Below are 144179 nucleotides of genomic sequence, written 5' to 3' on the forward strand. Positions count from 1 at the left end.
AAAGCAGTTATGGGTAAGAATAAATTTTAACATTTTCAGCAGAAAGTCAATCAATGACCTTGATAGATTTTGCATTAGAACTATATACTTGGAAAATTTTAATCATGTTTAATAAAGATTTATTTTGATTCTTTATCTTTGTACGTAAGCTCTTTTCTCTTGAGTTAATATAAAATAAAATGGTGCAGAACTCCTCCCACAGCTGTGCACTGGGCAATCCAGGGAACATGTCCAGTTTACAGCTGAGGCACTGGGGCAGCCACAATATAGGAATTGTGGTTGGACAATGACTGCAGTCTCCTATGCCCAGGAGCTGATGTATTTGCAATGTGAAAGTGTCGAGCTCAGACACACACCAGCTAATAAAGATGGCAGCTCCTAGCAACTGCAGAAAAAATATATATAATGTTAAAAGACAACATTTCATTTTGTATTAAAATAATTGGTTATACAATCAATAATAGTTAACCCCTTCACCCCAAAGCCTGCTTTCACCTTCCTGACCAGGCCAATTTTTACAATTATGACCACTGTCACTTTATGAGATCATAACCCTGAAATGCTTCAATGAATCCCACTGATTCTGAAAATGTTTTCTCGTGACATATTGTACTTCATGATAGTGGTAAAATTTATTTGATATGACTTGCGTTTATTTGTGAAAGTATCGGAAATTTGGCGAAAATTTTGAACATTTTCAATTTTTTAAATTTTTATGCCCTTAAATCAGAGAGTCATATCACACAAAATAGTCAATAACTAACATTCCCCACATGTCTACTTTACATCAGCACAATTTTTGAAACATAATTTTTTTTGCAGAAAGTTATAAGGGTTAAAAGTTGACCAGCAATTTCTCGTTTTTACAACAAAATTTTCAAAATCATTTTTTAGGGACCACCTCACATTTGAAATGATTTGAGGGGCTTATATGACAGAAAATACCCGAAAGTGACACCATTCAAAAACTGCACCCCTCAAGGTACTCCAAACCACATTAAAGAAGTTTATAAACCCTTCATGTGCTTCATAGGAATTAATGGAATGTGGAAGGAAAAAATAAACATTTAGGCTGAGTTCACACGTGGCGTTTTTTTCGCGTTTCCACGGCGGTTTTAACCGCGCGATTTTGCCGCGAAAACGCGAAAAATAAGCATCCCATGCATTCCTATGGGATTCCGCAATGCTGTGCTAATGCTGCGGTTTTTACCGCAGCGGAATCGCTTTGCGGTAAAAACCGCAGCATGCTCATTAATTTTGCGATCCCGCACCCATAGGAATGCATTGTTCCACTTACTTCCCGCATGTGGCTGTGCACACCATGCGGAAAGTAAGCAGAACATTTGCGGATGGTACCCATGTTCCGGAGGAGAGGAGACTGTCCTCTGGGCTCTGGGTACCATATCCCTGTAAAAAATAGAATTTAAAATAAAAAATATTGCTATTCTCACCTTCCGGCGTCCCGCGCAGCCTTCCTGCCTCTCTCCACGCTCCCGGTCCCAGATGGCGTCCGTTCTTGCGGGATCGCGAAGTCTCGTGGTCATTCGCGCGACGTCATCGCGAATAACCGCGAGACATCGCGATCCCGCGAGAACGGACGTCATCGCGGGCATTTTCGCAAAGGATTACTGTGAACGGATGCGCTGGACGTCGGAAGGTAAGAATAACACCTTTTTTTTTTTTACATTCTATCCTTTACTACTGATGCCGCACAGGCAGCCTCAGTAGTAAAAAGTTGGTCACACTCGTCAAACACTATGTTTGACGAGTGTGACCAACCTGTCAATCAGTTCTCCAAGCGATGCTACAGATCGCTTGGAAAACGCTAGCATTTTGCAAGCTAAATACGCTTGCAAAATGCTAGTTTTTCCGCGGGAATGGAATTTAAAATGCGATTTTGCCGCGGAATGGAATTCCGGAATTCTCGCGGTAATTTCCGCGAGAGTTCCGGTACGTGTGCACTTAGCCTTAACTTTCTTTCTTTTAGACCTAATTTTCTTTACTTTTGCAAGAGTAACAGGAGAAAATGGACCATAAAATTTGTTGTGCAATTTCTCTTGAGTACGCCGATACCCCATATGTGGGGGAAAAACACTGTTTGGGCACACGGCAGGGCTCGGAAGGGAAGGAGTGCCGATTGACTTTTTGAATATAAAATTTGCTGGAATAATTAGTGGATGCCATGTCGCGTTTGGAGAGTCCTCATGTGCCTAAACAATGGAAACTCCCCACAAATGACACCATTTTGGAAAGTAGACCCCTTTGGGAACTTATCTAGATGTGTATTGCGATTCACGATTCGTAATGGTTTCCTAACCCAAGATCTCCCTGCACAATGTGGCACACTTGTGACAATGAGTTTGTTTTGGTGCTGTGCAACCTGTGGAAAGCAATAAAAACCGCACGTGTTTGGACAAAAACTGCATTGCCTGTGCGAACGCTAACTAAGACCTAATACCTGCCTAAGGCCAGTGTCACACTTGCGAGTGCAATGCGAGAAACTTGCGCGAGTCTCTCACCTCAATACCCGGCACTGCTGCCGGCAATCGGGACCTGAGCGTTCAGCTGCATAGAAATACATGCAGCCACACACTCTGGCCCCAATTGCCGTCGGCAGTGTCGGGTATTGATGCGAGAGACTCGCGTGAGATTCTCACATTTCACTCGCAAGTGTGACCCCAGCCCTAGAGAGTGAATGCCTCCAATTTGCACACATCATTCTTTCACACCTCAGTTGCACATTAGCACATAACTGACATATACTCACATTATGCATACACACATTGTATGTACACATTATGTATAAATACTCATATTTACAGAAATGTGTGTGTGTATATGAAGAACTGTCTGACAAGCAGTTTGATATGCACATTGTCTAGATAGCATTGTGTGCTTAAAGTGAACCTGTCAGCAGAATTTAGCTAAGTAAACTACAGGCATTGTCATGTTGCCGCTTTCACAAACACACACGAAGACACACATAGAAACATTTACAGACACACATTACTATATATATATATATATATATATATATATATATATATGTATATATTGTGATAAAACACTCCGGGATCACCTTTGCTGGGGTCAAAGGTCACGTGCGTTCAGCATGAAACTCTGGCGCACAGCCGGGGTCCGGGTATAACTGACACTGGGTCAGGTTTATTAGGTGAAAGCAATGCATAAAGAAAAAAAACATAAAACAAATCCTTGCCTGTCCGGCACTAACTAAACAAAGTACAACCTAACTACCAACTGGCGGGCTTCTCCCGTCCAGCCAAACCACAGTTGCAGTGGGCACTGCTTTCACTCACGTGTGTCTCTCACACAGACAGGCTCTCTGTGTCCCCAGGCTGAGACATCACACAACCACCTGGCATCCTTTTATATCCGCCTCCCATTATTCATTAGTCACCAGGTGAGATACTGACCAGACTAGGCCACGTAGGAAAGGTATCTGGGCGAGATATACCTGCCTTCATCCACTATTCCCACATGATTCTCACATATCCCCCCCTCTGCTCAGACCACTCTGGTCGAGCAATGACACCCGCCAAATAGTGCACTCGGGACAGGGCATCTGCATTCCCCATCTGTACCCCTGGGCGGTGCTCCACCCAGTGGCGTATCCAGGGGGGGGAAGCCGGGGCAGTTGCCCCGGGCGCAGGCAGCAGGGGGGCGCAGTCGGGCCGCCCAGCCGCCTAATGCAGCGGTCGGCAGTGTCTCTCCCCCGGCGGCTGCGTTCTGCCGCCCCCCGTCCTGTGTGTCGGTGGTTCTCTGTGTCAGCTGTCAAGCTGACAGCCGACGCAGAGAAGGAGACCGCGCCGACTCCCAGGCAGCAATTGTACTGGCGTCTATACAGACGCCAGTATAATTGAAGCTCTGACTGCCGGGTCAGAGCGACGTCAGCAGCGTGATCAGGTCATGTGATCACGCTGCTGACGTCACTCCCCGGCACCCAGAGAGAACCCTGGTGGTAAGTGTGCTCCACTGTGGAGCTGAAGAACCACCGAAGATGGGAGATGGGGGTTAATGAGTGGATATGGTTATGGGGCTTAATGTGGGGAAGGGGGTTAATGTGGGGATGGGGGTTAATGAGTGGAGATGGGGGTTAATGAGTGGGGGGTTAATGGGTGAAGATGGGGGTGTTCATGAGTGGAGATGGGGCTTAATGAGTGGATATGGGGCTTAATGTGGGGATGGGGGTTAATGAGTGGATATGGGGCTTAATGTGGGGAAGGGGGTTAATGAGTGGAGATGGGGGTTAATGGGTGGAGATGGGGGTTAATGTGGGGATGGGGGTTAATGAGTGGGGGTTAATGAGTGGAGATGGGGGTTAATGTGGGGGTTAATGAGTGGAGATGGGGGTTAATGAGTGGAGATGGGATTAATGTGGGGATGGGGGTTAATGAGTGGAGATGGGATTAATGTGGGGATGGGGGTTAATGTGTGGAGATGGGATTAATGTGGGGATGGGGGTTAATGAGTGGAGATGGGATTAATGTGGTGATGGGGGTTAATGTGGGGGGGTTAATGAGTGGAGATGGGGTTAATGTGGGGATGGAGGTTAATGATTGGGGGTTAATGAGTGGAGATGGGGTTAATGACTGTGGGGGTTAATGAGTGGAGATGGGGGTTGGATGGGGGTTAATGAGTGGGGGGATTAATGAGTGGGGATGGGGGTTAATGTGTGGGGGGATTTGGAGTGGGGGTACATAATGTGTGGGGAGATTTGGAGTGGGGGTACATAATGTGTGGGGGGATTTGGGAGTAGGGATGAGGGGTTATTGAGTGGGGATGGGGGGGTACTTAATGTGTGTGGGGGATTAGTGATGGGGGATTTGGAGCGGGGATGGTATTTAATGTGTGTGGGGAGATTTGAGGACACAAAATGAAGAGTATGAGGAAACAGTATGGGGGATGGGTGCAGACAGTAAGGGGTGCGAACGGGTGAATGTATGTGGACACAGTATGGGGAGTCAGGGGTATGTGTGAGCAGACAGTATAGAGAGTGAGGGGGTAAATATATGAGGAGACAGTATGAGGAAGGAGGGGAATAGTGTGAGGTCACAGTATATTGCAGATATTTTTATTTGGGAGCATTATAATAACACTTCTATCTTTAAGGGCATCGTGTGGAGATTTGCTGCAGAAGACCGGAGAAGATGGAAGTCTACAGAGATGGCTGTGGATGAGAAAACTCATCATGGGTTCTGGACAAGAAGAAGAAAAGGAGAACGACTGCAGAGACAACGTCATCTATAAGGTACCTGGATGTAAATGTTATTTGTGACACTGACTAAGTCTCATGTTTTTATTTGTTAGGAGCATTAAAGGGATTGTCCAGGTTTGCGCTGAGTCTGCAGACATTCTATGTGACTGCAGACTTCTGAATTCTCACAGTGCTCACTGAACGCTGTCAGGATTCTCTCGTGCCGGTAATTTACATACATGCGGTCACATGCTGACTAGACATGTGTGGCCTCACTCCATGAAAATTATGAAAATGAACGGAGCGAGGCCGGACACGTCTAGTCGGAATGTGGCCAGAAGTATACAAATCACATACTTGTGCTGACATGACTGTATATCGGCAAGGGAGAATCCTAAAAGTGTGCAGTGCATGCGTTGTGAGAATCCAGAAGCTGCAATGTCAGGATTCAGCTCTGCAGGTTCCAGTAGTCATCACATGGACACTTCACTCATATGCGATTTTCATAGTTATGGTCCTGTGACAACGAGCTTCTCTTCCTGCTTTCAGTTTTTTACTGAACATTGAGAGCATTGGGGAGAGCAGCTCGTGGGTACATGGCTAAGTGTGCAAGTCGCATATGTACTTGGGGGGGGGGGCGCCGAACCAAATTCTTGCCCCGGGTGCCAGAAAGCCTAGATACGCCTCTGGCTTCACCGTAAAAGTGTAGGCCTGCAGGGCAAGGAACCACCGGGTCACCCGACTATTCCGTTCCTTGTGCAAGTGCATCCACTTGAGAGAGGATGGTCAGTGATCAGCCTGAACTTTCTGCCCACCAGGTAATATTTGAGGACCTCTAGAGCCCACTTAATGGCTAGGCACTCTTTTTCTACTACCGCATACTTTTGCTCATGTTTATTCAGCTTCCTGCTGAGATAGAGGACTGGGTGTTCCACTCCGTCCCTCACTTGTGACAGTACTGCCCCGATACCGTTATCAGAGGCATCCGTTTGTACCACAAACTCGCTGCGGAAGTCCTGAGTTACCAGTACGGGTGGAGAGCAAAGTGCCCGTTTTAGGCTATGGAAGGCTTCTTCAGCCGCTAAATTCCATTTAATCATGACGGAGTCTTTCCCTTTGGTAAGATCCGTCAGGGGGGTAGCGATGGCTCCAAAATTGGGTATGAACCGGCGATAATAGCCGGCTATCCCCAGAAAGGCTCGCACCTGCTTCTTGTTGACAGATTGCGAGCAGTCCCGGTTTCCTCCCCCACTGTCTTAGGGATTTTTCCTTCTCCCCTACTCCCTGGAACAGTCTTACCGGTTCCACGTGGAGATGATGCAGAACGAGGAGGGGTAGCGTCGTCTCGGAGTCCTTCCGCCACGGAGTAACGTTCAACCAGATCCACCAGTTGATCTGCCGTCGTAGCATTTCCATGGCTTACCCACTTCCTCAGGGCTGGCGGTAGAGCTCTCAGGTACTTGTCCATGACGACTCTCTGGATTATCTCTGGTGCTGTCAGCACCTCGGGTTGTAGCCACTTCTTCGTCACATGGATCAGGTTGAACATCTGTGACCGCGGTGGTTTATCCGGCTGATAAGTCCATTGATGCACTCTCTGTGCATGGACAGGGGTCGTCACTCCCAGTCGGGCCAAGATCTTGGCTTTCAGTTTGTCAAAGTCCTGCGCGGCTTCAGGTTCTAAGTCATAATAAGCCTTTTGGGCCTCACCGGAAAGAAACGGGGCAATCAGGCCGGCCCATCGTGCCTTCGGCCATTTTTCTCGCGCCGTCGTCCGTTCAAACGTGGTCAGGTATGCCTCGACGTAATCTTCGGTCGTCATCTTCTGCCAGTACCGACTCACGTGAATCACTCTCGACTCGGCTTCCAGGTTAACCTCAGGTAAGCTTGCCAGGCGCTGCGCCACCTGCTGGAGAAGCGAACGATCGGTAGTTGTCATGTCCACCAACTCCTTCAGCTGGGCCATCATCACCCGATTAGCTTCTTGCTGGACGGCGGTGGACTGTACCAGCACTTTCACCACGTCCTCCATGCTCATGCTTCCAACGTGATGCCCGCGTTCTCCACCACAATGTGATAAAACACTACGGGATCACCTTTGCTGGGGTCAAAGGTCACGTGCATTCAGCATGAAACTCAGGCGCACAGCCGGGGTCCGGGTATAACTGACACTGGGTCAGGTTTATTAGGTGAAAGCAATACATAAAGAAAAAAAACATAAAACAAATCCTTGCCTGTCCGGCACTAACTAAACAAAGTACAACCTAACTACCAACTGGCGGGATTCTCCCGTCCAGCCAAACCACAGTTGCAGTGGGCACTGCTTTCACTCACGTGTGTCTCTCACACAGACAGGCTCTCTGTGTCCCCAGGCTGAGACACTCACACAACCACCTGGCATCCTTTTATATCCGCCTCCCATTATTCATTAGTCACCAGGTGAGATACTGACCAGACTAGGCCACGTAGGAAAGGTATCTGGGCGAGATATACCTGCCCTCATCCACTATTCCCACATGATTCTCACATATCCCCCCCCTCTGCTCAGACCACTCTGGTCGAGCAATGACACCCGCCAAATAGTGCACTCGGGACAGGGCATCTGCATTCCCCATCTGTACCCCTGGGCGGTGCTCCACCCAGTGGCGTATCCAGGGGGGGCAGCCGGGGCAGTTGCCCCGGGCGCAGGCAGCAGGGGGGCGCAGTCGGGCCGCCCGGCCGCCTAATGCAGCGGTCGGCAGTGTCTCTCCCCCGGCGGCTGCGTTCTGCCGCCCCCCGTCCTGTGTGTCGGCGGTTCTCTGTGTCAGCTGTCAAGCTGACAGCCGACGCAGAGAAGGAGACCGCGCCGACTCCCAGGCAGCAATTGTACTGGCGTCTATACAGACGCCAGTACAATTGAAGCTCTGACCGCCGGGTCAGAGCGACGTCAGCAGCGTGATCAGGTCATGTGATCACGCTGCTGACGTCACTCCCCGGCGCCCAGAGAGAACCCTGGTGGTAAGTGTGCTCCACTGTGGAGCTGAAGAACCACCGAAGATGGGAGATGGGGGTTAATGAGTGGATATGGATATGGGGCTTAATGTGGGGAAGGGGGTTAATGTGGGGATGGGGGTTAATGAGTGGAGATGGGGGTTAATGAGTGGGGGGTTAATGGGTGAAGATGGGGGTGTTCATGAGTGGAGATGGGGCTTAATGAGTGGATATGGGGCTTAATGTGGGGATGGGGGTTAATGAGTGGATATGGGGCTTAATGTGGGGAAGGGGGTTAATGAGTGGAGATGGGGGTTAATGGGTGCAGATGGGGGTTAATGTGGGGATGGGGGTTAATGAGTGGGGGGTTAATGAGTGGAGATGGGGGTTAATGTGGGGGTTAATGAGTGGAGATGGGGGTTAATGAGTGGAGATGGGATTAATGTGGGGATGGGGGTTAATGAGTGGAGATGGGATTAATGTGGGGATGGGGGTTAATGTGTGGAGATGGGATTAATGTGGGGATGGGGGTTAATGAGTGGAGATGGGATTAATGTGGTGATGGGGGTTAATGTGGGGGGGTTAATGAGTGGAGATGGGGGTTAATGTGGGGATGGAGGTTAATGATTGGGGGTTAATGAGTGGAGATGGGGTTAATGACTGTGGGGGTTAATGAGTGGAGATGGGGGTTGGATGGGGGTTAATGAGTTGGGGGGATTAATGAGTGGGGATGGGGGTTAATGTGTGGGGGGATTTAGAGTGGGGGTACATAATGTGTGGGGAGATTTGGAGTGGGGGTACATAATGTGTGGGGGGATTTGGGAGTAGGGATGAGGGGTTATTGAGTGGGGATGGGGGGGTACTTAATGTGTGTGGGGGATTAGTGATGGGGATTTGGAGTGGGGATGGTATTTAATGTGTGTGGTCAGATTTGAGGACACAAAATGAAGAGTATGAGGAAACAGTATGGGGGATGGGTGCAGACAGTAAGGGGTGCGAACGGGTGAATGTATGTGGACACAGTATGGGGAGTCAGGGGTATGTGTGAGCAGACAGTATAGAGAGTGAGGGGGTAAATATATGAGGAGACAGTATGAGGAAGGAGGGGAATAGTGTGAGGTCACAGTATATTGCAGATATTTTTATTTGGGAGCATTATAATAACACTTCTATCTTTAAGGGCATCGTGTGGAGATTTGCTGCAGAAGACCGGAGAAGATGGAAGTCTACAGAGATGGCTGTGGATGAGAAAACTCATCATGGGTTCTGGACAAGAAGAAGAAAAGGAGAACGACTGCAGAGACGACGTCATCTATAAGGTACCTGGATGTAAATGTTATTTGTGACACTAAGTCTCATGTTTTTATTTGTTAGGAGCATTAAAGGGATTGTCCAGGTTTGCGCTGAGTCTGCAGACATTCTATGTGACTGCAGACTTCTGAATTCTCACAGTGCTCACTGAATGCTGTCAGGATTCTCTCGTGCCGGTAATTTACATACATGCGGTCACATGCTGACTAGACATGTGTGGCCTCACTCCATGAAAGTGAACGGAGCGAGGCCGGACACGTCTAGTTGGAATGTGGCCAGAAGTATACAAATCACATACTTGTGCTGACATGACTGTATATCGGCAAGGGAGAATCCTAAAAGTGTGCAGTGCATGCGTTGTGAGAATCCAGAAGCTGCAATGTCAGGATTCAGCTCTGCAGGTTCCAGTAGTCATCACATGGACACTTCACTCATATGCGATTTTCATAGTTATGGTCCTGTGACAACGAGCTTCTCTTCCTGCTTTCAGTTTTTTACTGAACATTGAGAGCATTGGGGAGAGCAGCTCGTGGGTACATGGCTAAGTGTGCAAGTCGCATATGTACTTGGGTGGGGGGCGCCGAACCAAATTCTTGCCCCGGGTGCCAGAAAGCCTAGATACGCCTCTGGCTCCACCGTAAAAGTGTAGGCCTGCAGGGCAAGGAACCACCGGGTCACCCGACTATTCCGTTCCTTGTGCAAGTGCATCCACTTGAGAGAGGATGGTCAGTGATCAGCCTGAACTTTTTGCCCACCAGGTAATATTTGAGGACCTCTAGAGCCCACTTAATGGCTAGGCACTCTTTTTCTACTACCGCATACTTTTGCTCATATTTATTCAGCTTCCTGCTGAGATAGAGGACTGGGTGTTCCACTCCGTCCCTCACTTGTGACAGTACGGCCCCGATACCGTTATCAGAGGCATCCGTTTGTACCACAAACTCGCTGCGGAAGTCCTGAGTTACCAGTACGGGTGGAGAGCAAAGTGCCCGTTTTAGGCTATGGAAGGCTTCTTCAGCCGCTAAATTCCATTTAATCATGACGGAGTCTTTCCCTTTGGTAAGATCCGTCAGGGGGTAGCGATGGCTCCAAAATTGGGTATGAACCGGCGATAATAGCCGGCGATCCCCAGAAAGGCTCGCACCTGCTTCTTGTTGACAGATTGCGGGCAGTCCCGATTTCCTCCCCCACTGTCTTAGGGATTTTTCCTTCTCCCCTACTCCCTGGAACAGTCTTACCGGTTCCACGTGGAGATGATGCAGAACGAGGAGGGGTAGCGTCGTCTCGGAGTCCTTCCGCCACGGAGTAACGTTCAACCAGATCCACCAGTTGATCTGCCGTCGTAGCATTTCCATGGCTTACCCACTTCCTCAGGGCTGGCGGTAGAGATCTCAGGTACTTGTCCATGACGACTCTCTGGATTATCTCTGGTGCTGTCAGCACCTCGGGTTGTAGCCACTGCTTCTTCGCAAGGATCAGGTTGAACATTTGTGACCGCGGTGGTTTATCCGGCTGATAAGTCCATTGATGCACTCTCTGTGCACGGACAGCGGTCGTCACTCCCAGCCGGGCCAAGATCTTGGCTTTCAGTTTGTCAAAGTCCTGCGCGGCTTCAGGTTCTAAGTCATAATAAGCCTTTTGGGCCTCACCGGAAAGAAAAGGGGCAATCAGGCCGGCCCATCGTGCCTTCGGCCATTTCTCTCGCGCCGTCGTCCGTTCAAACGTGGTCAGGTATGCCTCGACGTAATCTTCGGTCGTCATCTTCTGCCAGTACCGACTCACGTGAATCACTCTCGACTCGGCATCCAGGTTAACCTCAGGTAAGCTTGCCAGGTGCTGCGCCACCTGCTGGAGAAGCGAACGATCGGTAGTTGTCATGTCCACCAACTCCTTCAGCTGGGCCATCATCACCCGATTAGCTTCTTGCTGGACGGCGGTGGACTGTACCAGCGCTTTCACCACGTCCTCCATGCTCATGCTTTCAACGTGATGCCCGCGTTCTCCACCACAATGTGATAAAACACTCCGGGATCGTCTTTGCTGGGGTCAAAGGTCACGTGCGTTCAGCATGAAACTCAGGCGCACAGCCGGGGTCCGGGTATAACTGACACTGGGTCAGGTTTATTAGGTGAAAGCAATACATAAAGAAAAAAAACATAAAACAAATCCTTGCCTGTCCGGCACTAACTAAACAAAGTACAACCTAACTACCAACTGGCCGGCTTCTCCCGTCCAGCCAAACCACAATTGCAGTGGGCACTGCTTTCACTCACGTGTGTCTCTCACACAGACAGGCTCTCTGTGTCCCCAGGCTGAGACACTCACACAACCACCTGGCATCCTTTTATATCTGCCTCCCCTTATTCATTAGTCACCAGGTGAGATACTGACCAGACTAGGCCACGTAGGAAAGGTATCTGGGCGAGATATACCTGCCCTCATCCACTATTCCCACATGATTCTCACATATCCCCCCCTCTGCTCAGACCACTCTGGTCGAGCAATGACACCCGCCAAACAGTGCACTCGGGACAGGGCATCTGCATTCCCCATCTGTACCCCTGGGCGGAGCTCCACCGTAAAAGTGTAGGCCTGCAGGGCAAGGGTCACCCGTGCATCCACTTGAGAGGGGCATGGTCAGTGATCAGCCTGAACTAGGAAAGGTATCTGGGCGAGATATACCTGCCCTCATCCACTATTCCCACATGATTCTCACAATATATATATATATATATATATATATACACATATCGTATTTTTCGGATTATAAGATTCACTTTTTTCCCCAAATTTGGGGTGAAAATGATGGTGCGTCATATAATGTGGATATACCTTACCAGCCGTGGTGCAACAGGGTCCCAGGGTCGCTGCTGGAAGAGGCAAGCATGGAGCATTGCTGCAGGCCGCAGGCTGGGATGAGGGGGTGTTCCAATGTGCGCCGCTGCGGGTGTTCAGTGGTGCGGGGGCTCTGTCGACATTAAGTGAAAGCCCAGAGCACCAGCATTTACATGGTTTACTGTGCGGTGGACTCCGGGAAAATGGCTGCCAGGGGAGGAGCATGCGCAGATGGAGATCTTGGCACCAAGATCTCAAGAGATAAGATCACATATAGTGCTGAGACAGTAATTTGGCCATTCCAGGGCCAGATTTTACGAGTAGTCATAAGAGATGGGTGACCACTCACATATCCCAACCCCAGTGGCGTTGTTTGGCAGATAAAATGGAGGCCGAGTCTCTCATTCAGTGTCTGTAGTTGGAGGTGTGGAGACCTCCACTGTGTGTTGCTAATGACACTAACCTTAGTAGGCGGACCTGCAGTACTAAATGGACTATTTACCTGCAGTTTGTGTTTACCTTCAGTGTGTGTTGCTAAAGGCACTGACCTGAGAAGGCAATACCATATGGACTATTTGCTTTCAGTTTGTTTTTTCACTTTGTTTTCACTTTGTGTCCGATAAGGCTCTGTTTTGTTTTGCCACCCAGAGCAGTTTATGAAGCTAAATAAACTTGCCTGGACTTTGCATGAAAACCGCCTCCTGTGCCTACCTCAAGAGCAGCTGTGAGTACAGATCCCTACAGTAGACATATATATATATATATATATATATATACACATCACTCACATTTTCTCCAGGTCTGCTGGAGACCTCTGGTTGTCATGCCAAACCATTGGTGATCCGCGATCATGTGACAGGGGCATCAATGGGTGGGATTAGTGACATGCTTACGGTAAGTGCGAGCTAAATGCCATTGTCAGAAATTGACAGCGGCATTTAACTAGATAACAGCTGCGGGTGGATTGTGACTCCACCCACGGCTGTTGCGGGCACATGTCAGCTGTATATATCAGCTGACATGTGCCCGGAAAGGTGCGGGAAATAATAATGGAAATCTTATTATAGCGATAAAGACTTATACACACAGCAGAGCACCAGGCACAAAAAATGTTTAGCTCCTACAATTCTGACACAACTAAACAATAGTGTCCCTCCACATGAAATCAGAGGCATACTTAGGTACAACAAGGAGCTCATGCACCTCTATGACAGCTCTATTACAGCTCAGTGCTAAACACCCATAGTATACCTGTGTAGGGCATCCCACACACTCTAAATTATTCATTTTATTCATCTTAAAAGCTTACAAAATAAGGTTGGCACCTGTTATGTTCATATATATTTTCTTCTATCAGCAAAATAATTCACAAATTGTGAAAATTGAGTATTGTTTTTTTCTTTGAAATCTTATCAATAATTGATACTTTCAGTTCCAGAATACTTCCAGTTCCAGAATACTTTAATTATATATTGATATAATATAGATTTCAGTGGTAAAATACATTTTATTGGTTAGGAAAAATAGAGAGGTATTCTAAATCTCCTGGCCATCACTCGTGTGGGCATCGGCATGGTATAAATATTATTGTAAGGAATCCAGTCACAAAGGCAAAAATCAATTTTCTTCTTTTTCGTGCAATCTGCAAATTAATAAACAAAGAAAATCATGACACTTTCTATATAAAGGCACATGAAGCAGCATGGCTTGGAGAATATATACGTATTTATCTGTATTCTGACATTCTGTAAGGCACTGTGTAGGGACAAAATCTTTGGCTGTGTTGCATATGAGGAACTGTCTGACAAGTAGTGTGATACGCACATTGTCTAGATAGTATTGTGTGCTTAAAGTGAACCTGTCAGCAAGATTTTGCTAAGTAAACTACAGGCCTTGTCATGTTGGCGTTGTTACACTGAGTAAAATGACACCTGGGGTGAAGAAATACGTTTTGTGGTTCTTGTGTAATCAGTGTTAGAAGTTTTCAGTTAAAGAGAAGCCCATGCTCTGGGGCAGGACTGTAGGCAGTCTTATCTTCTTGTTCTAAGCCAAAAAAAACAAGCAAAGACCTTCCCACGGGCCTCCCCGAAGCACAAACACGTTCCCATCACAGAGACAGACTATTTGTGCTTTGGAGCGGCCTGTGGGCAGGTCTCTCCTTGGTTTCTCTGGCATAGAGCAGGAAGATCAGACTCTGCCTACAGCCATACCCCGGAGCATGAGCATATCATTAACTGAAAACTTCTAACACTGATTGCACAAGAACCACAAAATGGATTTCTTCACCCTAGGTAATATTTTAATCAGTGTAACAGCGTCAACATAACAGTGTCTGTAGTTTACTTTTCAAAATCCTGCTGACAGGTTTCCTGTAATGGAGTTGACCGGTGAGAACATGTTATCACCTACAAACAGGATAGTGTGCATGAATGACCGTTGTTCCGTTAATTTATTATGGAGCTGCTGAAAGCTGTACTTACTTTTTCTGGCTGTGTGGGGAAGGTGACCGGACTTGTCAGAAGAAAGAAGGGACGGTTTGTGCACTTTAGACAGATGTTAGTTATGACAGAAGGAAAACAGCTGGGAAAAATGTAGAATGGGTTCAGTACCCTGGTATGACCACAAGATGGCAGAGGGGAGTGTGAGTACAGGACTTGACAACAACTTATGGCTCTAGAAACCATTAGTCAATGGGGCCGGGGTTACAGGGAATCAGGAAGGTTATAAATAGGACAGGAGGGTTCCAGAAAGTTCCAGTCCCGGGAGGAGCTCAGAAGGAGAGGAGTCAGTGAGGGAGTACGAACAGTGTGGAAAGCTCAACTAGGGGACTGAGGAGAAAAGGAGTCAGGGGGGTGGCCCCGACACGAAAAACCGCAGAACAGACAAGGCCCCGGGGGTACCAAATTGACGAAAACCTTTGACCGGTGAAGTGTTGGCGGTAGATAGGCCTAGGGAGGCCCCGGTGGCAGAGCCATGAGAAACAAAAAATGAAGGAGAACAGCATCTCATCCGGGTGAAAGATTTTTCAAGCATTATGCTTGAAAAAGACCATGTGATGGTCGAAACGTCGCATTTTGTCATGGCGCAATTAACGTTTATCTATCTTTCACCCGGATGAGATGCTGTTCTCCTTCATTTTTTGGATTTCGTGATGTCCAACTGGGTCTTTGGACTTTGAACGTGCCTCTCCTGGATCTAGAAGTTGCTGTCGGCCACTTTTTCTCAGAGCCATGAGAAACGTCACAACGACAGAAGAAAGGTGTGTGTACCCGGGTCTGAATACGACGAGCTGTGGAAGTGCTGCGATGTATTGCTGAGGTCGTCAAGAGGACGGCCAATAAACTTGGACCTGTTGTACCCGAAATCTGCCTCCGTCTCGTGTCTGTGACGTCTGTTCGCGGTAAATAGGGGACCACCCCCAAGCTGGGCCACCTTCCTACAGCTGTCTCATGGGGAATGAATGGAATGGAAAAGCGGTCAGGCAACCGACCTGCCACTCTAATCTGTAACATGTTTAAAAGTTCCCAGTTGGGGATGAGACCCAACTCAGGAATATGTCTACTAACCCATGTTGTTAAATCCCTATGCCTTCACTTTGTGAAGTAGTGTTTGGTTAGCCAACTTCCTTATTTGACAAACATAAAGCAAAAGAGGGGAATATGTTAGAGTAAGAACAGGATTGAATCTCAGTGTGTGGTAGTTTTCAGGAAAACACTGAAACAAAGATTTATTGAGGTATTTAACTAAGTTGGATGTATGCAGGGAGCATCTTACTTATTACGCAGCTATGTGTTCTGCTATTTGCTGTCATGTAAGAAACAGCTACATTTATACATGGAGCGCCTATATTCATGATGGTTATAAATGAAACGAGCGCTCTTTTCATTTCGTAGGTGATACGAAATCATATGCATGTGTATATCTTCTATTATCACTGGCTGTAAATTGAATCCTAGAAATGATCAGTGTATGTAGTTGATAAAAGTAACTGTGACAACAGATTGCAGCTGTAAGGCTGTGTGCCCACGTTGCGTTGCTTTTCCGCAGTGTTTGTGCCGCCTCAAACGCTGCAGAAACGCTTAAAAGAAGCTTCAAATTAATTTGCATGCGTTTTGGGCTTTTTGTGCCAATGCATGCGTTTTTAAACGCTCAGGAATCGCTTAGTGGCTAAAAACGCAGCATGCTCATTAATTTCCACATTGCTGAGCATTTTTAGCCTTCCCCAATGTTCCCAGAAAACGCGCATCAAAAACGCGCGTCTTTTGTGCAAAAAACGTGCAAGAAATGCGCGGAAAAAAGACGCGCGTTTTCTGGGAAGGGGATCAGTTTCCTGAGCATTTAAAAACGCTAATGTGGGCACATAGCCTAAGAAATAACATTATGAAGGCAGAAAACTCATCATTGACAGATCTGAAGAACTGGTTGAGCAAGCTCTTATTTCTGGATACATACCTATTAAAACATTCTGAAGGAGAGTCAAAATGTTTATATGGATTATCTTGAGACAATATCTTCAAACAGAGCCAGCAAAAATTCTGCCTACACCTGGTGCAGGTCATTCTGTTACAGCCGTCAATTTTCTGTAAAAGGAAAAGTATCCCTAAGTGAACAATCTGTTAATGATGGATCTCCTGACATGTCATAGATTCACAGTTCAAAAACTCACATTTTGAGATTGTATATATATATATACACACATACTGTATATATATATTTTTTCATATATCTACCATCACGGATGAAACAAGGAGTATCCAGGAATACATCAGAAGAATGGCGCCAGAAGATGAGATGCTGAGAGAAAGCCTAAGGCAGCAACAACAACAGATCTGGAAGGAATAACAGGAACATGAAGCACCATGGCAAGGCAAGCCGCTGCATGGGATGTACCATCGACAGATAATGCAGGTGGCTGACAAGGAGAAATCTTCCCAATGGCAGGAGAAAGCTGGACTCCGAGACAGCACAGAGGCACTAATCATAGCGGCACAAGAGCAAGCACTAAGTATCAGATCCATAGAAGCAGGAATCTACCACACAAGACAAGACCCAAGGTGCAGACTATGCAAAGAAACCTCAGAAACCGTTCAACACATAGTGTCAGGATGCAAAATGCAAGCAGGCACAGCGTATACTGAACACCACAATCAAGTAGCGGGAATTGTATACAGGAACATCTGCACAGCAAATGGGCTAAGCCCCCCTAAGTCCAGTAAGGCAGGACTGTGCCGCAAACCTTTAAAGGGAGGCCAGCATGACTGGCTTGAGAGGGCCTATAGTGAGCTGAATGGTTTAATAGGTGTAGAAAGGCTGGGGTTAATGATCTGAAGAGGAGAGGGGCGGGTAGCAAGGCTGAATGGGGTAGGTAGGAGGGATAGGAGGAGCCTAAAAGGAGGGCTATAAGAAAGGGGATCACGTTACAGGGGCAACCATTTTAGGTGCCCCTAATACAGCAACATCAAGCTCCCACCCACTCGTACCTTGTCACTAATGACATTGAGGTTTTATTAAGTATGGGCGATACAGTTTCAGGATAGTAATCGGTTTTTCCTTTTAGTATATAAGCGAGGGTGTGTCTCAGGTTGCTATTGTTGTCATTTGTCGCGGCAGCTTGGCGTGTGGGGGGGTCCTAGAAGTTGGTGGTACCAGTAAATGGTGGCTCGGGGGGAATCTCAACAGGTCCTGGACTCCCCCTTAGGTGGATTAAGTGGTCGGGAACGTGTTGGTCACAAGGAGAATTTAAAAATTAGAACCGGTGGGTTCGTAGCGGATACTGGCCAGTCGAGTCTTGTTTTATGTCTTCGAGCTGGTGCCTAGCGGCTGGAGACAGGACTCTGTATTGAACCAGATTTGGGTTTTAACATGAGGATGTTATAATTTTTGGGGCTTCGAGAACCGTCCCCTCCTTGATAAATGTTTTAAATAAAATGTTTAATTTGTTATGTTAATTGTTAATAAAAGGCTGCTGTGGCCAACTCATCCAAAACAGAGAGTCGATTTGTTATTTTGTGCTGGGAATTGGTAGTTGGTGGGTAAGTTGGTTGGGTACCCCCCTTGAGGGGTTTGGAGAGGCTCACAGGTATCACGAATACCCAATTGTCAAGGTGGGAGACCCCAGAGAAAGTGGTGGAAAATGAAGAGGCTAAAATCCTGTGGGACTTCAAGATCCAGACGGATAACCAGGTGTTGGCTAACCAACCAGACATTGTGATAGGAGACAAGGATCAGACGACAGCAATGATAATAGATGTGGCAGTGCCAAGTGACAGCAACATCAGAAAGAAGGAATATGAGAAGCTGGAGAAATACCAGGGCCTCAAAGGAGAACTAGAGAAGATGTGGAAGGTGAAGGCAACATTGATTTAAGTGGTGATAGGACCCCTAAGATGGAAGAATGGCTACAGCAGATCCTAGGAGCAACATCTGAGCTCTCTGTCCAGAAAAGAGCAATGCTGGGAACAACTAAGGCTAGTTTCACACTAGCGTTCATGGACGCAGCGCAGGGCTGCCGCTAAGCCCCGCCCCCGGCTGCACTGACCGGAGGGGAGGTCAGTTCCTCCTCTGATCGCATGAGGCTGCATGCGATCAGCGTATCCCATATTTAGCGTTGGATACTCTGATCGTGCACTGGGCTGATTTTGCTGGCGCTGCTCCCTTTTGGCGCTGCGCCTAGCACACAAAAACGCGCTGTGTTGCATTTTTGTGCTCTGGGCACAGCGCCAAAAGGGCGCAGCGCCAGCAAAATCAGGCCAGTGCACGATCAGCATATCCAACGCTAAATATAGGATACGCTGATCGCATGCAGCCTCATGCGATCAGAGGAGGAACCGACCGGAGGGGGTGCAGTCGGGGGCGGGGCTTAGCTGCGCTGCGCCCATGAACACTAGTGTGAAACTAGCCTAAGATCCTGCGCAGAAACTTCAAACTCCCAGGGATCTGGTAGAGGACCCGAGAATGAGAAAGGACAACAAAGACCACCCCCATTGAGGGGTGAGAAGGAAGTATATATATATATATATATATTATATATATACACACACTGTATATATAGGCTCTCTAGATGGGAGCCGGGGAACCACCTGTTACCTGATTAGCCGCCACATGTGACAAAAACAGCTAATCAAAAGAAAGCCTGCAGATGCCGTCAAATAAGAGGCAGCTCTCCCACTCCCATCCAACACCCACAGACCACTGCCGTGGCCAATGGACTGTGACTTGCGAATTGATTTGTATCAACCATATTCTTGATGTATGTGCTTTAAGAATTAAACTTGCTCATTGGGTTTAAAAAAAATTCAGTGATTTTTTTTTATTCTATGGGCTTGGGAAGGTTAAAAACTACCAAATTTGCTGTATTCACCCATAACTGCTCCAGTTATGTCTCTTTGCCACTGCATACTGTCTTTGTTAATAAGCTGCAGCGGTGATGTCATAAATTCATATCATGTAACCGCTGCAACTAATCACACTGGCTCAGTAGTCTCAAGCTGTCTACATCAACATAACTTCCGAGCCCAGTAATTGACAGTCACTAGTGATGAGAGAACGTGCTCGGAAAAAGTGTTATCTCGGCATGCTCGGGTGCTAAACAAGTGACTTCGGCGTGCTCGAATATTATGTCCAAGTCCCAAGTGCCTGCATGTCTCGCGGCTGTTCGACAGCTGCAACACATGCAGGGATTTCCTGTTTGTTTTGCAACCCCTGCATGTGTTGCGGCTGTTCAACAGCCATAAGACATGCAGGTGCGGGAACTCGAACATATTTCTCAAGCACTCCGAAAACACTCGTTTAGCACCCAAGCATGCTCAGATAACACCTTATCCGAGCTTGTTCTCTCATCACTACTGGTCACGTGTGGAGTAGCCATGATGTTTCAATTATGGACTGTCAATAAAGACCGGCAAGAAAGGCAGAGTCATCCCTGAAAAGTACTTTTATTTAGCATAATAAAAAATATAACCACAGAAAACCAAGGCACTTATGTTTGAATAAATATTAGTGATGAGCGAGTATACTCGTTATTTGAGATTTACCGAGTATTTTAGCGTGCTCGGAGATTTAGTTTCTGTCTCCATAGCTGCATGATTTGCGACTGCTTGACAGCCTGAATACATGTGAGGATTGCCTGTTTGTTAGGAAATTCGCACATGTATTCAGGCTGGCCAGCAGTCGCAAATCATGCAGCAACGGCGACAGAAACTAATTCTCCAAGCACTTCCAAATACTCGGATATCACCTGAGCATGCTCAGAAATCTCGAGTAACGAGTATATTCGCTCATCACTAATACATTTGTTAAAAGTGTATTTTAAATGTAATGCAGTTATTTATCTTCTTTTTGAAATGGAATCTGCCATGTGTACAAAAAGTTTTATGTAGAAGGTTTCTTTACTGCTGTCTTTAATATCTTACCTCAGTTGGAGCTTTACAACCAGGGCAGGGCTTGGAGTACTTTCCAAGCCATTCCATATTCCTCAACCCTTCAACCGCCTTTAGAACATCTCCATATCTTTTGTCCATTTCTCTTCTTCTTTCCTCATTAGCAGCCAAATACTCTTCACTCAGTTCAAGAAATTTATCTAGGAGATACCAAGAAAAAAAACCATAGGTATATGTTCTGAAAATATAAAGGTTACCAGATAAATTGTCATATTGCTAGCGGCTTGGAGCACTGAACCCAGCCATTGCTCGGTGTTTCCATCATAACAACACAAGTTGTGTTTGAAATGCGTCCCATGTATGTATGTATGTGTGTGTGTATCAAGCCACGCCCACTCCACATAGCAACCAATCTCTAAACATCTTTCATTTCACCAGAGCTGTTTAAAAGATGAAAGCTGAGCTGTGATTGGTTGCTATGAGCAACAGTTTTCCTTGCAACCAATCACTAAGCATCTTTCATTTCACCAGAGCTGTTTAAAAGATGAAAGCAGAGCTTTGATTGCTTTCTATGAGCAACAGTTTTCCTTGTAGACAGTTGTGGTAACTGAGGCCTATTATTCTTATCATTTCTATGGTGTTACCGTCCTTCAGTAAAGCTGGAAATAACACAATTTATTACTGTGCCGACACAGACCACCCTCTGACACAGACTGCAGGGGGAGCCCAGTATCACACGGGATAGGATTAGATACACAGCTCAGCAGTCAGTATCACACAGGAGAGGATTAGATACACGGCTCAGCAGTCAGTATCATACAGGAGAGGATTAGATACACAGCTCAACAGACTGTATCCCACAGGATAGAATTGGATACACGGCTCAGCACATAGTATCACACAGGAGACGATTAGGTACACAGCTCAGCAGACATTATCGCGCAGGATAGAATTAGATACAGAGCTCAGCAACAGGATTTGCCAAAGGAGAGGACATTTTCATTCCAAGAATTTCACTCATTCCGTCTGATTTGCCTTTTGATTTTAAACGCCTCCAGTTTCCAGTTCAACTGGCATTTTCAATGTCCATTAACAATTCTCAGGGACAGTCCTTGAAAGTAGTTAGGATCGATTTGCAATCTCAATGCTTTTCTCATGGTCAACTTTACGTGATCTGTTTAAGAGTTGGAACTGCCAAAAATCTGTTCAGATTTGCACCGAAAGGAAAAGCCAAAAATGTTTTTTATCAAAAGGCTTTTGAATGAGTTGAAAATAAAATACTATCAATACTTGGGTAATCGTTTAGTTATTTTGTGTTGCAAATCTGTGGTGTTGAATATATGATGTGAAATGTTTTTATGTGCAATATAATCATTATAATTTGTTATAACTAACCACAGTTAGTTACTATGCCCGGGCAACGCGGGCTCTTCAGCTAGTGATTACATAGAAAACACTCTTGTTATTTAGTCGTTTTGAAATAAACATTGTATTTTAACATTTTTGAGTGCTTGGCTATTCATACTTGTCTACGTATACAATGTCTGCAGAACTTATTAGAGATAAAAAAGAAAATATATCAGATATTATTAAGCCATCATCATATCAATCCCTTAATTTCCCCTGGTGTCCGCACTTGCTCTCCTGGGTCTCGCGTGACATTGTTATATTGTAAGGGGTGTATCAGGACCGTGTAATACCCCACTCTCTTCTTTAGTGTTCTATGTATTATTGCTTCTATAATGTATACATATTGTGTGTAATGTTTTGTATTAATGCTTGAGTTAGGGAGCGTGTAGTGTCCATTTTTGGCCACTAGATGGGGGGCATTTTAGTATATAATAATAATCTTTATTTTTATATAGCGCTAACATATTCCGCAGCACTTTACAGTTTGCACACATTATCGTCACTGTCTCTGATGGAGCTCACAATCTAAATTCCCTATCAGTATGTCTTTGGAATGTGGGAGGAAACCGGAGTACCTGGAGGAAACCCACGCAAACACGGGGAGAACAAACAAACTCCTTGCAATTAGCAGGGATAAGCCTTCCACATTGTAGATAGTTAAACATAGGAGGGGTCAGCTGCAGCTAAAAGAGGGAGAACTTCCTCAAAGGAATTAGTCGGACCAGGGTGCCCAAACTGCCTACACGGGCTATGGAGCCCAGAATGATAGTAGTGACCACACAACGTCTATTAAGGGAGAAGCCCAGCCATCCACAGCACCAGGCCAGAACAGCAGCAGGCCACAGCAGTCCTGGCACAGATGCTTAAGACAGAAACAGTGGCAGTACGGGGACGCAGGTGGCTCCATAATGTGGCAACTTATCGCATGTGCTGATGCCCTCAGATCTGGGGCAAAACAGCTGAGGGAACTCCTGGATGCATTGAGTTTGGACCGGGAGGACACTGCGTCAGCACAGGAGACAGTACAGAAGGGCAGGTCGCTCACCATGTGGCAGCTAACTACGGAGGCTGATATTCTCATGTCTGGAGCAAAACAGACTAGGGAGCATCTCACCGTAGCATAGCTGAACAGTGATGATGCTGAGGAACCGTATGATACGGTCCAAGCCGGGTACATGCTCTGTGACAGAGAGAGAAGTGCAGGGAAAGAGGTAGAAATGTAGAATGTGGAACCTGTTGTTAATGCTGTGCAGAATATGGATGTGCTGCGTAAAGAAACCAGTAAAGTGGTTCATTTGAAAGTTGAAATGGACTGTGTCTCTATTTGTGCAAAACCGTCTATAGGGAGCTTTCTACAAAGCAGAGAAGACCCTGTCGGCGCAGAAGATGGAGCCACAGGTATGCAGAGTAATGGAAACTATTTTCATGTGATGGAAGGCCAGGGCACAAATACACCGGTTTCCTCAGCCATGACTACGGCCCTGGCCCTCCCTCACACTATCACATGATCCCTCAAGCTACTACATTCTCCCCTCCTTCGGACAAATTAGACTGTGACAATGTCATGTAAGCCCCCCGGGAGAGACACTGCCGACACAGCTGGAACTGCATCGCAGGGTGGTGGGAAAGGGAAATAGTCACTGGAACATTAACTAACTGAGATGAGTCAAGTACACAGTTGTACATCATACTTAAACAAAGATGAATCCTTCAACCATGAAGCCTAGATCACCGTGAAGTAATTATCCCCCTCTACTCCTCCTTGATCAGTCCTCATCTGAACAGGGATGATGCTGAGGAACCGTATGACACGGTCCAAGCCGGGTACGTGCTCTGTGACAGAGAGAAAAGTGCAGGAAAAGAGGAAGAAATGTACAATGTGGAAGTTGTTGTTAATGCTGTGCAGAACATGGATGTGCTGCGTAAAGAAACCAGTAAAGTGGTTCATTTGAAAGTTGAAATGGACTGTGTCTCTATTTGTGCAAAACCATCTATAGGGAGCTTTCTACAAAGCAGAGAAGACCCTGTTGGCGCAGAAGATGGAGCCACAGGTATGCAGAGTAATGGACACTATTTTCATGTGATGGAAGGCCAAGGCACAAATAGACCGGTTTCCTCGGCCATGACTACGGCCCTGGCCCTCCCTCACGCTATCATATGATCCCTCAAGCTACTTCATTCTCCCCTCCTTCGGACAAATTAGACCGTGACAATGTCATGTAAGCCCCCCTGGGAGAGACAGTGTCAACACAGCTGGAACTGCATCGGAGGGTGGTGGGAAAGCGAAATAGTCACTGGAACATTAACTAACTGAGATGAGTCAAGTACACAGTTGTATATCATACTTAAACAAAGCTGAATCATTCAACTATGAAGCCTAGATCACCTTGAAGTAACTATCCCCCTCTACTCCTCCTTGGTCAGCCCTCATCTGAAATACTGTGTCCAGTTTTGTGAACCACACTTTAAAAAAATACATTGAAAAACTGGAGCAAGTTCAGAGAAGAGCTACCAGGATGGTGAGCTGACTTAAAAGTATGTCCTACGAGGAATGGTTTAAGGATCTGGGAATGTTTAGCTTGGAAAAAAGAAGGCTAAGAGGAGACTTAATAGCTGTCTACAAATATCTGAAGGGATGTCACAGTTTAGAGGGATCATCTTTATTCTCATTTTCACATGGAAACCTGAGAAGCAATGGAATGAAACTGAAAAGGAGAAGATACAGATTAGATATTAGAAAAAGCTTTTTGACAGTGAGGGTGATCACTGAGTGGAACAGGCTGCCACGAGAGGTGGTTAGTTCTCCTTCAATGGAAGTCTTCAAACAGATGCTGGACAGACATCTGTCTGAGGTGGTTTAGTGAATCCTGCATTGAGCAGGGGGTTGGACCAGATGGCCCTTGCGGTCCCTTCAAACTCTAACATTCTATGATTCTATGAAAGAGCAACAAGGACAACATATCATTTCCAAAAAGTACTGTTCAAATATCATAAAAACCCATGTGCTTGTTAGCCCAGAGACAAGAACTACTGAACATACCGTCAGGTATTTTGCAAGGGGAGATTCCATGGAAGGTCATATTACACAGGACGCAAAAAGCAAATTTGCAGACAGAGCAGATGCCCATTGTACCCTCCGGCTCCTGCATGACTGGGGTCTGACAGCTCAGACGAGGGCAGTAAACAACATCAGCCATTAAATCCAAGCTTGACTGCAGGAGGAGACGATCATAGCGGCTAAAGAGCTGTTCCCCTACAAGACACTTTACCTAGAAGTAAAAAGAACATGAACAATTTACTATCTGTACTCAAACATGGAATCCAGAGCAGCAGATGGCACTCAATAATAATATTACCTTTTACTTTTCTGCAGTTGAATATGGTAGCATCCATACAATGCCAAATATAATTGTTGAAAAACACAGATTTCTACATCGCTGTATGACATCTTGCACATAGTTTTCAGATTTACTTTTGACATGTTTTCGAAGTATAAATGTGCAAAAACAATCAGTTGCAGAATTTTCTGTGGATCACCAGGTAATCTACAGACATGGGTCAGGGTCACACTAGCGTATGGCAAACGATGCGATAGCATTGGATGCGATATGCTAATGACCCTCGGCTCCTGCTCTGCTGCGAGCGGGAGCCGAGTGTCATGCTCTGTGATACCAGTCTCTCGCACAGAGCGGAGGAGGCAGAGAAACTAATTTCTTCATCTCCTCCATTGCCAGGGTCAGTGTATATCGCACAGCACTCGGATGATATCCGAGTGCTGTGCGCTGTGTCACTCGCACCCATAGACCCATGCTGCGATTTCTCTCGCACGTAGAATACGGCCGAGAAAAAAAACAGTGATGGGAGCTGCCCCATAGATTAATAGTGGTCCGAGTGCTATTCGATGTTTTATCGCATAGCACTCGTCCGTGTTCAACGCTAGTGTGACCCCGGCCATATTCACAAGTTCAGAAATAAAAAATAACTTTCCGTTGGCACTCCGATTGGAAACGATAGTTGGTCGATGGCATCGGTAGACCTACTGGTCATTTGTTCTGATAAGCTGCTGTAATTACAGTGGTTTTTTACCTATTTTGTTACATTAAAATGTGAGTTTAAATATTTTTGGAATTCAGTGTGTGTGATACATAAGCACTACATAGTCTAAATTGGTGTAGTGAAGTGAGAAAAATATAGGCATAAATTAAACTTATGGGATCAAATAACGAAAAATTGTCATGTGCATATAAATTCACCCCCCTAAAGTCAGTACTTGTGTAGCCTCCTTTTGTGGCAATTACAGCTGCAAGTCGCTTTGGATAATTCTCTATGAGCTTTTCACATCTTGCCACTGGGATTTTTGCACATTCCTCAAGGCAAAACTGCTCCAGCTCCTTCAAGTTAGATGGTTTCCTCTGGTGAACAGCAATCTTCAAGTCTGACCACAGATTCTCAAATAGGCCTGGGCTTTGACTAGGCCACTCCAAAACATTTACATGTATCCCCGTAAACCACTAGATTGTTGCAGTATGTTTAGGGTCATTGTCTATTGGAAGATGAACCTCCATCCCAGTCTCAAATCACCGACAGACTGAAGCAGGTTTTCATCAAGAATATCCCTGTATTTCTCACCATCCATCTTCCCCTCAACTCGGACCATTTTCCCTGTCCCTGCTGCTAAAAAACATCCCCATAGCATGATGCTGCCACCACCGTGTTTCACTGTGGGGGCTGTGTTCTTGGGGTGATGAGCTATGTTTGTTTGGCACCAGATGTAGCATTTACCTTGGTGTCAAAAGTTCAATTTTGGTCTCATTTGACCACAGCACCTTCCTCCATACATTTGGCTTGTCTTCCACATGTTTTCTTTTGCAAATTCAAAACAAGTCTTACAATTTTTGTGTGTAAGTAAAGGCTTTTTTTGCATACTCTTCCATAAAGGCCACCTCTATGGTGTGTAAGGCTATTGTGATCATATGGATAGATACTCCAGCCTCCATTGGGAACTCTGCAGCTCCTTCAGGGTTACCTTTGATTTCTGTTCTGCTGCTCCAATTAATGGCCTCCTTTCCTGGCTGATAGTTTTGGTGGGTGGCCCTCTCTTGGCAGGTTTGATGTGGTACCATATTTTTTTCCATTTGATGATAATGAATTTGATTATGCTTGGGGGGGAGATTGGGTTTTTTTTTTTTTATAACCCAACCCTGACTTGTACGTCTTAACTTTTTCCCTGACTTGTTTGGAGATCTCCTTGGTCTTCATGGTGTTGTTTTGCTAGTGGCACCTCTTGCTTAATGGTGTTGCAGCCTCTGTGGCCTTTCAGAAAAGGTGTGTATATACTGACCGACCATGTGACATCCTTTCATTAATCATATGAAATATTAAGGTAATTGTGTGCACAAGATATTTTTAGGGGCTTAACCGCAAAAGGGGTGAATCCATATGCACATGCCAATTTTACTTGATCCCACAAATTTAATTTATGTCTATATTTTTCTCATTTTACTTCATCAACTAAGACTAAGATGCATCACACACAAATCAGATTACAACATTATTTAAACACAGGTTGTAGCGTAACGAAACAAGTAAAAAGCCAAAGAGGTGAATACGCAATGATGAACATACGTATAGTGTTTTTTATTTTCGGCAATCTGTTGCACGAATCTGCAATTTGCTTCTATGGATTTCCATGCAGCTTCCTCCAGACTTCTCGGACAGCAAATACGTTACATGTGAATCTTCTCTAATGGCTCGTTCACACTTGAAATGAAATTGGACGAGTGCAATCCGATAAAAATTCGGATTGCAATCAGCCGGAGTGTTAAACTATGGGCCAGTTCACATCTTCGATTATTTTCTCATGCCGATATGGCATGCGAAAATAATCGCAGCATGCTGCAATTGCATCCGACAATGGGATCGCATTCACCCATACAAGTTATGTGCAGTGAAAAAATAAGAAAGAAAAGTCCACTCACCACATTGTAGGAATACAGATGAGAAGTCCCGCGCAGAAGGCAAAATATTCAGCATTCAAAATGAAAGGGATTGGAAATCCAGTGAGGCATATGTGGTAAAATTCAGAAAAAATGTTATCAAAAATTAAGAAAATTCAAAAACAGAGATGGAATCACCAGCGGCACACTGACCAATGCGTTTCGGCTAAGCAGCCTTATTCATGGTAGTGAATTCATGGTGGTCACACTCTCATGAGTAAGGCTTCTTAGCCGAAACGCGTTGGTCAGTGTGCCGCTGGTGATTCCATCTCTGTTTTTGAATTTTATTCATTTTTGATGATAAAGTTTTTCTGAATTTTACCATATATACCTCACTGGATTTCCAATCTCTTTCATATTGAATACAAGTTATGTGTGCGTGTGAAACATCGCACTGCACTCAGATATCACCTGAGTGCAGTGCGATTCCCGCGGACGCCGGCAATGAAGGCGATAGAGAAATTAATTTCTCTGTCCCCTCTGCACCTGTGCTGTGATTCTCTGATGTGAGCGGATCGGAGCACAGAGCACTGACACTCGTCTCACGGTCACAGCAGAGCTGGAGCCGAGTGTCATTAGCATATCACATCCGATGCTCTCGCATCAGATGTCATACGCTTGAGTGACTCTGGCCTAACACTGATGACATTCACAACATAATTGTTCATGATGAAGAAACATCTAATCATTCAGCTGTTTTAGTATGCATTGTATGTCTAAATAATATTTTTCTATACATAACTAGATGGTGTCCCGATTTTAACGCAACGGGTATTCTAGAATATGTATGTAGTTTATTTATGAAGTTTTAATAATGCAATAACGCACCCCCCAATCCTGATGTGCATGGTCCTCTCACCCCCACAATCCTGATATACATGGTACTCCTCCCCCCTATCCTGGTATGCATGGTCCCCTCACTCCTCAATCCTGCTATACATGGTCCCCTCACCCCCCAATCCTGATATGCATGGTCCCCTCACCCCCAATCCTGAGATGCATGGTCCCCTCACCCCCAATCCTGGTATGCATGGTCCTCTCACCCTCCAATCCTGGTATACATGGTCCTCTCACCCCTCTTTCCAGGTAAGCATGGTCTCCTCACCCCTCTATCCTGGTATGCATGGTCCCTCTCACCCCCCTTTCCTGGTATGCATGGTCCAGTCACCCCCCTTTCCTGGTATGCATGGTCCCCTCACCCCCCTATCCTGTTATGCATGGTCCCCTCACCCCCCTATCCTGGTATGCATGGTCCCGTCACCCCCCTTTCCTGGTATTCATGGTCCCATCACCCCCCTTTCCTGGTATGCATGGTCCCCCTCACAGCCCAATCCTGATATGCATGGTCCCCTCACCACCCAATCCTGATATGCATGGTCCGCTCACCCCCCAGTCCTGATATGCATGGTACCCCTCACCCCCCAATCCTGGTAAGCATGGTCCCCTCATCCTCCAATCCTGGAATGCATGGTCCTTTCACCCCTCAATCATGGTATGCATGGTCCCGTCACCCCCCTTTCCTGGTATACATGGTCCCCTCACCCCCTTTTCCTGATATGCATGGTCCCCTCACCTCCCTTTCCTGGAAAGCATGGTCCCCTCACCCCCCCCTTTCCTGTTATGCATGGTCCCATCACCCCCCTTTCTTGGTATGCATGGTCCCCATCACCTCCCTTTCCTGGTATGTATGGTCCCGTCACTGCCCTTTCCTGGTATGCATGGCCCCTTCACCCCCTTTCCTGGTATGCATGGTCCCCCTCACCTCCCTTTCCTGGTATACATGGTCACCCTCACCCCCCTATCCTGGTATGCACGATCCCCTCACCCCCCCTTTCCTGGTATGCATGATCACCCTCACCCCCTATCCTGGTATGCATGGTCACTCTCACACCCCTATCCTGGTATGCATGGTCACCCACACCCTCCTTTCTTGGTATGCATGGTCACCCTCCCCCCCTTTGCTGGTATGTATGGTCCCCATCACCCCCCTTTCCTGGTATGCATGGTCCAGTCACCCCCCTTTCCTGGTATGCATGGTCCCCTCACCCCCTATCCTGGTATGCATGGTCCCGTCACCCCCCTTTCCTAGTATGCATGGTCCCGTCACCCCCCTTTCCTGGTATGCATAGTCCCCCTCACGCCCCAATCCTGATATGCATGGTCCCCTCACCCCCAAATCCTGATATGCATGGTACCCCTCACCCCCCAATCCTGGTAAGCATGGTCTCCTCACCCTCCAATCCTGGAATGCATGGTCCTCTCACCCCTCAATCCTGGTATGCATGGTCCCGTCACCCCCCTTTCCTGGTATGCATGGTCCCCTCTCCTCCCTTTCCTGGTATGCATGTTCCCGTCACCCCCCTTTCCTGGTAAGCATGGTCCCCTCACCTTCCTTTCCTGGTAAGCATGGTCCCCTCACCCCCCTTTCCTGGTATGCATGGTCCCCCTTACCCCCCTTTCCTGGTATGCATGGTCCCGTCACCCCCCTTTCCTGGTATGCATGGTCCCTCTCACCCCCCTTTCCTGGTATGCATGGTCCCGTCACTGCCCTTTCCTGGTATGCATTGTCCCCTCACCCCCTTTCCTGGTATGCATGGTCCTCCTCACCTCCCTTTCCTGGTATACAAGGTCACCCTCACACCCCTATCCTGGTATGCATGATCCCCTCACCCCCCCTTTCCTGGTATGCATGATCACCCTCACCCCCCTATCCTGGTATGCATGGTCACTCTCACACCCCTATCCTGGTATGCATGGTCACCCTCACCCTCCTTTCTTGGTATGCATGGTCACCCTCCCCCCCTTTGCTGGTATGTATGGTCCCCCTCACCCCCCTTTCCTGGTATGCATGGTCCTGTCACCCCGCTTTCCTGGTATGCATGGTCTCTGTTAAAATAAAAAAGTTATATACTCACCTTCCGACGGCCTGCAATCTCCACTCCATGCGCCCGGCCTCGCGGTCTCAGTAATGCTTTGCGCGAAACACCGCTGATGACGTCGCGCTCTCACGAGAGTGACGTCATCTCCGGTCTAAGGCGCAAGGCATTACTAGAACCGCGAGGCCGGGCGCGTGGAAAGGAGATCGGACGCCGTCGGATGGTGAGTATAACCTTTTTTTATTTGAATTCTATTTTTTACAGATGCGCTGCGCCCGACTGCGCCTGCCACTGATTTTGGTTACAGACAGACAGACATGATAAGACGATTATATATATAGATTGTGAATAGAAATTGTTTAGCTATACCTGAGCTGGTGTTGCAACAGATTTGCACTTTGGTTCAGGGCAGTTTAGTGCATGAACTTGTCCGTCTTTAATCTGGACTTCAAAGTAGTCTTTGAGACAGCTGTTACAGTACACATGCTGGCAGTCCTTAAAGTGGGTGCACTCACTGCCCAGCTTCTCCATAAAACAGATATTGCACAAGAACGGTTTACTATCAAAAACCTTCTTCTCCTGAGCTTCACTGAAGACCAAGATGTACTTGACCAGGGCCGACACTGACTGCACGTCCTGTATGGCCCGTTTATCAAATGATCCTCTTTCCAATAAGACCCTATCATCAGGGGTCTTTTCAGCGGGTTGCATACGGTTCTGTAAGCCATTGCTAGACACCTCAATTTCATATGGAGATTTTATATTCAAGTAATCAAGTGTCTCTTCCTTCAGAAACTGAATCCATGGGAACAAGACAACACATCCACTGTTGTCCTGCCATAGGTCATCTAGTTGCTGGCATAACAGAGTGAGCTGAAAAAAATAAAAGTAACATTAAGAACGTTTTGGGTATTTTCACTTATGTAGTCCAACTGGGGATCAACCCATATTGTTATTTAAAGGTGTACAGTGAGGCATAGGATTTACATTGAGCCCTATACTTGTAAACACTTTCACCACCAATACTTCTGGGCTCATACTGTATATAGGAGGTTATGTGGGGGATCATACTGTATATAGGGTGCTATGTGGGGCTTAGAGCTCATACTCACTGGCGAGAAATACGGACGAGTGCAATCCGATAAAAAATCGGGTTGCACTCGGACCAATGTTATTCAATAGGTGACATCTCATTTGCGATTTTTTTTCTCAGACAAAATCGGACTGAGACAAAAATCGCAGCATGCTGCGTATTGCTGCGATTCTCAGATGGGACTCACCAATGCAAATCAATGGGTGCGAGAAAAAAATTGGACAGCACTCGCACCATGCGAGTGCTGTCCGATTTTTACTCACGGTGTCCTTTGAAAAGTCGGCAATTCATATGCGGCTATACAGTAAAATCACACTGACATGTTAGAATACAAAAGATAGAATACATGTATACACATAGAATAGGTGTGTATATATATATATATATATATATATATGTTAGTGACACACATATATATTTCTTTATATTTCATAGAGAGATACATAGTAGAATAGGTGATAATTCATTTGTCGGCTTTTGTAAAATCATTACAGAACCCGACAGGATATGAGAAATGGTTTACATACAGTAAACCATTGCATATCCGTTAGATTTATATATGTCCCTCATCAATAATGTTAGTAGTGTGTGTGTGTATGTGTGTGTGTGTGTGTGTGTGTGTGTAAAACATTGGAGCTGTAGGTGTTAAATTAAAGGATTAATTCACAGGAAAAAATTGTGTGGGCTCCAACGCAATTTTCTCTGCCAGAGAGAGAAAGCCAGTGCCTGAGAGCAGATATTAATAGCCTACAGAGGGACCATTGTTATTGCCCCCCCCCCTGGCTAAAAAAAAAACTGCCCCCAGCCACCTCAGAAAAGGCGGATCTGTAAGATGCGCCAATTCCGGCACTTACCCTCTCTCTTCCCATTGCCCTGTAGTGGGTGGCATACGGGGTAATAAGGGGTTAATGTCACCTTGCTATTGTAAGGTAACATTAAGCCTAGTTAATAATGGAGAGGTATCAATAAGACACCTATCTATTATTAATCCACTAGTTTGAAAGGGTTAAAAAAACACACACATTAAGAATAAAGACTTTTAATGAAATAAATAAGCACACATTTTTTCCATCTTTATTTACCTCCCAATCCAATCAAAGCCATCGTTCTCCTGTAAAAAATCCAAAATAAAAAAAGCAACAATAACCCATACCAGTCCGCCGTACAGTCAAGTCCCGTGCTGCAATCTATCTGAAGGGGTTAAATAGTTTACAACCGGGAGCAGTGCTAATGCGACCGGCCCGGCTGTAAACCACGGAGGAATGAAGGAAAAGCTGCCTGCGCAGCCTCCCCACCTGACCGGAGATGAACTGATTAGCTTGGGAAAGTTTCTGAACCTTTTCCCACACTGTCAGTTCACCGCGGGTAAGGGCAGCCTCAGTGATGTATATATATATATATAGATAGATTTTGAGGATCATTGGGTTTTTAAACGACGTGTACAGATTTTTTACAATGCTATTTTAACATGAGCTTTTACATAGAGAGAACTGCTGTATGTAAAAGCTTATGTTAACGGATTGCATACGCATGTCATACGGATGTTCCATGGAAAAATCGCATTATACTCGCATTACACTCGCATGACACTCGCATAGCACTCGTCCGTTTTTTCGGTACAGAAATCGGACCTTTTTTTTCTCGAAAATGGGAATGAGCCCTTATAGTGTTTGCTGGGGCTGTGTGTGGATTTGTACTGTATGTACGGGGCTATATGGGGGCTCATACTGTATGCATGGGGCTGTACTATTGATGGCTATGGTGTTCTGTTCATGTACTGATAATGATTTGGGTTTCATATGCATGTACTGATGATGGTTCTGATGATGAAAACAGCACCAGAACCATCATCACTACATGAATACATCACCAGAGCCATCAGTAGTACATGAATACAGCACCAGAACAATGATCACTACATGAATGTTACCAGAACCACCATCAGTACAGGAATAAGACCCCAGACACCAGTTTTTCACTTTTTCTGGTAATTTTGGCGAAAAGGGTAAGAATTTTAGAGTAGATGGTTGTTAGAGCTTGTTACCTGACCCATCAAAGGGAAAGAGAGTGAGATAGGGGTCTTGTTACCTTAGTCTTTGATCAATTGCTTTGCTTAGGGGCAGAGAGTGAATCAGGGTTAACAACCAGATGTCTAACTGGTGTATCAGCTAATAAGTTCCAATGTACTGTCCATAAATCTGGCTCAACTACACCAAAATCATAAACTAATCAGAATATATTAGACCTCAAGAAAAATGGAAACTTCTAACCATACCAACATCAAAAATCACCCAAATCATGTCTGTCATCTCAGCTCTGCTGTTCCAAAGTACTGTCGGCACATTTTACTCTGCTTTAACAATGTCTGTCTGATGTCTGAGCTCTAGGGTTCTAACATGAAGTTCACACATGTTACCTTTTTCCACCATGATGCCTGACTACTTACATTGCCCTGGTGAGAAGAGACAGCAACATTTAAATCTTAAATGTTAAATGTTGCCGTCTCTTCTCAGTAATTCACTTGTAATTCGGCCTGATGAAGGGGCCTTCTGAGCCCTGAAAGCTTGCAAATATAATTTATCTGGTTAGCCAATTAAGGTATCACTCCTTGAATACTTTTCTCAATTTTTTGGGGGGTCATAAGTATTTACATCTATTTTTCTGGCTAACACGGTACCATAATATTATTTTGTATTGTTATCCCCTCTTAGAATGTCTACCTCATGTGTTGGTGTACACATCTACCCAGAGGCTCAGTCCAAACATCCAGATCTTCTTATACATCAGCTACAGAGTGATTTCACCTTTTGTGCAGCAGTAAAATCAGCACTAAATGGGACTTCTCAATAACACTGGTCTGGACACTTTAAACATACCTCCCATTCATTGTAGATGCAGCGGCATAGTGCTGATGTCCATTGTTCCAAGTGGTTGGGCGTGGATCCCAACTTCTCAGGACATAGAAACAGTTGAAGATAATGGTGGAACACTGAGTCCTCAGATCAATGCTCCATCATTCTTTTTTTGGTAGATACCAAAGGATACACAGGCAAGTGGGATGCTTATGTGGAGGGCCCTGGGAAGGGGGGCATCATGCTGTGTGTGGGGGAATTACACTGTGTGGGAGGAATCATGTTGTATGGTGTTGTGCTATTTCTCCTTCGTCTCATTGGGGGACACAGGTACTGTGGGTGTATGCTACTGCCACCTGGAGGCTGACACTAAGTGAACAAAAAGGGGTTAGCTCCTCCTCCGCTGCATACACCCTCACCCCGATTGCGGGCGGAAACCAGTTTTTGCTTAGTGTCCTTGGAGGCACACACGTCTGGATGGCTCCAGACTAGTTTTTTTTGTTTCTCTACTATGAAGATAAGACCAGGGCGACGGACCCTATTGAAAGGGTCTGATCTCCCCAAACCATCAACGGGCGAGCACGCGTTGAGTATCGCCTCCTCGTATCCTTTCCCGCACCGGGGGACATATCTGGGCCTTTTTCCCCAGACTTCTATTTTTTGAGTTTGTTATTTTTATGAAGACAGACAGGGGCAACTGATCCTATTGAAAGGGTCCGATTTCCCCAAACCATCAACAGGCGAGCACGTGCGAGTATCCCTCCACATATCCTCTCCCGCGACGTGGGACATAATGCCGGACTTAGCCCTGGTCAACCCCTAGGTATTGAAACCATGGGGCTGTACAGAGGCACAAGATTAGTCTGTGCGGCCCCCACTGCTCCACCAATGCTAGGACGGTAGTGTGGCAAGGCGGCGGACGGTCCCTCTCCTCACCCCCTGAAGGGGTTAGCCGGAGCTAGGGTGCCTGCACTGTCCAGAAGTTACCCCATTCCCGCTACCTGAAATCATCATGTCCTCTCTTGTCAGGTATGAGGGCTGGGGAGGGCTCTGTGGCTTCGGAGGCTCCAGGCAAGGGGGAGAGGAGGATGCAGCCCCGCTCCTGTTTTTTCCCCCCGCCCAAACCCGGGCGTGGACGCCGGGTTATAGTGCCGATTCTGGCGCCCATAGGATGTGGGGCGCCCGAGTGTGCTCCTGCGCACCCCCTCCCTCGGCGGGCGTATAAAAATTTAGCCCGCGGCTCCGGCCGGGAGCTAGACCGCGGGGAGGAAGTCCCGCCCTTCCGACATGACGTCATTTCCGACGCCCGCCCCCCGTGACTAGGGCGGAAGCCGAACAAATTGATCCCCCGGCTTCACTCCTGGGTAGGCCGCGAGCGGGAGAAGACGTGGTGGCCTACTTAAAGGAGTTGAGGACGCAGGAGGCAGGAGTACGCAGCGGAGCGGGGGGACACAGGATCGGGGTAAGTGTGAACCCGACCCTGGTGGCCACATTACGTGCAGTTAGGGGTGCTGCTCCTCCTCTTCCTTCCGCCTTAGCTCCCATCGTATAGGCGGTATTCGTGAGTGTCTAGCCTGGCAGTAATATGGCCGAAAAAGGGAAGATGCACACATTCCTTTATGCCGCATGCATTTCCTGTGGAAGTATGTTTCCACGAGCACAGACCAAAAAATTATGTGACGCCTGTGTCTCCAAGCGCGTCCAGAAGCCCCCCTGCGTCAGAGTCCAGGGATTCAGATCCCCCGTAATGGGGCTTATCATTATCATGGTCTATGGCTTCTTTGACAAGAGCGATCGAGACCCTTCAAGCACCAGATAGGGGCAGAGACGGCGGCTCGCCTGTCTGGGAGGGGTCGTCCACCTCACAAGAGCCTCCGGCCTGCAAGGGCCGCGCTCATGCTAAGCAGGCGCATAAGAAAAGAACCCACACAGTGAGTGTGGCGTCTCATTCTCCGTCACCTTTTTCCGAGGACGAGCAGTGTTCAGATGATGACGCAGACGAGCCCCTGGACCTAGATACTCCAGGGTGTCGGGAAACGGTCGACAATCTCATCGAAGCTGTCAATCAGACGTTAGGAATTGAGGATGACGTCTCCATGGCTTCAGGCCATAAGGTGGCCTTTAAGCGGGCAAAACGACCGCATAGGGTATTTTGCACTCACCCAGAGTTCAAGGACACAGTGCAGCGTCATAGGGAACGACCGGACAAGCGTTTCTCGGACCAGAAAACGTTGGAAGCAATGTTTCCGTTTGTACCGGAGCTCTGTAAGAAATGGGCGGAATCCCCAGTGGTGGACCCGCCAGCCTCACGCTTGGCCTCGAAAACCTTGTTATCTGTGTGGGTCGCCCTCACAGGGCTGTGGGGTACTCGGTACCGGGCCGGTGTCAGCGGGATGTGTCACAGCAGCGGTGACCCGGTCCGTGGCCCTGGGCGCCCAATCAATAGGGCAAGTTTTAATGGTGGAATGTAGTTGATTAAATGAATAGTTCGTGACGTCACCTGTGGTGTTCGGCAAGTGAGGTGTTAAGCCGACGCTGCATGCAGATCCTCTGGGACTGGTGGTGTGTTGCAGCCAAGATGGTGTAGCTCCCCACTGGTGGAGCTGTAGTCCCAGGGCAGTGTAGATGTAGGGGTAGAGGAGAGGCACAGGCAGTGTAGAAGCTGGTACCCCGATCTAGTGGTACAGGGTATGTTAGCACGGGAATATTTGGAGGACACCAGGGCATGTAGTTCCAAAGCTTTACTCACAGTCTGTAGTACACACAGGTGCCTGCCTCCGTGCCATGTCCTCCAGGTCAGGGACTCAGTCAACCTCCAGGTCAGATGAAATGCTCCCTTCCAACACTCTGCCAACATGTGCCTTTCTGAACGTCTCCTCTTATAGCGCCTTTGGTGTGAAGTACTCCTAGTACTGAGTTACACTGGAGTTCCTCCTGACAGATGTTCCCAAGAACAATACTTGTACGGCAGACAGCTGTAGCCTGCTTCGGGGACTCCTTACTCCTGAGTCCTGGCTCACTATCCAAGTTGCTGTTGTGCCCCCAAGTCTCAGATGGGAGTAGTGCATTTACAGCTCACTACTCCACCGGTGTCTGCTGTAGGACCATTAGTATCCATACAACCTTGGGGACCGTGTTATGGATGGAAGGAGGAAAAAACAAAAATAATAGCTAAGTCCAGAAAACCAGAGAAGTTGGAAGCTATTGGATTGCAGACCCCTGAACCTATCCACAACAACTAGCAGTAGCCGTGGGGGGTTCCTACAGTGCCCTAGACCCCTCGATCACAGCCGGAGAACTAAATTAGCCTAAAGACAGAAAGGGGAAATCTAAACTGCCCCAGAGCAGACCCCAAAGCAATAGGCAGCCCCCAACATATAATGACTGTGAAGCAATATGAGAAACACTAACACAGATAGAAAGATAGGTTGAGCAAATGATGGGGCCCAAGCTAACTAAATAGGACAGGATAGAAAAGTTGCTGTCTGCAATTTGCAAAAAACCCTATCCAAAAATGAACCAGCAGACTGATTGGAAAAACAGGCCCTGAAGTCGCTAGGCTTCAAAAAGACTATATCAGCACTCAGGTATATTCTGAAGACAGAGCCAGAGATCAACAGATCAGAGACAAAAATGGAATTCAGTTCACCCCCGGCCGGGGATGGCTGAACTCCAAAAAACAAGGCAAACAAAACCAGAACTAAAGTGTACAAAAGGCAGAGCAAAACTTAGCTTTGAGAAGCAGAAATCAGACTGGTCTCCGAGAATCCAGCTGGAAAATCACCGGCAAGGCAGCAGGGCGTCGGCTGCCTTATATCCAGTCATCAGTTCCTGTGACCCAGTCATCATCTACCTGCTCAGCTGTTTGGTAATCAGCCTCACTACCTTCCTTCGCCAGAAGAGGGAGTTCATCAGACCTCACTGGTGAAGGGAAAAATGAACTCACAACAGGACCGGGCCCCGGCCTTGCGCTTAGAACTTCTAGGCCGGGTTCTCTCCTAACCCACGTCCTCTGTTCCCTTTTACTCCTTCGTTCCGTACTAGTCTCTCCTTCTTATGGAAGATCAGGTTTCTGTTCAATGTCTTTCTCCTTCTTTCCTTTCCCGTGCCAGCAGACCCAGGTCACTGAGATCTGCTGCAGCACCTCCTTCCTCCATCCCTCTCCCAGGGATCTTCTCTCCTCACTCCTCTCCACTCACTGACTGACTGACTGACTGACCCCCAATCCTAAACCTTCCCGCTCTTTTATGTATTCTAACTCCACCCACCTCCCAGCACGTTTCGTGTTCCAAGCAGGGTGCCACCAAAGGTGCTCTGCTACACTCCAAGCAGGGAGCCGCAATGTGGCTTTGCTGAACTACTGTGTTGTGTGGGATGCAGGTGTTGGAGCGTGGTCAGGAGCCTCCAACCTACCTGGATGGTGGGGTACCACACCTCAGGAGGAGGTGCAGTACCACTGTGGCAACTGAATCCTCAGGGGCGCCACATGTGCCTAGTGGTTCTTCCATTAAAGACCCCACGGATCGGCTCATAGAGAACTTGGCCCGCTCTGTATATGAATAATCAGGGTCAGCTCTTTCTCCTTCGTTCGCAGCAACATGGGTAGCCAAGGCCATGATGTCATGGTCAGAATCATTAAATAAGGTTCTGCAGGATAGGGATCTAACGACGGAGGTGTCGGAAATTGCGAGTATGATTGCCATGGCCAGTGACTACTTGATCAACGCTTCCCTGGATGTGGCCAATTGTGCAGCACTGGCGGCTGCAAACGCAATCGCCATTAGGAGGGCCCTTTGGCTGAGGATGTGGCGGGTCGATTCGATTTCCAAGAAGTCGCTCACTTCCCTTCCGTTTCAAGGTGATCGTCTACTTGGGGAGAAATTAGACCAGCTCATTGCAGATGCTACAGGAGGGAAAAGCAGTTTTCTCCCACAGCAGAGGGTCAAACACCATTTTGACAACTTCAGGCACGGTTTCGGGTTTTTCGCAACCCCGGGTGGACGGCAGCAGTCAATTCTGCCGCGCCAGCTTGCTACAACCAAGACAAGGACCGGCAGGTCACATATAGAGCCAACCCACTGGGTAGGATGCGAGCCCACCAGCCCAGGCGGAGGGGGACCAGGTCCAAAAGATCCTCAGCCATATGACTCGGGGCACTCGGTACCCGAGGACAGCAGAGAAGGCGGCCGCTTGCTCCAGTTTTGCCACATCTGGAGCATGGTAGCACACGACTCATGGGTGGCGGAACTGGTGTCCTCAGGGTACAAGATAGAGTTTATCAGGTGCCCCCCAAAATGGTTTTTTTTGTCCCGACGCCCCAAAGTGGAGCCCCGGGCAAGGGCGCTGCTAAGGGCTGTCAATTCACTCCAGCGCAACGGTGTCATTGTTCCCGTACCGGAGCACGAGAAGGCTTAAGGGTTTTATACCAATCTGTTCGCAGTCCCCAAAAAAGACGGGTCAGCCAGGCCAGTGCTGGACTTAAAGCTCCTGAACAAGTTTATCAGGATCAACCATTTTCGAATGGAATCTCTCCGTTCAGTAATATCGGCCATGGACCAGGGAGAATACTTGGCATCGATCTACGTCCAGGATGCCTATCTGCATATCCCTATTTTTCCTCCGCATCAGAGGTTCCGACGTTTTGCCATCGATGGTCGGCATTTCCAGTTTGTAGCACTGCACTTTGGGCTAGCCACCGCCCCCAGAGTGTTCACAAAGGTAATGGTAGTTGTCATAGCCATCCTACACTCCCGGGGTATAGTCGTCGTGCCATACTTAGATGACCTCTTGGTGAAAGGCCCCTCATTGAAAGCATGCGAGGAAAATGTCAGCATCACACTGGACACCCTTTCTCGTTTAGGTGGGTTGATCAACAGGAAAAAATCATCCCTTGTCCCAGTCAAGAGGATTTCTTTTTTAGGGATGATTTTCAATACCTCCCGAGGGTTGGTAATTCTCCCTCAGGACAAGGCACTAGCGCTTCAGCAAGGGGTCCGGAAGCTTCTGCAGCCAGTCTGTGGCGCCCCCAGGAGTATGGTCGCCACAGTGGCATTGCCTTCCTCCTAGGGAGAGTGATGTCACGCCTGGAAGCAATGAAGGGTCTCTCTGGCAGTAAATCACTGCATGCAACATAGTTCCCATCCAGGTCAGCAGAGGGAGTTCTGAACCCAGAACTAAGGGGAGGAGCTGTCTCTGGGGACCAGGAAGGAGTGAGTCAGTTAGTGTGAGGAGGGCATCGTGTGCAGACGTGGAGGAGAAGAGCTGGGGAGACTGAGGAAAGTGGAGAGCTCAGTCCCAGTGATAGCGCATGATCTGGAGCCTGGTCTCCAAGGGTGTATGGATACTAACGGTCCTGCACCAGAAACCAGAGGAATAGGAAGCTGTAAATGCTCTATTCCCACATAATTCTCGGAGGCACAACAGCGACGGTTGAGCCAAGAGAGATAGAAGGCTACGGCTGTCTGCCATGCGAGTGGAGTGTAGATAACATCAGAAAGGAGGAACTCCAGTGTAACTCAGTACTGGGAGTACTTCATTGAGAGCGCTAGAAAGGAGACTGCACAACCCATCTGCCAGAGTGATTCCTGATTTGCTTCCAGGCTAAACAGCTCCTGTGCCATCTGTACTCAGGACCCTGGGCTGCATTTGCCAAGTAAAGGTAAAGAAACTGCAACCTATTGTGTCCTTGCCTTCTTGCTGCAACCTCCCCGGCACTGCTGCATCTCTGTGCCTGACACTGCACTGCACCTTCCTTCCCAACACCCATCTACACTGCCCTGGGACAACAGCCCTGCCTGTGGAGGGTTATAACATCTTGGCTGCACCACACCATCTGTCCCAGCGGATCTGTCTGCAGTGTCGGCTTAACATCTTCATTGCCGAACACTACAGGTGGCGTCACGAATCATCTATTCATAAACTTTATACCATCACTTCACTCCCTTACATGGACGCCCAGGGCCACGGACTGGGTCACCGCTACTGTGACACTTCCCTGTGAAATACCAGCCCAGTACCGAGTACCCCACTCCCATGGCGGGCGATCCAAGTCCCTCACACCGTTCGATTTGGAATGAGAGTGCTAGGAAAAATGGTGGCGGCAATGGAAGCGATTCCGTTTGCCCAACTTTATCTTCGTCCCCTGCAGCATGCCCTCTTGTCAGCCTGGGACAAGAGCCCTTTCACGCTCGATTACCGGTGTCGGTTGTCCTCCCAAGTCAGGCAGTCCCTACGGTGGTGGACGCACAGTTCCTCCCTTCTGCAGGGGAGACTTTTTCCCCCGGAGCAATGGTTGGTGGTCACAACCGACGGGAGCCTCCTCGGCTGGGGAGCGGTTTTTCACCGCCATACGACTCAGGGACGAGGGTCGCAGCAGGAAGCACGCCTACCAATCAACTTTTTGGAGATACGAGCAGATCGATTAGCGCTGCAACAGTTCCAGCACTTGCTGGCCGGCCGCCCTGTTCGGATTCAGTCGGACAACGCCAAAGCGGTGGCTTACGTAAATCATCAGGGGGGCACTCGCAGCAGGGCGACCATGCACAAGGTGGAACACATACTCCTCTGGGCCAAGAGGAACCACTCGGTAATTTCGGCAGTCCACATTCCGGGCGTGGAAAATTGGGCGGCGGACTTCCTCAGTCGGCAGGGTGTCGCGTCCAGGGAATGGTCTCTGCACCCCGAGGTCTTCCAGCAGATTTGCCAATGGTGGGGAACACCGGATGTGGATCTGATGGCCTCCAGGGTGAATGCCAAAGTGCCCGTGTTCGTCGCTCGGTCTCGGGACCCGCAAGCGATCGAAGTGGATGCGCTGGTTCTGCCATGGAACCAGTTTCGCCTTCCATACTTGTTTTCTCCGCTGCCACTACTCCCGAGGGTCATCAAAAAAATCAAAACAGAGGGGGTTCCAGCAATTCTGCTGGCCCCAGACTGGCCACGGCAGGCATGGTACGCAGATCTAGTGCAGCTGCTCGCAGATGTCCCATGGCGAGTGATAGAGCGCCCCAGTCTACTGTCTGAAGGGCTGACTTGCCACCCGAACTCAGGGGCCCTGCGTTTGACGGCATGGCCGATGAATCTTGGATTCTAACTCAAGGGTTTGGGCGCGTGGTGGTCGCTACAATGGTTAGCGCCTGGAAGCCTACCTCGGCAAAAATTTACCATCACACTTGGATGTCTTCTTTGGTTGGTGTCGAGATCACGGATTTTCTCCATTGATTTTTTCGATCCCCAACATTTTGGCTTTTCTCCAGTCGGGTTTAGACTCAGGGTTGGCCCCGAGCTCCCTTAAGAGACAGATATCGGCCTTGTCCGTCCTTTTCCAGCGGAAGATCGCTACTAAGTTGCAGGTGAAAACCTTCATCCAGGGGGTCTCCCATTTGGTATCTCCCTATAGGGCTCCTCTGGACACTTGGGACCTTAACCTGGTGTTGAGGGTCCTGCAGGAAGCTCCTTTTGAGCTGCTGCAAGACATTTCTTTGTCATACCTGTCCAGGAAGGTGGTATTCTTGGTAGCCATAACTTCCATTAGGCGAGTCTCGGAATTGGCGGCCCTGTCATGCCGAGCTCCGTTTCTCACTTTTTTCAAGGATAAAGTGGCTCTCAGGCCAGCTCCCCCCTTTCTGCCGAAAGTCGTGTCCTCATTTCACATTAATGAGGATATTGTCTTACCTTCTTTTTGTCCGGCGCCAGTACATCGTGTGGAAAAAGCGCGCCACACACTAGACCTGGTGAGAGCACTCAGGAGGTACGTGTCGCAGATGGCACCCTTCCGCCAGATGGATACGCTGTTCGTGCTCCCCAAAGGGCGCAGGAAGGGACTCGCAGCCTCAAAAGCGACCATAGCCAGATGGATCCGTCTAATGATTCAGGAGGCCTACCGCATTGGAGGCACGCCAATTCCAGCAGGGATCAGGGCGCCCTCGACTCAGGCGGTGGGCGCCTCTTGGGCGCTTCGGCACCAGGCTTCGGCAGAGCAGGTATGCAAGGCAGCAACCTGGTCCAGCCTGCACACATTTGCCAATCATTATAATATCCATGCTCAGGCCTCGGCGGATGCGAGCCTGGGTAGAAGGACACTCCAAGCAGCGGTGACACACCTTTAAGCAGGAGGTGCATGTGGCTTGGATTGGTGAGTGAATCTCCCACCCAGGGACTGCATAGGACGTCCCACAGTACCTGTGTCCCCCAAAGAGACGAAGAAGAAACATGGATTTTTGTGAGAACTCACCGTAAAATCCTTTTCTCCGAGACGCTCATTGGGGGACACAGCACCCACCCTATTAGCCAAGTTGGCTCTTCTTTTTTTAATTAATATGCATTTTTGTTGATGTTAGGGTGGCCCCTTTCCAGAGATATTGTTATCTGCATTTAAGGCTTATTTATTTTATGATTCTCCTACTGCTGTTGCACTAAACTGGTTTCGCCCGCAATCGAGGCGAGGGCGTATGCGGCGGAGGAGGAGCTAACTTTTTTTGTTCACTTAGTGTCAGCCTCCAGGTGGCAGTAGCATACACCCACAGTACCTGTGTCCCCCAATGAGCGTCTCAGAGAAAAGGATTTTACGGTGAGTTCTCACAAAGATCCATGTTTTGGGGAAATGTACTGTGCATCACCATACTGTTTTTGAAGAATAAACTGTGAATTCATCATACTGGGGAGGTAGGAGGGGGTACTATGGAGACTTCATACAATGTGTTGAGAAAGTGGGAGCATCATACTGTGTGGAAATGTTGTGAAAGGAGCAGTAAAATTTTGTGGAGGTTTGTGTGGGCATTGTATAATGTGGTGACCATCACTCTGTGAGCTTCAATGTGTATAATGTGGTGACCATCACTCTGTGAGCTTCAATGTGTGTGTTGGAAGCATTGTGGGGGCTATGAGAGCGGTGTGATGTGGCACAGGGCAGTAGCCATGGGCAAGGTACCCGTCTCTTACGCCCCGGCACATTACATGAAGATGGGGGTCCTGGCTTGGTGTCTAGACTTGTATTATGGGGGGGCTATGCCCTTGCAGGCCGCATGATGCCAATGACTTCAGCTGGCCAGGACAGGATGTTGAACAGTTCAATGAGGGAGACGACCACTCAAAAATAAATATTCTTTTGCTAAACAGCACCTTGGTGGGAACTTTGTACAGTAGATAGCGGGTGCAAGACTTCACAAATGCTTCCTTTAACACATGGAGTATCTTCAACATCTTCACATACATTCTCCCTATCCTCAGAAAGACTCAATTCTATTTCACTCCATCCTATATCTTCACCACTACCCAGTGCAGTACTAGAGTCCAGTAAGTGAGAATCTTATTCTCAACCCATGGTTCCGTGTCCTCTCTTCCTCTTAAATGAACTAGTTTGCCAATATCTCCAGTACTTAGCTTTTCTACTTCTGACTAGTGTTGAGCAATACCTTCCGATATCGTGAAATATCGGATCGGATTGGATCGGACCGATACCCATAAAGTATCGGATATCGACGATTCCGATACAGGAAACCAATGCAAGTCAATGGGACACAAATCGGAATTAAAATAAACCCTTTCTTTTGTTGTAGGTTTATACTACATGAAGAAAAACAACTAGGAATAATGTAGAATGTATTGGGGGAGGTGGAGAAGACATTAAAGGCATAGAGGTTTAGCCCAATCAAATGGAATAGCAGGAATACATTTCTTTTTAAAGACGTTCGGAGTTACAAAGATATTAACTATGTTAACCTTTGTTATATTTTGTCAGATATGTATGTTTCACTACTTCCATGCTCTTCACCTTCTTTTTTACTCTCCCACACTTTCTCCTTCATGATCCTCAGCAGCAGCAGCAGCAGCATCGTTTTCATCTTCTTCTTCACCTTCTTCCTATTATTCTTATTTTTTACATTCTTCATATTCTTCTTATTCAACTATTATTCTTCTTCATATTTACTTCTTCATCTTCTTCCTATTCTTCTTCATCATATTCTTATTTGTGACAGGCATTCCTGTAGTTGTTGAAGATTACACCTTCCGTTCTGCCTGTCACAAAAGATTTACAACAGGATTTGTCCGCGTTCAGTTTGGCCTGCAGCAGCAGGCATTTTCCAGGGGCACCACGAGGAGGAACGGACTCACCCCCATACACTGCTCAGTCTTCTTCTGCTTATAATTTAGATAATATCTTTTGCTCTGATTTTTAGTCTTATGCTTAATGTTCTTCTGCTTTTTGTTCCTCTGCTTTTTGTTCTTCTGCTTCTTGGTCTTCTGTCTCTTGTTGTTCTGTATCTTGGTGGTTGTCTTCATGTTCTTTGTCCTCTTGGTCATCTTTTTCAGGGTCATCTTTTTGGTCTTCTTTGGGGTGGTCTTCAGGGTCGTCGTCAGGGAGATCCAGAGTGATTTCCAAAAACCATTTCAAAAAGCATGAACTTGGAAATGTAGCAGAAGGTACAAGAAGGCTGAGGAACTGCCGAGAACCAGCTAACGGTACTGGAACCCGGATGGGTAGCAGAAGGAACAAGAGCCAATGGCACAACCGAGGCCCAGCTGACGGTACTGGAACCCGGTTACTAAGCAGGAGGTACCTGTGCTAGAAAACACTACCAAGGACCGGCAGACGTTTGCTGGAACTCGGATACCGAGATGGAGGCACCTAAGCCAAAGGCACTGCCGACAACCAGCTGACGGTACTGGAACCCGGATGGGTAGCAGAAGGAACAAGAGCCAATGGAACTACCGAGGACCAGCTGATGGTACTGGAACCCGGTTACTAAGCAGGAAGTACATGTGCCAGAAAGCACTACCAAGGACCAGCAGAAGTTGCTGGAACTCGGATACCGAGATGGAGGCACCTAAGCCAAAGGCACTGCCGAGAACCAGCTGACAGTGCTGGAACCCGGAGGGGCAGCAGAAGGAGCAAGAGCCAATGGAACTACCGAGGACCAGCTGACGGTGCTGGAACCCGGAGGGGCAGCAGAAGGAACAAGAGCCAATGGCACTACCGAAGACCAGCTGACGGTACTGGAACCCGGTTACTAAGCAGGAGGTACCTGTGCTAGAAAACACTACAAAGGACCAGCAGACATTGCTGGAACTCGGATACCGAGATGGAGGCACCTAAGCCAAAGGCACTGCCGAGAACCAGCTGACGGTGCTGGAACCCGGAGGGGCAGCAGAAGGTACCCCTGAAAAACAACGTTGCAAGGCCGCGAGCTGGCCGCAGTTACCGAAACCCACAGTACTACAGGGGGTGCTTGTCCTATTGGCACTACGGAACCAGCCTTTATTGCCAGATCCCGCAGCCCACATAGAAAGCACCTAAACTGCAGGCACCATAGAGTCGGCTAACCCGACCGCAACACGACAGGACAATGTATTGGTGCCAAAGTGACGTTGACACTTCCCGGAAACAGTTGGCGTGCTGGAACCAGGCTGGGCAGGAGGGAGTACCCATGCCAAAGGCACTGCCGAGAACCAGCTGATGGTGCTGGAACCTGGAGGGGCAGCAGAAGGAACAAGAGCCAATGGCACTACCGAGGACCAGCTGACGGTACTGGAACACGGTTACTAAGCAGGAGGTACCTGTGCTAGAAAGCACTACCAAGGACCAGCAGACATTGCTGGAACTTGGATACCGAGATGGAGGCACCTAAGCCAAAGGCACTGCCGAGAACCAGCTGACGGTACTGGAACCCGGAGGGGCAGCAGAAGGTACCCCAAAAAAATGTTGCAAGGCCGCGAGCCGGCCGCAGTTACCGAAACCCACAGTCCTACAGGGGGTGCTTGTCCTATTGGCACTACGGAACCAGCCTTTATTGCCAGATCCCGCAGCCCACATAGGAAGCACTTAAACTGCAGGCACCATAGAGTCGGCTAACCCGACCGCAACACGACAGGACAGTGTATTGGTGCCAAAGTGACGTTGACACTACCCGGAAACAGTTGGCGTGCTGGAACCAGGCTGGGCAGGAGGGAGTACTTGTGCCAAAGACACTTCTGAGCAGCAACTGGCGGTGTTGGAGCCCCGGGATTACAGTAGAAACAGAGTGTAGCCAGAGGCCTAATTGGAGCAAGTTTAAAATCTGGAGTTGTGTGAATGTGGACAGAGCAGGCGAAATTGCCGGACACACAGCAGGGGAGCAGCTGACGTTACTGAACCCCACTAACAAAGGAGCTAGTGTTTTTCTCTGTGCAGACGGCACTTCTGAGCAACAACTGGCGGTGTTGGAGCATAGGGTCAATCATGGTGTAGGCTAAGGCCTAATTGGAGCAAGTTTAATATCTGATGTTGTGATGAATGTGGAGGGAGCAGGAGATATTTCCGGACACACAGCAGGGGAGTAGCTGGCGTTACTGAACCCCACTAACACAGGAGCTAGTGTTTTTCTCTGTGTAGACAGCACTTCTGAGCAGCAACTGGCGGTGTTGGAGCCCAGAATCAATCATGGAGTAGGCTAAGGCCTAATTGGAGCAAGTTTAATATCTGATGTTGGGATGAATTTGGAGGGAGCAGGAGATATTGCCGGACACACAGCAGGGGAGCAGCTGGCGTTACTGAACCCTACTAACACAGGAGCTAGTGTTTTTCTCTGTGCAGACGGCACTTCTGAGCAGCAACTGGCGGTGTTGGAGCACAGGGTCAATCATGGTGTAGGCTGAGGCCTAATTGGAGCAAGTTTAAAATCAGTTGTAGTGTGAATGTGGAGGGAGCAGGAGATATTGCCGGACACACAGCAGGGGAGCAACTGGCGTTACTGAATCCCACTAACACAGGAGCTAGTGTTTTTCTCTGTGCAGACGGCACTTCTGAGCAGCAACTGGCGGTGTTGGAGCACAGGGTCAATCATGGTGTAGGCTAAGGCCTAATTGGAGCTAGTTTAAAATCAGTTGTAGAGTGAATGTGGAGGGAGCAGGAGATATTGCCGGACACACAGCAGGGGAGCAGCTGGCATTACTGAACCCCACTAACACAGGAGCTAGTGTTTTTCTCTGTGCAGGCGACACTTCTGAGCAACAACTGGCGGTGTTGGAGTACAGGGTCAATCATGGTGTAGACTAAGGCCTAATTGGAGCAAGTTTAATATCTGATGTTGGGATGAATGTGGAGGGAGCAGGAGTTATTGCCGGACACACAGCAGGGGAGCAGCTGGCGTTACTGAACCCCACTAACACAGCAGCTAGTGTTTTTCTCTGTGCAGATGGCACTTCTGAGCAGCAACTGGCGGTGTTGGAGCACAGGGTCAATCATGGTGTAGGCTAAGGCCTAATTGGAGCTAGTTTAAAATCAGTTGTAGTGTGAATGTGGAGGGAGCAGGAGATATTGCCGGACACACAGCAGGGGAGCAGCTGGCGTTACTGAACCCCACTAACACAGGAGATAGTGTTTTTCTCTGTGCAGACGGCACTTCTGAGCAGCAACTGGTAGTGTTGGAGCCCAGGGTCAATCATGGAGTAGGCTAAGGCCTAATTGGAGCAAGTTTAATATCTGATGTTGGGATAAATGTGGAGGGAGCAGGAGATATTGCCGCACACACAGCAGGGGAGCAGCTGGCGTTACTGAACCCCACTAACACAGGAGCTAGTGTTTTCCTCTGTGCAGATGGCACTTCTGAGCAGCAACTGGTGGTGTTGGAGCACAGGGTCAATCATGGTGTAGGCTAAGGCCTAATTGGAGCAAGTTTAAAATCAGTTGTAGTGTGAATGTGGAGGGAGCAGGAGATATTGCCGGACACACAGCAGGGGAGCAGCTGGCGTTACTGAACCCCACTAACACAGGAGCTAGTGTTTTTCTCTGTGCAGACGGCACTTCTGAGCAACAACTCGCGGTGTTGGAGCACAGGGTCAATCATGGTGTAGGCTAAGGCCTAATTGGAGCAAGTTTAATATCTGATGTTGGGATGAATGTGGAGGGAGCAGGATATATTGCCAGACACACAGCAGGGGAGCAGCTGGCGTTACTGAACCCCACTAACACAGGAGCTAGTGTTTTTCTCTGTGCAGACAGCACTTCTGAGCAGCAACTGGCGGTGTTGGATGACAGGGTCAATCATGGTGTAGGCTAAGGCCTAATTGGAGCAAGTTTAAAATCAGTTGTAGTGTGAATGTGGAGGGAGCAGGAGATATTGCCGGACACACAGCAGGAGAGCAGCTGGTGTTACTGAACCCCACTAACACAGGAGCTAGTGTTTTTCTCTGTGCAGACGGCACTTCTGAGCAACAACTCACGGTGTTGGAGCACAGGGTCAATCATGGTGTAGGCTAAGGCCTAATTGGAGCAAGTTTAATATCTGATGTTGGGATGAATGTGGAGGGAGCAGGATATATTGCCAGACACACAGCAGGGGAGCAGCTGGCGTTACTGAACCCCACTAACACAGGAGCTAGTGTTTTTCTCTGTGCAGACAGCACTTCTGAGCAGCAACTGGCGGTGTTGGAGGACAGGGATTACAGTTCAGGTGGTAGAAACATGAACACAACAGCAGACCTGGATACTGTTGCCAACCAATTATTTAATCTGGAACAGGACTGGCAAATTCCATCGAGATCCAGGCCTTGTTCATTTTCAGAAAAGTAAGCCGGTCAACGTTATCGGAGGATAGTCACATGCGACGGTATTTTAGTACACCACCTGCGGCACTAAAGACGCGTTCCGATAATACACTACCAGCAGGGCAAGCCAGCACCTCCAATACATAGTGGCTAAGCTCTGGCCATGTATCCAGCTTAGAGACCCAAAACTTGAAGGGGGAAGAGCCGTCTGGGAGTACACTGACAGGGCAAGACATGTAGTCTGTCACCATTTGACGGAAACGTTGTCTCCTGCTGACTGGAGCCGTCTGTGATGGTGTAGACATTTGTGGCGGGCACACAAAACTTTGCCACATTTGAGCCATACTGGTCTTGCCTTGTGCTGAGGCGCTGCCTCTGCTCCCTCTTTGTGCAGAGCTTCCTTCACTACCTCGACGCACAGAGCTGCTTTGTAAAGCACTAGCAGCACTGCTCTCAGGTGGAATGGAGAACATGATGGAATGCACCAGTGTGTCTTGGTACTCCCGCATTTTACGCTCCCGGATCAACGGTGTTATGAGGCTTTGTAAGTTGTCCCGGTAGCGAGGATCTAGGAGGGTGTACACCCAATAATCAGCCGTGTTGAGAATGTGGGCGATGCGGCGGTCGTTTCTCAGGCACTGCAGCATGAAATCAACCATGTGCTGCAGACTCCCAACTGGCCAAGAAACGCTGTCCCCTGCTTGAGGCGTCATCTCTGCCTGCTCTGCATCACCCCACCCTCACTCTACATACTGACTACTAGAGCATTGTGTACCTCCCTCCTCTGGACAGATGTCTTCCTCCTCCATTGACTCCTCCTCATCCTCCTCACAAAGTGTCCCCTGCCTAGGCCTTTGTGAGGAACCACATTGCGCAGACTGTCCAGAAGCAGATGGCATTTGTGACTCCTCATCCTCCACCTCTTCCAAAACCTCCTCCCTTAGTGCTTGCAGTGTTTTTTGAAGCAGGCAGATAAGGGGGACAGTCATGCTGACTAGTGCATCATCTGCAGTCGCCATCCGCGTGGAATCATCGAAGGCACGCAAAACGTGGCAGATGTCCTTCATAGAGGCCCACTCAGTGGTGATGAAGTGTGAACGGCGCGCAGTGCGACTTGTTTGTGCCTGATGCAGCTGGTACTCCATTACTGCTGCCTGCTGCTCACACAACTGCTCCAACATATGTAACGTTGAATTTCACCTGGTGGGTAGGTCACATATGATGCGATGTTTTGGAAGGCGGAATCGGCGCTGCAGAGCTGCAATGCGTGATCTTGCCATGCTGGAACGCCGCAAGTGAGCACACTCTATGCGGACCTTGTGCAGCAGTGCATCAAGATCCGGATAGTCCCTCCAAAAACTCTGCACGACCAAGTTGAGCACATGTGCCAGACATGGGATGTGAGTGAGGTTGCCTAGGCCCAGAGCTGCCACCAGATTTCAGCCATTGTCACACACTACCAAGCCTGGCTGGAGATTCGCTGGCACAAACCACACGTCGCTCTCCTGCTTGATGGCATTCCAGAGCTCCTGCGCTGTGTGGCTTCGATTCCCCAAAGAAATTAATTTCAGTACGGCCTGTTGACGTTTGGCCACGGCTGTGCTCATATCGGTCATAACAGGTAAGCGTTCATGGGTCCATGTGGAGGTAGAGCGTGACGGCTCCTGCAGCGCTGATTCTGAGGAACTGGAGTATGAGGAGGAGTCAATGTATACAGACTGGATTCCTGCAATCCTTGGAGTTGGCAGAACACGTACAGCGCCACTCTCAAGATCTGTACCCGGCTGCACATCATTTACCCAATGGGCAGTGAGGGAAAGGTATCGTCCCTGTCCATGGTTACTGGTCTACGCATCGGTGGTCAGGTGGACCTTGCTACTGACAGCGTTTAGTAGCGCATGTTTAATTTTTCCCTCCACATGCTTTTGCAGGGCAGGGACGGCTTGCCTGCTGAAATAAAAGCGGCTGGGCACATAGTATTGTAGGACTGCCAATGCCATGAAGTTTCGGAAGGTGTCAGTCTCCACCACCCTGAATGAGAGCATTTCAAGGGCCAATAGTTTTGCATAGAGATGAGCGACTTTGCCTTTTTTCTGGTCGAGTCGGGTTTCATGAAACCCGACTTTCGCAAAAGTCGGGTCGAACGAAATCGGCCGATTATCGTGAAAAGTCGAAGGCCGACTGAAACACGAAACCCAATGCAAGTCAATGGGGAAGCAAAGTCGACAGGGAGTGGAGGACAGGAAACACACCTACAGTGCCCTTTTGAATGCCAAAAACATCAATTCTGATTACTGAAGCTTTTCAACCTTAATTTACTTCATAATACTAGTTACGCACTGAGAAATGGTTTTTTTTTGGCTAAATTTGTGAGGGGGTAGGGCTGGCTCCAGGTTTTCATGTGCCCTGGGCCAAAGAGCGCCCCTTTAACACATACCACAACTCATGATGCTCCGATACCGCAGAGAAATAGCGGCATAGTACAATGAAAAATACTTCACTTTTTACATCTCATGACTGATATCCATTTTTAATAGCTCCAAAAACGGACAATATATTACTCCATACAGTATTATGGCCACCGCATAGTGCGCTATACAGAGTAAATAGGCCCATATATTTCTCCATACAGAATCATTGGTCCCATATAATGTTTGAAACAGTATATGATGAGCTCCACATAATGCTACAGTATATGTTGGTCCCCATGGATGAAGCTCCACTGTTTTATGGGCCCAAATAATGCTCCATACATAATGGACCCAATTTCTAATGCTCTAGTGTATAATGTGCCCTGTAAATGCTGCTCCAGTGCCTGATGTCCACCCTTTGGAATGCCCCAGTGTATGGTGAGCCCCATATATCATTCTCCAGAGTATAGTGCTCCCCAAAAATTGCTGTCCCAACATTGAAAACAATTAAATAAGTCTCCTCGCTATGGAATCCCTGTACTAGTCTGGACTCCTCGTCGTCCCCATCGTCCATCTCACTGCACTTGGCTGTTTAGGCAGAGGGCGTACAGACGTGATGTCATTGCGCTCTCTGATCAGACTATCACTGTCAGGAAGCGCGGAAGACGTCATGGTGGTGGAGCAGGGAGAGGTAAGTATTTCAACTTTGCAAGTGCTGTGATCCTGAGCAAGCAGGGGGGGCCCACTCGTTGGTGACGGCAGTGGCACAGGGCCCCTCTAATAGTACGGCGGTGTGTGGCGGTGAGTCAGAGACACTTTTGTGTACTATGAGGGGCCCTGTACCAGTACCATCGCCCATGAGTATGCCCCCCCCACCTGCTCAAGGAACCTGCACTTTCATCTGCACCTTCCTCTTTGTCACTGTGTAAGGTGGTATAGTATGCGGGAAGGGGAACCTGAGTTTCCTCTGGGTCAGATTCTGGCTGTGTAGAGTGTGAGGGGAATGTAGTGGTCTGGGTCAATGTACCAGCAGAATCATCTAGCAGTGGCTGGGCATCAGTGCACTTGTGGTGCCCCCAGGAGTATGGTCGCCACAGTGGCATTACCTTCCTCCTAGGGAGTGTGATGTCATGCTTGGGAGCAACAAAGGATCTCTCTAGCAGTTAAACCAACACACAACACATTTCCCACTCCACGCCAGCAGGGAGACCTCTGAACATGACTGCTGAGGAGCTGCTCTCTGTGGTCGGGAGGAGGTAAGTTAGGCCATTCAGTGCAGGGAACGGGAAGTGTGTGGACGTGAGAAGGGGAGCTGGAGGATGAGCAGAGATAAGGCTCACTCCTAGCTGGAGCGCTTGGTCCGGATTCCGTTCTCCGAGTTTGTAGGGACACTGACATTCCTGCAGCAGAATCCGAAGGAAGTAGCAGCTGTAAATGCTCTGTACTCAACTAAGGCTCGGAGGCCCCAGCAGCGACGTGTGTGAGCCAGAGGAAAAGGCTATGGCTGCCTGCCATACGAGAAAGTTCCAAAGGAGTCAACAGGGGGAACTTCATTGAACTCAGCACTGCGAGTACCTCAGATAAGCGCTAGAACGAAGGCCACACTACCTATCTGCAGAGAGAGAAATCTATATTGGCTTCCAGGCTGACCAACTCCTTCTTCATCTGTACTCTGGGTCCTGGACAGCACCTACCAAGTACAGGTAAAGGAACTGCACGACTGTGTCTGTCATCTTTCTCCTGCGCCTGGCACACGGCTCAGCTACATCCTGCACTGCACACCATCTCCCAACTCTTTAATCTGCCCTGCAACTACGGCCCTACCTGTGCAGGTCTTCTACATCTTAGCTGCACCACAACATCTGTCCCACAGAAGCGACACTGCTGGTCAATCTAATCAGAAACCAGAGGTGGCCTCACGTATCATTCACCTATAAACCCCTTTGCATGGACGCCCAGGGCCACGGAACGGGTCACCACCACCGTGACACATCCCTGTGAGACACCAGCCCGGTACCGATTAACCCCACTGCCCTGGCTGGCCACCCACACTCCATGTCAGATTCATCTTGGACTAGGGAATTCACGATTTGACTTGATAACCCAAGCATGGTATGATGAAAGAGCTACATGGACTAATGTGAAGTGTGGCCTGCTGCCTCATTCAGTTTGGGTGGGGGTGCAGGACACAAGGAAAGGGGTTCTTCCTGACCAGGAGCCAGCACTTGACCACTCAGTGCTTGCATTTTTTGAAACTTCAGAAGAGGCGGGCATATTTGATGGAGTCTGTTTCGGCAATGTAAGCCAAAACCAGTTCCTCATGCTCCGCCTTTAAAAGCGGTTAACCTACTCCCAGAAAAGGTATCATTCCAGGCGTTCCGGAGCCAGACCATGACGCAGGCTCAACACCTCCTGCCTTAGCTGCTATTGTGCTTTTGCCACTACCAGCAGATGCACCACCACCTTTATCACCAGCTGGGCCCCCGCGCCCACGTCCGCGGCCTCTTCCACCAAACTTCAAAATTTTGCACAAAATAGACACAAAATAACATCAGATATATGGCACTGTATCAGAAATGTACAGCTCTATTCAGTCAAAGGATAATTGTCAATCTGCATATATATTCCATCAGTCACAGAGACGCTCACAGGCTCAGTATGGATTAGACAAGAATATAAAAAGTAGACAAAGTGCACAGTATCATCAGATAGCAGGTATATATAGCATAGTTTAAACATTAACAATGTACATCTATATATCAGGAGTAGTGTTGAGCCACCCCGCTAGTGTTTTGGTTCGTCACTCAGGAGGCAAGTTCGTCGAATGTTCGTCGAACCCCATTGAAAACAATGGCAGGCAAACACAAACACATAGAAAACAATTACAAAACACCTTAAAAGGTGTCCCAAAGCAGAGAAAATGCTCAGAAGACAAAAATTACATATGGAAAAGGGCAACTACATTTAGAAAAGAGGTGGAGGAGTAAAAGGAGAAGGTGGAGGAGACACAGATATAGGCTTGTCATTCCCTTATGAAGTCAAGAAAGGCTGGAATAAAAATGTAAAATACCAACCAAAAAAAAAAAATTCTGAAATCGAACACGATCATATACCGTCGGACTTCCCACTAATAAAATATGCCAACTGGCGATCGGGCTGCGTTATTCCCACGAACCTCCAAACAGCATCCATGAAGGCAAAGTGTTTGCTTTCCGAGGGCAGTATGATTGCAAAGCTGAACCTTAAAGGAATATCCAAAAGGGCACCACCAGGAGTGGAGCCAGCGGCTTAATTGGACTCCACCCGGGAAACCACAACCATGCCACCTCAAGAAAAAATGCACATATTGAAAGCTTTGTCGATTGTGTGTGTGGTGTGGTATGTCCATTTGTAGTTGTGCTAGCAATTTGCCAGCTTTATTCCGTTAACGAACGAGACGCCGGCATGCCCCGCGGTACGCGTCAAGCTTACTAGAGGGATACGCGAGGCTCTGGCACTATCATGGTGTTACATATCCGGGGCTGCATGCGCGCTACACTGAAAGGACCAGCTTTTGTCGCTTACAGGTGCAGCTAACCAGCAGAACACTGTTAGTAATGGGGATCTGTGATTCCAATTATTCCCCGCGAACGATGATTTCCCAGTAAGTGCAGGTCAACCGCAATTCCTGAATTAGACCTAACCGGCATTCCTGAAATAATGCAAAAAATTACGTGTCCAAACCACAGTTGCTGTAGCTTGCTTAACAGCTTGGCAGCTGTTCTCAGGCCCAGTATGGATTCGACAAGATTCTAGAAAGTTGATAAATTGTACAGTTTCACTGGATAACACGTACAGTCATATGTAAAAGTTTGGGCACCCCTATTAATGTTAACCTTTTTTCTTTATAACAATTTTGGTTTTTGCAACAGGTATTTCAGTTTCATATATCTAATAACTGATGGACTCAGTTATATTTCTGGATTCAAATGAGGTTTATTGTACTAACAGAAAATGTGCAATCTGCATTTAAACAAAATTTGACCGGTGCAAAAGTATGGGCACCCTTATCATTTTCTTGATTTGAACACTCCTAACTACTTTTTACTGACTTCCTGAATCACGAAATTGCTTTTGTAACCTCATTGAGCTTTGAACTTCATAGCCAGGTGTATCAAATCATGAGAAAAGGTATTTAAGGTGGCCACTTGCAAGTAGTTCTCCTATTTGATTCTCCTATGAAGAGTGGCATCATGGGCTCCTCAAAACAACTCTCAAATGATCTGAAAACAAAGATTATTCAACATAGCTTTTCAGTGGAAGGATACAAAAAGTTGTCTCAGAGATTTAACCTGTCAGTTTCCACTGTGAGGAACATAGTAAGGAAATGGAAGAACACAGGTACAGTTCTTGTTAAGCCCAGAAGTGGCAGGCCAAGAAAAATATCAGAAAGGCAGAGAAAAAGAATGCTGAGAACAGTCAAGGACAATCCACAGACCACCTCCAAAGACCTGCAGCATCATCTTGCTGCAGATGGTGTCACTGTGCATCGGTCAACAATACAGCGCACTTTGCACAAGGAGAAGCTGTATGGGAGAGTGATGCGAAAGAAGCCGTTTCTGCAAGCACGCCACAAACAGAGTCACCTGAGGTATGCAAAAGCACATTTGGACAAGCCAGTTACATTTTGGAAGAAGGTCCTGTGGACTGATGAAACAAAGATTGAGTTGTTTGGTCATACAAAAAGGCGTTATGCATGCGCTGTATCGGAATTCTGATACCGCGAGTATCCGATACTGAGTTCCGATACTTTTAGCATATATTTGCAGTATCGGAATGCTCAACACTACTTCTGACACCTTGGAACTCTCACCCGGGGCAGCCTCTTTGTCTCCTGGTCTCTGTTCTGTCCTGGCCCGATATCTCTTTGCGTTTTATCTTGTGGCCGTACTGCTATCCCAGGACCCATCTCCCACTGTTCACTCTGTCCTTTGGTCACTTCTCTCACTTCAGGATCACGTTATCCACTGCCTTGGTCTCCACTCACATCAAGGACACCGACGTCACGTGGTTCTGCTGATTAGTGAAACCTTAGGTCTGCTTCAATGGCACGCTGGGCTCTATCTGACTTCCTGACAGGAAACTATCTCTGACCCTTCACCTTTACCCCTCACACTCTGGGTTAGTCCCAAACATTACCAGCACTCTCCATACTTCCAGGTAGATTACAATACCAACACTTAAACCACATTTCACAGTTCACATTATGCACCGTAACAATACTCGTGTGTTCAAGGTTAATTTGGGCAGTATGTTCATCTCCTTACAGAGGTATCAAACTGTGTGGTTACACTTAAGGGCTACGCTATTTGCAATATTCAATGTTGGCAGATATAAAGTACTGGAGAAAGCTTAGGGCAGTGGCTTATTGTAAAATAATAGTTGCCGCTGAGAGGTGTTTACACTGTGGTATGTGTCCTTCCTATCATTAAAGTTTTGAGGGCATGCATAAGGTGGACTTTCTGAAAGTGAGCCAAAAGAACACCATCTGGAGCACAAAATGTAACAGCAATATCTAAACACAGGAGCAGGGTTTTTAATTATTCTATTTGAAATATACTTTTTGTGTAATCTTACAAAATCTAATGATATGTATGAAATGAAATATTTCATTATTTAGAGACCTGTAACGCTCGGGCATGGGTAAGTCCAGCTTACGACACAGCAAGTAAATACGATGAGATGGAAAAGGGGAAGGAGGGAACTAAAGGTAGGATGGGACACCTGCTGACACCAACCTGTGCCTGTCCCTAAGATCCCCTAACGCCCTATGCAAGTCCATCCCCCATTTGCCGTCAAGTGCCTTGTCCCTGACTGTCTCCTATATTGACCATGGCTAGTGTACTGGCCGACAAGGATGCTTGTCTCACCACAGCAGATGGTATCACACAGGAGACAGACAAAAAAGGAAAAAATACTTAGGTCCGGCTCTGCTGCTAAACTACACAACAGCAGAAAATACAGTACCAGGAATTAGAACTCTCAAAGCAGCAACACCACCGTAACAAGAACGCTCCACACCCACAGCTGGTCTGCGTAGAAGAACGAGTGTGATGAGAGAAACTCGCATTAATACCTGGCACTGCCGCCGGCACTCGACATGTATTTCTATGCAGCCGCACACTCCTATCTGAGTGCCGGCAGAAGTGCTGGGTACTGATGCGAGAGACTCGCACAAGTTTCTCGCACCACTCTTGCAAGTGTGACTCTGGCCTAAAACCGATGATCAGCTGATGTGTCATGTGTCTATTTAAAGGGAGATGGGAGTGGTGACTAACCACATCACCTGACCACCCTAAAAGAATCCTTAATGATTCGTGACAGGCTACTTTTAAGGGCTTATTCCCAAAACTGCATTATGGTTCAGTGTAAAGATCCATAATTTCCTGCTCATAGACAACTATGGGTCCATAGTGTGCCATGTTATTGGAGGGAAACAGCAGTTTATACAGATTCCAAAAAAATATGTATGCCATGTTTCAACACATACGGTCTGTATTTTCCCATACATTTCTTTTAACAGCCTTTGAGGCAATTAAGAAATCCACCCAATTATATAAACAGCATGTGTAAGGAATCCTGTTAGTATAATAAAAGAAAAGTAACCTGTGTTGGTGAAAGCCACTTGCAGCTTAGTGTGAAATCCGGGGGTGCAGCGGACGGGTAATCTGGGGGAAGTTCAAAGTTCAGCACAATTGGCGGCAGGAAGGGCACAGTGTTCTCAAAGTTCTCCGCAAATGAATTTGTTGCACTGTTGCCTTGATGAAAAAAAATGAGAACAAAAAGCATTAGCGTTTAAATGACTGAATATATGACAGCATCATGTTTGCTCCATGTTCATAATGTAAGATGTAAGGTTTATACAACGAAAGGATGTATATTGTATATGGTTAGAGGCACTATGGCAGTCAAGGGGTCCATGCGATTTGCATTAGAACAATATGTCTTTCATGAGAAGCTTTAAGTAGAGACTTAAAGAGAACCTGTCACATGGAAAAAACGCTATTAACCTTCAGATATGGGGTCAGTCTGCAGGTTAATAGCGTTGTAAACCTGCCCGGCGCTAGTGGGTCGCCCGCCAGGGCAGTAGGGTACTCGGTAACGGGCCGGTATCTCAAAGGGAAGTGTCACACTAGCGGTGACCCGGTCCGTGGCCCTGGGCGTCCATGTAAAAGGGGTTAAGAGTGGCTGATTAAAGTTTATAAGTGGATGATACGTGACGCCACCTGTGGTGATCGGCAATGAAGGTGTTAAGCCGACGCTGCGGTGCAGATCCTCTGGGACAGATGGTGTGGTGCAGCAATGATGTTGTAGCCCTCCACAGGTAGGGCTGTAGTCCCAGGGCAGTGAGGATAGGTGTTGAGGAAGAGGGTGTAGTGTCTTGCACAGAGATGTAGCAGTGCTGGAGAGTTTGCAGGAAGGACGCAAGGACACAATAGGGTACAATTTCTTTTACCTTTACTTTGCTTGGTAAATGCAGTTCAGAATTCCAGATTACAGATGGAACAGAGACTGGCCAGCATGGAAGCAACTTAGGAATCTCTCTATCCTATGGGTTGTGTAGTCTCCTTTCTAGCGCTTTTCTTAGGTACTTGCAGTACTGTGTTACACTGAAGTTCCACTTGCTTGTTCTCATTTAGAACTCCCTCGTATGGCAGACAGCTGTAGCCTTCTTCTTCTGGCTCACCTGTTGCTGTTGTGCCTCCGAGTCTTATGTGGGAACAGAGCATTTACAGCTTCTTATTCCTCCGGTTTCTGCTGCAGGAACATCAGTATCCATACAACCTTGGAGACGGGGCTCCAGATCATGCGCTATAGCTAGAAGTGAGCATTCAACTCTGCTCAATTTTCCAGCTCCTCTTCTCACGTCCACACATGTTGCCCTCCTCACACGAACTCCTCATTTCCCCTTCCTGACCCCCAGAGAGTAGCTCTTCCCCCTAGTTTTGGTTCAGAGCTCCCTCTGCTGGCATGGAGTGGGAACTATGTTGTGTGTTGTGATTAACTGACAGAGAGACCCTTTATTGCTTCCAAGCATTACATCACACTCCCTAGGAGGAAGGTAATGCCACCGTGGCGACCATACTCCTGGGGGCGCCACACTAGCACTTAGATCCCCGCTGCCAGGAGGAAATTAACTTTATTCTCCTCTGGCAGTGTTCTGGCTTCAGTCACGAGGGCGGTCCTGGTATGGGTTCGGTGACGTAATGTAAAGAGAGCAGCATTTGTAAACGCACCCCCGACACTGACTGACAGCGGCTCAACATAAGGGCCAACTATCAGTCAGTGCAGGGGGCACAGTTACAGCCGCGCCGCTCTCTGTATACAGAGCGCTGACTGAAAAAGTGCCAGTGCTGCCCCCCGTGACTGGAACCTGAACACTCCTGGTGGGGGGATAAAGTTAATATCCTCCTGGCAGCATGGGTGTAAATGCCAGCACCAGGCAGGTTCACAACGCTATTAATCTGGAGATTAACCCCATATCTGCAGGTTAATAGCATTTTTTCAGTTGACAGGTTTCCTTTAACTATATGGCATGCAGATGTAGTAATTGCACCAGCCTTGCTGCCTGAACGGAGCCAAAGGTCTTTCCTCTACAGAAGCATAAACCGATACTATGCATAGCACATGACAGGAGGCATGTTATTACAGATTCTTCTTTGTAGCCCTAGAGCTTGGAGTTAGGCGTGTCGCACTACTGCTATCATGAGATTATTTTTGCTGTCAACAGGGACATTGTGACGGGCAAAAATGACATTGTGGCACTTACAGATTATTTAGAGGTATGTTATACATACTTAGGATGGGTCATTTATTTGGGGGTAGTCCTAAACTGCCATACTTAGTTATGGGCAAAGATTTTACAAGCCATACTAAACTTAAAGGGGCTATCCGGGACCATTTAATTTTTCTAATGGGTATAAGAACTTGCAGACAGGTAGTTGTTAACTTCCTGCCTGATGTGTCGGAGCCTATCTCTGCAGGCTCAGTGGAGTCATAGACTGTTCCTGCATTTTACGTTGATGTCACATCGACAGAACAGCTGCTTCTCTTCTGCCCTGCTCTGTTGATGGAGCGTGACTGCCCATGTCATAATGATTGACAGCTGGCTCCCCACTGCATAACTGCGGGGAGCCGACTGTCCATCAGCATGAGGTTGGCAGCATCAGTTAAGTGTGAAACTAAGGCAGCATAAATATACATACAATTCACTATATGATAATAGTATTTATTCACTTTACAATGAGTACATACAGAAATATCCAGGACACTCTCATTTGCAAATTTCTGTGTATGTGTCAGTTTAGGTTTGGACAATATATTTACCAAGTATCTTCTCAAAATGGTTGAAAAGTTATCGAAAACAAATTTCAGTGCTGCCAAACAGATTAGCTAATGCATTTGTGAATCTGCTTATTTCTAAATGCTGCCAACATCCATATACTCACTTTTTATGGATATTACAAAATCTGAAGGTAACTCTAGACACAAGTGAATTTCCCCTCCTGGAGCAGCATCTTTCCTCTTAAATTCTTCTGCAGAGTAGATACTGGTAAGGGCTAAAAGTTCGTCCTCTTGTGCCTCCTGGTCTTCTCTTGACATTGGTTAGCTGTGAGCGTAAATATAAAAATATGAAAAAGTATATATACTGTCAAATATATAGGAAGTTAGAATCCAAAAACTTTGACACAAACTTAGAAAATACTGTTGGTACTATTGGTAACGTGAATGCATCTCGAGCAATCATGCTCTTAGTCAGCAATGACATCTTATTATTTCGAAAGTATTTGGTTATGTAACATATTAACCTTTTAAGGACCGAGCCATTTTGTAGGAAAATGACCAGGCCTCATTTTTTTAATTTATGCATTATGCTGATCACTAAATCAACAGATGTCTGGGATGTCTGGGATGATTTAGTGAATCCTGCTTTGAGCAGGGGGTTGGACCAGATGGCCCAGGAGGTCCCTTCCAACTCTAACATTCTATGATTCTATGTCACGCAAAATAGTTAATACATACCAATTCCCGCATGTCTACTTTAAATCAGCACAATTTTTGAAGCAGTTTTTTTTTAGGAAGTTAGAAGGATTAAAAGTTGACCAGAAATTTCTCATTTTTCCCAGCAAAATTTACAAAACCATTTTTTAGGGACCACAACACATTTGAAGTGACTTTGAAGGGCCTATATGACAGAAAATACCCAAAAATGACACCATTCTAAAAACTGAATCACTCAATGTTCTCAAAACCACATTCAAGAAGTTTATTAACCATGTGAATGAAAAAAATTAACATTTCACAAAAATTCTAATTTAGCTCCAAATTGTTTATTTTCACAAGGGTAAAAGGAGAAAATCTAGTCACAAGCAGATAAATGAATAAACCAGCTCACCTGCCTTGGCTTAGTGGTGCATGGAAGCACGAATTTCTGTGTACAGTAGTCTCACGTCCAGAGGTCCAATAAAAAAGTTTTCAATTCAGCTTCCAAATTTTTAGAAAAATTTATTGGACATAAAAACAGAAAGTAGTGGACAAGCCACTGTTTGGCATCGGATTTCTGCGTTTACTCTGCAGGGATCCAGACCCTCACATTCTGCAGTCTCCTGCTGTTTATCTACTGCAGAGGAGATTGCAGAGGAGATTGCCTTGCAGCAAATCTCTCCTGAGGCTAAGTCCTTCTGTCTTCCTACTGAGCATGCTCATGGGACAGGTCTCGCTCCAGATCTCATTGGACAATCTCAGAGATCTGGAAGCTTGCGGAAGGTCCCGGCTGCTATAAAAGGCGCGCATGGCTGAACAGCCATGCGCTAGTATAGACTTACTTGCTGCTGTGTGTATAAGGACGGATGTATGATTCTGGTGAATGACTCATTATAAAACCCCTTCCCTCTGATATTACGTATGTGGTTAGGGACTGAGTTTAGAATCAACGCCAGCGCTCCTCTGCTGCAACATCCACAGCTGCTAGCGTCCGACATTGCGCTTGCGCCTTAGCCTTGTCATTTAGCGGCAGTGTCCACGCCGCACTGCAGTAGCAGCCTCCTTTGCGTCCACAGCTGCGACGCTGCACAAACAGTAGGTCTAGATGGACGTAGTGCCGCCGCCTCGGGATACTCCTGTGACCTGATACCGTGTGTGCGTTTTTACTGAGTACTGTGACTTCAACAGGCTCAGTCTTGTGTTTGTACTTGTTCGGCATCTCTGTGAATTAACTGAGATTGCTCTGCGCACCTGGGTGAAGTTTAACCCTGTGCGCATATCCGCCATATTGCTCCTGCCACCACTTAGCAGCGGTTATATCACCTACTGCACGGTGGACCCCGAGCGGCGAACGTACTTTATTATTATTTTTATTTAGTGCATTCCGCAGTTCCTAACAGCCACAATGCTGAGGCAACGTGTTTTGAACCAGACTTTGAAAAAGAACTACTCCAGTTCGAAACGCATTGCCTCAGCATTGGTGCAGCTTGTCCGCTACTTTCTGTCTTTATGTTCAATACATTTTTCTAAAAATTTGTATGGCGAAACCCCATAAGTGAGGGAAAACTACTGTTTGGGCGCATGGCAGGGCTCGGAAGGGAAGAAGCGCCATTTGATTTTTGGAGCGCAAAATTGTCTGGAATCATTAGTGGTAGCATAAAATTGGCTGGAACCAAGGAATGTATCCAGATGTGTGGTGAGAACCTTAATCCCCCAGGTGCTTCACAGAAGCTGATAATGTAAAGCCGTTAAAATAAAAAATAAATTTTTGCCACAAAAATGTTCTTTTAGCTCCAAATTTTTTATTGTCATAAGGGTAACAGGAGAAAACGAGTACGCCAATACTCCATATGTGGGGGAAAACTACTGTTCACTGGCATGGCAGGGTTCAGAAGGGAAGGAGCACCCTTTGACTTTTTGAACGCAAAAATGGCTGGAATTAAGAGCGGATGCCATGTCACATTTGGAGAACCATTGATGTGACTAAACAGTATTAACCCCCACAAGTGAATCCATTTTGGAAACTAGACCCCTCAAGGAATCTAGATGTGTGGTTAGCATCTTGAACCCCCAGGTGTTTCACAAAAGTTTCTAAGGTAGAGCCATGAAAAAGAATCACATTTTCCCACAAAAATGTTTTTTAACCCCAATTTTTTTATTATCACAAGAGTAACAAGAAAAAATGCACCATACAATGTTTTGTGCAATTTCTCTTGAGTGCGCCAATTCCCCATATGTGGTCAAAAATTATTTTGAGGAACAGTGCAAAGCTCAGAAGAGAAGAAGCGCCATTTTGGAGTTCAGATTTTGCTGGAATGGTTTGAGGGTACCATGTCAAATTAGCAGAGCCCCTGAGGTGCCATAACAGCAGAAACCCCTTTATGTGATGTAATTTTACAAACTATTCTTCTCAATGAATTCATCTAGGGGTGCAGTGAGCATGTTGACACCACACATGCCTCACAGAAATTCATACCAATGGGCAATGAAGAAAGAAAAGTTAAATTTTTACAGATAAAAACTTGTTTTAGCCCCAAATTTTTAATTTTTATAAAGGGCTAATAGGAAAAAATGGACCTCTCAGTTTGTTGTGCAATTTCTCAAATTGTGCGAATACCCTACATTTAATCAGGAACTACTTTTCAGGTACAATACATGGCTCAGAAGGGAAGGAGCGCTATATTATAGTGCAGATTTTACTGTTATGGTTTGCCATGCCATGATCCACTGGGAGAGCCACTGAGGTGCCATAACCTGCGAAAACACTGCATAAGTGACCCCATTTTACAGACTACACCTCTCAATGAATTCATCTAGGGCTGCAGTGATCATATTGACACCATGGATGTGCCAAAGAATTTTATACCATTGGGCAGTGAAGAAAAAAATAATTACATTTTTACAACATGTATTTTATTTTAGCCCCAGATTTTACATTTTCTCACTGGAAAATTTTAAAAATGGCACCAAAATGTGTCTCACAAATTCTGCTGAACGTGGCAAGACCCCATATGTGTCTGTACAGTACAGCTTAGCCACACAGCGAGACTCGGGAGGGACAGAGGATTATTTGCCTCCTGGTGCGCAGATTTTCCTAGAATAGTTTGTGGACATCATTTACAGAGTGCCTCAGTGCTAAGTGACCCCATTTTGGAAATTATTACCCTACCAAACATGTGGATGCTAAATGTGGTTTAGGCACACTGGGGCTCAGGATGGAGGAGGGACATTTGGATTTAGAAGTACAGAATTCACTGTATTTCTTTTGGGGGGGGTGAGGAGCCATAGTGCTTTTCCAGAGCTTTTGTGCTAGTAACGTGGAAGCCCCCTATATTTCCATTGACAGATGATGGACCTGAGTGGGGACTTGTTTTTTTGTGGATAGAATTGAAGCTTTTGATGGAAACATTGTACATAATATTTTGGATAACATTTATCCGGCACCCTACGCTGAGCACTTAATCAGGGTTTTTATCAAAATCTCTGAATGAGATGATTCAGATGAAACCCCTGAGGGATCCATTCACTATGATTAGGCTGCAAAGTTACTCTGGACTCTGTCTGTCCTCTTTTCAGAGGTGTCCGTCTTTCTTATCAGAGATGCACAAAACTGTAGGTGACTGCACTTTTATGCACACCTAAAAAGATGGATGATGCGGGATCATAAGCCAGATGGCCTCATAATAGGGAATCTTCCCCCAGGGGTTCCATCGGAATCACGTGTTTCAGAGATTTATGCGAAAACCTCGGTGTAAGCGCTCTGTATAGAGTGTAGGATAATTGTGCTCCGAGCCTTACTGCGATCTTTGGGAGACAAAATTAACAAATCAACAGCATGTGAAGAATTGGTTTTATTTATTTTTTACACCATACCTTGTGCAGTATATGTGATTAGGCGACTTTATTCTTCGTCGGTGCGATTACAGCGATACCAGATTTATATTGCGCTTTTATGCTTTGCTGCTGTCACACACTAAAAGATGCTTTTTATTGCGATTTACCTTATTTTGAGCGCTATAATTTATCAATATTTTGCACGAAAAGTTGTTGTTTTTATTGGTACCATTTTTGGGCACGTTACATTTTTTGATCACTTTTTATTCTGATTTTTGGGAGGCAGAATGATCAAACACCAGCAATTCAGGAATTGTTTTTTAGGAAGTTTTTTTTATTGCCGTTCCGCGTGTGGTACAATTGATAAGGCAGTTTTATTCTTCAGGTCAGTACTATTACAGTGATATCATATTTATTGTCATGATCCAGACCGGGTTTTGAGTCCTGTCTGCCCCTCTTTCCAGTCTAGTCATGTCAGTGGTTAACTTTGTCTTGCCTCATTTTGGTTTCAGGTCAGCTATTTCTCCCCACTGCATCCTGCAGGTGTTGTCAGTTATATTTTCTGCCTACAGCGTGAGTTTCTGACTCTGGTAGTAACCTGATTTGTCCTGCTGCGCTTTCTGACTTTACCCTTGTCTGTTCCTTCCTCCCTGCCGGTCCCGCCTGAGTGTTCCCCTTTGTTTTTGGATTTCCCGCTGTTTGACTCGGCTTTGGCTCTGACCTGACTTTGTCTCTTGCTTCTGGTACTTCTACTTTGGACTGGTTTTGACCCTCTGGCGCTCTGCCGACTCTGTGCTTGTTTTTTCCCTTTGTACTGCGTGACGGTCTAGGTTTTGACTCGGTTGCTTGACTACTCTGCTGCCACCTGGTGGTAGCCTCACTGCAGCACTGCAGGTCTGCTCTTGTAGAAGTGCTGTCCTCCTTCCACTCTATTGCCATCTAATGGAGCTTGCAGCTACCTGCAAAGTTGCAGCGTGACATTTATATTTTTTTATTTTTGGCCGCTTTTTCACGATAAAAAATATTTTATAGAAAAAAGAATTTCTTTTGTTTCGCTTTATTCTGAGAGCTATAACTTTTTTATTTTTTCGCTGTTGGAGTTTTATGGCAGCTTGTTTTTTGCGTGACAAGATGATGTTTTCATTGCTACCATTTTTATTTCTATATGAATTTTGATCACGTTTTTTTCTACTTTTTGTTTGGCGGCATGATGAAAAAGCAAAGGTTTTTTCACTGAAGTAGTTAACAAGTTACGGCGTGGCACAGAACGACGGACAGGTATGGTATATTGCTGGTTTATTATTTTATGTTTTTTTACTGGAGAACGAGGACTTCGGGGAATTAGCAGAGATTGTAAGTATGGTTTAATTAAGAACAATAAAGGAGTCTGTGTGTTTATTTCAAATAAAGGATTTTTTAATAGGTGTTTGTGTTTTATTTACAATTTGACAATATGGATTAGATCGGGGGCGTCTAATATATGTAATACATATATACACTCACTGGCCACTTTATTAGGTACACCATGCTAGTAAGGGGTTGGACCCCCTTTTGCCTTCAGAACTGCCTCAATTCTTCGTGGCAGAGATTCAACAAGGTGCTGGAAGCATTCCTCAGAGATTTTGGACCATATTGACATGATGGCATCACACAGTTGGCGCAGATTTGTCGGCTGCACATCCCTGATGCGAATCTCCCGTTCCACCACATCCCAAAGATGCTCTATTGGATTGAGATCTGGTGACTGAGGAGGCCATTTGAGTACAGTAAACTCATTGTCATGTTTAAGAAACCAATCTGAGATGATTCGAGCTTTATGACATGGCGCATTATCCTGCTGAAAGTAGCCATCAGATGTTGGGTACATTGTGGTCATAAAGGGATGGACATGGTCAGCAACAATACTCAGGTAGGCTGTGGCGTTGCAACGATGCTCAATTGGTACCAAGGGGCCCAAAGAGTGCCCAGAAAAAATTCCCCACACCATGACACCACCACCACCAGCCTGAACCGTTGATACAAGGCAGGATGGATCCATGCTTTCATGTTGTTTACGCCAAATTCTGACCCTACCATCCGAATGTCGCAGCAGAAATCGAGACTCATCAGACCAGGCAACGTTTTTCCAATCTTCTACTGTCCAATTTCGATGAGCTTGTGCAAATTGTAGCCTCAGTTTCCTGTTCTTAGCTGAGAGGAGTGGTACCCAGTGTGGTCTTCTGCTGCTGTAGCCCATCTGCCTCAAAGTTCGACGCACTGTGCGTTCAGAGATGCTCTTCTGCCTACCTTGGTTGTAACGGGTGGCAATTTGAGTCACTGTTGCCTTTCTATCAGCTCGAACCAGTCTGCCCATTCTCCTCTGACCTCTGGCATCAACATGGCATTTCCGGCCACAGAACTGCCGCTCACTGGATTTTTTTTCTTTTTCGGACCATTCTCTGTAAACCCTAGAGATGGTTGTGCGTGAAATTCCCAGTAGATCAGCAGTTTCTGAAATTCTCAGACCAGCCCTTCTGGCACCAACAATCATGCCACGTTCAAAGGCACTCAAATCACCTTTCTTCCCCATACTGATGCTCGGTTTGAACTGCAGGAGATTGTCTTGACCATGTCTACATGCCTAAATGCACTGAGTTGCCGCCATGTGATTGGCTGATTAGAAATTAAGTCTTAACACACAGTTGGACAGGTGTACCTAATAAAGTGGCCAGTGAGTGTATATATACATATCATATATATATATATACATCTAATATATAAAGCTCAAGAGTGTGTATGTATGTATGTATGTATGTGTGTGTGTGTATGTCCGGGATTGGCATCCGCACCGTCGCAGCTACAGCCACAAAATTTGGCACAGTCACACATCTGGACCCCGAGAGTGTCCTAGGCTATGTTGTGAGGCGAAATTTTAACCCTGCACGTTCCAATTTACCAAACAATTTTGCCCCTATCTACATAATGGGGAAAAAGGGTGTGTGTATCAAGCCCCGCCCCTCATTATGATGTCATAATGGTTGCCATGGCGATGCTGATGTCATCATAGGTTGCAAGCCCCGCCGCTCATTATGATGTCATAATGGTTGACTATGGGATGGAGGATGTGATGGGTATATGGGCACTGGACTATGGGATGGAGGATATGTATGACGGGTATATGGGCATGGGACTATGGGATGGAGGATGTGTGATGGGTATATGGGCACTCGACTATGGGATGGAGGATATGTATGATGGGTATATGGGCACGGGACTATGGGATGGAGGATAATTATAATTTGCTATAACTAACCACAGTTAGCTACTATGCCCGGACAGTGCCGGGCTCTTCAGCTAGTATCATATATAAATAATATATATATGTAATACATATACTGTATATAATATATATACATACATATCATATAAATTATATGTATATATATATATATAATATATAAATATATATATAATATATATACATGTAATATGGATATATAATATAAATATATAAATTATATATTTATATATACACGTCAGTGACAAATACAATTAGTATAGTGTTTGTGCAAAATTATGGACATGTTTTTAATAAATTATTATTTCATGAAAAAAAATGGCGTGGGGTCCACCTATAATATATAGCCAGCAATAGTTAGGCAGACAGCTGAGAGCTGATATTTATAGCCTAGGAAGGGGCCATGGATAGTGCCCCAGGCTACAAACTCCAGATCTCAGCTGCCTCAGAAAAGGTGCCAATTCTGGCACATAGCCTTGCTCTTCCCACTGCCCTGTAGCGGTGGCATATGGGGTAATAGTTGAGGTGTAAATAACTCATGGAAAAGTAAATCTACGTTAAATCTAAGCACACCATTGTTTTTCTTGTGAAATTCTCAATAAGTTTGATGTGTCACATGACCCCCTTCCCATTGAAAAAAAGTTGCATCCAAAATGGCCAACTCCAAAATAGCCGCCATGGACTCACCACCCATCTTGAAAAGTTCCCCCCTCCGATATACTAATGTGCCACAAACAGGACGTTGATATCACCAACCATTCCCATTTTATTTAGGTGTATCCATATAAGTGGCCCACCCTGTATTATATTGTTTTTTTCCACTATCAACATCGGGATAAAGAATTGACAGCTCTTTACATGCCTTCTTTTTGTTTTCCTTAACTGATGGTCTACTTAAAATAACAGACTGGTTCGTTTTGTGGACAAGTTGCCAATTCTGATGGGTGCGGGGAAAAAAACCTTGGGAAAAATCCATCTCATTATCTTTTTGCATATGTGTGGTAAAAAATAGTCAAACTGATAAAAAAAAACATAGGAGCCGATTTCTCAAAACTTTTTTTACACCAGTTTCTCGCATAAAACACTTTGAAAAGTCACATTTTCAACATGACGTTGTTCAAAAATGTTGTGACTTTTGCCGTTTTCACACTAGTTCCAGCCAGCTCCACCAAAGTAGGCAAAGCATAGGATGACGTAGCACCCGCCCACCAAATTCATCAAAGGTTATGCCCCTTTAGTGGTGTAACTTATGCCAGAAATGCTACTCCAGTCACTGACTGGAATAGGATTTCTGGGAAGGCACATGCCATTGAAAAGATGGGCTTAATTCAATAAATGCGTGCACCTCTTAACGAATTTGACGCATCTTACCCCACTATACCCCATCATTAAGGCTGGTGTTATGAATGAGTCACCGTAGGAGGCAAAAACAGATATACTAGCTAAGTCCAGAAAACCAGAGAAGTTGGCAGCTATTGGATTGCAGACCCCTGAACCTATCAACAACAACTAGCAGTAGCCGTGGGGGGTTCCTACGGTGCCCTAGACCCCTCGATCACAGCCGGAGAACTAAATAGCCTAAAGACAGAAAGGGAAATCTAAACTGCCCCAGAGCAGACCCCAAAGCAATAGGCAGCCCCCAACATATAATGACGGTGAAGCAAGATGAAAAAACACTCACACAGATAGAAAGATAGGCTGAGCAAATTATGGGGCCCAAGCTAACTAAATAGGACAGGATAGAAAAGCTGCTGTCTGCAATCCGCCAAAACCCTATCAAAACAAGAGCCAACAGACTGATAGGGAAAAAAGCCCTGAAGACGCTAGGCTTCAAAAAGACTATATCAGTACTCAGGTATTTTCTGAAGACAGAGCGAAAAGGAATTCAGCTCACCCCAGAAGGGAATGGCAGAAAACCAGAAAAACAAGGCAAAACAAAACCAAAACACAAATGCAAAAAGCAGAGCAGAAAACTTTTGAGGAGCAGGAATCAGACTGGTCTCCTAAAATCCCTCTGAGAAATCACCAGCAAGGCAGAAGGGCGTCGGCTGCCTTATATCCAGTCAGCAATTCCAGTCACCCAGTCATCATCATCCTGCTCAGGTGCTTGGTAATCAGCCTCACTACCTTCCTTCACCAGAAGAGGAAGTTCATCAGACCTCAATGGTGAAGGGGAAAATGAACTCACAACAGGCTGGTTTCTATCACAGAGATGAAGGACAGTCGTGTTTTTAGGACGCAAAGGAGACAAACACATGAATAAGGCATAACATGGTGTATTAGCACTGAGTGCACTTAGCACATCAATAAATAGCAGATTGTTCAGGTTGTATATTGTTACTAGTAAAGTTATAGATTGTTCTGCCACAGCCACTCATGTAATGTACAGGACCCAAGGGCACGCAGCCAAGTGACTCAGCATTCTAGCAATGAACTTGGAATGTGTCTTTGGGATTTTCCAGACTTACGTCACTAAATCTAATTAGCATGGAAACATCTGTAAAGTACTATCCGACATTGACAATAGTGTTATAAAAATGTTTGGAAAAAATTATATTTGGTGCATTTGACTACATACATTCTACTGTTCTGCCTTCGAGAATATTTGCTTGAGGTCTTTCAGCTCTGCTTAATGTTAGTAAACAGGAACTGTGTATATTTCCTGAGGCTGAAAACTCACACAGGCCTAATACTTCTCACACTGCAGGGTGTTACATTTGTATCAAATACATCATTGTCCAGTACAAAGGTCAGAATCTGTTCCTGAGCCTACAGAAGTGATGCTAGCCTTTCAGCCTTTCATTGAAAGAAAGCAGAGCTGAAATCTAGCGATGAACCAAATACTCTACACGTAAGTTCTACACAGATGAAATAGAGAGTTGCCATTTGTTAATACCATTTATGATTTAACTGAAAAGTTGATAAATAGAATGACAACTGTCTTCCTATTTGTCATTTTTTTAGTTATCCATTAACGGCTGCAATAACAGAGCTGATTTCTGATTCTTGCTGCCCATGGGTCGGTAGAGTGAATCAGCTATCTGGTTCCCTCTAAATGAATGTTTCTTACTTACCGTTCTTTATCAATGCCCCCGTAGATGTCAGATTTTCCTTTAACCTGTCACACAATGAGGCTTTATGCTAGAGAGCTCGTATCCACGATCCACAGGGCGAGACTGCAGAGCTGTGCACCCCCAGCCCAAGTAACACACGTCATTAAGGGCTGTCTCAGGCTTAAAGTGACAGTGCTATGTAATATAATATAATACATGAGCTCACCTGCACACACGTCACTGGCTGCTTTATCTGTTTACGCAGACATTTCAGGAAGACACAGCAATTAATGTGGACAGTTGGCAGGGAGGGGCGATAACACCTGTCACAGAGAAATTACAGCTTCTAGCAGAGGTTGACAAAGACATTAGAGGGTTCCTGTGCAAGAACAGTGTATGGGCCTTATACAGTCCAATAATGTGTCTATGACACAAGCCGCATGCTGCTTTGGAAGTGTTAATGGGTCACATTATCTCTTGGGCCCAGGTTGTGTGGCACACCAGGAGTCCGGTTGCCACAGTGACATTGCCTCACTCACAGAGGGTGATGTCATGCCTGGAAGCAAGGAGGGTTTCACTAGCCAGATAACACCAGCATACAACACCTTTCCCTACTCCAGATCAGAAAGGGGGGCTCTAATCCTTATTAGTTCTGGCCTGTAGGCGGGGTTAGTGGCAGTCTGTGAGAGTCTGTACAGGGGACAGGAGCTGTGAGGAGCTCATCCCAAGAGCAGAGTGAAAAGAGGAAAGTGGAAGTTTAGGAAAGCCTGAGGATTGGAGCTGTGACCAAGCTCACCCCAGGGAAGAGCACTTGACACCGGGCGTCAGAGTCCGTGGCTGCACGTGTACAACAGTCCCAGCAGCCAAATCCGGAGGGCAGGAGACTGCAGGCCTCCTGGCCACATCACACACCAGAAGGCACAGCAGCATACCAGAGCCGGAGCCACCATGAAGGAGTGACACCTATAAAAGACTCAAGCTGATTGCCATACAGGCAAGGACTAAAGAACAGTAAGGAACAGAGGACTGAGCATAGCTTCAAGCAGCAAGGACCTCAGAGATCAGTGCAGTAAGGAGGGCTCCAACACCATCTGGCTTAGGGGATCCTAATTGCTTCCAGGCTGCCCGGCTCTCCATTTCCACCTGTACCAGTGCTCCGGTCTACACCTCAGAACATCCAGTAAAGGTAAAGGAAACTGTTGCCCTGCTGTGTCCTCAGAAATATTTACTGTGTCACCTGCCCTGCATTATAATAATAATAATCTTTATTTATATAGCGCCAACATATTCCGCAGCGCTTTACAGTTACAAACATAAGTCATAAGTAACAACGTTAACAATACAATAATTAAAGCAAAATAAGACGACCCTGCTCGTGAGAGCTTACAATCTACAATGAGGTGGGGGAGATACAAAGTACAGGTGTGTATTTACAATGGTGTATTTACAATGATGGTCCAGCCATCTTGAGGGAGTGAGGGATGGATGGAGATAGTGAATGGGCTACACATGCACACTTACACATAGAATGACTGTGATTAGTGAACGTGATAGTCCGCTCTGAACAAATGTGTTTTGAGGGAGCTGCATTACATCCACCATCACTATCTGTTATAATACAATTGCCCTGGGACTTAGCTCTACCTGTGGAGAGCTGTACCAACTCTGCTGCATCACCATCAGCCCCAGCGGTCTCTTCAAGCAGCGTCAGCCAACACCTTATGGCCGAGTACCACAGGTGGCATCACAAATTAACCCCTTATAAACTTTATTTACCCTTTTATAATCATTTTCATTGGACGCCCAGGGCCACGGACCAGGTCACTGCTGCCATGACACATCCCCTTAAAAACCTGCCCAGTACAGAGTATCCCCGCGGCCCTGTCTGGCGCTCCAGTTGCACCAGTGTTGTGTCTGCCACTGCTCCTAGAAGGGGTTAACAGACAGGAGAGGGCCCTGTGCAAGAATGGTTTATGGGACCTTTGCAGCTCATCATAATGGACCCATTTATGTGTCTGTGATAGAAGCTACTTACTGCTTTGGAGGTGGAAGTGGGCACCATTAACCCTTTGGCTCCAGTGCATCAGCAGTGCAGTGATGGTATGTCCGCTCCTGGATCACAGATGGAGTTACTTTAACTATGGGAGAATATTCTTCTCACATATTCATATTTGATTTTCATCACTTGTCATTATTATTACTTATGAGGAGTTGGCTTGTTCTAAAGACTATTGGACCAATAGACGTAGCGTGGAGTCCACAGCGTTAAGGGATGCAGACTTTTTCCAGCATAGAGCACCAATTACATCAATCTTATTGTTGTGTTTTATTAGAGAATTGCTTGCTGTATTTTATTAGAGATTTGCTTGCTCGTCAATTCAACCTCAGGAATCAATGTTTCCATTCAATGACTGTAAGCAGAGGAAGGCGTGCAGGCTGGATTTTATGCATACACTAGCTGAAGAGCCCGGCATTGCCTGGGCATAGTAACCAACTGTGGTTAGTTATAACAAATTATAAAATTATTATATTGCACATAAAAACCGTGCATCTAATCCTATCCTGTGTGATACTGACTGCTGAGCCGTGTATCTCATACTAATCTGTGTGATACTGTGTGCTGAGATGCGCATCTAATCCTATCCTGTGTGATACTGTCTGCTGAGCCGTGTATCTATCCCTATCCTGTGTGATACTGACTGCTGAGCTGTGTATCTAATCCTATCCTGTGTGATACTGACTGCTGAGCCATGTATCTAATCCTATCCTGTGTGATACTGGGCTCCCCCTGCAGTCTGTGTCAGAGGGTGGTCTGTGTTGGCACGGTAATAAATTGTGTTATTTCCAGCATTACAGAAGGACGATAACACCATAGAAATGATAAGAATAATAGGCCTCAGTTATCACAACTGTCTACAAAGAAAACTGTTGCTGATAGCAACCAATCACAGCTCATTTTTCATCTTTTAAACAGCTCTAGGGCAGCGTGGCGAGTTTTGAGTGGCGACTTTTGTGTTTCGACTTTTATGTGGTGAGGGTGTACGTGTGGTGAAATGTGTGCTGAGGGTGGTATATGTGTTGACGCACGTGGTAGTGTGTGGCGCGTTTTGTGTGTGTGTTTGTGGCACCCCTGAGGTTTCAGTCGCCACAGAGGTACTGCACCTTCTCCTAAGGTGTAGTGCCCCACCATCCAGGTAAGGTGGGAACTCCTGACCACGCTCCACACCTGCATTCCACACACAGGATAGTTCAGTGGGGCCACCTAACAGCTTCAGGCTGGGGGTTTGCAGAGCACCCCTCGTGGAACCCTGCTTCGTAACACGAGATGTGCTGGGAGGCGGGTGAAGTGAGATGATATAAAAGAGTGGGAAGAGTGAAAGTTAGGCGAGTTGGTTAGTTGGTTAGAGGAGAGAGAAGAGAGAAGATGGGTGTCTGAGGGACGTGCTGCAGCAGGTCCCAGTGATCTGGGCTGCTGGCACGAGAAAGACCAGAGAAAGAGACTGATAACATTGATAACCTAACCTTCCATAAGAGAGATAGAACAGATCGGAACAAAGGAGAATAGAAGGATGGTGGGAAGCTGGTTGAAGAAAGATAGAGAACCCTTCCAGTCCAGAGAGCGCAAAGGCCGGGGTCCGGTCCCCAAGGTTGATTGGAACTTTATGTCCGGCAACAGACACCGGAGGAGTAGTGATCCGCTAATGCCTTGCTCCCGTAATAGACTTGGGACACAACAGCAACTGAATAGAGAGCCGGGACGTAGAGTGGAGTCCCCGAAGCAGGCTACAGCTGTCTGTCATACAAGTAAAGACTAGGAACACCTAGAGAGGGGCATTCCAGGGTAACTAAGTACTGGAGTGCTTCGCACCTAAAGGCGCATTGGAGGAGTCGTTCAGTAAGGTACATATTGGCGGAGTGTGGAAGGGAGAATCCTATCCTGCCTGGAGGTTGGCTGGAGCCCTGACCTGGAGAACACAGTACGGAGGCAGGCAGTTGTGTGAACTGCAAACAGTGAGTAAAGCTTTGGAACCGCATACTCTGGTGTTCTCCAGTTATTCCCACACCGTTACACCTGAGTACCAGCATCCATACCATTCTGCGCCTCTCCTCATCCATTGCACCTACACTGCCCTGGGACTACAGCTCCATCTGTGGGGAGCTACACCATCTTTGCTGCACCACACCATCAGTCCCAGCGGATCTGCACGCAGCGTTGGCTCAACACTTACTTGCCAAACACCACGGGTGGCGTCACGAACTATTGTAATAAACTTTAACACCATTAACATCACCGCCATTGACATTGGGCGCCCAGGGCCACGGACCAGGTCACTGCTGCTGTGACACTTTCCCGCCTTGACACCGGCCCGGTACGGAGTACCCCGCTGCCCTGGGCGTGCGAGGGCGACCCATGTTCATATCCCCGTGTGTGGTGAGTTTCCCATGTCAGGGCCCCACCTTAGCAACTGTACGGTATATACTCTTTGGCGCCATTGCTCTCATTCTTTAAGTCCCCCTTGTTCACATCTGGCAGTTGTCAATTTGCCTCCAAAACTTTTCCTTTCACTTTTTCCCCATTATGTAGATAGGGGTAAAATTGTTTGGTGAATTGGAACGTGTGGGGTTAAAATTTTGCCTCACAACATAGCCTATGATGCTCTCGGGGTCCAGACGTGTGACTGTGCAAAATTTTGTGGCTGTAGCTACGATGGTGCAGATGCCAATACATACATACACTTTTTCCACATTATGTAGATAGGGGTAAAATTGTTTGGTGAATTGGAATGCGCGGGGTTAAAATTTCGCCTCACAACATAGCCTATGATGCTCTCGGGGTCCAGACGTGTGACTGTGACAAATTTTGTGGCTGTAGCTGCGACGGTGCGGATGCCAATCCCAGACATACAGTCATATGTTAAAGTTTGGGCACCCCTATTAATGTTAACCTTTTTTCTTTATAACAATTTTGGTTTTTGCAACAGCTATTTCAGTTTCATATATCTAATAACTGATGGACTCTGTTATATTTCTGGATTCAAATGAGGTTTATTGTACTAACAGAAAATGTGCAATCTGCATTTTAACAAAATTTGACCAGTGCAAAAGTATGGGCACCTCAACATAAAAGTGACATTAATATTTCGTAGATCCTCCTTTTGCAAAAATTACAGCCTCTAGTCGCTTCCTGTAATTATTAATGAGTTCCTGGATCCTGAATGAAGGTATTTGTGACCATTCCTGTTTACAAAACAATTCCAGTTCAGTTAAGTGATGGTCGCCGAGCATGGACAGCCCGCTTCAAATCATCCCACAGATGTTCAATGATATTCAGGTCTGGGGACTGGGATGGCCATTCCAGAACATTGTAATTGTTCCTCTGCATGAATGCCTGAGTAGATTTGGAGCGGTATTTTGGATCATTGTCTTGCTGAAATATCCATCCCCTGCGTAACTTCAACTTCGTCACTGATTCTTGCACATTATTGTCAAGAATCTGCTGATACTGAGTTGAATCCATGCGACCCTCAACTTTAACAAGATTCCCGGTGCCGGCATTGGCCACACAGCCCCATAACATGATGGAACCTCCACCAAATTTTACTGTGGGCCTGCCACTTCTGGGCTTAACAAGAACTGTACCTGTGTTCTTCCATTTCCTTACTATGTTCCTCACAGTAGAAACTGACAGGTTAAATCTCTGAGACAACTTTTTGTATCCTTTCCCTGAAAAGCTATGTTGAATAATCTTTGTTTTCAGATCATTTGAGAGTTGTTTTGAGGAGCCCATGATGCCACTCTTCATAGGAGAATCAAATAGGAGAACTACTTGCAAGTGGCCACCTTAAATACCTTTTCTCATGATTTGATACACCTGGCTATGAAGTTCAAAGCTCAATGAGGTTACAAAACCAATTTTGTGCTTCAGGAAGTCAGTAAAAAGTAGTTAGGAGTGTTCAAATCAAGAAAATGATAAGGGTGCCCATACTTTTGCACCGGTCAAATTTTGTTAAAATGCAGATTGCACATTTTCTGTTAGTACAATAAACCTCATTTGAATCCAAGCCAACAACCTATAAAGCATATGCGGATATTCATAAAAGACAATGAAAACCTACTCGACAAATGAATAAACCAAATTAAATTGAAGTCCAAATTATAAAGACTTAAAAAATGCTTTATTATTTACACAAAAACCAGACAAAAAGGACATAATACAATACCATAAAATGTCATAATACATGAAGGTAGTTACTTAGTAGACACATAAGCCATAAATAAATATAGTGATCATAAAAATTCCATCCGCAACAAAGTGCATATAATAAGCAGATAAAGAGTATAAAAACTCAAATAAAGTGCATAGGAAATGTAATAAGATCAAAGATACCCGTGATCAATGGCTACATGCGTCTCCAGCTCCCTCCAACGTACGTTTCGCCTACCGTGGCTTTCTCAAGGAGTCAAATTTGAATCCAGAAATATAACTCAGTCCATCAGTTATTAGATATATGAAACTGAAATAGCTGTTGCAAAAACCAAAATTGTTATAAAGAAAAAAGGTTAACATTAATAGGGGTGCCCAAACTTTAACATATGACTGTATATACATACTACATACACACCCACATTGAGCTTTATATATTAGATGAGGCAGACCCTAGACTGGTAATCAAGGGAAGCAAACATCCAGGGGCCTCAAGCCATTGTTCCCCCAGTCACTAGTTCCATTGTGTGGATGGGAATAGTAGATCCAGGGGAACCACCACCACAGGGGGTCTCAGATGCAGTCCAAGGTGATGGGTTTAGCATGAGGCAAATGCCTCTACTAATACAGATTTATCGTTTGGGGAAGAGTGCGAACACTTCTGCCCATTCAGGAAGCTGATCCCAGGGACAGAGGACAAGAAGCAGCCATGTTTAGGGGGAGTTGGTGAAGTGACCTCGAGAGGAGAGTATCTATGGCTGAGGTCCTGGTGCCCATGTATGGATGGCCTATGGAGTTTGGAGATTGGTTGTCAGCTGAGCTTGATCCACATTCTACAGTTGGGGATCTGTCATCTGGATTTGAGGAACTTTCTTGAGGACTATTGTTCATGGATACATGGGCTGTGACATGTTATCTGTCGTCTGGAGGAGTGTGGACTATGACTATAGACTATACTGATGGGAGATACAATATCTGTGGGCCAAAGTTGGGAGACAGTGAGTATTGCTTGGACGGGTGCAGTGGGACTACTGGCCTTGGGAAGGGGATCTTGTTGACTGGGGACACTGTATTTTGGCTATCTTAGCGGAATTGTTTTAAAACCATGGATGTAAGGAATAAAAAATAACTATCATTAACCTGCCTACATGATTATCACAACCCACAACCTCACATCTTCACAAGTGGTTGCTAGCGGAGCGGTGGTATCACTTATCTCTGGACATCATACCAGGGAAAGTTACTGAGTGGTGTTTTGGCAGAAGAGATGGCAGACTCCATCTACAAAAGTCTCAAGAAGAAGGAGCTGACAGCCTTTTGTTCTGAAAGAAAGCTAGAGTGATTGCTGGAGAACAACCTGGAGACCCTACAATGCTTGGACGACTGGGACCATGATCAATCATAGGAGGAGGCAAGTTCAGATATGTAGGATGGCTCCTCCATTGAGGGGTCACAGCCCATGGCTGTCATCCAAATGGCGGAGGATCGACTGACTGAGTTGAGGCAGATGCTGGACACGCTAGGTGAGAGTGCCACGAAGATAGAGCGGGCAGCAGTGTTAAGCAAATATCTGTGTGTGCATGTAGCAGTACCCCTACCCACCCCAGCATAGAGGACAGTGGATAACAGGAGAGAGGGGCCTGCATATTTACGGTACCAGGATATACCACAGTTCAATGAGGACACCTCTGATTTTGATGAACATCTCCAGTTATTTGACAACCTGTGCCTGCTGCATGAGGTGTCAGCCGGTGACTGGCCCAGATTTTTGAGCATTGGCCTGAGTGGAAAAGCAAGAGAAGCTGTTAATAACTTGTCTTCTGAGGATCAGAGATGCTACTATACTGTTCACAGCGCATTACTAGAGAGGTACGCCGTCACGACTGAAACGTACCTGAGGAAGTTTCAGGAGACTGACAAGCCCAGGGCACACACGCACCATGAGTTTGCCAACACATTACGTATGACATGCATTCAGTGGATAGAAGGACTGGGGGCTTGGAAAGCAGAACATGTCTTGGATATATTCGTGCTGGAACAATTTATGTCAAAGCTCCCAGGTGACTTAAAAGAATGGGTAGCGGATAGAAAACCACTGAGTTTGGATGAGGCTGCAAGATTAGCTGATGATTGGTCTACCAAGCGACCCAGGCTACATGAAAGGACCGACTCAGCGAGTCGGGAACAGGGGCTTACAGGGAGGCCAGCGAGACCCATAGACCAGTGAGAGGAGGAACTGTGGGGATTATAGACTTCATAAAGAGGGGGGGGTTCCCAAACCCCAAAGAATAGCCCATGTCAAGCGAGGGGGTTAAGCTGCCATAACTGTAGACACATGGGACACTTAGCCCACATCATCCACATACCCCACATCATCCACATACCCAACTGGTGAACACAGTGCTGCAATGGAGCTGGAATGGTGGGGGGAAAGAGGATCCCACCACCCCAATCAGAAGAGGAAGAGGCATATGTGGTACAAGAAGAAGTGTATCGGACTAGATGGCACACCACATTCAGTACTGTCTGGATGCAGCATAGGGTTTAAATTAACACATAATTTGCCTAAGGTAACTAGAGATCCCTATTAAAGATAATAAAGTAAAACATAACTTTTAATTATTTTGCAAAGGAAACACACATTTAAAATTACAGAACAATTGTGTGTGAGTGTACCACAAAAGTGATTTAGTGACAAAAGTGCAAGTGCATATACCATATATACTCGAGTATAAGCCGACCTAAGTATAAGCCGAGCACCTAGTTTTTCCACGAAAAACTGAGTAAACTTATTGACTCAAGTATAATCCGGATATGCATTGTCCCCTCATCCCCATCCTGGTATGCATGGCTCCTCATCCCTAGCCTGGTATGCATGGCTCTCCCATCCCTGTCCTTCTATGCAAGGCTCCCCTGTCCCTGTCCTTGTATGAATGGCTCCTTATCACCTATCCTTGTATGTGTGTCTCCTTATCCACTATCCTTGTATGCATAGCTCCTTTTCCCCTATCCTTGTATGCATAGTTCCTATAAAAAAACACATCCTACTTACCTTCTCTGAGTGCCCTCGCTGCATTTCATCATCAGCAGCTCTTCCTGCCGAGCCATCACGTGGCCCCGCTCATTAAAGTAATGAATATTCACTCCACGCCTATGGGAGTGGAGAGGCATGCATATTCATTATCTTAATGAGCGGGGCTATGTGATTGCTTGGCCAGAAGAGCTGCTGGTGTCGGAACCAACGAGATGCAGCGAGGACGCACAGGAAGGTAAGTAGGATGTGTGCTGGAAGCCGGTGGTTGCGGCTGTAACTGTGAGCGCTATAAGAGTAATTAATATTCACTGCCAGCGCAGTGAATATTCATTTCTCTTTAGCAGGGGGCACAGTTACAGCTGCGATAGCCGGCTTCTGCCTTCTGTCATCTGCTGCTCCGCCGCTTCCCCTTCTCCGCCGTCTTTCTGGGACAATGGCTCTTATATACACCGAGGGGGGCCGTTTTTGGCACAAAAAATGTGCTTAAAAACTCGACTTATTCACGAGTATATACGGTAAGTCAAATTTTTATCATTTATGGCACTACCCTTCTTGTCTCTAGCTGTAGAGGGAATTCCAGTATTACCATTCAAGATGAATTTCACCCAAAAGCATCCCTTCCACCGATGTATAATGTCAATATCCTTATACTAATATAGATCACGACAATAGATCACTCTATCAATTACTTTGTTTTAATAGAGCTTAGGGTCCACCTTTGGGTCCACTGTTTTAATACGTCCTGAAAAATAGCAGATTACTTTTTTAGCGAACTATTATCTACACACGTGGTCAAAATTGTTGGTAACCCTCGTTTAATGACAGAAAAACCCACAATGGTCACAGAAATAAATTAAATCTGACAAATGTAACAATAAATCAAAAATCTATGTAAAAGAGCAAATGAAAGTCATACATTGCTTTTCAACCATGCTTCCACAGAATCTTTTAAAAAATAAAATTCATGAAACAGGTCTGGACAGAAATGATGGTACCTTTAACTTAATATTTTGTTGTACAACCTTTTGAGGCAATCACTGCAATCAAACAATTCCTGTAACTGTCAATGAGACTACTGCACCTCTCGACAGGCATTTTGGCCCACTCCTCGAGAGCAAACTGATCCAGTTATCTCGTGTTTGAAGGTTGCCTTTTCAAGATGGCATATTTCAGCTCTTTCCAAAGATGCTCAATAGGATTTAGGTCAGGGCTCATAGAAGGCCACTTCAGAATAGTCCAATGTTTTCCTCTTAGCTATTCTTGGGTGTTTTTAGCTGTATGTTTTGGGTGATTATCCTGTGACAAGACCCATGACCTGCGACTGAGACCAAGCTAACTGACACTGGGCATCACATTTCTCTCTAGAATCCCTTGATAGTCTTGAGATTTCATGGTACCCTGCACAGATTCTAGACACCCTGTGCCAGAGGCAGCAAAGCACCTCCAGAACATAACAGAACCTCCTCCATGTTTCACAGTAGGGACAGTGTTCTTTTCTTGATATGCTTCATTTTTCCGTCTGTGAACATAGAGCTGATGTGCCTTGCCAAAAAGTTCAATTTTTGTCTCATCTGTCCATAGGACATTCTCCCAGAAGCTTTGTGGCTTGTCAACATGTAGTTTGGCAAATTCCAGTCTGGCTTTTGTAATTTTTTTTCAACAATGGTGTCCTCCTGGGTCATCTCCCATGAAGTCCACTTTTGCTCATACAATGACGGATGGTGCGATCTGACACTGATGTTCCTTAAGCTTGAAGTTTCACCTTTAATCTGTTTATAAGTTTTTCTGGGCTCTTTTGTTACCATTCATATTATCCGTCTCTTTGATTTGTCAACAATAGTCCTCCTGCGGCCATGTCCAGGGAGGTTTGCCACAGTCCCATGGAGCTTAAATTTCTGAATAATATGTGCAACTGTAGTCACAGGAGCATCAAGCTGCTTGGGGATGGTCTTATAACTTTTACCTTTAACATATTTGTCTATAATTTTCTTTCTAATCTCCTGAGACAACTATTTCCTTCGCTTCCTCTGGTCCATGTTGAGTGTGATACACACCATGTCACCAAACAGCACAGTGAGCATCTGTAGCCCTCTATACAGGCCCACTCACTGATTCCAAGATTGTAGACACCTGTGATGCTAATTAGTGGACACCCCTTGATTTGACATGTCCCTTTTGTCATATTATTTTCAGGGGTACCATCATTTCTGTCCAGGCCTATTTCATGAGTTTTATTTATTTTTTTTAATTCTGTGGAAGCATGGTTGAAAAGCAATGTCTGACTTTCATTTGTTCATTTTCATAGATTTTTTATTTATTATTACTTGTGTCAAATTCAAGTTATTTATGTGACCATTGTGGGTTTTTCTATCATTAAACGAGGAGTACCAACAATTTTGACCACATGTGTATATTAAATCGCATTAAAGCTCACTGGCACTAATGATATATAGAGGACTTTATCACTAAGGAATCATAATCTATTCCGCAGTGCAATCTCACGATCAGATCACTGCTGGGGAATCACACATTTAGATTCTCCACTAAATTTGTAGATATATATGATCAAATCTGCAATGGTCACAAAGTTACATATTCATTTTACCACCAGTGCTATGTTATTTTCACCTAGCTCAATTCACAGCCAGGAGACTACAGTATATACAGGCAACTACCTTGTTGCCAGATCATATCAGATCCGCAACTATTATGTCATTTAAAATCTATAGAGCATATGTGATTCCACATGTATCTTTGATGCAGCCATTTTGCTAAATTACCAACTGGTAGTCATCTACTCTCATAAGAATCATATGTTCTTATCCATTAGGTCTAATATCACTAACCTACTATATTCCAGTTCAAGACTATTGATCCTGTTTTAATTCCACTCATCACACATTGTTATACTGGTTTAAAATTAGGCAGCCATTAGTCTCCCCTAAGGCTAGTTTCACACTAGCGTATGGCCGAGGTGCGGAGGGCTGCAGGCTTCCTCCGTGAAGCTCCGCCCCGGCCGCACTTTCTCCGGTCAGCTCCGCCTCTGTCGGCATGCGACCTGCGCCAAACGCAGCATGTTGCATTTTGGTGCGCTCGCCGCACCGTCAAAAAAACGCATGTAGAGGCATCCTGCATTCATCGGCACGGCCTGCGTACCTAATGCTAAAGATAGGGTACACAGGCCGCATGCCAACAGAGGCGGAGCTGACCGGAGGAGCTTCACGGAGGAAGCCTGCAGCCCTCCGCACCTCGGCCATACGCTAGTGTGAAACCTGCTTTAGGGAAGTAATTTTAAATGTGTGTTTCCTTTACAAAACAAATAAAAGTTATGTTCTACTTTAGGATAGTTAATAGGGAACTCTAGTTGCCTTAGGCAAATCCAGACTAGATGGGACACCTCATCGACCATGAACTGCATCTGCAGCTACTCTGGGTAGAGTCTGCATGGCTTTGTGACTTCGGATCCTCGGTCACATTGATCAAAGAACATTTAGTACCGGACCAATGTATTGTTCCTGGCAGTAGTATGTTAGTCAACGTAGCCGTAGAAGAAATTCTGAACATTCGGAGGGCCAGACTACATTTAGACTGAGGTCATAGTCATGAATTGGTGGTTATAGAAGTAATGCATCACCTACCAGTAGATGTGTTGCTTGGAAACAATCTAGGAGCAGGGTTGGTGTGCCACTGGGCCAATGTTATAACTCAAAGCCAAGGACCAGTTCACACTGCATCAGCCGAGAGGGAACAGAGAAATATCAACATGCAGACTAACCCCCAGCCAGTGGTGAGTAATGCACCAAACGCAATGACTGTTACCATGAAGGAACGTGACCTGGGGAAGGAAAATAACATCAGGGTGGAGGGCCAGGGACTTCAGAATACTGAGTCTAGCAACACCTTGGTCAGCCCAGGTATTGTCCCCCCAGAACCCTAATTACCAGGCTGCCAAGTGGCCTAGCTGGAGGCCAGCACTCTGGTGTTGGACGCAATGGTTCAGTTCTCAAGTATGTGTGGAGTTTTGAGGAACTTTCTTGAGGGCTGTTGTTGCTGGTTGCATCGGCTTCGGGTCATGTTACCTCGTCTGGAGGAGCGTGGACTATGACTACAGACTATACTGGCAGGACCTATGAAATCTGTTGGCCAACCAAAAGTTACCTGCATTGTCTATGATACTTCTACTGGATATGCTATAATTGCCTGTGAATCCAAGGAGAATCCAGAGGCATTCATAGCATCAGAACAGTTCTTGTTGATTTCCAGCTGCTGAATCTTCTATTCAGCTGCCCTCCTCATTCATGTTAAATGAACTCACTTAAAGAGGTTGTCCAATACTTCAGCAATGATGACCTATTCTTAGAATAGGTTATCAATGTCTGATCAGTGTGAGTGCAACACCCCCGCCCTGAGGTTGCCACTAGGAATTTCGGGGGCCCCATACTGGCAAGATTTTTGGGCCCCCTTGCGACTCCATCCATGCTCCACCCTAGCTCCGCCTCCACACTTCAAACCTTCCACAGTCCCACTGCCCACTCTTGGAAAAACTCAACTTGTCCACCATGACCACTCCTCACCAATCAGCCAATCAGATGTTAAAAGTTCCCATCAAAAACCAGATCACATACATACTTTAGTCAGCAGCTTTTGTTCTGACCAAAAGAATTTTTAAGCCGCCACCACAACAAGGTAGTCTCTTTTGGTTGGGCTCTACTCTACTCTAACCTATTAAATATTTTCTAAAATATCCAACTATCCAGTACTCTTTTTAGGTATATTTTTATGTATTTTTCTTTAAGGTCAGGTTCACATAGCATTAACACAGCCCGTTCAATGCATAGCGTTGACGGGCTGCGTTAACGCTATAGCATAACGCGATATGCGTTATGCTATACCGCTAGCGCTGATGATTCATCAGTGCTAGTGGTGACGGAGCCTCAGACGCTGCAACCCGTGTCCGAGGCTCCGTCAGTGTTTGACGGCACATCGCGAACACCTGCCGCTTTAAGGCATACGTTGCAATGCACCACATAATGGGGGGTCTATGGCAGCATTAATGGACTGCGTTACACCGCGTTACACTGCGGTGTAACGTAGTCCGTTAAACGGACTGCCTCAACGCAGTGTGACCCCAGCCTAAGGGAATGTGTCACATTCTTTTAAAAATGACCATTAATACCAGATACAAAGAACAAATATTGTAACACCATGACCAGACCATATATTACCAACACATAGTTACCGAATAATACCACATAAAAGGGACAAATACCGCCACACCGTGAATAGACCACATATTACCACCACATAGTTGTGGCGCCCCTTTGATCTCAGTCGCCACAGGGTACTGCACTTCATCCAGAGGTGTGGTACTCAGCTCCCAGGTAAGGAAGGAGCATTGCCAGGACTCACACACTTACATCCAACACCAGACCTTTCAGGACCCGGGAGGGATTAGGTAGAGGGTGTGGGTGGAGGAAGTTAGTTAGAGTTTCAGTCAGTCAGTGCTGGGAACTGGATGAGTGAGGAGCTTGTTCTCAGACTTGATGGCATTCTGAGTCAGAGAGGAAGAGAAAAGTATAGGGAAGCTTGGGAAGAAGAGCTGTGACCACACTCATCTTCTGAGCTCAGCGCTAGAACTGGACAACTGAGTCCGTGGCTGCAGAGCACTACTGTCTCATCAGCTAAATCCGGTGGGCAGAAGATTGCAGGTCTTCTGGCCCCCATTACACACCAGAAGGCACAGCAGCAGGTTAGAGCCCGGAGATGCCACAAGGAGCAACACCTGTGAAAGCCTCAAGCTGCCTGCCATGTGTCATGTTCCATGCCGGAACATAACAGATAAAATGCACTGTGGTGGTTTCAGTTCTAGTTTTCCCCCGATGGCCATTAGGGTCATTGCACTCTGGTTTCTTTAGTTTAGTGCATGTGATTATAAAGCAGGTGTGATTGCTCTGGCTCTGCTATAAAAGAGTGTCAGGTGTTGCAATCACTGTTGGTGATAGTGGTCATTTCCAACCATCCTTGGTGGAGGAAGGAGCTGGAGAGAGAGTTCCTGGCAGCTCAGTCAGAGTCCTGGTGTGGAAGGAGTCACAGAGGGGATTTCCTTGCAGCTCTGACAGAGCTTGGTGGCAGCTATTCAGGAGGAGAGCTGCATTCTGGTGGTGGACTCTGTTGCTGGGATACACCGCGTTATACTGCGGTGTAACGTAGTCCGTTAAACGGACTGCCTCAATGCAGTGTGACCCCAGCCTAAGGGAATGTGTCACATTCTTTTAAAAATGACCATTAATACCAGATACAAAGAACAAATATTGTAACGCCATGACCAGACCATATATTACCAACACATAGTTACCGAATAATACCACATAAAAGGGACAAATACCAACACACCGTGAATAGACCACATATTACCACCACATAGTTGTGGCGCCCCTTCGATCTCAGTCGCCACAGGGTACTGCACTTCATCCAGAGGTGTGGTACTCAGCTCCCAGGTAAGGAAGGAGCATTGCCAGGACTCACACACTTACATCCAACACCAGACCTTTCAGGACCCGGGAGGGATTAGGTAGAGGGTGTGGGTGGAGGAAGTTAGTTAGAGTTTCAGTCAGTCAGTGCTGGGAACTGGATGAGTGAGGAGCTTGTTCTCAGACTTGAGGGCATTCTGAGTCAGAGAGGAAGAGAAAAGTATAGGGAAGCTTGGGAAGAAGAGCTGTGACCACACTCATCTTCTGAGCTCAGCGCTAGAACTGGACAACTGAGTCCGTGGCTGCAGAGCACTACTGTCTCATCAGCTAAATCCGGTGGGCAGAAGATTGCAGGTCTTCTGGCCCCCATCACACACCAGAAGGCACAGCAGCAGGTTAGAGCCCGGAGATGCCACAAGGAGCAACACCTGTGAAAGGCTCAAGCTGCCTGCCATGTGTCATGTTCCATGCCGGAACATAACAGATAAAATGCACTGTGGTGGTTTCAGTTCTAGTTTTCCCCCGATGGCCATTAGGGTCATTGCACTCTGGTTTCTTTAGTTTAGTGCACGTGATTATAAAGCAGGTGTGATTGCTCTGGCTCTGCTATAAAAGAGTGTCAGGTGTTGCAATCACTGTTGGTGATAGTGGTCATTTCCAACCATCCTTGGTGGAGGAAGGAGCTAGAGAGAGAGTTCCTGGCAGCTCAGTCAGAGTCCTGGTGTGGAAGGAGTCACAGAGGGGATTTCCTTGCAGCTCTGACAGAGCTTGGTGGCAGCTATTCAGGAGGAGAGCTGCATTCTGGTGGTGGACTCTGTTGCTGGGAGCAAGAGCAACAGAGCAAAGCTAAGTGGTGTTTCCCTGTTTGTCACTTTCCTCAATGTGTGTTTCAGTGCAGTGGTGGGATTAGTTTCTGCACCATCCATTTCATTAGAAAGGGCTAGGTGCAGGGCGAGCTAGGGTTCTTAGGTTCCAGCTCGGCGACAGGTGCGGAGCCTGTATAGGGACTGTTAGGAGTGTAGAGACTGGCTCAATGGAGTGCAGAAGGTCTCCACGTCCCCGTTCCCTATCGCAGGGCCCTCCGTATCGGTTTCCCTGGTGTTTCCCCTTATTATTTAAATTCGCCCTGCTGGAGGCGGTGTATCCAGTTTTACGTGTAATTCTGAAATTCGCCTGCTGGAGGCGGTGTATCCGGCTGTACGTTATATTATTTAAATTCGCCCTACTGGAGGCGGTGTATCCAGGGTCTCGTGTGTGATACAAATTCGCCCTGCTGGAGGCGGTGTGTCCAGTCACCCGTTGACCATCACACCATGCGGGTAATGTTTTCTGACAGACAATGAGAGGAACAGAGGACTCAGCAGAGCTTTAGGCAGCAAGGACCTCAAATACAGCAACGCAGTAAGGAGGCCTCCAACCCATCTGGCTGAGTGGATCCTGAGTTGCTTCAGGCTGCCCTGACCTCCGTTGTCACCTGTAACCAGTGCTCCGGTCTGCATCGCTATACATCCAGTAAAGGTAAAGGAAACTACAATCCCGCTGTGTCCTCAGATTTGTTTGCTATACCATCTGCCCTGCACTACAACCACCATCATCAACCATCATCATCTCATCACTTACACATACAGTTGACCTGGCGCCTAGCTCGACCTGTGGACAGCTGTAACAAATCTGCTGCATCACCATCAGCCCCTGCCGACTCTGAAGCAGCATCGCCTAACATGGGTCGCCCTCCCAGGGCCGTGGGGTACTCGGTACCAGGCCGGTATCAGCGGGATGTGTCACAGCAGTGGTGACCCGGACCGTGGCCCTGGGCGCCCAAGTAATAGGAAGATGTAAATGGTGGAATGTAGTTAGATGAATAGTTCGTGACGCCACCTGTGGTGTTCGGCAAGAGAGGTGTTAAGCCGACGCTGCAGACAGATCCTCCGGGACAGATGGTGTGATGCAGCAATGATGTTATAGCCCTCCACAGGCAGGGCTGTTGTCCCTGGGCAGGATAGGTGAAGAGACACTTAGATGGTGTAGTGTTTGGCGCAGGGGATGTATCAGTGCCAGGCAGACGGACGCAGGAAGGAATGGAGGACACCAGGGCATGTAGTTCCAAAGCTTTACTCACAGTCTGTAGTGCCCGCTTCTGTGCCGTGTCCTCCGGGTCAGGGACTCAGTCAACCTCCAGGCAAGATGGAATGCTCCCTTCCAACACTCTGCCAACTTATGTGCCTTTTCTGAACGTCTCCTCTATAGTGCCTTTAAGTGTGAAGATCTCCTAGTACTGAGTTACACTGGAGTTCCTCCTGACAGATGTTTTCAAGAACTCTACTTGTACGGCAGACAGCTGTAGCCTGCTTTGGGGACTCTCTACTCCTGAGTCCCGGCTCTCTAGCCGTGTTGCTGTTGTGCCCCCAAGTGTTATGAGCTCATTTTCTGCTCCACCAGTTGAGAGTTCTCCTTCCGTTCTCCCTCTGGTGGTGACAGGAGGTAGTGAGGTTGGTTTAATTGGTAGTGATCTGCCACCTGGTGAGGAAGATAATGATTGGATCTCTGGAGTATCAGACTGGATATAAGACAGCCGACGCCCTATCCTGGTGCTGGTGATTCAGTCTGCTTCTCAGGTCTTGGACTCAGCTCTGTTCCAGTCTTCTCAAGTTAAGATTGCTTTTGCTAATGTTCACACTTGCTCTTGTTGGTCAATTCAGTTTTTTGTGTGGTCAGCCAGCCCGGCTGGGCTGTGCTGAATTTCCATTCTTATTTATCTGTATTTGCCAAATTGCCTTTTTTTGTCCCTTATTAGATTGGCCTCTTTTTGGTCTGTCTCAGAATATTTCAGAGTGCTGATATAGTGGGAGAAGTCTAGTGACTTCAGGGTTAATTTTGCTATCAGTTGTGTTGGACATTTTGGTAGGGTTTTTGGCAGATTGCAGACAGTGTCTTTCCTTTCCTGTCCTTTCTAGTTAGTTTGGCCCCATCGTTTGCTCAGCCTAGTTTCCTGCCTTTGTTTGTGTTTTCATCTTGTTTCACCGTCAATACATGTGGGGGGCTGTCTATCCTTTGGGGTCTGCTCTGGGGCAGTTAGTTTTCCTCTTTTCCTGCTATAGGCTTATTTAGCTCTCCAGTTGTGACGAGGCGTCTAGGACCACCGTAGGAACTCTCCATGACTGCTGCTAGTTGCGTGTTAGGATCAGGGGTCTGCAGTCTGCATAGTTACCAACCTCTTTGGTTTTCTGAGACTTAGCTTGTGTTGTTTTTCATTTCCTCCTCGGCGACCCGTTCATAACACCCAAGCCTTAGATGGGAGTGGTGCATTTACAGCCCACTACTCCACTAGTGTCTGCTGCAGAACCATTAGTGTCCATACAACCTCAGGGACCAGGCCCCGGCCTTGCGCTTAGAACTTCTAGGCAGGGTTCTTCCTCTAACCCATGTCCTCTGTGTTCCCTTTCACTCCTACGTTCCGTACTTGTCTTTCCCTCCTATGGAAGCTCAGGCTTCAGTTCAATGTCTTTCTCCTTCTTTCCTTTCCCGTGCCAGCTGGCTCAGATCACTGAGGCAGCTGCAGCACTCCTTCCTCCACCCCTCTTCCAGGGATCCCCACTCCTCTCCTAGTGGCTTCATCTCTCAGACTCCCCATCTGACTGACCTGTAATCCTAAACCATCCCACTCATTTATGTATTCTAAACTCCACCCACCTCCCAGCACATCTAGTGTTCCAAGCAGGGAACCACCAAAGGTGCTCTGCTTCTCTCTAAGCAAGGAGCCGCAATGTGGTTTTGCTGAATTACCCTATTGTGTGGGGTGTGAGTGTTGGAGCATGGTCAGGAGCCTCCAACTTACCTGGATGGTGGGTCACCACACCTTAGGAGAAGGTGCAGTACCTCTGTGGCGACTGAGCCTCAGGGGCGCCACATACCCCCCATTAAACACAGCACATCCACGGGCTGCAAGGTAAACAAAGTTGACAACACAGGAACATATACATTTTTGCAATGCTGAATAAACATTTCTTATACAAAACTTCCCAATGTGAGAGGCACTCATTCTTGATCGTTGCAAACAATTCTTAATTAACTATCTAAAATCCTAAGTCAAAAGTGCAATTTTCTATACAATACTTAATTCAAAGTGCTATTGTTGTGAGTTCATTTTCCCCTTCATTACTGAGGCCCGAGGAACTCCCTCTTCTGGTAAAGAAAGGTAGTGAGCCTGATTGTCAAACACCTGAGGCTGATGATTGTGACTGGCTGAGTGGAGTTACGGACTGGATATAATACTGCCGACGCCCTTCTGCCCTGCGGGTGATTTCTCTGTGGGATCCTTGGAGACCAGTCTGAATTCCTGCTCCTCCAAAGCTAAGTTTGCTGCTCGGCCTTTTGCTTTTGTGCTTTGACTTTGTTTTTTGCTTTGTTTTTCTGGATTTCTGCCATTCCCTGCTGGGGTGTGCTGAATTCATTTAGCTCTGTCTTCTGAAAATACCTGAGTGCTGATTCAGTTTTTGAAGCCTAGCTGCTTCAGGGCCTTTTTCATATCAGCTGGTTGGCTTATGTCTTTGATAGGGTTTTGGCAGATTGCAGACAGCAGCCTTCCTGTCCTTTCCTATCTAGGTAGTTTTGGGGCCCCGTCTTTGCTCAGTCTATCTTTCTGTCTGTGTTAGTATTTTCATCTTGCTTCACCGTCATTGTATGTTGGGGGCTGCCTGTTGCTTTGGGGTCTGCTCTGGGGCAGTTTAGATTTCCCCTTTCTTTCTTTAGGCCTATGTATTTCTCCGGCTGTGATCGAGGGGTCTAGGGCATCGTAGGAGCCCCTCACGGCTGCTGCTGTTTGTGTTGATAGGTTCAGGGGTCTGCGGTCTAATGGTTGCCGACTTCTTTGGTTTTCTGGACTTAGCTTGTATCTCTGCTTTTGCCTCCTACGGTGACTCATTCATAACAGAATCACCCGCCATACCGCAGATTCTAGGGTACTCAATAGCAGGAAAGAACTGTAAAAAAAAAAAAAAAAGTGTGTATATTTTTTCCTCTATATCTCTGAGGCCGTAGGGGGAATTTTTTTTTTCTCTCAATGGAGATAAAGCAATTGTCTGATCGTGTGGAGCAGCTCGCTGCGGAAGTGCGGGGAATTTCCGCCTACCTTGCTCATTCACATGCTGCTGAACCAAAGATTCCTACACCTGATGTATTTTTTGGGGATCGGTCTAAATTTTTGAATTTCAAAAATAATTGTAAATTATTTTTTGCCTTGAAGCCTAACTCGTCAGGGAGCTCCGCGCAGCAGGTTGAAATTGTCATCTCTTTGCTGCGTGGCGATCCCCAGGATTGGGCGTTTTCTTTGAAACCAGATGATCCTATTCTGACTAATGCGAACGCATTCTTTCAAGCTTTGGGGTTGTTGTATGGCGAACCTAATGCCATTGATCAGGCTGAAAAGACCCTGCTGGCATTGAGCCAGGGTCGTGATTCTGCAGAATTGTACTGTCAAAAATTCCGAAAGTGGGCAGTACTTACTACCTGGAATGATAATGCCTTGGCTGCTCTCTTTTGGAAGGGGTTGTCAGAAGCCGTAAAAGATACTATGGTGGAATTTCCTGTTCCCTCTGGTCTTGACGATTCTATGTCATTAGCCATTCAGGTTGATCGGCGTTTGCGCGAACGCAAAGCTGCACGAGAGGTGTTGCCACCTGTTGAACAAATGTCTGAACCTATGCAATGTGATAGAGTTTTTTCCAGAGAGCAGCGTCAGGAGTTCAGAAGGCGTAATAAGTTGTGTTTTTTCTGTGGAAATGCCTCGCATATTATTTCTGTCTGTCCCAAACGAGAGAAACGCTTTGCACACACGTTTTCTGTTGGGGGTGTTCAACCTAAGTTTCTTCTGGCTATTACTCTGATCTGCTCCCTGTCCACATTTTCCGCCAAGGCGTTTGTGGATTCGGGAGCAGCCCTAAACCTAATGGACTTGGATTTTGCTAAACGTTGTGGATTTCCGATGACACCTCTGCAGACGCCTATCCCTTTGAGGGGAATTGATGCTACTCCTTTGGCTAAAAATAAACCCCAGTTTTGGACCCAGGTGGTAATGCGGGTCGCCCCAGACCATCAAGAAAATTGCAGATTTCTGGTGTTGCATAATCTGCATGATACTGTTGTTCTGGGGTTTCCCTGGTTACAGATTCATAATCCAGTTTTGGATTGGAAATCTGTGTCTGTGGTGAGTTGGGGTTGTCGGTGTGCCTTTAGTGAGGCTCCGGTGTTTTCCACCTCTCCTCAGTCGCATGATGTTCCTGATTATTTGGCGGACTTTTCTGATGTATTTAGTGAGAATGAGTCTGCGTCTCTGCCTCCTCATAGGAGTTATGACTGTGCAATTGCACTGAGCCCGGGGTGTAAATTTCCCAAGGGTCGGCTCTTCAATTTATCTGTACCTGAGCACGAGGCTATGCGATCCTATATTAAGGAGGAGTTGGAGAAGGGTCATATTAGACCATCCTCGTCACCCTTGGGTGACGGTTTTTTTTTGTAGCCAAAAAGGATGGATCATTAAGACCTTGTATTGATTATCGTGCCCTCAACAAAATTACTGTTAAATATCAGTATCCGTTACCCCTGATTTCTGATCTATTCTCCAGAGTTAAAGGTGCTTGCTGGTTTACCAAGCTTGGCCTCAGGGGGCGTATAATCTTATTCGCATTAAGCATGGGGATGAATGGAAGACGGCGTTTAATTCTCCGGAGGGACATTTTGAGTACCTGGTGATGCCTTTTGGGCTCACTAATGTCCCTTCTGTCTTCCAGTGCTTCATGAACGATATTTTCCGAGATTTTGTCGATAAATTTTTGATTATCTATCTGGATGATATTTTGATCTTCTCCAAGGATTGGGATTCTCATGTGGAACATATTCGGACTGTGTTCCGGATCTTGAGGGAGAATTCCCTGTATGTCAAGGGATCTAAATGCCTTTTTGGAGTACAGAGGATTTCTTTTTTGGGATTTATTTTGTCCCCGTCAACTATTGAAATGGACCCGGCCAAGGTACAGGCCATTCACGATTGGGTTCAGCCCACTTCTTTGAAGGCCCTCCAGAAGTTTTTGGGTTTTGCTAATTTTTATCGGAAATTTATAGCAAAATTTTCTAGTATTGCCAAGCCATTGACTGATTTGACTAAAAAGGGTGGTGATGTGTTAAATTGGTCTCCGGAGGCTGTTTCTTCCTTTCAGGAGTTGAAGCCAAGATTCACCTCCGCCCCGGTTTTGCGGCAACCTGATGTCTCACTTCCATTCCAGGTAGAGGTGGATGCTTCTGAGATTGGTGCAGGAGCAGTTTTGTCCCAAAAGGATCCTGTAACATCTAAAATGAATCCCTGTGCTTTCTTTTCCCGAAAGTTCTCTCCATCTGAACGTAACTATGATGTGGGGAATAGGGAACTGTTGGCCATGAAATGGGCATTTGAGGAGTGGAGACATTGGTTGGAGGGAGCTAAGCATCAAGTCGTGGTCCTCACTGACCACAAGAATTTGATTTACCTAGAGTCGGCTAAGCGCTTGAACCCTAGACAGGCTAGGTAGGCCTTGTTTTTTACACGTTTTGATTTTGTGGTTTCTTTTCTTCCTGGAACAAAGAATGTCAAGGCAGACGCCCTCTCTAGGAGCTTCCTTGCTGATTCTCCTGTGGTGACCAAGCCTGCTACCATCTTAGGCGAAGGGGTAGTTCTTTCTGCCATCTCGCCCGATTTGAGACGTGCTCTGGAAGAGTTCCAGGAGGACAAACCTGAGCGTTGTCCCAGTGGAAAGTTATATGTTCCTGACCAGTGGAAGAAGAGAGTGATGTCTGAAGTTCATTGCTCTGCTTTGGCTAGTCATCCAGGTATTTTTGGTACTAGAGATCTGGTGAGTCGTTTTTTTTGGTGGCCCTCCTTGTCTCGTGATGTCAGGAATTTTGTGCAGTCCTGTGGGACATGCTCCCGGTCTAAATCGTGTTCTCGCTCTAGTGGGTTGTTGATGCCTTTGCCTGTCCCCAAGAGGCCATGGACCCATATTTCAATGGATTTCATCTCTGATATGCCTGTCTCTCAGAGGATGACTGTTATTTGGGTGATTTGTGATAGGTTCTCTAAGATGGTTCATCTTGTACCACTCCCTAAGTTGCCGTCTTCCTCTGAGTTGGTGCCCCTGTTTTTACAACAGGTGGTTCGTTTGCACAGGATTCCTGAGAACATTGTATCTGACAGAGGAGTGCAGTTTGTGTCTAGATTTTGGAGAACTTTCTGTTCCAGGCTGGGAATTCAGTTGTCCTTCTCCTCTGCTTTTCACCCTCAGACCAATGGGCAGACAGAGAGAACAAACCAGACCTTGGAGTCATATTTGAGATGTTTTATTTCTGCTGATCAGGATGATTGGGTTTCATTTTTGCCCTTGGCCGAATTTGCTTTGAATAATAGAGCTAGTTCTGCCACTTTGATGTCACCTTTTTTTTTGTAACTTTGGGTTTCATCCTCGATTTTCTTCAGGGCAGGTGGAGCCCTCTGCCTGCCCAGGTGTTGACACTGTGGTGGAGAGAATGCACCAGATCTGGGACCAAGTGGTGGATAAGTTATCTCTCTCCCAGGAGAAGGCCCAGCGGTTTTCCAACCGACATAGGACCATTGGTCCCCAGTTTAAGGTTGGTGATATGGTGTGGTTATCATTAAAGAATATTGCTATGAAGGTGGCTTCTCCTAAGTTTAAGCCTAGATTTATTGGACCTTACAAGATTGTGGAGATTATTAATCCGGTCTCTTTTCGTTTGGCTCTTCCTGTCACATTTAAAATCCATAATGTGTTCCACAAATCTTTGTTGAAGAGGTTTGTTGAACCTGTTGTTCCGGGGGTGGAACCTCCAGACCCTGTATTGGTTGAAGGTAACATGGAGTATGAGGTAGAGAAAGTACTGGATTCCCGTCTGGCTAGACGGAGACTCCAGCATTTGGTTAAGTGGAAGGGTTATGGTCAGGAGGATAATTCCTGGGTCTCAGCCTCTGATATTCATGCCAAACGATTGGTGCGTGCCTTTCATCGGGCTCACCCTGATCGCCCTCGCGGCATAGTTGAGGGTTCGGTGACCCCTCCTCAAGGGGGAGGTACTGTTGTGAGTTCATTTCCCCTTCATTACTGAGGCCCGAGGAACTCCCTCTTCTGGTAAAGAAAGGTAGTGAGCCTGATTGTCAATCACCTGAGGCTGATGATTGTGACTGGCTGAGTGGAGTTACGGACTGGATATAATGCTGCCGACGCCCTTCTGCCCTGCGGGTGATTTCTCTGTGGGATCCTTGGAGACCAGTCTGAATTCCTGCTCCTCCAAAGCTAAGTTTGCTGCTCGGCCTTTTGCTTTTGTGCTTTGACTTTGTTTTTTGCTTTGTTTTTCTGGATTTCTGCCATTCCCTGCTGGGGTGTGCTGAATTCATTTAGCTAGCTCTGTCTTCTGAAAATACCTGAGTGCTGATTCAGTTTTTGAAGCCTAGCTGCTTCAGGGCCTTTTTCATATCAGCTGGTTGGCTTATGTCTTTGATAGGGTTTTGGCAGATTGCAGACAGCAGCCTTCCTGTCCTTTCCTATCTAGGTAGTTTTGGGGCCCAGTCTTTGCTCAGTCTATCTTTCTGTCTGTGTTAGTATTTTCATCTTGCTTCACCGTCATTGTATGTTGGGGGCTGCCTGTTGCTTTGGGGTCTGCTCTGGGGCAGTTTAGATTTCCCCTTTCTTTCTTTAGGCCTATGTATTTCTCCGGCTGTGATCGAGGGGTCTAGGGCATCGTAGGAGCCCCCCACGGCTGCTGCTGGTTGTGTTGATAGGTTCAGGGGTCTGCGGTCTGATGGTTGCCGACTTCTCTGGTTTTCTGGACTTAGCTTGTATTTCTGCTTTTGCCTCCTACGGTGACTCATTCATAACTGCTATTGTCTGTTACTCACTACCACTTCAGCATTCTTCATCAACACATTTCATTTTTTTTCTTAACTCTGAGTGACAACCGTGGTGCCTGGTTCATCATCTACATTTTCAATTCTTTATTATTCTCTATCCAAATCTCTTATCTCTTTATTTAAACATTCTATATATAAAAGCCATTTACTCTCATAAGACACATCATTATCAAATATTTCACATTAAACTTTTCAATAATTCTTGTAAGTGCTGGACACTGCTCCCAGCCGGGATCTCTTGCAGTGTCCCTTGATTGGAGTCATGCTCCAAATGAGGTAGACGATATCTTCGCAAAGTGTTCTATGTAAAACCAAGAGAGGGCACCTAAAGAGGTGCAAACTATTTACAATTGCAGTTCTGGACCATTCAGCGTTCATGATCTCCTTAGTTCAATGGAAAGGCTGCCAACAAAACAGGGCAACACTGGAAAAACAAAACTAAAGCATAGTGGATAAAACAAAGCACAACTGTGCAAATACCATCCTGGGTAACGAGAGTTAGTTTACTACAGGTTACTAGTGATGGTCCCCTCCTGGGGTTCTGGAAGCTGACGATTGGGAACTGCTACCAGATTTGATACTTTGGGTGTCTTCATCCTGTTGCTGGTTGCTTGCTAAGCGCATGTACTCCACCTCCCACAGGGAGAGATAGGGACTGGTCGGGGTAATTGAAAGGGCCATGGAAACGTCTACTGCCTGCGGGGACGGCAAATCCGCTACCACTGATGGCACCTCTGCTACTGCTGTGGGTGACTCAGCCGGCGCTGTCGCTGGTTCCTTGGAATCCGATTCTTCAGTGTCCATCGGGACCTCGGCTGGCAGCACTGCAGCCTGGGGCTGTCGGCGGAGGTCCATTGGGCCATTTCTACTTGTGGGTTCCGTTCCCAAGACTAGGGTCAGGTGACGCCACCTGTGGTGTTCGGCAAGAGAGGTGTTAAGCCGACGCTGCAGACAGATCCTCCGGGACAGATGGTGTGATGCAGCAATGATGTTATAGCCCTCCACAGGCAGGGCTGTTGTCCCAGGGCAGGATAGGTGAAGAGACACTTAGATGGTGTAGTGTTTGGCGCAGGGGATGTAGCAGTGCCAGGCAGACGGACGCAGGAAGGAATGGAGGACACCAGGGCATGTAGTTCCAAAGCTTTACTCACAGTCTGTAGTGCCCGCTTCTGTGCCGTGTCCTCCGGGTCAGGGACTCAGTCAACCTCCAGGCAAGATGGAATGCTCCCTTCCAACACTCCGCCAACTTAAGTGCCTTTTCTGAACGTCTCCTCTAAAGCGCCATTAAGTGTGAAGATCTCCTAGTACTGAGTTACACTGAAGTTCCTCCTGACAGATGTTTTCAAGAACTCTACTTGTACGGCAGACAGCTGTAGCCTGCTTTGGGGACTCTACTCCTGAGTCCCGGCTCTCTATCCGTGTTGCTGTTGTGCCCCCAAGCCTTAGATGGAAGAAGTGCATTTACAGCCCACTACTCCACTCGTGTCTGCTGCAGAACATTAGTGTCCATACAACCTCGGGGACCGGTCCCCGGCCTTGCGCTTAGAACTTCTAGGCAGGGTTCTTCCTCTAACCCACGTCCTCTGTGTTCCCTTTCACTCCTAAGTTCCGTACTTGTCTTTCCCTCCTATGGAAGCTCAGGCTTCAGTTCAATGTCTTTCTCCTTCTTTCCTTTCCCGTGCCAGCTGGCTCAGATCACTGAGGCAGCTGCAGCACTCCTTCCGCCATCCCTCTTCCAGGGATCCCCACTCTTCTCCGAGTGGCTTCCTCTCTCTGACTCCCCGTCTGACTGACCTGTAATCCTAAACCATCCCCCTCATTTATGTATTCTAAACTCCACCCACCTCCCAGCACGTCTAGTATTCCAAGCAGGGAACCACCAAAGGTGCTCTGCTTCTCTCTAAGCAAGGAGCCGCAATGTGGTTTTGCTGAACTACTCTATTGTGTGGGGTGCGAGTGTTGGAGCGTGGTCAGGAGCCTCCAACTTACCTGGATGGTGGGGCACCACACCTTAGGAGAAGGTGCAGTACCTCTGTGGTGACTGAGCCTCAGGGGTGCCACAAACACCTTATTTGCCGAATACCACAGGTGGCATCCCAAACTGATTCCCTTTTAAATCATCCCCTATAAACTTTATTGAACATTTTCATTGGATGCCCAGGGCTACGGACCGGGTCTCCGCTGTCGTGACACTTCCCCTTTAAGAACTGCCCTGTACCGAGTACCCCACGGCCCTGGCTGGCGCTCCATAGTCACCGAATAATGCCACATACAAGGAACCAATATCACCACACCATGACCAGATCACATATTACCACCACATAAAATACTGATCATTAATAAAAAACACAATATTAAGTGCCATTATACACATGAGTTCTGTATTTACTGTCAGTGCACAGGTAATACAGTGATCACCAGTGTTATTATACCCAGGAGCTCTCTATATAGTGTACAGGTAATATAGTGATCACCACTGACATTATACACAGAAGCTGTGTATTTGCTATCAGTGTGTATAGGTAATACAGGGATGACCAGTGACATTATACACAGGAGCTCTGTATGTAGTATATAGTGCACAAGTAATACAGGGATAACCAGTGACTTTATATACAAGAGCCCTGTTCATAGTATGCAATGTCAGTGAACAGGTAATACAGTGATCACCAGTAACATTATACATAGGAGCTCTATATAGTGTATAGTGTACAGGTAATGCAAGGATCACCAGTGACATTATATAAAGGAGCTCTGTATATAGTGTATAGTGTACAGGTAATACAGGGATCATCAGTGTCATTATACACAAGAGCTCAGTTCATAGTACATAGTGTCAGTGTACAGGTAATAGAGGGATAACCAGTGATATTATAAACAGGATCTCTGTATATAGTGTCAGGGTACAGGTAATAAAGGGATCACCAATGACATTATACACAGGACCTCTGTATATAGTATACAGTGTATAGTGTTAGTGTACAGGTAATACACTGACTCACCAATGCCATCTCTACCTGAAATCCGTCGCCTTTGCTTTTCTTTTTCATGCAGTGCATACCACCATCACTTCATCCAGCTAGGACTCATCTCTGCATAAAATAACACATAGTTACATAGAGACCGCTTCCAGAGCAGATTGCCCACTTTTTCCCTTTCTTCTACACTGCACATCGGAATACAGATGTGCACCCGCTGTTAATATATAATTGGTTATTACGCAATCCACCATTCCAAGTATAAATTATAATCCACCACTGTGCCCCCACCAACTATAAATAGCCACCTTCCCACCTAATATATAAATTAAATAGCACCTGTACGCTTTCCCCAAATCATTACCAGTCACTGCATCCTCAATGCCCCCACTATGTACCTCCCGCTCTAACCCTAACCCCGATTTATTATATTTACATGCCCCTTCCACCTCAATTCAATGTCATATTTTTCTCTCCCACCCTCTATTCATTATCAGCTGCTCTTCCCCACATTCAATACATCATTTTCACCCCCACCCCCAACATTCATCATTATTTGCTCTCTACCCAGGTCATCATTTACTTTCCCCACTTTCAATTCATCACTTGCTATCCCCACCCCCAACTTCAATTCAATTGCAGTCCCCCGTGCCTCACACTCAATTCATCATTTGCAGACCCCTCATCCCCCATTTTATCATTTGCAGTCCCTGTCCCCTGCCCCCACTTTATCATTTGCATTCCAACTTCCCCCACTTTAATTTGCAGTCCCCCCTCACTTCATCATTTGCAGTCCCTCATCACTTTCACTTCATCTGCAGTCCCCCTTACTTTATTATGTGCAGGCAAACTCCCATCCATTTTATCATGTGGAGTCCTCCCCTCAGACACATTTTATCATGTGCAGTTGTTATGCGAGGCTTAGGTCGAAGGAGGCTGACAAAACCCGGGCCCCTGCGGAGTCCCTCAAACTAGGGAAAACCCTGTCTGACCCTCAACCCAGGGTTTTTGCTAAAGGTGCAAATGCCTGAGCCTCCAGCCTCTCCTTATCTCCTGCTCAGCCCTAAGCTGAACCCTCCACCCTCCACCCAGTGAGTTGTCAAACCACCAAAACCCACACAGTAATGACAGACAGGGAGAACTCAAACCACACCGCGCCGCAACCACACAGGACAATACTATAATGTGAACAGGGCAAAACAAAGCACAAATATAGGAAGACGAAAAGGTAACAACGGATCATACGACACCAGCTATGAATTTCTCTCTCCAACACCTCCACTCCAGACTGGAACCACTTGGCACAAAACACAAGCTATAATCGGCGACGCCCACAGGCCAGCACGACTATTTAAAGACCGTGGGCGTGACCAAACATCCCACCTGATTTCCAGCTAGATTAACCCCAGATAACCTGAGTAAAATCAAGCCGGCGCCACTGAGGCTATAGTGGACGGAGATGGAACTACCGCTGCCTGCCGGACGCTGTGGTGTGAACAGCGTCCGACATGACAGTACCCCGTCTTCTACGAGGGACCCCAGGGCCCTCAAGACTCATAGGACCCGGCTTGTCCGGATGACGGCGGTGAAAGGAACTGACCAGCCGATCCGCATGTATGTCTGAGGCTGGAACCCAAGACCTCTCCTCCGGACCATACCCCCGCCAGTGCACCAAATACTGAAGAGTACGGCGCAGTACTCGAGAGTCCACCACTTTGGAGACTTCAAACTCTAAATCGCCATCCACCATGACTGGAGGTGGCATCGGCGTCGTGTCCACAGAGCCTACCACCTTTTTCAATAAAGACCTGTGAAACACGTTGTGTATCTTGTATACCGCAGGAAGCTCCAACCGAAAAGCAACCGGGTTTATGATGGCAGCAATCTTAAAAGGGCCAATAAACCTTGGACCCAATTTCAATGATGGAATTTTGAGTTTTATGTTTTTAGTAGCTAACCACACCCAATCACCCACACACAGGTCCGGACCTGGCACGCGTCTAGAGTCAGCCACACGTTTGTATCTTGCACTCATGCTCAGCAATCGCTGTTTCACACTCCTCCAGACCGATGATAGTTGAACTCCTAACCGGTCCTCCTCTGGGACGCCCCCAGAGCCCCCTGATGCAAGGTACAAAATTGAGGATGGTGCCCATAAACACAAAAGAACGGAGACTCTCCCGATGATTCTTGGCGGTGATTATTTAATGCGAACTCGGCCAAGGGAAGGAACGTCGACCACTCCTCTTGGTTGTCAGACACAAAACATCGCAAATACTGCTCCAGATTTTGGTTCATGCGCTCAGTTTGACCATTTGACTGCGGATGAAACGCCGACGAATGAGACAACTTGATCCCCAATCGTGAGCAAAAAGCTTTCCAAAACTTCGCCACAAACTGGGTACCCCTATCAGACACTATGTCCGACGAAACTCCGTGCAGTCTGACCACCTCCTGCACAAAGACCTGAGCCAACGTCTTCACGTTGGGCAAGGAAGGCAACGACACAAAATGCGCCATCTTCGAAAATCGATCAACCACCACCAGGATGACCGTGTTCCCCGCCGAGGCAGGCAAGTCTGTGATAAAGTCCATGGAGATTTCTGTCCATGGCCTACTAGGTATCCCCAGAGGCTGTAGAGTGCCAGCAGGACGGGTTCTGGGCGACTTGGCCCTGGCGCACGTGATGTAAGCTGTCACGTAGGAAACCACATCCTGCCGGATTTTTGGCCACCAGAAGCAGCGCGATACCAGTTCCAAGGTGCCCCTAACCCCTGGATGACCGGCCAGGACCGAGTCGTGGTGTTCCCCCAACACTTTAAGACGAAGATGAAGGGGTACGAACGACTTATTAGCGGGAAGTCCTGATGGTACCTCCTCCTGGGCCTCGGCAATCTCGCCTCTACCTCAGTCGTGAGAGCCGAAACCACTACACCTTCCTGGAGGATGGGTACCGGCTCTTCCCGAGGTTCTCCCCCCGGAAAACACCTGGACAAGGCATCCGCCTTGGTGTTTTTCGCCCCAGGACGGTAAGTCACCAGAAAGTTAAAACGTGTAAAAAACAATGCCCAGCGAGCCTGCCTGGGAGACAGACGCTTGGCCGACTCCAGATAGAGCAGGTTTTTATGGTCGGTGATGACTGTGACCTGGTGGGCCGCCCCCTCCAAGAAGTGTCGCCATTCCTCAAAAGCCAATTTGATGGCCAACAACTCCCTGTTGCCGATGTCGTAATTCCGTTCGGCCGGCGACAGCTTCTTGGAGAAGTAGGCGCATGGACGCAAATTGCTCAAGGACGAGCCCTGTGACAGTACTGCCCCCACTCCCACCTCAGACGCATCGACCTCCACCGTAAAAGGTTTAGATACGTCCAGTTGCACCAGAATGGGGGCTGAAGCAAAACGGTTCTTCAGAAGCTCAAATGCACGCACCGCATCCTCAGACCAGATAGCGAGATTGGTACCTTTTTTCGTCATGTCCGTGAGCGGTTTGGCTATAGTAGAGAAATTCTTAATAAACTTCCTATAATAGTTGGCAAACCCAAGGAACCGCTGGAGCGCCTTTAGATTACCAGGCCGTTCCCATCGCAGCACCGCTTGCACCTTCGCAGCATCCATTTTAAACCCTGCGGCGGACACAATATATCCCAAAAAAGGCAACTCTTGAACAAAAAACACGCATTTTTCAAGCTTAGCATAGAGCTTATTCTCACGGAGCAGCTGTAACACCTGCCTGACATGCCCTAAATGAGTGTCCTGGTCGCTCGAATAAATAAGGATATCATCCAGGTACACAATCACAAATTTCCCCAGCACATGAGCAAATACATCATTTATGAAATGTTGGAACACAGCAGGCGCGGTTGTCAACCCAAATGGCATAACTAGGCTTTCAAAATGACCCTCAGGGGTATTAAATGCCGTCTTCCACTCATCCCCCTGACGGACCCTTATGAGGTTATATGCCCCCTGAGGTCAAGTTTGGAAAACCACTTCGCACCAGCCACCTGGTTGAACAAATCAGGGATCAGAGGCATCGGGTAGGGATCACGGACCGTAATCTGGTTTAACTCCCGGAAATCCAGACACGGGCGTAACCCCCCATCTTTCTTCTTAATAAAGAAAAACCCCGCTGCTACAGGTGAGGATGAAGGCCGGATGTGCCCTTTACTTAAACTCTCCGCAATGTAGTCCTTAAGAGCTTGTCTCTCCGGACCAGAAATACTAAACATCCTCGCCTTTGGCAATTTAGCCCCGGGTTTTAACCTAATTTGACAGTCATAGGCTCGATGTGGAGGTAGTTCTGAGCAACCCCTCTCAGAGAAAACGTCTGCAAAATCGAGCAATGCCTCCGGAAGGCTGGACTTCACGGCGGACACACATGTGGCCAAGCAATTTTCCTGGCAGAAACTGCTCCACTGGACTATGTCCTGGGTTCTCCAGTCAATCACCGGGTTGTGCTTAGACAACCATGGGAAACCCAGGACTATTTGTGCTGGGAGATTATTGAGTACCTTACATGTAACCCACTCAGAATGTAGGACCCCAATGTGGAGTTTAACCTCAGCTACAAACTCAGTAATCTCCCCCTGTGGGAGGGGAGCGGCATTAATGGTAACCACGCGAATAGGATGAGGGAGTTTTTCGATCTTGAAACCTGCCATGCGTGCAAACTCCTCATCCATGAGATTGGTGGCTGAACCGCTATCCACAAACACTGATATTGGTAGCTCTCTGCCCGCAATAATAACCCTGGCAGGGAGCATACATTGAGATACCATCATGGAGGATATGCATACGCTCAGTTGGGCCTCCTCCATACCCTCTGAGCTTACCAGTTTTCCGCCGGTGCGACTTTCTTTGGTAGCACAGGACAAGCATTTACATAATGATCTCTTTTACCACAGTAAAAACATGCTCCATGCTTCCTGAACCCAGGAACGCGACGCTGCACATGTGATACCCCAGCGATTTGCATAGGTTCCGTGGGCTCATCTGCAGCAACCACACTGGCACCCCTGCTTTCCCCCAGAGGCAGCGTCTCCTGCGCCCCTTGACGCAAACGGCGATCAATACGGATAACCAAACTCATGGCAGATTCTAACGATGCAGGAGTCTCATACATCAGGAGGGCCTGTTTAACTCTTTCTGAGACCCCATGAATAAACTGACTCCGCAGCGCTGGGTCGTTCCACTGTGTGTCTACTGCCCAACGGCGAAATTCTGAACAATAGTCTTCCGCCATACGTTCCCCCTGACGGAGGGCGCGGATCTTAGATTCTGCTAAAGCCAATCTGTCGGGGTCATCATAAATGAGCCCGAGTGCTGAAAAAACATTCTCAACCGAATGAAATGTAGCAGAGTCGGCTGGTAAGGAAAACGCCCATGCTTGGGGGTCCCCACTCAGTAATGATAACACCAGACCCACCCGCTGAGCCTCATTACCTGAGGAGACCGGGCGCATGCGAAAGTATAACTTGCAGGCCTCCCGAAAGATGACAAATTTGCTGCGTTCCCCAGAAAATCGTTCAGGCAGCGGAATCTTAGGCTCTGCACCTGCACCAGCAGAAGCCGCTTGTACATTAGCTACAACCAGGCCCTGCTGCTGAACTGCCCCCTTCAACTCGGTGACCTGTACGGACAGCGCCGCCAACTGGCGGTTTATGGAAGTCATGGAATCCATGGAAAAATGTTGGGCTGATTATAATGTTATGCGAGGCTTAGGTCGAAGGAGGCTGACAAAACCCGGGCCCCTGCGGAGTCCCTCAAACTAGGGAAAACCCTGTCTGACCCTCAACCCAGGGTTTTTGCTAAAGGTGAAAATGCCTGAGCCTCCAGCCTCTCCTTATCTCCTGCTCAGCCCTAAGCTGAACCCTCCACCCTCCACCCAGTGAGTTGTCAAACCACCAAAACCCACACAGTAATGACAGACAGGGAGAACTCAAACCACACCGCGCCGCAACCACACAGGACAATACTATAATGTGAACAGGGCAAAACAAAGCACAAATATAGGAAGACGAAAAGGTAACAACGGATCATACGACACCAGCTATAAATTTCTCTCTCCAACACCTCCACTCCAGACCCGAACCACTTGGTTCAAAACACAAGCTATAATCGGCGACGCCCACAGGCCAGCACGACTATTTAAAGACCGTGGGCGTGACCAAACATCCCACCTGATTTCCAGCTAGATTAACCCCAGATAACCTGAGTAAAATCAAGCCGGCGCCACTGAGGCTATAGTGGACGGAGATGGAACTACCGCTGCCTGCCGGACGCTGTGGTGTGAACAGCGTCCGACATGACAGCAGTCCCCCTCCCCCACTTCATAATGTGCAGCCCCCACTTCATAATGTGCAGTCCCCCATCCCAAACCAACTGCATCATGTATAGTCCCTCACCCCCTCACTTCATCATTTGCAGTCCCCCCTCAGACACACTCTATCATGTGCAGTTACCCTCCCCCATTTCATCATATGCAGTTCCCCTCCACCCCACTATATCATGTGCGGTCCCCCTTCCCCCCACTTCATCATGTGCAGTCCCTCTCCCCCCACTTCATCATGTGGAATCCCGCCTCAGACACATTTCATTATGTGCAGTCCCTCTCTCTCCACTTCCGGGTCGCCCTCCCAGGGCTGTGGGGTACTCGGTACAGGGCCGGTGTCAGGGGAATGTGTCACAGCAGCGGTGACCCGGTCCGTGGCCCTGGGTGCCCAGTATCAATGGCGGTGGTGTTAAAGGTGTTAGAGTTTATTGGTATAGTTTGTGACGCCACCCGTGGTATTTGGCAAGTGAAGTGTTAGCCAACGCTGCGTACAGATCCTCTGGGACTGATGGTGTGGTGCAGCAGAGATGGTATAGCTCCCCACAGGTGGAGCTGTAATCCCAGTGCAGTGTAGGTGCAATGGATGAGGAGAGGCACAGGATGGTGTAGATGTTGTAACCCAGGTATAGCGATGCGGGAATAACTGGAGGACACCAGAGTATGCGGTTCCAAAGCTTTACTCACTGTTTGCAGTTCACACCACTGCCTGCCTCCATACTGTGTTCTCCAGGTCAGGGCTCCAGCCAACCTCCAGGCAGGACAGGACTCTCCCTTCCACACTCCGCCAATATGTACCATCACTGAACGACTCCTCAAATGCGCCTTTAGGTGTGAAGCACTCCAGTACTTAGTTACCCTGGAATGCCTCTCTCTAGGTGTTCCTAGTCTCTACTTGTATGACAGACAGCTGTAGCCTGCTTCGGGGACTCCTCTCCTGAGTCCCGGCTCTCTATCCGTTTCGCTGTTGTGTCCCATGTCTATGGTGGGAGTAAGGTGTTAGCGGCTCACTACTCCTCCGGTGTCTGTTGCCGGATATAAAGATCCAATCAACCTCGGGGACCGGGCCCCGGCCTTTGCGCTGAGAACCTATATCCAACCCACTCCTCCTCTCTGTTCTCCTTCTCCTTCGTTCCGATCTGTTCTATCTCTCTCTTAAGGAATCTGTAGTCTTCAGTCTACGTCTCTTTCTCCTTCTCTTCCTTCCCTGAGAAGCTCATTCCACTAAGACCAGTCCTCAGCCTCTCCTGTCTGACTGCCTTCCGCCGTCTTGAGCTCCTCTTAGGCTGACCTGCTTTCAGACTGCTCTCTTCTCTGGGTCTCTCCCCAGACTGACCCCTTCTGGGTCTCTCCCAGACTGAACTGAACTCCTACACTTTCCTTCTCTTTTATATCATCTAACTCCACCCGCCTCCCAGCACATCTCGTGTTACGAAGCAGGGTTCCACGAGGGGTGCTCTGCTAACCCCCAGCCTGTAGCTGTTAGGTGGCCCCACTGAACTATCCTGTGTGTGGAATGCAGGTGTGGAGCGTAGTCAAGAGTTCCCAACTTACCTGGATGGTGGGGCACTACACCTTAGGAGAAGGTGCAGTACCTCTGTGGCGACTGAAGCCTCAGGGGCGCCACACTTCATTATGTGCAGTCCCCCCACTTCATCATGTGCAGTCCCCCTTCATCATGTGCAGTCACCTTCCACCCCCACTTCATCATGTGCAGTCCCCATCTCCGCCCCATTTCATCATGTGCAGTCCCCCCACTTCATCATGTTCAGCCCCTCTCACCCACCTCATTATGTGTAGTCCCCCTCATCCCCCCACTTCATCATGTGCAGTCCCCCCATTTAATCATGTGCAGAACACTTCCCCATACTTCATCATGTGCAGTCCCTCTCACCCCCCACTTCATCATGTGCAGTCCCCCCTCAGACACACTTCATTATGTGCTGTACCCCTCCCACAACTTCATCATGTGCGGTCCCCCTCAGATTCACTTCATCATGCGCTTAAGGGCCTTTGTATTATATTTATATGTATTGCTATTGTAGGTTTGTATAGGTTATACTCAGTGTGCCATTCCAGGGGGTCCCTTGATATCACTACATTCGATTTACACCTGTTCTTTGAGTACCTGAATTGACCTTTCTGATAGGTAAATTTATTTCAAATCCCTGTGTAATACACTCTTCTGGGAACCATTGATCGGCATAGTGATTTCAGCTCCGGCTGAGTGAGTGTACTGTATAAGGGTATTCCATTTGTTTCTTCCATATACTGAGTTCTACTTTATCTGCTGTTTGAGGAAAGACTCTTTTGGGATTTCTGCCTCAGTCTTGGTTTGTGACCCACTGGATCTTATTCGGACCTCCGGTCATTACAACATGTTCACAGATCGACCAGAAGAAGAATCCAACTTCACCTGGAAAAAGTGTAGACTACTGGTCCTTTTAGAAGAAAATGTGTGGGGTCTAGAAGAAAGAATTGCAACTTTGAAACTCATCAAAAAAAGAAGACTTCCTAGACAGAACAGAATCATCTCTACTGGTTACAGAAGGTGAAGAAAGTGTCAAAGATCCTCCAAAAGCAGACGAGTGGAAGCATGTGACTAGAGTTGAGCGAAACGGGTCGAAAAAATTCAAAAGTCGCCGACTTTTGGCAAAGTCAGGTTTCATGAAACGAAACCCGACCCTAGGATGAGGTTGGCCACGAGGTCGGCGACTTACGCACCAAAGTCGCGTTTCAAAAGTTTGTTTTGCGCTCTTTTTCAGCCAATCAGGATCCACGGACACTGTGGGCAACGTGATGATGACATAGGCACGGGTCACCACCATCTTTCAGAAGGGCATGCAAGTGATTGGCTTGCTTTGGTGGGCGTCACAGGGGGTATAAAAGGGCGTGCACGCCGACCGCCATCTTACTTCTGCCGATCTTAGTATAGGGAGAGGTTGCTGCTGATTCTGTAGGGAGAGCGTTAGGCAGGGAAGAAGACAAAAAAACTGCTTCTGCTGCTAGCGATTTGGCCTGCACAACACACCAGTCACTGTGTGTGCAGTGCAAGGGGAGGCTATATAGTGGTGTATCAGTGGTGTTGGTTGTTGGGCTGCCTTTTAAGGCTTCCTGACAGGCTGGCATTGCTGTTTACCCACTGCTCCGCAAACTGCTTTTTTAAAAGCAATCCCAATTTTTTTTTTTTGTCCTGCTGAGAAGAAAAAAAACTGCTTCTGCTGCTAGCAATTTGGCCTGCACAACACACCAGTCACTGTGTGTGCAGTGCAAGGGGAGGCTATATAGTGGTGTATCAGTGGTGTTGGTTGTTGGGCTGCCTTCTAAGGCTTCCTGACAGGCTGGCATTGCTGTTTACCCACTGCTCCGCAAACTGCTTTTTTAAAAGCAATCCAATCTCCCTTATCCTCTAGTCACTTTTGTCACAGCTGTGCCATCGAGCCTGTCACATAGCGCTCAGATATTCATTGGGCCTCACACAATCCAAAAGTGTCCAGTGTCCAAAAGTGTGTGCAGAGATTCAAAATCTCCCTTATCCTCTAGTCACTTTTGTCACAGCAGTGCCATCGAGCCTGTCACATAGCGCTCAGATATCAGTGGGCCTCACACAATCCAAAAGTGTCCAGTGTCCAAAAGTGTGTGCAGATATTCAAAATCTCCCTTATCCTCTAGTCACTTTTGTCACAGCAGTGCCATCGAGCCTGTCACATAGCGCTCAGATATCAGTGGGCCTCACACAATCCAAAAGTGTCCACTATCCACAAGTGTGTGCAGAAATTCAAAATCTCCCTTATCCTCTAGTCACTTTTGTCACAGCTGTGCCATCGAGCCTGTCACATAGCGCTCAGATATCAGTGGGCCTCACACAATCCAAAAGTGTCCAGTGTCCAAAAGTGTGTGCAGATATTCAAATTCTCCCTTATCCTCTAGTCACTTTTGTCACAGCAGTGCCATCGAGCCTGTCACATAGCGCTCAGATATCAGTGGGCCTCACACAATCCAAAAGTGTCCAGTGTCCAAAAGTGTGTGCAAATATTCAAAATCTCCCTTATCCTCTAGTCACTTTTGTCACAGCAGTGCCATCGAGCCTGTCACATTGCGCTCAGATATCAGTGGGCCTCACACAATCCAAAAGTGTCCACTGTCCACAAGTGTGTGCAGAAATTCAAAATCTCCCTTATCCTCTAGTCACTTTTGTCACAGCTGTGCCATCGAGCCTGTCACATAGCGCTCAGATATCAGTGGGCCTCACACAATCCAAAAGTGTCCAGTGTCCAAAAGTGTGTGCAGATATTCAAAATCTCCCTTATCCTCTAGTCACTTTTGTCACAGCAGTGCCATCGAGCCTGTCACATAGCGCTCAGATATCAGTGGGCCTCACACAATCCAAAAGTGTCCAGTGTCCAAAAGTGTGTGCAGATATTCAAAATCTCCCTTATCCTCTAGTCACTTTTGTCACAGCAGTGCCATCGAGCCTGTCACATAGCGCTCAGATATCAGTGGGCCTCACACAATCCAAAAGTGTCCAGTGTCCAAAAGTGTGTGCAGATATTCAAAATCTCCCTTATCCTCTAGTCACTTTTGTCACAGCAGTGCCATCGAGCCTGTCACATAGCGCTCAGATTTCAGTGGGCCTCACACAATCCAAAAGTGTCCAGTGTCCAAAAGTGTGTGCAGAAATTCAAAATCTCCCTTATCCTCTAGTCACTTTTGTCACAGCTGTGCCATCGAGCCTGTCACATAGCGCTCAGATATCAGTGGGCCTCACACAATCCAAAAGTGTCCAGTGTCCAAAAGTGTGTGCAGATATTCAAAATCTCCCTTATCCTCTAGTCACTTTTGTCACAGCAGTGCCATCGAGCCTGTCACATAGCGCTCAGATATCAGTGGGCCTCACACAATCCAAAAGTGTCCACTGTCCACAAGTGTGTGCAGAAATTCAAAATCTCCCCTGCCCTATAGACACCTTGTACCTTGTTTTACATTACTATATAGTTTGTTGGATTTTGTCTACATTTCTACCAAAAATGAGGAAGGCTGGTGGAAGAGGCCGTGGAATTGGGCGGGGGTTGGCAGCTGGTAATGATGGTGTTGGTGGTGGATCTGATGGTAGTGGCAAGAGCAAAATAGGACCGAATGCAGGAGGTGCTGACCCTGCGTCATCGTCTGGCTACATAAGGCCTCGAACGCTTAGTTTTCTAGGAGGTGGCAAACCGCTTTTAAAGCCAGAGCATCAGGAAAAAGTTTTGTCTTACATTGCTGACTCAGCCTCCAGCTCTATCGCCTCCTCTTCTTCAGTTGTAAAAAGTAAAAGCACTGAGTCGTCATTGGAGGCTCATGTTCATGAACCACACCTTTCCTTGTGTCCTTCACCCCAACCAAGATTGAAGGATGACGCAGGCCATACTACTGATTACTCCATGGAGCTGTTTTCACATACCATGCCTGGATTATCAAGTCAAATGGTGAATTACCCAGGCCAAGATGAATCTGACATGGAGTGCACTGATGCACAGCCGCTGATGGATGATTCTGCTGGTACATTCACTCAGAGCACTACATTGTTCTCGCAGTGTACAGAGCCAGATTCTGACCCTGATGAGACTCAGGTGCCCCTTCCCGCACACTATACCACCATACACGGTGACACAGAGGAAGGTGCACATGACATAGAAGAGGAGGTGATGGATGACCCAGTTGTTGACCCAGATTGGCATCCATTGGGGGAAGAGGGTGCTGCTTCCAATAGCTCAGATGAGGAGCATCCACAGCAGACATCGACATCGCAACAGCTGTTATCTGGCAGGCCCGGAGCACTCCAAAGACAGGTTCCAAACATCAAAAGAGTTGCTGGACAGCTTGTCCAGAGGGTCAAAAGATCACAGCGTGCTAGGCCGCAAAATGTCTGCCAAAGTAGGAAGAGTGCAGTGTGGCAGTTTTTTGAACAAAATCCTCATGATCAGGCCAAGGTTATCTGTAAGAAGTGCGCAAAGACCTTTAGCCGAGGGAAAAATCTGAAAAATTTGAATACCAGTTGCATGCTTAGACATTTAACCAGCATGCACTTGCAAGCGTGGACACAACACCAAACCTCAAGTGCCATATGTGCAACTGATCACAACGAAGGTAGTCAGCAACGCTACATTGTTTCCCCCACTGTAAGCCCACCGGTTAGCACAGCAGCAAATGTTGAGGTGTCGTTGCAAGACCACAGCAGTCAGGGAATCCCACTGTTATATCAACGAAATACTGATTCTAGGCCATCAGAAAGAACACCAACTCCATCACCATCATCAACCCTCTCTCAGTCCGCCCTGTCCACCGCTACTTCCACCATATGCAGCTCTCAAGTCCAGCTCACCCTCCCAGACACTATGAGTAGGTCAAGAAAGTACTCAGTCTCTCATCCGCGTACACTGGGTTTGAACGCCCACATTGCCAAACTAATCTCGTTTGAGATGATGCCCTTTCGGTTGGTGGAAAGCACAGCTTTCCGCGAACTCATGGCCTATGCAGTACCACGCTATGACCTACCCAGTCGCCACTTCTTCTCTCGCAAAGCCATCCCAGCCCTCCACCATCATGTGAAAGACCGCATTGTCCATGCACTCAAGCAGTCAGTGAGCGGAAAGGTGCACCTCACAACTGATGACTGGTCCAGTCGGCATGGCCAGGGCCGTTACGTGTCCATCACTGCGCACTGGGTTAATGTGGTGGATGCAGGGTCCACAGGGGACAGCGGTGGTGGGACAGTGCTGCCTAGCCCACGGTATAGGAAACAGTTGGCTGTAGGCATTCGACCCTCCTCCTCCTCCACCTCCTCCAGAAGCGAAAGCTCGTCCACAGAGCGCAGTCGTACGAGCACTCCATCTGCAGCTGCCACTGTTGCACACGATGTGTCCCCCTATCGAGCAGCTAGTGGAAAGCGTCAGCAGGCTGTGTTGCAGATGATGTGTTTGGGCGACAGACACACCGCCGAGGTGCTGGCCGAGTACTTGAAGCGACAAACTGAGTCATGGCTGGGCAGTGTACATCTTGAGGCAGGCAAGGTAGTTAGTGATAACGGCCGTAATTTTGTGGCAGCCATAGCCCTTTCAAAACTCAGCCACATACCTTGCTTGGCTCACACCTTGAACCTGGTGGTGCAGTGCTTCCTCAAAAATTATCCGGAGTTAACAGCCCTGCTCCAGAAGGTGCGAAGACTGTGCGCGCACATCCGCCGGTCGCCTGTACACTCCGTTCGTATGCAGAAGCTGCAGCGATTGCTCAACCTTCCCAACCACCGCCTCATTATCGACATTGCAACAAGGTGGAACTCCACCCTGCACATGGTGGAGCGGCTGTGCGAGCAGAGGCAGGCCATAATGCATTTGCATCCCACTTATGCGTCTGCTCATGCAAACTTTGACGCACCTTAAGGAGCAGGCGTCTGCAGCCAATGTTGATGAGGAGGAAGAGGAGGAGGGAATCCTTGATGACATTCAGCCATTGTCTGCTCAGGGACCTCTCCTGGACGAGGTGGAGGAAGAAGAGGAGGAGGAGGAGGAGGATGATGGGGATGATTACTTAGGGGAGGAGGATGCATCTCGTGGGGCAAGTGAAAATGTTGGCGTGGCAAGGTCTGGTACAGGGTTTGTGCGTGACTGGAGGGATGTGGATTTGCCAGAAAGTGCTCCTCCACCCAGCACTCGCAGTGCATCATTGACACTGGGAACATTGGCCCACATGTCAGATTATGCCTTGCGGATCCTAAAAAGGGACCCCTGCATTGCCAAAATGATGAACGATGACGACTACTGGTTGGCCAGCATCCTGGATCCACGCTATAAAGGCAAATTACAAAACATCATGCCACAGGAGAACCTTGACCTAATATTGGCTAATAAACAAGCAACTCTGGTAAATCGGTTGCTTGAGGCATTCCCAGCACACAGCAGCGGTGATGGTTCTCACACGAGCCGTACGGGCCGGGGGCAGCTTGGCAGAGGTGTTCGTGGTGCACACAGCAGAAGTGGCGTTGGAGACAGGGGATTCATGACAATGTTGTGGACTGATTTTTCAAATACCGCTCACACAACTGGTAATACTGCATCGATGGAAAGTGACAGGAGACAGCAGTTGTCAACTATGGTAACAAACTACTTTTCCTCCCATATCGATGTTCTCCCACACAGGTCATTCCCCTTTGACTATTGGGCCGCTAAACTGGACACCTGGCCTGAATTGGCCCAATATGCCTTACAGGAGCTCGCTTGCCCAGCTGCAAGTGTGCTATCGGAAAGAGTCTTCAGTGCAGCTGGATCAATCCTGACAGAAAAAAGGACCCGTCTGTCAACCCAAAATGTGGATGATCTAACCTTCATTAAAATGAACCACGCATGGGTTTCCAAGGATTTTGTCCCACCTTCCCCTGATGACACATAAGGTGACAGAAAAATGGCTTGCTTTGGTCCACCTCTTCCTGGTACTTCACCTATTTCGCCTTTTGCATCAGCTGAATGTCCAACATCAACATATGCCACTTTCTAAAACTCCCTAACTGTGTTGCCTCCCCCCCCATGGCCGGGGTCACCACCTAGCGCACAACACCGTGCGAGTGCCGTTGCCCTGGACAGGTGGGTAGGCCGACTCTTGGGCGCGGGCACTGGCACAGGGTCCCTCATAGTGCAATCAAGTGTCTCTGACGGTGGTGGTGCACACCCGCCGTCAGACACACCGCTGTACTATGAGGGGCCCAGTGCCAGTACCGACGCCCACGAGTGGGCCCCCCTTGCTTGGGCAGGGCCCCAGCATTTGCAATCTTTACCTCTCCCTGCTCCTCCGCTGTGTAATCTGGGCCGTCAAATCCATACTGTGCCTGACACCGTCTGAGCCTGCCTCCTGAGACATATATTTTGAATGTGTACGCTATCCATACATGTTATCCAGGGATACGGTACCCTTTCTAACCTTTGTGCAATCACGTGCAATCCATACTGGGCCTAACACCATCTGAGCCTGCCTCCTGAGACATATATTTTGAATGTGTACGCTATCCATACATGTTATCCAGGGATACGGTACCCTTTCTAACCTTTGTGCAATCACGTGCAATCCATACTGGGCCTAACACCGTCTGAGCCTGCCTCATGCTGTATAGACATATATTTTGAATGTGTACGCTATCCATACATGTTATCCAGGGATACGGTACCCTTTCTAACCTTTGTGCAATCACGTGCAATCCATACTGGGCCTAACACCATCTGAGCCTGCCTCATGCTGTATAGACATATATTTTGAATGTGTACGCTATCCATACATGTTATCCAGGGATACGGTACCCTTTCTAACCTTTGTGCAATCACGTGCAATCCATACTGGGCCTAACACCGTCTGAGCCTGCCTCATGCTGTATAGACATATATTTTGAATGTGTACGCTATCCATACATGTTATCCGGGGATACGGTACCCTTTCTAACCTTTGTGCAATCACGTGCAATCCATACTGGGCCTAACACCGTCTGAGCCTGCCTCCTGAGACATATATTTTGAATGTGTACGCTATCCATACATGTTATCCAGGGATACGGTACCCTTTCTAACCTTTGTGCAATCACGTGCAATCCATACTGGGCCTAACACCGTCTGAGCCTGCCTCATGCTGTATAGACATATATTTTTAATGTGTACGCTATCCATACATGTTATCCAGGGATACGGTACCCTTTCTAACCTTTGTGCAATCACGTGCAATCCATACTGGGCCTAACACCGTCTGAGCCTGCCTCATGCTGTATAGACATATATTTTGAATGTGTACGCTATCCATACATGTTATCCGGGGATACGGTACCCTTTCTAACCTTTGTGCAATCACGTGCAATCCATACTGGGCCTAACACCATCTGAGCCTGCCTCCTGAGACATATATTTTGAATGTGTACGCTATCCATACATGTTATCCAGGGATACGGTACCCTTTCTAACCTTTGTGCAATCACGTGCAATCCATACTGGGCCTAACACCGTCTGAGCCTGCCTCATGCTGTATAGACATATATTTTTAATGTGTACGCTATCCATACATGTTATCCAGGGATACGGTACCCTTTCTAACCTTTGTGCAATCACGTGCAATCCATACTGGGCCTAACACCGTCTGAGCCTGCCTCATGCTGTATAGACATATATTTTGAATGTGTACGCTATCCATACATGTTATCCGGGGATACGGTACCCTTTCTAACCTTTGTGCAATCACGTGCAATCCATACTGGGCCTAACACCGTCTGAGCCTGCCTCCTGAGACATATATTTTGAATGTGTACGCTATCCATACATGTTATCCAGGGATACGGTACCCTTTCTAACCTTTGTGCAATCACGTGCAATCCATACTGGGCCTAACACCGTCTGAGCCTGCCTCATGCTGTATAGACATATATTTTTAATGTGTACGCTATCCATACATGTTATCCGGGGATACGGTACCCTTTCTAACCTTTGTGCAATCACGTGCAATCCATACTGGGCCTAACACCGTCTGAGCCTGCCTCATGCTGTATAGACATATATTTTGAATGTGTACGCTATCCATACATGTTATCCGGGGATACGGTACCCTTTCTAACCTTTGTGCAATCACGTGCAATCCATACTGGGCCTAACACCGTCTGAGCCTGCCTCCTGAGACATATATTTTGAATGTGTACGCTATCCATACATGTTATCCAGGGATACGGTACCCTTTCTCACCTTTGTGCAATCACGTGCAATCCATACTGGGCCTAACACCGTCTGAGCCTGCCTCATGCTGTATAGACATATATTTTGAATGTGTACGCTATCCATACATGTTATCCAGGGATACGGTACCCTTTCTAACCTTTGTGCAATCACGTGCAATCCATACTGGGCCTAACACCGTCTGAGCCTGCCTCATGCTGTATAGACATATATTTTGAATGTGTGCGCTATCCATACATGTTATCCAGGGATACGGTACCCTTTCTAACCTTTGTGCAATCACGTGCAATCCATACTGGGCCTAACACCGTCTGAGCCTGCCTCATGCTGTATAGACATATATTTTGAATGTGTACGCTATCCATACATGTTATCCGGGGATACGGTACCCTTTCTAACCTTTGTGCAATCACGTGCAATCCATACTGGGCCTAACACCGTCTGAGCCTGCCTCCTGAGACATATATTTTGAATGTGTACGCTATCCATACATGTTATCTGGGGATACGGTACCCTTTCTCACCTTTGTGCAATCACGTGTAATCCATACTGGGCGTGAGAACGGCTGGCGAGCTGTTAAGCAAGCTACAGCACCTGTCCAGACAAGTACAGGGATTCCCTAGCGAGGAGACTTATTTGATTGTTTTCAATGTTGGGACAGCAATTTTTGGGGAGCACTATACTCTGGAGAATTATAGATGGGGCCCACCATACACTGGAACATTCCAAAGGTGGACATCAGACACTGGAGCAGCATTTACAGGGCCCATTATACACTAGAGCATTAGAAATGGGGCCCATTATGTTTGGAGCATTATTTGGGCCCATAAGACAGTGGAGCTTCATCCATGGGGACCAACATATACTGTAGCCTTATGTGGAGCTCATCATATACTGTTTCAAACATTATATGGGACCAATGATTCTGTATGGAGAAATAGATGGGCCTCGTCATGAGATGTAAAAAGTGAGGTATTTTTCATTGTACTATACCGCTATTTCTCTGCCGTATCGGAGCATGATGAGTTGTGGTATGTGATAAAGGGGCGCTCTTTCGCCCAGGGCACATGAAAACCTGGAGCCAGCCCTCCCCCCCCACAGTTTGTAGCCAAATAACCCCCATTTTTCAGTGCATAACTTGTATTATGAAGTTAATTAAGGTTGACAAGCTTAAGAAAGAAGAATTGATGCTTTTGGCATTCAAATGGGCACTGTAGGTGTGTTTCCTGTCCTCCTCTCACTGACGACTTTTATTCCCCATTGACTTACATTGGGTTTCGTGTTTCGGGACGACCCCGACTTTTCCCTCTAATCGGACGATCTTGCTCGACCCGACTTTTGGAAAAGTCGGGTTTCACGAAACGAAACGCAACCCTAAAAAACCAAAAGTCGCTCAACTCTACATGTGACCAAAAGAAGCAAGAAGACCATGGAGACATCACCAACCACACAACTGAGAAACTGATACCAAGGCCTTGTGGAGGATGAAGATGGCACACCTAAGGATGAAGCACTGCCAGCAAGCAAAGAAGAAAAGGACACACAGCAATACCTAAAAGTAACAACAAAAATTACAGCCAAGAAGCGAAGAAGAGTGGTAGTGGTGGGAGACTCACTACTGAGAGGCTCAGAAGCAGCCATCTGCAGACCGGACATAACCGCAAGAGAGGTATGCTGCCTCCCATGTGCAAAGATCAAGGATGTGACCGATAGAATACCAAAGCTCATCAGTTCCAAGGACGTCCACCCATTTCTTCTGATACATGTTGGCACCAATGACATGGCAAGAAGGATCTACCGACAATCTGCAAGGAGTTTAAAGAGTAGGGGAAGAAAGTAAAGGAACTGGATGCACAGGTAGTTTTTTCTTCTATCCTTCCAGTAGACGGGCATGGCACCAGGAGATGGAACAGGATCCTTGAAGTGAACAACTGGCTAAGAAGATGGTGCAGACAACAAGGATTCGGATTCCTGGACCACGTTGTGAATTACTTGTTTGACGGACTCCTCGCTAGAGATGGACTATACCTCAACAAACCTGGGAAACACACATTCACCAGAAGACTCGCTTCACTCATCAGGAGGGCGGTAAACTAGAAGAAGAGGGGATGGGAAGAAAAACATTAGACACGAACATGAAGCCAGAAATTATACTGATGAAGGATATGAGGTGCGGCAAAAAAGACCCAAGACAACATAGTCCGAAGGGAGGAAAGAAAATTTCTAAAACATTCCACTGGTAGGAGATTGGGACAAAATAAAATCCTCTAAACTGCATGCTTGCAAATGCCAGAAGCCTGACAAACAAGATGGAAGAACTAGAAGCAGAAATATCTACAGGTAACTATGACATAGTGGGAATAACTGAGACATGGTTAGATGAAAGCTATGACTGGGCAGTTAACTTACAGGGTTACAGTCTGTTAAGAAAGGATCGTAAAAATTGGAGAGGAGGAGTGGTTTGACTTTATGTAAAGTCTTGTCTAAAGTCCTCTTTAAGGGAGGATATTAGTGAAGGGAATAAGGATGTCGAGTCCATATGGGTCAAAATACATGGAGGGAAAAATTGTAACAAAATTCTTATTGGGGTCTGTTACAAACCCCCAAATATAACAGAAATCATGGAAAGTCTACTACTAAGGCAGATAGATGAAGCTGAAACCCATATTGAGGTCCTTGTTATGGGGGACTTTAACTACCCGGATATTAACTGGAAACAGACGTGCAAAACCCATAAAGGCAACAGGTTTCTGCTAATAACCAAGAAAAATTATCTTTCACAATTGGTGCAGAATCCAACAAGAGGAGCAGCACTTTTAGACCTAATACTATCTAATAGACCTGACAGAATAACAAATCTGAAGATGGTCGGGTGTGATAATATGGCCGGGGGGTAGACACATCAGTACATTCCGTACTCACTGTGCTGTCTGCTGCTTCTTCCCCGATGCGCCTCACATTCTTTCTTGAGTTCAAAGGATGGGAGGCAAAGCCCAGGATAAATTCAAACAAAGATTTATTCTCTTCAGGACACAGCACATCCAATATACCTTTAGCACACTTGATACAATACCAGCAATACATTTTCTTCAGCTCTCCCTAGCTTCTTCTGCTTCACCAGAATGGACCACAAAGTTACAATGGAACGAGGAGCCCAGTGAAAATGGCACTTCAACCTATCTCCCTGGAACCGACTTCAGCCCAGGCACGGAAATAATCATCTACTAGGTCGTCCATCCCCTTTTGGTTATCCTGCCCACGCATTCACTGATGGCCCACTTGACTACTTCTTCAGCACCCAGACTTCTGCTGACACTTCATCAGTAACTTCTTCACTACGTTGCTGCAGATGCCATACACTTTACTCTTGTTTGCTCTGCTCAATTCTCCCACATCTACGGTACTATGGATGGCTAGGGACTCCACTTCACGCGTTGTGTGGCAGCTAAACAGCTCAGGCACAGGACCATCTGAGCAGCACCAGGGGTCTACCCCCGACTGACTATAACCAGGAAATCAGTCCAGCTAATTCCCAGATACCACTCCTACAATTAACCTCTAAAGTGTCCTACAACTTTCCTATGCAGTGTACTCAGTACCCCCATCTAGTGGCCTTTTCCCTGACTGCACTGTCCCTAACTTATATATAATACACAGATACGTACATATGTCACAATTATATATATACATGACACATACAAATATGGCACTCATATAAATATAACTAGTAGCAACCACATTTACAGGACTTGGCCCTGACCCTCTTACATAACCCTCCCTTAAACCATTGTCGTCCCCGACAATGTGAAAAAAAGCTAACATTTTCCTGCAAAACATAAATATATCATGTTTTAAATTAGCATCTACATTAATATATCAAACTCTTATTTTACAAGGATACTCCACACAGGGAGAGCAATAATGTCCACTTTTTAATATGACAATGCACGTGTCCATATATAAAAACTTCTTACAAAAAGGTGCCTCCCCCTTCCTTTGAGGGGAGCACAGTCTTCAGCTCCTTTCTAGAGCATAGCAGGGTTCCCATACCCTGAGGGGATGCAGAATAGTTCCTGAAATGTGCAACTGGCACTTGAAGGCAAAAGCACAGTCAGTTCATTGGCGCGCATCCTGCGCAGTTTTTCCACTTGTTGAATGGCCCCTGGCACGGGCTGAAGAGGACTGCAGCCGCAGAGTCTCCAGGGTGATAAGCATGGTCAGGGGCAGAGGTGTCATCAGTTGCCTCTACACATGGATCAACATCTTCTCCGATAGGATCGTTTTCCACAAAAACCTGATGGGAGTGCGGGGGCAAGGTGGCGCAGGTCTTGAGCCTAGTGTCGGCACTGCCCCAGGAAAGCAATGGTGCAGGGGCTGTGTGACCCATCGCTCGCTGGGGTGAAGGCTCACTCACCGCTAGCGATCTCGCTGTCCCGCTCAGGCTTACCCGCTTCTCCTGCAGGTACTGCCTCATGTGGGAGGCCGGCGTTTCTTCCGGCTCTACTTCCTCCTTTTCACTGATGTCAGCAGCACTCTCGGACATGGCAGCGACGTCCTCCTCCGGTCGGGTGGGCTCTGTCAACTCGCGGTCACTGCTGGTACTTGTTTCTGGGGTGCACTTGTGTTCCATCTCCGGCAGTCCGATGGGAACAGCTTCCGGGCACGTTGGTTCCTGCATGGCCTGCTCTTCCGGCCTCGTCTCCTCGGAGCTGGCCACCACTTCCGGTCCCCACTGTCGTGGAACTGGCTCCGGCAAAGGGGAGAGATGCTCTGGCTCCTGATGTCGAGGCCCAGATCCCAGCAGCCTCCTAGGTTTCTTCGACACAAGTGAGATATTTTCCTCCCCCAGGTACTCTGTTTCTGGGCTTCTCCCATTCCAGGGTGGGGCCCTCGCCAGCCTCTCCACCCATTTTCGGGCATTAGGTGGGAAAGGGTGAACATCCATCTGCACATACCACTCCTTCCAGGGGCGTACCCGACATTGTTACCAGCTCTTGTTTGGCGCCATCCAGACGCTGTCACGCCCACGAAGCGCAACTTGTAAACAGGGACAGTCCTTTTTGTCGCCACAGCTCTCCATCTTGGTGGTTGCCATCTTGGGGTCCACAGAATCACTCTCCAGTTCTTCTTTTGTCAAATCTGGTGCTTTAGTCACATCCAATTTGAAGTCTTTTTAGTCACATTCTTCATCCTGTACACTACGGGTCACTGTATTCACTTTCACTCTTCCCATTTTCTTCATCTCCGCTGCGGTCTCACCGCCATATGGGGCAGCGAGATCCTGCCGACTACGCCACTTGTAATAATGCGGCTGGGTGGTAGACACATCAGTACATTCCGTACTCACTGTGCTATCTGCTGCTTCTTCCCTGGTGCGTCCCACATTCTTCCTGGAGTTCAAAGGATGGGAGGCAAAGCCCAGGATAACTTCAAACAATAAAGATTTATTCTCTTCAGGACACAGCACATCCAATACACCTTTAGCACACTTGATAAAGTACCAGCAATACATTTTCTTCAGCTTTCCATAGCTTCTTCTGCTTCAGCAGAATGGACCACAAAGTTACATCGGGATGATGAACCCGGTGAAATCTCCCTGGAACTGACTTCAGCCCAGACACGGAAATAATCATCTACTAGGTCCTCCATCCCCTTTTGGTTATCCTGCCCGCGCATTCACTGATGGCCCACTTGACTACTTCTTCAGCACCCAGACTTCTGCTGACACTTCATCAGTAACTTCTTCACTACGTTGCTGCAGATTCCATACACTTTACTCTTGTTTGCTCTGCTCAATTCTCCCACATCTACGGTACTATGGATGGCTAGGGACTCCACTTCACGCGTTGTGTGGCAGCTAAACAGCTCAGGCACAGGACCATCTGAGCAGCACCAGGGGTCTACCCCCGACTGACTATAACCAGGAAATCAGTCCAGCTAATTCCCAGATACCACTCCTACAATTAACCTCTAAAGTGTCCTACAACTTTCCTATGCAGTGTACTCAGTACCCCCATCTAGTGGCCTTTTCCCTAACTGCACTGTCCCTAACTTATATATAATACACAGATACGTACATATGTCACAATTATATATATACATGACACATACAAATATGGCACTCATATAAATATAACTAGTAGCAACCACATTTACAGGACTTGGCCCTGACCCTCTTACATAACCCTCCCTTAAACCATTGTCGTCCCCGACAATGTGAAAAAAAGCTAACATTTTCCTGCAAAACATAAATATATCATGTTTTAAATTAGCATCTACATTAATATATCAAACTCTTATTTTACAAGGATACTCCACACAGGGAGAGCAATAATGTCCACTTTTTAATATGACAATGCACGTGTCCATATATAAAAACTTCTTACAAAAAGGTGCCTCCCCCTTCCTTTGAGGGGAGCACAGTCTTCAGCTCCTTTCTAGAGCATAGCAGGGTTCCCATACCCTGAGGGGATGCGGAATAGTTCCTGAAATGTGCAACTGGCACTTGAAGGCAAAAGCACAGTCAGTTCATTGGCGCGCATCCTGCGCAGTTTTTCCACTTGTTGAATGGCCCCTGGCACGGGCTGAAGAGGACTGCAGCCGCAGAGTCTCCAGGGTGATAAGCATGGTCAGGGGCAGAGGTGTCATCAGTTGCCTCTACACATGGATCAACATCTTCTCCGATAGGATCGTTTTCCACAAAAACCTGATGGGAGTGCGGGGGCAAGGTGGCGCAGGTCTTGAGCCTAGTGTCGGCACTGCCCCAGGAAAGCAATGGTGCAGGGGCTGTGTGACCCATCGCTCGCTGGGGTGAAGGCTCACTCACCGCTAGCGATCTCGCTGTCCCGCTCAGGCTTTCCCGCTTCTCCTGCAGGTACTGCCTCATGTGGGAGGCCGGCGTTTCTTCCGGCTCTACTTCCTCCTTTTCACTGATGTCAGCAGCACTCTCGGACATGGCAGCGACGTCCTCCTCCGGGCGGGTGGGCTCTGTCAACTCGCGGTCACTGCTGGTACATGTTTCTGGGGTGCACTTGTGTTCCATCTCCGGCAGTCCGATGGGAACAGCTTCCGGGCACGTTGGTTCCTGCATGGCCTGCTCTTCCGGCCTCGTCTCCTCGGAGCTGGCCACCACTTCCGGTCCCCACTGTCGTGGAACTGGCTCCGGCAAAGGAGAGAGATGCTCTGGCTCCTGATGTCGAGGCCCAGATCCCAGCAGCCTCCTAGGTTTCTTCGACACAAGTGAGATATTTTCCTCCCCAGGTACTCTGTTTCTGGGCTTCTCCCATTCCAGGGTGGGGCCCTCGCCAGCCTCTCCACCCATTTTCGGGCATTAGGTGGGAAAGGGTGAACATCCATCTGCACATACCACTCCTTCCAGGGGCGTACCCGACATTGTTACCAGCTCTTGTTTGGCGCCATCCAGACGCTGTCACGCCCACGAAGCGCAACTTGTAAACAGGGACAGTCCTTTTTGTCGCCACAGCTCTCCATCTTGGTGGTTGCCATCTTGGGGTCCACAGAATCACTCTCCAGTTCTTCTTTTGTCAAATCTGGTGCTTTAGTCACATCCAATTTGAAGTCTTTTTAGTCACATTCTTCATCCTGTACACTACGGGTCACTGTATTCACTTTCACTCTTCCCATTTTCTTCATCTCCGCTGCGGTCTCACCGCCATATGGGGCAGCGAGATCCTGCCGACTACGCCACTTGTAATAATGCGGCTGGGTGGTAGACACATCAGTACATTCCGTACTCACTGTGCTATCTGCTGCTTCTTCCCTGGTGCGTCCCACATTCTTCCTGGAGTTCAAAGGATGGGAGGCAAAGCCCAGGATAACTTCAAACAATAAAGATTTATTCTCTTCAGGACACAGCACATCCAATACACCTTTAGCACACTTGATACAGTACCAGCAATACATTTTCTTCAGCTTTCCATAGCTTCTTCTGCTTCAGCAGAATGGACCACAAAGTTACATCGGGATGATGAACCCGGTGAAATCTCCCTGGAACTGACTTCAGCCCAGACACGGAAATAATCATCTACTAGGTCCTCCATCCCCTTTTGGTTATCCTGCCCGCGCATTCACTGATGGCCCACTTGACTACTTCTTCAGCACCCAGACTTCTGCTGACACTTCATCAGTAACTTCTTCACTACGTTGCTGCAGATTCCATACACTTTACTCTTGTTTGCTCTGCTCAATTCTCCCACATCTACGGTACTATGGATGGCTAGGGACTCCACTTCACGCGTTGTGTGGCAGCTAAACAGCTCAGGCACAGGACCATCTGAGCAGCACCAGGGGTCTACCCCCGACTGACTATAACCAGGAAATCAGTCCAGCTAATTCCCAGATACCACTCCTACAATTAACCTCTAAAGTGTCCTACAACTTTCCTATGCAGTGTACTCAGTACCCCCATCTAGTGGCCTTTTCCCTAACTGCACTGTCCCTAACTTATATATAATACACAGATACGTACATATGTCACAATTATATATATACATGACACATACAAATATGGCACTCATATAAATATAACTAGTAGCAACCACATTTACAGGACTTGGCCCTGACCCTCTTACATAACCCTCCCTTAAACCATTGTCGTCCCCGACAATGTGAAAAAAAGCTAACATTTTCCTGCAAAACATAAATATATCATGTTTTAAATTAGCATCTACATTAATATATCAAACTCTTATTTTACAAGGATACTCCACACAGGGAGAGCAATAATGTCCACTTTTTAATATGACAATGCACGTGTCCATATATAAAAACTTCTTACAAAAAGGTGCCTCCCCCTTCCTTTGAGGGGAGCACAGTCTTCAGCTCCTTTCTAGAGCATAGCAGGGTTCCCATACCCTGAGGGGATGCGGAATAGTTCCTGAAATGTGCAACTGGCACTTGAAGGCAAAAGCACAGTCAGTTCATTGGCGCGCATCCTGCGCAGTTTTTCCACTTGTTGAATGGCCCCTGGCACGGGCTGAAGAGGACTGCAGCCGCAGAGTCTCCAGGGTGATAAGCATGGTCAGGGGCAGAGGTGTCATCAGTTGCCTCTACACATGGATCAACATCTTCTCCGATAGGATCGTTTTCCACAAAAACCTGATGGGAGTGCGGGGGCAAGGTGGCGCAGGTCTTGAGCCTAGTGTCGGCACTGCCCCAGGAAAGCAATGGTGCAGGGGCTGTGTGACCCATCGCTCGCTGGGGTGAAGGCTCACTCACCGCTAGCGATCTCGCTGTCCCGCTCAGGCTTTCCCGCTTCTCCTGCAGGTACTGCCTCATGTGGGAGGCCGGCGTTTCTTCCGGCTCTACTTCCTCCTTTTCACTGATGTCAGCAGCACTCTCGGACATGGCAGCGACGTCCTCCTCCGGGCGGGTGGGCTCTGTCAACTCGCGGTCACTGCTGGTACTTGTTTCTGGGGTGCACTTGTGTTCCATCTCCGGCAGTCCGATGGGAACAGCTTCCGGGCACGTTGGTTCCTGCATGGCCTGCTCTTCCGGCCTCGTCTCCTCGGAGCTGGCCACCACTTCCGGTCCCCACTGTCGTGGAACTGGCTCCGGCAAAGGGGAGAGATGCTCTGGATCCTGATGTCGAGGCCCAGATCCCAGCAGCCTCCTAGGTTTCTTCGACACAAGTGAGATATTTTCCTCCCCCAGGTACTCTGTTTCTGGGCTTCTCCCATTCCAGGGTGGGGCCCTCGCCGGCCTCTCCACCCATTTTCGGGCATTAGGTGGGAAAGGGTGAACATCCATCTGCACATACCACTCCTTCCAGGGGCGTACCCGACATTGTTACCAGCTCTTGTTTGGCGCCATCCAGACGCTGTCACGCCCACGAAGCGCAACTTGTAAACAGGGACAGTCCTTTTTGTCGCCACAGCTCTCCATCTTGGTGGTTGCCATCTTGGGGTCCACAGAATCACTCTCCAGTTCTTCTTTTGTCAAATCTGGTGCTTTAGTCACATCCAATTTGAAGTCTTTTTAGTCACATTCTTCATCCTGTACACTACGGGTCACTGTATTCACTTTCACTCTTCCCATTTTCTTCATCTCCGCTGCGGTCTCACCGCCATATGGGGCAGCGAGATCCTGCCGACTACGCCACTTGTAATAATGCGGCTGGGTGGTAGACACATCAGTACATTCCGTACTCAATGTGCTATCTGCTGCTTCTTCCCTGGTGTGTCCCACATTCTTCCTGGAGTTCAAAGGATGGGAGGCAAAGCCCAGGATAACTTCAAACAATAAAGATTTATTCTCTTCAGGACACAGCACATCCAATACACCTTTAGCACACTTGATACAGTACCAGCAATACATTTTCTTCAGCTTTCCATAGCTTCTTCTACTTCAGCAGAATGGACCACAAAGTTACATCGGGATGATGAACCCGGTGAAATCTCCCTGGAACTGACTTCAGCCCAGACACGGAAATAATCATCTACTAGGTCGTCCACCCTCTTTTGGTTACCCTGCCCACGCACTCGCTAGTGGCCCACTCGACTTCTTCTTCAGCACCCAGACTTCTGCTGACACTTCATAAGTAATATCTTCACTGACTTCTTCACTACATTGCTGCAGATACCATACACTTTACTCTTCTTTGCTCTGCTCAATTCTCCCACATCTACTATGGATGGCTAGGGACTCCACTTTACACGTTGTGTGGCAGCTAAACAGCTCAGGCACAGGACCATCTGAGCAGCAACAGGGGTCTACACCCAACTGACTATAACCAGGAAATCTGTCCAGCTAATTCCCAGCTACCACTCCTACAATTAACCTCTAAAGTGTCCTACAACTATGCTTTCCTATGCAGTGTACACAGTGACCCCATCTTGTGGCCTTTTCCCTAACTTCACTGTCCCTAAGTTATATATAATACACAGATATGTACATACATCACAATTATATATATAATAATATAATAATAATAATAATAAATTTTATTTTTATAGCGCCGACATATTCCGCAGCACTTTACATTTCAGAGGGGATTTGTACAGACAATAGACATTACAGCATAACAATAATCACATACAGTAGATTATAGCAAATACCAAGAGCAAAGAGGGCCCTGCTCGCAAGCTTACAGTCTATGAGGAAAGTGGTAGACACGAAAGGTGGGTGGTAACAGTTGCCCTGATTGTATGGACCAGCCATAATGTTAAGTGTGTATACAAGAGAAGGAAGCGGAATGACTGAATCCAACAAGTTTTTTAAATGTAAAAGTATGAAAAATTTATTATGGTAAATAAATATAAAGAGACAAACAGGAGGGGAGATAAAAAGGAGTAATAAAGAACACCATCATCATGAGTTACCTCTAGTGGAACCGCCTTTATGTGGTGCAAGTTAAATGTTACTGCCTATATAGGATTCCATCATGGCCGTAGTCATAATAGGAATAGTGAAAAGCTCCCACGGCGGATGTCATATGACAAAGTCCACGTACATCACATGGTCAGACATGTGACGGTTGTTATGGCTATAAAAGGTCCTGTGCCAGTATTAATAGCATCTCCTTGAGAATGCGCTAGTTGTAGAGCGCGAAACGCGCGTTGGAGATTCTTTGCACAACCAGGGGTAGCAGGCACCATCAGGTGAGCGTTCTCAGGGATTTTTTTGCCACTGTGACATAACTCTGTACCGCTGAATCCTCACCGCTGTGTTCCTCTAAATAATTTTTTGCCTTGAAGCCTAACTCGTCGGGGAGCTCCACGCAGCAGGTTAACATTGTCATCTCTTTGCTGCGCGGCGATCCCCAGGATTGGGCTTTTTCTTTGAAACCTGATGATCCTATTCTTACTAATGTGAATGCATTTTTTCAAACCTTGGGGTTGTTGTATGATGAACCTAATGCTATTGATCAGGCTGAAAAGGCCCTGTTGGCATTGAGCCAGGGTCGGGATTCTGCAGAGTTGTACTGTCAAAAATTCAGAAAGTGGGCGGTCCTTACTACCTGGAATGATGGTGCCTTGGCAGCTCTCTTTCGGAAGGGTTTGTCAGAAACCGTAAAAGATACTATGGTGGGATTTCTTGTTCCCTCTGGTCTTGACGATTCTATGTCATTAGCCATTCAGGTTGATCAGCGTTTGCGTGAACGCAAAACCGCACGAGAGGTGTTGCCACCTGTTGAACAAATGTCTGAACCTATGCAATGTGATAGAGTTTTGTCTAGGGCGCAACGTCAGGAGTTCAGAAGGCGTAATAAGCTGTGTTTCTTCTGTGGTGATGCCTCGCATATTATTTCTGTCTGCCCTAAACGAGAGAAACGTTTTGCACACACATTTGCTGTGGGTGGTGCTCAACCTAAGTTTCTTCTGGCAATTACTCTGATCTGCTCCCTGTCCACATTTTCCGCTAAGGCTTTTGAGGATTCGGGAGCAGCTCTGAACCTGATGGACTTGGATTTTGCTAAACGATGTGGATTTCCTATGACACCTCTGCGGACGCCTTTCCCTTTGAGGGGTATTGATGCTACTCCTTTGGCGAAGAATAAACCTCAGTTTTGGACCCAGGTGGTAATGCGGGTCGCCCCAGACCATCAAGAGAATTGCAGATTTTTGGTGTTGCATAATTTGCATGATACCATTGTTCTGGGGTTTCCCTGGTTGCAAATTCATAATCCAGTTTTGGATTGGAAATCTGTGTCTGTGGTGAATTGGGGTTGTCGGTGTGTCCTTAGTGATGCTCCTGTTTTCTCCTCCTCTCCCCAGTCGCATGATGTTCCTGACTATTTGGCTGATTTTTATGATGTATTTAGTGAGAATGAGTCTGCGTCTTTGCCTCCTCATAGGAGTTATGATTGTGCAATTGAGCTGAGCCCTGGGTGTAAATTTCCCAAGGGTCGACTTTTCAATTTATCTGTACCCGAGCACGAGGCTATGCGATCCTATATTAAGGAGTCGTTGGAGAAAGGTCATATTAGACCATCCTCTTCACCCTTAGGTGCTGGGTTTTTTCTCGTGGCTAAGAAAGATGGGTCATTAAGGCCTTGTATTGACTATCGTTCCCTCAACAAAATTACTGTTAAATATCAGTATCCGTTACCCCTGATTTCTGATCTATTCTCCAGAGTTAAAGGTGCTTGCTGGTTTACAAAGCTTGACCTCAGGGGGGCGTATAATCTTATTCGCATTAAGCATGGGGATGAATGGAAGACGGCGTTTAATACTCCGGAGGGACATTTTGAGTACCTGGTGATGCCTTTTGGGCTCACTTAAGCCCCTTCTGTCTTCCAGTGCTTCATGAACGATATTTTCCGAGACTTGGTGGATAAATTTTTGATCATCTATCTGGATGATATTTTGATCTTTTCCAAGGATTGGGACTCTCATGTGGAACATGTTCGGACTGTGTTCCGGATTTTGAGGGAGAATTCCCTGTATGTCAAGGGATCGAAATGCCTTTTTGGTGTACAGAGGATTTCATTTTTGGGATTTATTTTGTCTCCGTCAACTATTGAAATGGACGCGGCCAAGGTACAGGCCATTTATGATTGGGTTCAGCCCACTTCTTTGAAGACCCTCCAGAAGTTTTTGGGTTTTGCTAATTTTTATCGTAAATTTATAGCTAATTTTTCTGGTATTGCCAAACCATTGACTGATTTGACTAAGAAGGGTGCTGATGTGTTAAATTGGTCTCCGGAGGCTGTTTCTTCCTTTCAGGAGCTGAAGCGAAGGTTCACTTCTGCTCCGGTTTTGCGGCAACCTGTTGTCTCAGTCCCGTTTCAGGTAGAGGTGGACGCTTCTGAGATTGGTGCAGGAGCTGTTTTGTCCCAAAAAGATCCTGTAACATCTAAAATGAATCCCTGTGCTTTCTTTTCCCGAACGTTCTCCCCATCCGAACGTAACTATGATGTGGGGAATCGGGAACTGTTAGCCATGAAATGGGCATTTGAGGAGTGGAGACATTGGTTGGAGGGAGCTAAACATCAAGTCGTGGTCCTTACTGACCACAAGAATTTGATTTACCTGGAGTCGGCCAAACGCTTGAATCCTAGACAGGCTAGGTGGGCCTTGTTTTTCACACGTTTTGATTTTGTGGTCTCTTTTCTTCCGGGCACTAAGAATGTCAAGGCAGACGCCCTCTCTAGGAGTTTCTTTGCTGATTCTCCTGTTGTGACCAAGCCTGCTACCATCTTAGGTGAGGGGGTAGTTCTTTCTGCCATCTCGCCCGATTTGAGAGGTGCTCTGGAAGAGTTTCAGGAGGACAAACCTGAGCATTGTCCCATTGGAAAATTGTATGTTCCTGACCAGTGGAGGAAGAGAGTGATGTCTGAAGTTCATTGCTCTGCTTTGTTTGGTCATCCAGGTATTTTTGGTACTAGAGATTTGGTGAGTCGGTCTTTTTGGTGGCCCGCCTTGTCTCGTGATGTCAGGAATTTTGTGCAGTCCTGTGGGACTTGCTCTCGGTCTAAACCTTGTTCTCGCTCTAGTGGGTTGTTGATGCCTTTGCCGGTGCCCAGGAGGCCATGGACCCATATTTCAATGGATTTTATCTCTGATATGCCTGTCTCTCAGAGAATGACTGTTATTTGGGTGATTTGTGATAGATTCTCTAAGATGGTCCATCTTGTACCATTCCCTAAGTTGCCATCTTCCTCAGAGTTGGTGCCCTTGTTTTTGCAACAGGTGGTTCGCTTGCACGGGATTCCTGAGAACATTGTATCTGACAGAGGAGTTCAGTTTGTGTCTAGATTTTGGAGGACTTTTTGTTCCAAGCTGGGAATTCAGTTGTCCTTCTCCTCTGCGTTTCACCCTCAGACCAATGGGCAGACGGAGAGAACAAACCAGACTTTGGAGTCGTGTTTGAGATGTTTTATTTCTGCTGATCAGGATGATTAGATTTCATTTTTACCCTTGGCCGAATTTGCTTTAAATAATAGAGCTAGTTCTGCCACTTTGATGTCACCTTTTTTTGTAACTTTGGGTTTCATCCTCGATTCTCTTCAGGGCTGGTGGAGCCTTCTGCCTGCCCAGGTGTTGACACTGTGGTGAAGAGAATGCACCAGATCTGGGACCAAGTGGTAGATAAGTTGTCTCTCTCCCAGGAAAAGGCCCAGCGGTTTTCCAACCGGCATAGGACCATTGGTCCCCAGTTTAAGGTGGGTGATATGGTTTGGTTGTCATCAAAGAATATCGCTATGAAGGTGGCTTCTCCAAAGTTTAAACCTAGATTTATTGGACCTTACAAGATTTTGGAGATTCTTAATCAAGTCTCTTTTCGATTGGCTCTTCCTGTTACATTTAAGATCCATAACGTGTTTCATAAGTCTCTGTTAAAGAGGTTTGTTGAGCCAGTAGTTCCTGTGGTGGCACCTCCTCACCCGGTATTGGTTGAAGGTAATGTGGAATATGAGGTTGAGAAGATACTGGATACTCGCCTGGCTAGACGGAGACTCCAGTATTTGGTTAAATGGAAGGGTTATGGCCAGGAGGATAATTTGTGGGTCCCTGCATCCGATATTCATGCCGAAAGATTGGTTCGTGCCTTTCATCGGGCCCATCCTGATCGCCCTGGTGGCGTGGATGAGGGTTCGGTGACCCCTCCTCAAGGGGGAGGTACTGTTGTGAGTTCATTTTCCCCTTCACCGTCGATGTCTGATGAACTCCCTCTTCTGGTGAAGGAAGGTAGTGAGGCTGATTACCAAACACCTGATCTGGTAGATGATGACTGGGTAACAAGAACTTCTGACTGGATATAAGGCAGCCGACGCCCTTCTGAGTCGCTGGTGATTTCTCTGCTGGATTCTTGGAGACCAGTCTGATTCCTGCTTCCCAAAGATAAGTTTTTGCTCTGCTATTGAACTTATTAGTTTTGTTTTGTTTACCTTGTTTTTTGGAGTTCAGTCATCCCCGGTCGGGGGTGTGCTGAGTTCCATTTTTGTCTCTGATCAGTTTGTCTCTTTGCTCTGTCTTCAGAATTTACCTGAGTGCTGATATAGTCATTTTGAAGTCCTAGCGACTTCAGGGCCTGTTTTTCCTATCAGACGGTTGGGACATTTTTTGGTAGGGTTTTTTTACGGATTGCAGACAGCAGCTTTTCTATCCTGTCCTTTTTAGTTAGCTTGGGCCCCATCATTTGCTCAACCTATCTTTCTATCTGTGTTAGTGTTTTCATCTTGCTTCACCGTCATTATATGTTGGGGGCTGCCTATTGCTTTGGGGTCTGCTCTGGGGCAGTTTAGATTTCCCCTTTCTTTCTTTAGGCCTATTTAGTTCTCCGGCTGTGATCGAGGGGTCTAGGGCATCGTAGGAACCCCCCACCGCTACTGTTAGTTGTTGTGGATAGGATCCGGGGTCTGCAATCCGATAGTTACCAACCCCTCCGGTTTTCTGGACTTAGCTTGTATTTTTGTTTTTTCCTCCTTCAGTGACTCATTCATAACACCAGTCTGAATAAATGCGTTTTCAGGGCACGCTTAAAATTGTGGGGATTGGGGACTAATCGTATTGACCTGGGAAGTGCATTCCAAAGAATTGGCGCTGCACGTGTAAAGTCTTGGAGACGGGAGTGGGAGGTTCTGACTATTGAGGATGCTAACCTCAGGTCATCAGCAGAACGGAGGGCGCGGGTAGGGTGGTATACTGAAACAAGGGAGGAGATGTAAGGTGGTGCTGAGCTATGGAGGGCTTTGTGGGTGAGAGTAATAAGTTTATACTGAATTCTGGAGTGGATGGGTAGCCAGTGTAATGACTGGCACAAGGTAGAGGCATCGGTGTAACGATTGGTGAGGAATATGATCCTGGCTGCAGCATTCAAGACAGATTGGAGAGGGGAGAGTTTGTTAAGAGGGAGACCGATTAGAAGAGAGTTACAACAGTCGAGACATGAATGAATAAGAGAAACAGTAAGAGTTTTTGCAGAGTCAAAAGTAAGAAAAGGTCGAATTCTAGAAATATTTTTGAGGTGCAGATGACAAGAGCGAGCCAGTGATCGAATGTGGGGGGCAAAGGAAAGCTCGGAATCAAGTATGACCCCAAGACAGCGGGCCTGTTGCTGGGGAGTAATAGTGGAACCACACACAGAAATAGCAATGTCGGGTATAGGTACATTAGTAGAGGGAGGAAACACCAGGAGTTCAGTCTTTGACAGGTTCAGTTTCAGATATAGTGAGGACATGATATTAGACACAGCGTTTAGACAATCGCCGGTGTTTTCTAGAAAGGCTGGCGTGATGTCAGGAGAAGAAGCGTATAATTGGGTGTCATTAGCATAGAGATGGTACTGGAAACCAAATCTACTGATTGTTTGACCAATAGGGGCAGTGTACAAGGAGAAGAGTAGGGGGCCTAGAACCGATCCTTGAGGGACCCCAACAGTAAGGGGAAGGTGAGAGGAGGAGGAACCGGCAAAAGATACAGTAAAGGAGCGGTCAGAGAGATAGGAGGAGAACCATGAGAGAACGGTGTCCTTGAGGCCAATGGAATGGAGCATAGTGAGGAGGAGCTGATGATCCACAGTGTCGAATGCTGCAGAGAGATCCAAGAGAATTAGCATGGAGCAATGCCATTTGATTTAGCTGTTAGCAGATCATTAGAGACTTTAGTGAGGGCAGTTTCAGTGGAGTGTAAAGAGCGGAAACCGGATTGGAGAGGGTCGAGAACAGAGTTTTCTGAGAGATAGCGGATAAGACGGGAGTGGACCACATACAAATATGGCAATCATATACAGGTAACTAGTAGCAACAATATTTACAGGGCTAGGCCCTGACCCATCTAGGAAATAGCGACCATAATATTGTGCAGTTTCACTTGTCTTTCGCAAAGGGGACTTGTCAGGAAGTCACAAAAACACTGAACTTTAGGAAGGCAAAGTTTGACCAGCTTAGAGATGCCCTTAATCTGGTTGACTGGGACAATATTCTCACAAATAAGAATTCAGATAATAAATGGGAAATGTTTAAGAACATCCTAAATAGGCACTCTAAGCGGTTTATACCTTGTGGGAATAAAAGGACAAGAAATAGGAAAAACCCAGTGTGGTTAAACAAAGAAGTAAGAGGGGCAATTAAAAGTAAAGGAAAGCATATAAACTTCTAAAGCAGGATGGCACTGTTGAAGCTCTAAAAACTATATGGAGAAAAATACTTTATCTAAAAAACTAATAAAGTTGCCAAAAAAGAAACAGAGAAGCACATTGCTAAGGAGAGTAAAACCAATCCCAAACAACTATATCAATAGTAAAAGAATCAAAAGTGAAAGTGTATGCCCCTTAAAGAATTGTGAGAAAAGAATGGTTGTAGATGATGAGGAAAAAGCTAATATATTAAACACCTTCTTCTTCATGGTGGAAAATAAAACGCTAGGTGAAATGCCGAGAGACAAAGAAAACCCTATATTAAGGGTCACCAATCTAACCCAAGAAGAGGTGAGAAACCAGCTAAATAAGATTAAAATAGATAAATCTCCGGGTCCGGATGGCATACGCCCACGAGTACTAAGAGAACTAAGTAATGTAATAAACAAACAATATTTCTTATGTTTATGGACTCTTTAGCAACGGGATCTGATCTACAGAACTGGCGCATAGCAAATGTGGTACCAATATTTAAAAAGGGCTCTAAAAGTGAACCTGGAAATTATAGGCCAGTAAGTCTAACCTCTATTGTTGGTAAAATATTTGAAGAGTTTCTGAGGGATGTTATTCTGAATTATCTCAATGAGAATAACTGTTTAACGCCATATCAGCATGGGTTTATGAGGAATCGCTCCTGTCAAACCAATCTAATCAGCTTTTATGAAGAGGTAAGCTATAGACTGGACCAAGGTGAGTCATTGGATGTGGTATATCTTGATTTTTTCCAAAGCGTTTGATACCGTGCCACACAAGAGGTTGGTACACAAAATGAGACTGCTGGGTCTGGGGGAACATGTGTGTAAATAGGTAAGTAACTGGTTTAGAGACAGAAAGCAGACGATGGTTATAAATTGTATATTCTCTAACTGGGTCGCTGTGACCAGTTGGGTACTGCAGGGGTTGGTGTTCGGACCTATTCTCTTCATATTTATTAACGATCTGGTAGAAGGTTTACACAGTAAAATATCGATATTTGCAGATGATAAAAAAATATGTAAAGCAGTCAATACTAAAAAAAGATAGCATTCTGATACAGATGGATTTGGATAAGTTGAAAACTTGGGCAAAAAGGTGACAGATGTGGTTTAACATTGATAAATGTAAGGTTATACAGATGGGAAGAAGGAATCAATTTCACCATTACACACTGAATGGGAAACCACTGGGTAAATCTGACATGGAGAAGGACTTGGGGATCCTAGTTAATGATAAACTTACCTGGAGCAGCCAGTGCCAGGCAGTGGCTGCCAAGGCAAACAGGATCATGGGGTGCATTAAAAGAGGTCTGGATACACATGATGAGAGCATTATACTGCCTCTTTACAAATCCCTGGTTAGACCGCACATGGAGTACTGTGTACAGTTTTGGGCACCGGTGCTCAGGAAAGATATAATAGAACTAGAGCGAGTACAAAGGAGGGTAACAAAATTAATAAGGGGGATGAGGGAACTAGAATACTCCAGAGAGACTAGGAAAACTAGAATTATTTAGTTTAGAAAAAAGACCATGTATAAGTATATAAGGGGACAATACAAATATCTCTCCAAGGATCTGTTTATACCAAGGAAGATGACGGTCACAAGGGGGCATACTCTGCGTCTGGAGGAGAGAAGGTTTTTCCACCATAATAGAAGAGGACTCTTTACTGTTAGGCTGTGTGCACACATTGCGTTTTCGCGGCGTTTTTCCGCTGCGGAATCGCCACGAAAACGTAAAGAGAAAGCATTCTATGGGATTCCGCTAATGCTACGGATTTTTCCACTGCGGAATCGCATAGCGGAAAAATCTGCAGCATGCCCATTCTTTTTCACGGGTATTCCGCAACCATAGGAATGCATTGATCTGCTTACTTTCCGCATGTGGCTATGCCCACCATGAGCAAAGTAAGCGGATCATGTGCGGATGGTACCCAGGGCCTGGAGGAGAGGAGACTTTGCGCCAGACCCTGGGTACCATAATCCTGTAAAAAATAGAATAAAAATAAAAAATAGTGATATACTCACCCTCGGGCAGCTCACGAAGTCCTTCCCACCTCTCACCACGCTCCCGGCATCTTCCGGTCCCAGTAATGCTTTGCACGAATGACCGCTGTTGTTGTCGCGATCTCGCGAGCATAACATCATCTCAGGTCCTTCGCGCAAAGCATTGCTGGGACCGATGCCAGGAGCGCCACAGAGCAGATCGGGGGCCGTCAGAAGGTGAGAATAACAATATTTTTTTATTATTATTTTAACAAAAAACGCTTGTTTTCTGCGGGAAAGACGCATGCAATTCAGAATGATTCTCAGGCTATTTATCTGGCTGTCTGACTCTTATCTCTTCCAGTTGTAGCACTGCTCAGTTTGGTGTGTGTTTGCTCAGTGCTTTGAGTTCTACTATTTTGATCTTTGTTGACCGTTCTAGGATTTCCTTTGGCCATCCGTTTGCCTAGCCCCTTTGACTTGATCCGCTACTTTCTTGGAATTCTGACCCTGGACTGTTACCTGACTACGCCCTTGCCTTATTCCTCTTGTTTATGACATACGCTCCTGGCTTTTGACCTCGGACTCCCTGACTTCCTCACCTCACAGCGTGTGTGTAAGTAATGACTGGCATAAAAGTGTGTAGGGAAATATGGACCCATCATAAAGGGTGGGGAGCTTTCAGAGCTAGTAATTGCATGAGGGTGGACTGTGGGGGGTGATAAAACTGTAGGTGGGGCTTTTGGTGCCATCCTACTGTGTGGTGGGTGCTTTGGGGGATCATTATACTGTGTCTGGGCCATTAAACTGTGTGGGATCAGTGTGGGTGCAATAATACTGTATGGTAGGGCTGTGTGGAGGGTTCTGTCAGGGCCAGTACAGGTCTTTGAGGGGGCCAATATGCAGTATGGAGGGCAGTGTTAGTGCCAATATACTGTGAGGAAAGCTGTAAGGGGGCCATTATGCTGTGTGGAGGGCTGTGTGGGGGCTAATAAACTGTGTGGATGGCTGTGGGGGGGTGCCATTGTTATGTGTGGGGGGCTGTGCAAGGCCATTATACTGTGTGAAGGGTTGTGTGGGAGGGATATGTAAGTACAATTATACCATGGCCCCTGCACTGACTGACAGCCGACCCTTATGCTGACCAAGCTGTCAGTCAGTAGCAGGTGCGGTGTTACAGACAACACTCGCTATACACATTGCAGTGACAGAAACCTTATTGGCGCCACACCACTCCCATTGCTGAAACTGAAACACTGCTGGGAGGAATGAAGTTCATTGGCAGCCGGGCTCTAAGTGCAGGCACCACGTAGGTTCAGAAACCTATTAATCTGAAGATTAACCCCATTTCTGAAGGTTAATAGCTTTTCTTCACATGACATGCTTCCTTTAAACTTGATGATGATGACAAAAATGATAGGCAAGTGACAGCTGCAAGTAAAGCTGCATACACCTACTTACCAGGTTTGTCAAGTGATGCTGCTCTACGCTTATAACTAGTGATGAGCGAACGTGCTTGCCACTACTCGGTACTCACCCGAGTATCACTGTGCTCGGGGTACTCAGCGAGCACCGAGTATTTCCGGGATTACTCGGCGGAAACTCGGGTCTCCACCCAGCAATTTTGGCGGACTTTAGAGACCCAATCACAGTGCAGGGCTTGTCTGCCAGGCCATGAAACGCCGCATCCTTCTTTCTTGTGGTCGTGCAGTGATTGGCTGGCCGCACATCATCATCAGGGGTATAAGGGACCGGACGCCGCCCAGCTCCTCGCATTCAGCCCCAGACTGAGATAGTGTAGGGAGAGCGGTATTTCTCAGTTAGTGTGGGGTCTATCATTCTAAATACTCACATCCAGCTAAACCAACAGTCCTTGTAAGGAATAATTCTGAAGAATATAGGTTCCAGTATTAGGCAGGCAGGGGAGTGTACGTTACTGTATACACATCAGTGGAGGCACTGTATGTGTGTATATAGAGCATTGCATATATCATATCTGTGCGTACTGAAATTTTGGCCAGTTTACGGCTTTTCTTCTCTTTTTTTGCCTGGCTGTTAGTTTTGCTTAAATAAAGCAGTATTTAGGCCAAAGAAAAAAAAAAGGCCACTTTTTTTGGTGTGGTATCTTCGTGCCAGCTCTTATCTGTGCGTGCTGAAATTTTGGCCAGTTTACGGCTTTTTTCTCTTTTTTACTTGGCTGTTAGTGGGTCGCCCTCCCAGGGCCGTGGGGTACTCGGTACCGGGCCGGCGTCGGCGGGATGTGTCACAGCAGCGGTGACCCGGTCCATGGCCCTGGGCACCCAATTAACAGGGGAAGTTTGAATGGTGGAATGTAATTAATGGAATAGTTTGTGACGCCACCTGTGGTGTTCGGCAAGTGAGATGTTAAGCCGATGCTGCATGCAGATCCTCTGGGGCTGGTGGTGTGTTGCAGCCAAGATGGTGAAGCTCCCCACAGGTGAAGCTGTAGTCCCAGGGCAGTGTAGATGTAGGGGTAGAGGAGAGGCACAAGCGGTGTAGAAGCTGGTACCCAGATGTAGCGGTGCTGGGTGTGTTGGCGCAAGAATCAATGGAGGACACCAGGCTTGTAGTTCCAAAGCTTTACTCACAGTCTGTAGTACACACAGGTGCCTGCCTCCGTGCTGTGTTCTCCGGGTCAGGGACTCAATCAACCTCCAGGCCAGATGGAATGCTCCCTTCCAACGCTCCGCCAACATGTGTCTTTCTGAACGTCTCCTCTTATAGCGCCTTTAAGTCTGAAGTACTCCCAGTACTGAGTTACACTGGAGTGCCTCCTGACAGATGTTCCCAAGAACTCTACTTGTACAGCAGACAGCTGTAGCCTGCTTCGGGGACTCCTTACTCCTGAGTCCCGGCTCACTATCCAAGTTGCTGTTGTGCCCCCAAGTCTTAGATGGGAGTAGTGCATTTACAGCTCACTACTCCACCGGTGTCTGCTGTAGAACCATTAGTGTCCATACAACCTTGGGGACCGGGCCCCGGCCTTGTGCTTAGAACTTCTAGGCAGGGTTCTTTCCTATCCCACGTCCTCTGTTCCCTTTTACTCCTTCGTTCCGTAGTAGTCTCTCCTTCTTATGGAAGATCAGGTTTCGGTTCAATGTCATTCTCCTTCTTTCCTTTCCCGTGCCAACAGACCCAGGTCACTGAGATCTGCTGCAGCACCTCCTTCCTCCATCCCTCTCTCAGGGATCTTCTTTCCTCACTCCTCACCGAGTGACTGACTGACTTACTGACCCTAATCCTAAACCTTCCCACTCTTTTATGTATTCTAACTCCACCCGCCTCCCAGCACATTTCGTGTTCCAAGCAGGGAGCCACAAAAGGTGCTCTGCTACACTCCAAGCAGGGAGCCGCAATTTGGCTTTGCTGAACTACCGTGTTGTGTGGGATGCAGGTGTTGGAGCGTGGTCAGGAGCCTCCAACTTACCTGGATGGTGGGGCACCACACCTCAGGAGGAGGTGCAGTACCTCTGTGGCGACTGAGCCTCAGGTGGGGCGCCACATACCCCCATTAAACACAGCACGTCCACGGGCTGCAAGGCAAACAAAGTTGACAATACAGGAACATACAAATTTTTTTTTGTAATGCTGAATAAACATTTCTTATACTAAACTTTCCAATTTGGGAGGCACGGTTTCTTGAACGTTGCAAACAGTTTTAACTAGCTATCTAAATTCAAAATTATGCTACCTAATTTAAAGTGCTATGGAAGCAACTCAATATCAATTCACCTTTTTCTAGCAACACATCTCTGTTCTGTTACTCTATACATTCTCTTACTTTCTTATATGACAACTGCTGGTGTCTGGTTCATCACCTGTAACTTCAATTCTTTATTCACATTCAAGGCATTTGGACTTCAAAATTTCTTTAGTATACCATTTACTAAATTTCGACATTTGTAAAACATTCACTATAAAATCTGTCATTAAGCATTATCACTTTCTAGCTTTCTGTTTCAAAAATATATTAACCATTACCAATAAGTGCAAATAATATATGAAAAATGAGGATGAATGAACTCACGGAGATCAACATCCAACACTGCGGAGACACCATCACATGTTTCTCAACGCAGTGATTCTAGAGCAATGCCCCCATCCCTTAAGGGAAATATGTAAAAACATGCAAAACACAAGCCACGGAGACACCATCACGTTTCTCAACACAAACAATGACTAGCCAGGTCTTTCCCCGGGTAGGGCAGTCTCCAATGAAGGAAACCACCTTTGCCAAAACATGGTATCCATCCACAGACAGCTGTTTCGGGGTATTGCCCCTCATCAGTGTGGAGTAGGAAACTGGCCAGTAGGAGCAATGTCTAGTAGAAGACTGTGAAAAATGAGGATGAATGAACTCACGGAGATCAACATCCAACACTGCCGAGACACCATCACATGTTTCTCAACGCAGTGATTCTAGAGCAATGCCCCCATCCCTTATGGGAAATATGTAAAAACATGCAAAACACAAGCCGCGGAGACACCATCACATGTTTCTCAACGCAAGCATTGGCTAGCCAGGTCTTTCCCTGGGTAGGGTAGTCTCCAATGAAGGAAACCACCTATGCCAAAACATGGTATCCATCCACAGACAGCTGTTTTGGGGTATTGCCCCTCATCAGTGTGGAGTGGGAAACTGGCCAGTAGGAGCAATGTCTAGTAGAAGACTGTGAAAAATGAGGATGAATGAACTCACGGAGATCAACATCCAACACTGCGGAGACACCATCACGTTTCTCAACGCAGTCATTCTAGTCAAGTCAAACTTGTGGTTTTCTGTACGCTTGGCTGCGAGACTGGTTTTGAAGCAGCTCGGCACGTGGGGGTAGGCACAAACACTGTTGGAGTGGTCACTGGGGATGAAGGGGCAGTAGACGGCTTCTGCCTGCAGGACTTGAGATCCTCCGGGACCCGTCTGATGTTCAATGCATACCAGCCTCTCAATCCTTCATGTCTGGTAAACGTTACATGATCTCCTGGATGCAAGTTTCTAGCAGGGTGCCCCTTTCTCAAGTGGGGTTCCACGTCCCTCTGATTGAAGAACAGATCGGAGATTCGGCTGGGGTCATGGATGAAGCTGAACCCCCTCTCATTATTTACATTTAGAACGTGCCCCCAACCTGCAACATCCAACACTGCGGAGACACCATCACATGTTTCTCAACGCAGTGATTCTAGAGCAATGCCCCCATCCCTTAAGGGAAATATGTAAAAACATGCAAAACACAAGCCACGGAGACACCATCACGTTTCTCAACACAAACAATGACTAGCCAGGTCTTTCCCCGGGTAGGGCAGTCTCCAATGAAGGAAACCACCTTTGCCAAAACATGGTATCCATCCACAGACAG

At 47.0% G+C, this 144179-nt stretch overlaps 1 protein-coding gene across 2 annotated transcripts; it reads right to left on the reverse strand.

Annotated features, from left to right (window-relative positions):
• Nucleotides 1-13774: 13774 nt before the first annotated feature.
• On the reverse strand, nt 13775-73233 carry LOC141100594 (E3 ubiquitin-protein ligase RNF14-like). 2 transcript variants are annotated; one of them, XM_073589487.1, is made up of 9 exons: nt 73075-73233; nt 62355-62515; nt 59512-59663; nt 31361-31864; nt 25160-25388; nt 20743-20909; nt 17062-17160; nt 16784-16911; nt 13775-13973 (listed from the first exon to the last, which is right to left on the reverse strand). In XM_073589487.1, the coding sequence occupies exons 2-9, from the start codon at nt 62506-62508 to the stop codon at nt 13949-13951; spliced, it is 1458 nt and encodes a 485-aa protein (XP_073445588.1). In that variant the 5' UTR covers nt 62509-62515; nt 73075-73233; the 3' UTR covers nt 13775-13948. The 2 variants fall into 2 exon arrangements, with proteins under 2 accessions (XP_073445588.1, XP_073446312.1); XM_073590211.1 differs by lacking the exon at nt 17062-17160.
• Nucleotides 73234-144179: the final 70946 nt, after the last annotated feature.

Source organism: Dendrobates tinctorius, unplaced genomic scaffold (assembly GCF_039654945.1).
Source record: "Dendrobates tinctorius isolate UK_male_01 unplaced genomic scaffold, ASM3965494v1 ptg000001l, whole genome shotgun sequence".
NCBI classification, from domain to species: domain Eukaryota; kingdom Metazoa; phylum Chordata; class Amphibia; order Anura; family Dendrobatidae; genus Dendrobates; species Dendrobates tinctorius.

What these genes read in the sequence shown, in the direction of transcription:
- LOC141100594 (XM_073589487.1), bottom strand. Translation starts at nt 62,508, where the DNA reads ATGTCAAGAGAAGACCAGGAGGCACAAGAGGACGAACTTTTAGCCCTT. An exon ending in TTTTGTAATATCCATAAAAA is followed by an intron (nt 59,664 to 62,354) that starts GTGAGTATATGG and finishes TTTTTCATCAAG; the next exon opens with GCAACAGTGCAACAAATTCA. An exon ending in CTGTTGCAACACCAGCTCAG is followed by an intron (nt 25,389 to 31,360) that starts GTATAGCTAAAC and finishes TTTTACTTCTAG; the next exon opens with GTAAAGTGTCTTGTAGGGGA.